We start from the raw sequence: 144,179 nt of genomic DNA on the forward strand, positions 1-144,179 counted from the left end.
CTGCTGCCACCCAAGGCCCTGCCGGGAGCCAATGAAGGGTTCTGTATATCCACTGCTAGCCTGGGAAGGCAGGTAGAGGGGGTGCAGTAATCAGGTCTCTTATTCCCTCCAGCATACACACAGGGTCTACACAGGCCGCTTTATTTGGGAATGCAGGGACCGTCTGGGCCCAAATGGCCTAAAGTCTGGTGGAAATTTTCAAGCATTCTCTGACAGCCTGGGGTGCCCCCTGGATGGGATGCTAGGGTACTCGTAGGGAGCCTGAGTCCTGGTGTGCAGACCCTGGGGAGGGGGTCTCCCAGCTGTGGGAGAGGTGAGATGTGTATGGCCCTGAGCTTGTAGAGAGGCACCAGATGCTCTTCCTTAGATCGAGTTAGGCCTGCAGTGGCCTCAGCCTGAGCTAAATCACAGGAAATCTCGGAGAGGATGCAGCAGCAGGATCTCAAACCAGGGAGAGGCTTGCAGGGGAAGCTCAGAGAGAGTGCTGCCACTCCCAAAGCCCCGGGAGAAAGCATGGGGAGACCGAAGGAGCACTTTGCCTAGTGCCTCTCCTGCTTGCCTTCTGCCCTGAGCCTCCACTCAGAGCAGGGCTGCCTGAGGTCTCCAGAGGCCGGGGCAGCACCCACACTTCGGTCCCCAGGAGTCGATGGCTTGGCGTCCAGTGGTTGGTGAGCAACACTCCAACAGTGGGGGGGAGTCTGCACAGTCTCTTCGCGTTTGGGGCAAAACGAAACCATATGACCTTCTTCAAAGGGAGCTCCTTATCTGCTGCTTGGTGGAATTTCAGCTCTTTTCTTCCTTTCTGAGCCCCCAAAGAAAAAAAGTGTCTACGATGAGAAGTAAAATCCCAGAGGCCGAGTTGAGTCCTAACGGAGGGAAAGGCTAGGTCTGCGAGGGGACCAGCGGGGCCCTGGCGGGAAAGCCAGTCGGTCCTCTGCCTTCCCTGCAGCAAGGCGTCCCGGCCGCTTTAAGCCCTTCGCAGAAAGTGGCTTGCGCTCCTTTAACGCCTTTCCCTTCCTTCGGAGGTGGCGGAAACACTGGGAGAAGTTTGAGCCTGTAGTTCCCATTGCGACCAGGGGCTGACAAGGCCCCTATTTGGGCCTCAGTTCCCCTCCGGCAGGGCAGAGCAAGGAGCCTGGATGCGGGAAAGGGGGTCTGCAGCCCTGCGGACACGTGCCTCTTCTGGACGAATCTTGGAGGCCCAGCCTGCCCGGGAGATCGTGTCCGGCTGGAATGTCCAGGCAGGGCTAGGGAAGAGAAGCCGCAGAAGCAGTTTTCAGGGGACAAGAACTTTCGGTTTTCGCCCAACGGAGACTCTGAGACTCTCCTGGCGGATAAGGAGGGCCATAACGAGCAGTCCCCGGACCATGCCTGGCCTGGCCTCCAGGTCTTTAAGAGGTGCACGACTTCTGATGCGCCCATCAGGCCTCTTTCTGCCACCGGCCGAAAGTCTGGCCTCCGCCTTAGTCTTCGAAAACCCATGGCTCTGGGGCAGACAGCCGAACTGTAGGAGCCCTAAGGCTTGGGTCTCGGGTGCCCACGAGGCGCGCTAAGCTCGTTGGGTTGTTGGACATCATTTAGCTCGAATCAAAGCTCACATCCCGATAACCTGAGCGACGGCTCCCTCTCTTTTCGGCCAGGCTGACGGCTTTCGGACTGGAGCCGAGACGTGCGAGTGGGCGCAGGCCACAGCAAACCTTGCTCCCACATCCAGGGCAGTTGGGACTGTTTGCAATTAGAGGGTGCACGCTTCGCTATCACTCCCGTTCTTTCTCTGTCTCTGCCCGTCCCCTGCAGACGAATCGGCAGCCGAGACGGGCCTGAACTTCTTGTTCGACGTGTCCAGCCTTCCCGACTCAGACGAGGTGTTGGGCGCGGAGCTGCGCGTGCTGCGCCGCGAGTCCGGGGCGCGGGGCCCCGGCAGCGCTAGTCTCCCGTTGCTGCTGCTGTCCACGTGCCCCAACGCCGCGCGCGCCCCGCGCCTGCTGCACTCCCAGGCCGCCGAGTCCCTGGACACCGCGCGCTGGGAGGTGTTCGACGTGGCAGACGCCTTACGGCGCCACCGCCGGGAACCGCGCCCCAGCCGCGCGTTCTGCCTCTCGCTGCGTGGAGTGGTGGGGTCGGCGCGGGTCCCGCTGGCACTGCGGCTGCTGGGCTTCGGTTTGCGGGGCGGCGGCGGCGGCGGCGGCGGCGCGGCGGCGGAGGAACGCGCGCTGCTGGTGGTCTCCTCCCGCACGCAGAGGAAGGAGAGCCTGTTCCGAGAGATACGCTCCCAGGCGCGCGCGCTCGGGGCCGCGCTGGCCGCGGAGTCGCAGCCGGATCCGGGACCCGGCGTGGGCTCGCCGACCGCGGTCATCGGCGGGCGCAGGCGGCGGCGGACGGCGTTGGCCGGGGCGCGGGCAGCTCAGGGCAGCGGCGGGGGCGCGGGCCGGGGCCACGGGCGCAGGGGCCGGAGCCGCTGTAGCCGCAAGCCCTTGCACGTGGACTTCAAGGAGCTGGGTTGGGACGACTGGATCATCGCGCCCCTGGACTACGAGGCATACCACTGCGAGGGCGTGTGCGACTTCCCGCTGCGCTCGCACCTTGAGCCCACCAACCACGCCATCATTCAGACGCTGCTGAACTCCATGGCCCCGGATGCGGCACCAGCCTCCTGCTGCGTGCCCGCGCGCCTCAGCCCGATCAGCATCCTCTACATCGACGCCGCCAACAACGTGGTCTACAAGCAGTACGAGGACATGGTGGTGGAGGCGTGCGGCTGCAGGTAGCATGCGGGCCGGCTGGGCCAGGGCGGGGGCAGCCGCGCCACCCAGGGACTCCCCGGTGAAAAGCAGCTTGGGGCAGAGCCTGTCGCCTCGCGGGGGTGCGCGTCCGAGTCTGGCCCGGCGCCCTCGCGAAGGAGGGAGCGCGCACGTTCACGTACCAGCACGCACGGCCGCACACTCCTCACTTGTGCACATGTGCACCGTGGACGCATCGGAAGGCCTTGGGAAGAGAGGATCTGACGCTACCGAATGTCACAGGTCATGTGTATTTTGCAAATAGATATCTATTTTTGCGCCCACTGCCCCCTTTTGGGGAGAGAGGGGTTGCGTTGCCGTGACAGTAACTGGCACTAAATCGAGTAGAATCAGTTTAGGAAATTGGGGGCTTCAGAGTAGGCGGAACTAACGGGATACTCGAGTAAGTCTTATTTCACCCCCTTTTTGTTTCTGGCCAAGTGTGGGGCACAGCAGGCTGGGAGGGAGGGGGCAGAGTTCCCGGTGTTGCTCCTGGGGCAACACCCCAGGAGGTTTTTCTTAGGAGCTGGGAGGAGGCTTCTAGGGTTGGAAAGAGGCACAGAGGTGGGTGGGGTGGGCAGGCTCCTGCCAAGGACGGAGGACTGGGGCTTGTCTGCCAGATAATGCCCTTTCTGAAACTTTGCGTTGCATCTGCATCCGCGTCATTAACTCTGGAGAGGAACCGCTGCAAAAGGCCTCATCTTTTTCCTTTAACTTCCAAAAGTCTAACATTTCCCAGTTTTGAAAGGGGAGTTTGTCGGAAAGACTGCATTGTGGAGCTTCCCAGATCTCTGCAAAGGTCAGCACCAGTTTTTTGTTGTTGTTGTTTTTTGTTTTAATCAATTCAAATTGGGAATTATCTAGAAAGTGGAAAAAACAATTTAGGAGGGGATAAGTGAGATGGGGGATAGGCTTTTAACTGCGGGACTGATCTGACTTGTCATGGGGTAGAGTGGTGTCTTCCAGGTCCTGCAGCTCCTAAGCTGGGTAGACCAAGGTGGTCCTAGGGCCTTGGGGGGATGCAGGAGGAAGCTGGTGCAATGTCTGGGGATTGGGAAAGGGGGTTGCTATGACTTTCCCTAAAGACCTGCCAGGAGGTTTTTCTAAGGAGCTGGGAGGAGGCTTCTAGGGTTGGAAAGAGGCACAGAGGTGGGTGGGGTGGGCAGGCTCCTGCCAAGGACGAGGACTGGGGCTTGTCTGCCAGGTAGGCACAGCCCCCTCCAAATGGCACCCTCCGAGTGGCCCACATGTGCTTGTGCTTAGCTATCAAGTCTGTGTCGGCTTTTGCACGCTTTCACTGTGTTGTTGCTGTAGTTTTTGGCAGTGTGATAGTAACGGGAAGTGAAGCCACACAAAAGTGCTTTTGTGAGATTTCAGCTCCCCACAGCACAGTGGTTCGGAGCAGGAGGAAGGTCGGTCCCTTCCCTCCTTGCTCCGTGGAGGGGCATCTGCAGTTTCGCTGCTGTGGCCCCTTCAGAAGGACCATGGTGTGGGGGCCAGAAGCGGAAGACTATCCCCGGTCTCTCTGTTTCGCCCCAAGAAGTCTTGCTGATAGTAGGATTGTCTGTCCCTGTAAAAGGGAGGCAGAACATGCCAGCCTTCATTGTTTTATTTGGTTCATTTCTGCCCGGGGGCCCTCTGTGGCCTGTGTAAATGATTGGGAGAAGGGAAAGAAACAGGTTGGATTCCACCTGCCTGAGGCTCCAAGGGCTTTCTTGAGAAACCCTGCAGCCCTCCTGGTCCTCCTGCTTCAGGCTGTGCTGGGCTTTCTCCTTTAGGGTCCCTGAGAGGCCTTCTTCGCTACTCTTCTTGTCTTGGATGCTAAGATCCAGGGCGATTTATACAAATCTTCATTCTCAGAGAGAATTCTCTTAAAGAGAGATTTGAAAGATTTAGATACAACTCATTTATTTAAGGGTCCCCACCTGAGTCTTTTTTATCTTTTAAAATCCCCCCATAGGAGGAGGAGAAAGCACATTTATAATGTGAATTTATATGCTGTGGCTATGTAAGTAGCTATCCATAACCAGAAAATGCAAGTCTCTTCTCATTAAAACAAAAATCCCAAAGCAGCTGCTGCAGTACACTTCCAGTCAATTTCAGTGACTGGGCAAACATCTATGAATTTTGCCAGAGAAGTGAAACTCTCATTTTCTAAACTATGATTTGAATAGTATTTGCCTAGTGATTACTCTGAGACCTGTCACAATGAAGACTTTTTTTAAAAGGGCACCAAAGTATTAAGAGTCATGATATTAGAAGTTTTAGAAAGGGAGCTGAAAAACGACAGCTAAATATTATTTTGAAGAAATTCTAGGATATTTCATCTCTTTGGACAAAAGCAAACATTTGATACTTTGTTAATGACTAGGAGAAACAACTGGAGGGGAAGAAATGTCTTGATTTAGTCTGAGCTTTCTGTAACACGAAAAAAAAAAAAGTCAATTTTCTGTTTCCTCCTGTTGACCCGCTTCCACCAAGATGTAATGGAAGTGATGGAGGAAGTGGGGTGTCTCCCTCATCTCGAGTCCAGGCTGCACCCCATGGTGGGGGGCATTGTCCTTAGTCACTGACAGTTCCTTCGATGACCCCTGATGCCCTCAATGTGTTCTTTGTTTACCAGATAAAAGGAATGCCGCCTAGATTGCATCTGGAGCTGCATGAACCAACCAGGGGCCACCGTGTTCCGTCTCAGGCCTCTATATCTCAGAGTTAAAAGGAGGTGAACAGAGAGGATGATGTGTTTCGCTTTGTAAAAAAAGACAGCAAATGGGCCATCACACATGGAGACAGACAGATTCTTGCTGTGGCGATGTGGTTAGGGTAGCTTTGTCAAGACGTGGACACACACGTTTTGCCTGCACGGTCAGTAGTACCCTGTACTGTCGTCTGTCTTCCAGGCAGTGGGGAGTGGGCCTGAATCAGCCAGCCGGAATCTCCGGTCCCCACGGAGGGAAAACAGTCTGCTGACAGTCATGGACAGAGTGTCAGGACTGTGAGTGAAGGTGGCCCTCCTTTAGCCTTGGGTCCCCAAACTCTTCCTCTCAAAGGAGACCCAACTTTCTAGATTGCTGGGGGAGAATCGAGATCCTTCAAACCATTCTTTGCTAGAGAGGAGGGTTTGGCATTGCTGCCTGGGGAGCACAGGGCAGGCCAGCTGGGGCCCTCGAGGATGGTGCCAGGTCTGCCAGGCACCCAGGCAGTCTGGTCACTGCCGCTTGAAGCCAGACTTCCGTATTAAGGGTGACCCCAGCGCTGGCAAGTGGCTGTGCCCGCCGATGCTGCCATGCTTGGCCTGGTTGAATTCTGGGTTTCCAAGCAGCAGGACTGGGTCCTCTGGAGATGGTGGCAGGCCTTGTCAGCTTAGCTTGGGGGAGCAGGCCTGAGCCGCGCTGTTCACCTGTCCGCGCTCCCCTTCGCCCTCCTGTCCTCAGTTTTGTTGCTGCCATGGAAGGGAAGGGAGAAGACAGGTGGACTGTGTGATTGTCGAGTCACCCCGTCAGACCCTCTACGGGGACTTCTCCCTTGACGCCTCTCAGAGGAGGTGTCAGCAGGAGCAGAAACCTCACTCCCATTTATGCTCAAGAGAGTCTGACTACCTTGTGGATGTCATCACAGTGTAACTCAAACCCTACAAGTCAGTTATCCTGTTTGCAATCTCATTCAAACTCAAAGCAAAAAATAACTAGGGACTGTAGACTGATCTTTTCCTTAAAGCAGAGACAAAAACGGAATGCTTTCCAAGTGCAGCTCGTGCAAAGTCCGACTTTCCTCTTGCTTGAACGTGGGCTCTATAGAGAATCCAATGAGAGGACCAGAAAGCACTGTAGCCTCCTCTGGACTGTACATGCTGTTGGGGGCCTTGGGGATTCTTGGGACACAGAGCTTCCTGCAGGTCCAGAAAGCAGGGCCAGCTCAGTGGGCCTTGGGCAGAGGACCTCTGGGGGACGCCAGGTGGGCTGGGCTGTTAGGTGCTGGAAAGCAGGGTCCAAGAGGGCCTAGGTCAGATCGTGCTCTCAGAAAGGGTCTGGACTTGGGAGGAAAGAGTCATGGCTGAGTGACCCCAGAAGCTAGAGGGCAGTGAGGTGGGAAGAAGCTGGACCCCTCCACAGGGCTGTGGGCAGTGCGGAGGCTGAGCCCACCATGGAAGTACTCGCAGGAAAGGCACTCTACTGGACGTCTCTGGAGAAGTCTAGCAAGTCATGGGTGGTTACCTCCCTGCTCAGAGCGTCAGTAAAATGAGAAGCGCTTGGGTCCTGTGGTTTAGAATTGTCCTTCGTCTCCAGAGCCCATTCACGTCATTCAAAGGCAGAGCAGAGGTGACTTCTTGGAGAAGGTTCCCTCCAACCCAGCCCCAGAGCTGGTGTCACAGGTGCTGTAGCTTTTTCCTGTGTGTGTGTGTGGTGGGGGGGGGGGGTGGCGTGGGTGGGGGGGTGTGTGTCTGTTCATTACACTCTTGGCCTCCATTGGTGCTTCTTGGATGTTGCTCTGGTATCCTCCCGGGGCAAGGTAAGCCAAGAGTTCCGGGGGTCAGGCTCAGCTCACCAGAGCCATGGCTTTTCTCACATCATGTCCCAGCTGAGGGGCGCTATCGGCCCCGCTGGAATTCTGCCTGTGCTCCAGGGTGGGTAGAGCCACACTTAGCTGAGATTTTTCTGTGACTAAGTCTTGGGCGGGGGCTCCCACACTACCCCTCTGGGAGGAGAGGACAGAAAAGGTGCCGCCTTGCTGCAGCCGAGACAGGGCCTTGGGCTGTCGTGGAGTCCCTGGACAAGGCAGGCAAGCCCACCTGAGGATGAACTGTTTCGCCAGGGCCCCACCTGGCCCTCAGCCACCTCATTGCTGGGCCAGCGTGTGGCCCAGCTACTAGGGGTGGGGACCCAGGGGCAGACGCCAGAAAAGCTATGCTTCCTCTTCTTTTTGAAGCCCTGGACACCAGTAGCAGAGTTGAACACTAAGGAACACGAGAAGGGAGGAGAGAAAAAAGATGTTATTTCTTACTTTTCAGACAGCTCAGCCTTTGGCTCCTGGAACCTTCGGCCCTTTATTGGAGCAGGCTTCTTCCTCCTTTTGTGCTGTCCTGGACTTTAATATGCACCCAGAGCTTAAAACTGCACAAACAGTTAGCTCCCACCGAGGCTCTAGGTTAGAGAAGCCTGTTCCGTCTGGGAAGGCCACACTCCCAGTCTGCAGACAGCCAGCTGCATGGATGTGGCTGCATGGAGAGAGTTGGAAGTCGGCCTGGTCCATCAGTGGGGGTGATTTTGGCCACGTGGGCTCTGGTCCGTCATTCAGGGCTGCTCTCTGCTTCCAGAGCTCAGCTTCTTCCCACCCGCCCCGCAATTGCCTCCACCTTGTTTGCTGTGTGAGCAGAGGGCCTGGGGCTTGGTGGCGGGCAGCGTTGGGAGGTTGGGGCTTTGTGGCTACAGCAGCAACTGTAGCAGAGCCATCCAGGCCTCCCAGGGTAAAATCAAAGCGTGTGAGGTCATTGCAAAATCAGTTTGCATTTCAAGTCATGCTTGTACTTGTTGAAAAGTACAAATATACCCCCAGAGGGTCACAGGCAGTGGGCGGTGGTAAGCTTTCTCTGCCTTGGCAGACCTTCCAGTGGCAGTTCGTGGGCCCCTCCTAGTATCCTCTAGTATCTAGTCTGTGTGCTGTGTTGGCAGAAGAAAGGACTAGCTTCTCTCTCACACACACACCACTATGGAGTAAGACGGCTGGGGTGTTCATAGACCCTTCCCAAGAGGTGTTTCTGCAGGCAGGTGAGTCTGTGGGCAGGACAGCTTGGCGTGGTACTTACTGTATGAAGCAGTTTTCACTCTGTTTTTGGCCTGGTGAACTAGTTTAGGGCAGTGCGGAAGCTTTTAATCTTCTAAGTCAGCAATGGGATGTGAAATAAATTGTCTAGAAGAACAAGAAGAAGCTTCGCACAGCAAGTTCCAGGTGCCTTCAGGCCTGGAGGTTCAAGACCTTCCAGACACAGCGAGGTGTTTTTGCTTTTGCGTTTTTCACTGGCTTTTAAGATGTAGGCCAACAGGAGTGTGGTGGTGTGGAGATCTGGCCAGGTGGGCATGGGCCAGTGGCGGTTTTCTTTGCAGCTGGTTCTTTTCTTCTCTGTGCTTTCCCACCTGACCAGCAGTTACTGCATCCAAAGGCGGGGGCAAAGTATCTATCTGTTCCCCGCCTCGACTCCGCTCAGACATTTGGCTGCCAGAATCTAGAACCTCAGCAGGACCTTCCTGGGCTGAGGTGTGCTTGTGGCGGACAGTGACAAGACTCCCACCCTGTGGGGCTTATTCATGGGAGTCCTGCTGAGTTAGAGGTCAATACAAACCCATCTCTGCCCGGGAAGCACGCCCTTCCCTTGAGGCCGCTCCCTGGGCTGCAGGATCGGGAAGAGCCATCTCTGGCTGGAGGTTCGCTGCAGCCACACACAACCATACCTGTTGTAGATTCTTTGTGACGGGCCCATTTTCTCTCACACCTCTCAACCTGGAGTGGCCCTCACCTAGATTTTTCCGGGGGTGAGTGAGTCTGAAAAGCAGTGACAAGGTGTCAGAGGCCCTTCCTTGTCTGCATGTCTATCTCTGAGTGACTGAAGGCTGCCAAGGGCAGAAAAAGGTGCACGTGTCCCCGTGGCTCAGGGCAGCAGGAACTTGGCTTGAGGGAAGCAGGCTGGCTTGAGGAAGGCTGCACCCATTAGCAGGGCTTATTTTCTTTGCAACTTATATTTCCGGGTCAGGACCCGTGAGAGTCAGAGCAAAGTCAGCCATGCAGTACTCTGTTTTGAAAGTGATGATACAGTTCAGGGAGAAAGCAAGCTCGTGATAAAATGTGTTTTCTGGCTGGGAAGTACTCAAGTTCCAAGCCAGGAATGGAGGCTCTGGAAAGGGGGAACGTCTCTGTCTTTCTCCACCTGGAGAGCATCTTTAGAGTAATGGTTTCATTTTGTTTTTTGGCATTTCACTTTATGCTGTAGCACGAAGAACTTTTATGTTTTTTATGAGGAAGAATCATCTTCAAGTCACTTTAGGTCTTTTAGCTGCAAGTATTTCATCCCACATGGAAAGTTAATGATTTCTTTTAACAAGATTTCTGTAATGATTTTTTTACTTGCCTTCAATAGATGAAAATAGGAGATTCTGAAAAGTTTAGAAAGCATTTTCTTTCTTCTTCTTCTTTTTTTAAATATATAAAGAAGCAGCTCTTCTCACTGTGAAGGCTTCTGCAGAAGTCCGGCACCAGCTTACCTGTGGTGTGTTTGCACAGGCGCTGGGCGGGCAGCGGCGTCTGATGCTGTGGGCACCCTGCCCTTTGCCAAACATGCCCTCCAGTGCTGATACGGTGATTTTAAAGGAAATGGGTGAAACTCGAAGTGATGGCGATGCCATCACAGATGAATGACATGCCGTTCAGTCAGCAGGTAAAGACATAGTTAACGATTTGGGGGCATGGATAGACCCCCCCTTTCGTTTTGCAATGACACTGTTTCTCAGCTTGGCTTGGGAGTGAGATGGGGAAGCCGGGGAGGTTTTTAGACTCATTTAACACATTTAACACAAGCTGAAATTTCCTTTGTCACCTGTCTTCTAGCTCTGGTTCGGCCTAAGGCTTGGGGGCTGGAGCTTGGGCCGTTCATCTCCCTGCTGCCCGGCTTGGCCATCTGGGCGGCATGAGCTGATGTCGTGAATGCCACCCCTGCGCCCAGGCCGGCTAGCAGGGGACTCTTCAAGGGCAGGTACAAACCCACTGTGTATATGTATTATCAAATTTAAATAGACTGTACATATTGGAGTGTAAATGAACTGTAAAACAGCAATCTCTATTTTTCTGGACAGTTAAATAGCAGTATATATTTGTTAAACATGCTTGTGTACTCTTCATTAACTGTTTTAATATTTTGTACAGATAAGTTGATTAAATATTTTATTGTTAAAATTGCTCCTGGCTGGTCTTTAGAGAACCACTTTTTGACTTGTTATCGTGTTTTCCTGTGTTGAGAATAGCAGTCAACCTCTGAGAGTTTAGGAGCGGGTACATTGGAACCAGAGGTTCTGGGCCCATGAGTCTTTAAGCTGACCGACTGCTCCCCCTTGAAACACCTCAGGCTGTGAGTCCAGGAAGGTGGGGGCTTGAGCCATGGGGCTGCTGCTCCCTGGGTCTTTGTGACTGGTATGACACTGCAGAGGACACTGTGCAGCCACACATGGTATGAAGCCACTGCAGGGGAAGGGAGAAGAATCAAGCTTGGGTTCAGGGGAGAAGAGGCCAAAACACAGAGGGAAACACCGGCTCTTTGGAAAACAAGCACTGGCATTGGTAATGGGTGATCACTGTCATTCCAAGCACAGAGTGAGTGGACAGATTCTCTGTTTACAGATGTATCGGGCTGCTGCTGGATCTAGAAGCCCAGGCACTCCCACCCTGGAGGCTGCACAGTTGTGACTCCTAGCAGCAGAAGCCCAACTGCTGCAGCTTCCTCTGCAAGGCCAGTTAACATGCGTCAGGAAAACCAGAAAGTCCTGCAGCGAGTTTGACGGGGCACTGCTTCTCGGTACTCTTCTGGACAGGTACAGAGATCTGTGCTTGGTGATGCTGTCTCGGCTCCTTCAGCAGCTCTCCTAGACTGGGCAGGAGAGGATGGACCACACAGTCTTCCTCTCCCAGCTGTTTCCTGTAGTTGAGTGAGAAAACTGTTGATTTCATCCGTTCCTAGGTATTTCTGGGGAACTAGTGACGGAGCAGCAGTTGTGGGATGAGGACTTGGCCTCACTACTGACTTGTGACGAGGATCACCTTCTCTGGGATATGGATTGGGCCAGTGTGACTCACCTTTTCGCAGAGTGATCGAGCGCACGTCCGTTGTAATCCAGTGTTCTTGTGGGATTTTAATGCCCATCCCCATGTCATGTGTCTTTCTCTGGTGAAAGGTAAATCGAGAAAGCTCCCTTTTTGCTTCTTACTTTCATGACTACCAAATAAAGGAGCCTCTAAGTTAAAAAAATTAAAAAAAAAACAAAACCATTTTGGCTGCACTGCAGGGCATGTGGGATCTTATTAATAGTTTCCCAAACAGGGATCGAACCTGTGCCCCCTACATTGGAAGCACAGGGTTTGAACTGGACCACCAGGTAAGTTCCAAGGAGTTTCTTTGGCAGAAAAATGTTCACCTTGTAACTAACTCATTTGGCAGGTTGTTGTAAACGCATGGGCTTCATGACTCTGCCATTGAAAAAGGTAAAGTATTACATTACTTTGATGATAACAACCCTCAGTCAGTTCTTCATTTTCGTATTTTTCACTCTCCACTTAACCTACCCCGGAATTCTGTGGTTAGAGGAGTACGCTTTCAGCTGAGAAGGGCTAGTTACAGGGAGAAGGGGAAGTCAGGAGCCGCATTTAAAATTTTATCCTGTTTCCCAAACACTGTTGAGAGATGGTCTAAAGGCCTTGCAATGACCGATGCTAAAAGGAGGCGAAGAAAGACTTCCCCGCTCCTCCAGGCCCCGGCCCTGGTGTGCCCACTGCCTGCTCATCTCAAGGCAGGCTGAGGCCAAGATGCCACCACCTGCTGCCTCCCTGAGAGCGGAGCTGCCTGATCTGGCTGTGGAGCCCTTGTGCTCTTGTGCCCCAGGGAAGCTCTGTTCTGCTCAGAAGAAACAGTGATCTGGGCATAAGCTCGTCCGTTGTGACGTGTCACCGGAGTGCAGCCCCCGACTGTGAGGCTGGGGGCTTCGCCGAGCCCTAATCACATGCAGGTGCTTGGCCCTGCAGCGGCTGCCGGCGGGAGGAAGCCCAGATGTGGTGAGAAGCCCGCGCAGCGTGGATTTGCAGAGGCGGGATGCCGGTCCCGCTGTGGGTGCAGGGGGAGGCCCCGCAGGTGCACCCGCATCCCTGGCTGTCATGGCTGCCCAGTCACAGGGTCACATTCCCGTCCCGGGAAAAGGAATTTTCCCATAGACTCACCCAGCAAGGGAGTCTGTCCCGGTGTGGGGAGGTCAGCACGGCCCCTCTGCCAGAACGTCTGAGGAATGTGATGCAAAATGAAAACGCTCTGCTGTCTCGGAGCCAGGGCTCGTGTATTGTTGCTTATAATTCCCACTTGGGGTGCCGCACGGGGTTAGCACGCAACAAATAATAACCACATATTTGGTCATTGCTAATACCCAAAGTCTAGAGGTTTTCTAATCACAGAAGAATGGAAGTAACAGTTGCAGCTGGACAGCCAAAGAATGGGCCATGGCATGCAGTGGCCTTGCTGAGAGTGGCCAGCCTATGTCCTGGAATCTGACTCAGCGGTGCACAGTGAGGCTGGGGAAGTGCTTAAGGGATAAACGAGCAAGCCCTTGTCACAATTCCATTTACACACTCAGTTCTGAGGGACAAGGAGTCCCAGCGATGTGATCCTCGGACAAGTCCGACCGACTGAGGGAACTATACTTCTCGAGAGCTTGCATATGAAGTATGGCAACAACTTATTAATTTAGAAAACAACAAGTTATTGACTCGTCTGTGTGACAGGCCTTATGCTATAAGCCCTGAGCATAGAGAGTAACTAGATACAAGGCCCATCTCCTAGGACTCTCTTTTCAGGGGCAAGAAGGAGTGTTAATAGTGGGGCAGGGAGGATAAAAATTCAGTTCCTGCAATAACAGCAAGTGCTTCACTAGGGATGGGGCAGGGGGCCCAAGAGGGCTCTGATGGAAGGAGAGAGGGAGAGGGGGCTCTGGGAGGCAGAAGCAGCTGGCAGCCTTCAGGGGGTGGGATCGAGGCCTGGGCACTCTCAAAGCTGGAGCAGTGGATCCCAGAGGTTCAGGGCACAGGGCACTTCTGAGGAGCAGATAGAAGTGAGCATCTCTGGAGGACTGGGTGGCCCTGGACAGAGTTGCAGAGACCACAACGTGGAACTGAGCCTCAGCTCTGACCCCCTGCCACCCCCCCACCCCCTACCACCTGGTTGCCTGAGACATCCCACCTCAAACCCCTCCCTGTCTCATCTTCCAATCTTTTAATGCTACTCAGTCATTACCAACCATCTACTCTACACTTCCGCTGACAACCTGGCCCTCAAATGCCCTTCCAGGATTCCCTTTCCCAACCCTCCACTCTTGCCAGGCTGCCTGCCTGCCAGGAGGCAGCAGGATGCTATGGGGAGGAACGGGTGAGGCCGTGGCCCTGGGGCAGAGGCCGAGGGTCACTCAGCAGCTCTGAGGTCTTGACCGAGTCCCCTACTTGGCACCTGCGTGGGATGTTTCTCTTTACAGAGTTGCAGCAACCTGGAGCCCTCTGTGGCCCCCAACCCGTGAGAGGCCTGCAGTCTGCTGGAAGAGGACATGTCCACATCCCACAACGGCTCCCTACCTGGGCCAACGTGATGGCTCACCTGCATCTCCAGCAGGCAGATGCAGGAACCTCAGCCCCTTGGAAAGGGAAATCTTTTCTGTCCTCAGCACTCCTCCAGGAGGGGCTCCAGCCTGAAGGCCTCAGAGATGTGTTTGTTCACAGATCATACGTGGTCCTGGGCACTGCCCACCCCCCGAGCTCAACCCCGCCAAGGGAGGGAGGAGCCCAGGGATGTCTCTTCTCTCCAGCAGGTGGAGGCCAGGAACAAAGATGGTGTCTCTTGTCATTTAAGAAATGCTTTGTCATACAGAGTGAAGTAAGTCAATGAGAGAAAAATAAATGTCATATTAATGCATACATACGGAATCTAGAAAAACGGTACAGATGAACCTATTTGCAGGGCAGGAATAGAGACGCAGGTGGAGAGAACAGACATGTAGACCTTGTCGCGGGGGAAGAGGGGGATGAATTGGGATTGACATATATATACACTACCACGTGTAAAATAGCGAGCTAGTGGGAAGCTGCTGTACAGCACACGGAGCTCAGCTCGGTGCTCTGTGACCTGGAGGGGTGGGATGAGGGGGTGGGGTGAGCCAAGAGGGAGGGGATATATGTGTATATACAGCTGATTCACTTCCTTGTATAGCAGAAACACAACATTGTAAAGTAACTATACCCCAGACAATTAAAAAACACAAAACAAAAACATTTTGCTTCTTACATCTTTTCTAAAGGACTGTAAGTTCCTCGAGGGGAAGTTTGGGTGCTTGGGGCTGTGTGTGGGAGGCCTGTATGGCCTGGGGTCAGAAGACTGTGTCAGGTGGGGGAGTGGCCCCCTCCTTTATCAATATGAATCAGAAACGCTGAGACAGTTAGAAGGTCTCAGGCTGGGTGCAACGACGCAGAAATGGGGAATCGCAGAGTCCTGCACAGCACCACAGGGAAGAGAGTACAAGGCAGACAAGTGTGCTGTCATCCTTTGGGTACTGTGTAATAGAACATCTACCAGACAGGGTGCTAAATACTATATGCAAGACCTCACCTGACCCCCTTAAAGACAAACAAAAACCTTCCAAGGTCCTAGAGCTAATGCAAGTGCTTTCAAGAGTGAGGACAGTGGGGGAGGGGAGGTGAAGCCTCTGAACATCACACACCTAATAAATGAAAAGACCCACGATTTGAAACACAGTCTTTATGTTTTCATTTACTTCCTAGAAGAAGTAATTCACTTTCTGGAAAAGAAGCAATAAGAGACAGATGCAGAAGGAGACACCATGTTGTTTTTTTTTCCCCCAAATAATTATTTGTATACATTTCAAAATCATCTCAAACATACAGAAATGTTGCAAGAACAAAGAACATTTTTTTCCTCTGAACTATCTGAGAGTAAACTGACATAATGTCGTCTGGCTCTGACACATTTCATGTGTCTTCACTGAAAATAAGGACATTCTCCTACTTATCCACAATAAAACCGCTGACATCAGAAAATTATCATTGATCTCTTACTCCCATTTAAAAACTTTAGATCCCATGCAATGAAGTTTTGCAAACTGTCCCAACAGTGTTTTTTGTTTTCTTTTTAATATAACATCTAATCCAGAATCAGGTGTTACATTAAGTTGTTGTGTTCCCTCAAGTCTGGAATTAAATTTAATATAATGTAGGATAAAGAAAAATCAAGCCTTTGGAGGTCCCTGGCTCTTCAAGCGTTCAGTGGAGAGGCCTGTGGTAAGTGGGCTGTTGCCTTGAATGTCTGGCCACAAAAAGCCACAGGGGCAGCCTCTGGAGCTTCTCCCTTGTGGTCCAAAGCAGACTGGGGACAACCAGTCATGATTTCCAGTGTAGGCCTTTCATTCAGCACTAGATAACCCCAGAGGAGGTTATTAAACCTTTTGACAAGGACCATCACAGTGGCTCACTGGCATACACAGGCAGAAATGCTTCTGGAAAATGGATTTCATCCATTGCCTACCAACTTTAGTCTTTTGTTTATTTTATGTTATGATGATGTTTAATAATCAGTAATAACGGCCAATATTTATTGAGAAGATACTCTTTGTCAGGCACTGTGCTAAATGCTTTCATTTAATCATCCCATTCTTCCAACAATATGAGGTATGTATTATTATTAATCCTATCTTATGAATGAGGACACTGAGACATGGAGAAATTAGATGAAGCTGTCCAAAATCACACAGATGGTAAGGCCTCCAGAGTTCACATACCTTATCACCTCATATACATGCATGAACACTTTTGTTTAATTCCTAATGAAATAAAACGAGCTTCAATCTTCCAAAATCTGATCCTTCCCTCTCTAAAAGAAGCATAGAAAAAGTGGCTTTCAGTTTAACTGAGAGTGTGCATGTGTGCTACGTCGCTTCAGTTGTGTCTGACTCTGCGACCCATGGACTACAGCCCGCCAGGCTACTCTGTCCATGGGATTCACCAGGCAAGAATACTGGAGTGGACTGCCTTTTCCTTAGGAGATGGAGACCCCCATCTCTAAAGTCTCTTGTGTTGGCAGATGGCTTCTTTACCACTAGTGCCACCTGGGAAGCCCTTGATTGAGAGGCTATGACCTGAGTCTACCTCAAGAGAATGTGAAGACTGTACCCCTCCTCCCCAACACACAGAGGTCAGGCCAGGCAAGATCATAAAGTGTGGGTAAGGTATTTCTTTTGAAAATTCATTTGGTGTTTAGATGATTAACAGGAATTACAAGCCAGTATCTTCTACTTTATCATTTTACTTATTATTTTTTAAGCTCTGGTAAACTTTTTACCAGAGCTTTATCAGATATACATTTATCAGATATAATTTCATATATGTGGACTTCTGAAACATGAAGTAACATAGTAAAATAAGACTAACAGAAACGCTGGGCGTGTTATTCTTGATTCTAGTAGCATGATTTACCTAGTTCTTGCTTAAGTGCTTCAGCATCTTATTGAGCATCTCCTGTATGCAAGGTACTTCAAAGCCCTGAGACCCAGCTCCTAACATTAGATTTCTAGAAGGCCTCTCCACACAGCTGCCAATAAGGACTTCATGTATGCAGCCTTCTGCCAATGGCTTATACATCTACTGGCCCCTTTCTGGGGCTGAGAGCACTGTTTGCCTGGAGCTTGGCTCCTCCCCTCTGAGATGTCATTTGCTCTGATGTGGAAGCCAGGCCAAAGGATCATATCTCATTCGACATTCACCACTGGGTTGGCAGCATATCAGAGCTGAATCTTTCATCAGAGGGCTTTAGGTTTTCAGAAGAAGGACAACATCCCCTTGTCCTTATGAAATGATAACACCATGAGGGATTTCCTCCAGGAGAAAAAATGGAAAGTTTCTATCTATCATCAACAATTTCTGCAGTCAGTGGGATTTACTGGCTAAGTAAATCCTAAGGTCCCAGGATTGAATCAATTTAGGGAAGGAAGCAATATTGTTAGCAAGCTCTAGGTCAGAGAACAAACTTCTTCGTTATTGAAACTCAAGGTGTCCGGAGAGGGTGAATTCACATAATTTAATGACTGTTTTTTTTTTTTTTGTTGTTGTTGTTGTTCATTAGTAAAACAATTTCTTTCCAACTAACTGGAGAACTCATTTATGATGATCCTCTATTCAGCAATTTAAAGATGCCCTTTCAAAATTTACTTCCTGGAAGATTTTCAGAAGAAAAGAATCATTAATGTAGCTAACAGTCTATCCTCAAGGTCTTTATAGTACTTGGCTCATTGCTGGTCTGCAGTGGAGTTTGACTGAAAAAATGACAGTATGGGCAGTTGCCTGTGGCAGGTATGAGCTTCATCGGGGTCAGCTCAGTGTCACCCCATGCTGGTTCTGGAGAATGGAGGCCTGCAGGGAGCTCACCATCAGGACTTACTGGTTGGCTGTGGAGGAAGGTGTAGTCGAGATCCTTCAGTAATGCTTATTAGCTCTTAGTTGACCAGAGGAAAGTCTGACGAGCTTTACTCGCTCATTACTGTGGGCACGTCTGGAAGTCACTCGCCTCAGTGCGCCCCCCGCCCCTGGCTCTGCTGGGGCTTGTGCACCGGCGGCCAGAGAGAAGGCTGACCTGGTGGTCTGAGACATGCTGCAAGGTAGTAAAAGGCAGGGTGTGCAGGCTGTCCTGGTATCCAGTCTGATTTTGGTGATTTCAGCCAAGATCTGTGCAAAGTTAGCTGGGCTGACCGTCAGCTTCTGTCCTTAAGACAGACCCGGGTCCACTGCAAGCTCCACTGCTTGTTACTTCCTGGATGAGTGTATTCTTCTCATAATTTCATATGCTTCACATGTTTGACTATGCACTTGACATTCACTGGTCTTTTACATTTTCTAGTAGTTCTTTCATAATTTTCTCGGGGGGGGGGCAGTGCTATTCTACATTGTAAATTAAAACATTTAGGTTTCCTTTTGTGCAGTGATCTTGCCTATCAAAATTAAGTTGATGGTGCCACTGGGCATTTCGTGCACATGTGAAAGACTTTGTTTAGATTGCTGTGTTCCCTGAGTCTTGGAATGTGTTGTTAATTCCAGGGAATATTGGTCAACTGTGTTTGTTGCAGTCTGTAGCATGGGGGAGCTGGGAACTGACAGTTTTTTAAGCCAAGAGGGTCTCACTTTTTTTCTCTTCTAACATCAAATATTAAAATTAGACAGTCACCTATTAAGTATACTACTTACTACTAAGAGGCTGTATACCTACTGCCTCTATGCACTAGCTGTTGGCACTTGCACCTTGTATCACTATTTACATTTTGGACAGATCATCCTTTAGCCAGTCAGCTACCATGTCGGCCATTTCCTGGAAAAAACTGAAGATAAAAGCATGAGGTATTTTTTTCTCACAGAGTCGAATATCTCCTTCTGGAAAATCTTTCTTCATGTCGTCATAGTACTCTTTTGGACACCAACTATCTGTAGTACCGTAGTAAAATATAAGCTAGAAGACAAGACAAAAACACTTTCTTAGAAAACACTCTCCCCTCCCAGCATGGATCTGACACAAGCAACCTACGATGCTTTGAAAACAGCCCCTGCACTTGGCCCTGTACACTAGTCCCAAAGCTTGCTGCAGAGAGTGGCTCTCTCAAGGCAGTGAGCCTTCATGGTTCATGGGAGTGAATCTTGGCATCTGATGTTAAGAGACCCATGTAGGGAGAGCCTTGTGTGGTACATCACCCATGGTCCACTAAAAGGACTTGCCAGGAAAGTAGTGCACGTTGTGGTTGGGATGGACACTGGAAAGTGCACCGAGAGGGGCAAGGAAGAGTTATCGAGACATACGTGGTCACTGAGTGGCTTACAACCAGTCATTACGCATTCACAGTTTTCATACAGCCACATAGTAGGCACATGGGGCATGTTTATTGAGTGTACGCAAAGATGAACCAGATGGACTCAGGTTTCTCAGTGCAGCAGATGAACTGTGATCAGAACCCTGAGGGTGTCTATGACATTTCTACAAACAGGCTCCATGGAGCAGGGAGAGAATGCTGATTCGGGGGGAGGCGTTATAACCATCCTTCAGGTGACAGCAAGCAGGTGGGATGGAGAGAGAGCTTCCTTTGAGGACGCATTCCTAGGATGCTTACTGAATATTGATCTGCCCCAGCCTCTGATACACACACACACATGCATCCATGTATGTACACACATGCATGTGTGCAGTCGTGGCCGACTCTTTGCGACCCCATGGACCGTAGTCCACCAGGCTCCTCTGTCCATGGAATTTTCCAGAATACTGGAGTGGGTTGCCATTTCCTTCTCCAACACATGTGCATATACACATACATATGTGTATATATGCACACATATGTGCGTATGTTTATGGGCACTTAATCATATATACAGACATAAATATATATGTGTGTATGTATATGTATATTCACATATACATTTATAAGTATATATATACACACATACATCTTTATCTTAACATCTAGCTCTAACCTGCTATTCTTCACCAAAAAACTATATTCTACTTCTGCACTTTGGAAAAAAAAGCAACAAAAGTGAAATCTTATTCAGAAAGGTACATACAGGTAATTTCTACACACACACACACACACACACACACACACACCCTAATTTTTTGGCCCCTCTGACATCTGTCATCACTGAAAAAAAAGAGTTATGCCTGGCTCCAGCTCTTAAGTGGCTAGTTATAGTCACTTATATTTCCACAACACACCAAATTTGCTCACTCATTCAAATGCTTAATCATTAATCTGTTGGGCAAATACTTATTGAGCATCTTCTCTGTACTAGGAACCCGGAAAACAGGCAACGGGATGCAGTCTCTGGGGTAGGAAGGACTGGAGACACCGTGCACACAAGGTGAGTAGCCCGAGTGAGGGCATCTGGTGGGAACCCGTGGGCAGGAAAGGTTCCCCAGGGCACTGATGCCCAAGCTGAGTCTTCAATCTGGGGGGGGCACACTGTGTAGGGCATACCGAGCAAATAAAAAGGATGAAGGAGTATGGCACACTTGGAAATTGGAAGTAATCAGAAGTGGTTAGAATATGGGTGGTGGGAGAGGAGGTGGAGAGAAATGAAGTCCTGAACAGCCTCTGGGCCCCACTAAGGAGGTTGCACCTTGTTCTGAAGTCCACAGGAGCTAACAAAAGACTTCACACAATGAAGTGACATGACAGTCTGTGTGGCAGGAAACTTACTCTGGCTACGATGACGAAGAGAGACCTCTGGAGGGGATCAAGTAGAGGTGGGAGGAAGAAACGGGAAATAAGTGTTAGTGCCCACTGGGTTAATTTTCTCCTCGGACCATTAAATCCATTATCGGAATAAGGAGAGGTGAAGTCAATCTTATAAAAATACCAGCCTTTAGTAACTTTATGACATAACCAACATTCAAAGAGACGGTTAATTAAAAAACACTTTAAAGGGGAGAATATTTAATGTAGTACTCCAGAGAGTCAATTACTAACAACTCAACCTTGAGTTGTAGACTTATTCTGAATCACTTCACAGAGAGTCTTCTGGCTGGGATTTAGTCTTGAAAGCAGCAAAGGATCTGTGGCTGATAGATTTCTCACTTAACTTACTTATTCTCCTATTTTTCTCACTACGACCATTTCTGGGCATGCCAAAGTACCAAAACCAGAATTCATTTTGCCAGGATTCTTAGCAGAGTATGAAGTGCTTTTGTTTCCTAGAGAACAGGAGTTGCCAGGTTCATTTCCCCTGGTGCTGGTCTCTCTGTGGCTCTAAAATGCTGCACCTTCACAACCAGTGGGTGATGATTCTGGCCGGCTGTGGACAAATAAGTTCCTCAAAATTTCTCAGCAACCACCCTACCATAGCTTCCCCTTGAAATATTGTTGGGAGTACAAGCTGTCTGCAGGCATTAATGATCTACCAATATGGCTAATAACTTCAGGTTCTCTCTAAACCATTCCCTACTCTTAGCACCAAGAATCCTTTAAATTATATCCAGGAAACAGCATCTGGAACAGTCATTATGCACAGTTGTTCAGCACTTCCTCAGAGTATGAAACATACTTTTGTTAAACAGAGTATGCTTAAACATACTGTGTTAAAAAATCTGGAAATTCAAAATTCAGGCTTGGGTTTGTGGCCATCAGGTCTGTCTGTTCCTCTGCTCCAGGGTGCTCTCTTCTCTCACCAAGAAGAGTACCTTGGGAGTCCTAATGCCAATGCAGGCTATGGTGGTGAGGTTGTGTGAAAAACCATGATACAAAAGGGTCAGTGAGAAGGAAAGCAAGGCAAAAAAGATCGCTCCCAATGAAGTCTCTGACAAGGAGGACAGCATCACGGTGGCACCTGCTATTTGCTTTCCACCTAACTCTTCAAAGACTATTTCTATGATCCATTTACTTTTCAGTGAGGCAATTATAACTTGAAATGTCTCCACTGAGAAGTCCAGCACTGGGGAAACACCATCTCTTTCCTCATGCATGAAGGTGTCAGACCAGTTGAGCAGGAATAATAAATATGGATTACAGGGACATACACCTACCTTCAGGTATCAAGAGACAAGTCCTGTCCAAGTAGTTATGGAGCAAGCACTGTCCAAGGCATGTACTAGGAACCTCAACACAAAGTGATGTCAGTGTTGAAGACAGCGTTAACAATGAGGATCATAGATTCCTCATACGTTCATTTGATTTTATCTCTTAGTCCTCCATGACTATGATTATTTTGAGGGGGGTTGTATCTGGTTACATTTCTGAGTGATAGTGGGGCAAGGTGTTTTTGCTTTTTAAGTTCTTCTCCAGGCTATATTCAATGAAGGGCTCTGTAAGAAAATCTTGGCTTATAAGTCAAACACATGGCTATTTCTAATGCCTTTACATATATTGGCTCAAGATACTTCCTGTTCCCTCTGGATTTTAAGTCACAGGCAATAGATCTGAACAAAGGACTCTGCACCTGTAGCCCTAAACAGGAAACTGGAAAAGTATGGGGTGTGTGAAGGTAGTACTGGGGGATGGGGAAGGACAGGTGAAGTAGAAAGAAAGAAACAACCAGACACCAAAGCATAGTGGTTAAGAGTGTATACCATTAATACACTGATATGTAAAAATGAATCGCAACAAGTAACGATGTCCTGAAGAAAACTGAGAATAATTTGCCAGGCTCTATGTTAAGTTTTGTGTTCACTGAGTTCTTACAATAATATTCTGAAGAAGGCATTTTAATCCTATTTTACAGAAAAGGAAATTTAGGCTTAGTGAGCCAACATGCTTAAGTTGAAACAATTAGTGAATATAACCCAATGAAAAATTCAGTTATAAATCCAGAGAGAGCATTACTAGTCAGAACCTTGTATCACTGTTTATGATTAAGAATAAACAGAACCATGGTATGAAAACACAAACCTGAAAACTGAGAAATCTTAAACTGGTTATGAAAACTAACTGAATGTGGATGGTCTCCACAGGTTAAGTCTACATAGGTCTTCTAGGGTGCTGCATGTCATGGGGGTGATGACCACTGTGAAAATACTGGAACTGTTAACTAAGAATCGCAGGCTATCAGTAGGATATTTAAATCAAACGTTTACAAGAAAACACATTATTTCCTATAGTATTCCTCCTTGGCACTTGCTTTGATATGCATGGGAACTGTTCAAGAGTATACATTATTATCCCCCATCTTCATTATTAGAGATGGAAATTGTTGTATTTCTAAATTGTTATGTTAAGTAGTCATTTCTCTATTAAATAGAAAGTTTAATTTTCTCAACTCTAGATTCTGATTGTCTAGGACTGTGCTTTTGCTTTTCTTTGGGTACCTTCCACAATAAGGTGGAATTATGGTTACTATCTGGAGAAGGCAATGGCATCCCACTCCAGTACTCTTGCCTGGAAAATCCCATGGATGGAAGAGCCTGGTAGGCTGCAGTCCATGGGGTTGCGAAGAGTTGGACACAACTGAGTGACTTCAATTTGACTTTTCCCTTTCATGCACTGGAGAAGGAAATGGCAACCCACTGCAGTGTTCTTGCCTGGAGAATCCCAGGGATGGGGGAGCCTGGTGGGCTGCCATCTATGGGGTCGCATAGAGTCGGACACGACTGAAGTGACTTAGCAGCAGCAGCAGGAGATGGTTACTGTCATTTCTGTACTCACAGACATATTTTCCTTTAACTCTTCTGTTGCCCCTAAGGAGATATGTTCCTGCTAAAATGTCGCTGTAAATTGTTGAAGCTTGCCCCCATATAGGAGCCACAGTTGTCTTTTCTCATGTATTTTTTCCTTTTCACTTTTTGCTGCTGAACCTGACAGATTCACAGCATTTCCACCCAAAATGACTCTAAATTTATATCCCACCTGGCACTGGCTAAGTGGTTGAAATTCAGAAGTAAGACAGCTCTGCCTTAGAGAAGTTCTAGAGTAAGGAAGAACACAGGCAGGTACAAGCTGCCCTTGAACATGACAGGCAGAGAGAGGCACGGACAAAGCACTGTAGGAGGAAAACCTGACTTCTGACCCGAGGGGTGCAGCAAAGTTTTGTTTTAGTATACATGGAGTTGCTGGCTTTTATGCATTACTAATAGAGGGGTTACTGTAAGAACAGAAGACATACGAAAAACCACCTTATGACACAAGTTTATATATTTAACTAAAAAAAATCACTTTCAATGATATATCAACATCTTAAGATATTAAACACAAAGCAAAGCCATACATACAAATCTCTATCTGGTGATAATAAATATTATTCAGCTATAAATAAAGAAGGAAATCCTGCCATTTGTGACAATATGGATGGACCCTGAGAGTATTATGCTAAGTGAAATCAGACATAGAAAGGCAAATATTGTATGATCTCACTTATATGTGGAGTCTGAAAAGGTTAGGAGTTGAAGGAAATGGGTGAAGGTTGTCAAAAGCTATAAACTTTCAGTTATAAGATAAATAAGTTGTGGGGATGTAATATACAACATGGTGACTACAGTTCACACTATACTGTATATTTGAAAGTCAGTTAGAGAGTAGACATTAAAAGCTCTCATCCCAAGAAAAAAATTGTAATTAAGGTAATGGATGTTAATGAAACCTGTGATAATCATTGTGCAATATATACATATATTAAATCATTATGTTGTACACTTTAATACAATGTTATGTGTCAATTCTGTCTCAATAAAATCAGGAACAAAATCTATTCAAATTCCTTCTTTCTAAGCATTAATTCACTAGGACTGCAGGCGTCATAGGAATTGCTGGACAAGAGCAACAGGCTCCTCTTTTTATCTTCCCTCCAAAGTCAGACACCTAAGCCTTGACCCTGCAACGTTAAAGGAAACCTATTTTGTAATACAAGCATCTCCTTTCAGTTACTTAAAAATCCCATCCGTCTTGGGAAAAGAAGAATAACAATCACAAAGGTTTAACTAATTCACTGTAGTCTTTCTGAGCAATCATTAAAAATTTTTTTTAATTGGTGGAAAATTGCTTAAATATTGTGTTGGTTTCTGCCATACAAGAATGCAAATCACTCATAATTATTTATATATATATAACCCCCTCTCCCTTGAGCCTCCCTATCTTCCCCCCATCTCACCCCTCTAGGTCATCACAGAGTGCCAGGCTGGGCTCCCTGTGTTATATAGCAGCTTCCCACCAACTAGCTATTTTGCATCTGATAGTGTATATATGTCAATGCTACTTTTTCAATTCATCTGACCCTCACCTTTCCCTGCTGTGTCCGTAAGTCTATTCTCTACTAGGTTCATCAGTACCATTTTTCTAGGTTCCATATATATGCATTAATATACCATCCTTGTTTTCCTCTTTCTGACATATTTCACTCTGTATAAGAGGCTGAGCAACCGTTTTTAAGAAGCTGAAGAAAGGGAGAGTTTAGAAAATTCATTGTCCTATTTACCTTGTTTCCTTTCTTTCCTGCATCTAGAACTGGATCAATTATCATTCTTAAAAAAAATGAGAATTAAAATCCCTGAAGATTAAAAAATGTGGCCGAGGACAGAGGTGAACACACGATCCTTCAGGAGCACTGAGCCCTGCTCCCCCTGCAGGCACTGGAGGAGGTCCAAGCGGGTTATAGACTGGGCCACTCTCCAAGAAACTGGAAAAATCATGCGTCGAAAGCCCTGCAAAGTGGGGCTCTCTCTTCTCTGTATGACTCAAGTGTAAAGGGCCAGAGCCTGCTCGTTCCCAAGTGGAAGTCACTGGGGCATCGATATCTAGTTCCATCTTTTCCTTACGTGGCACTGGAGTGAGGAGCTGACCCAAGGCATCTATTTTCCTCTGGTGAAGCAACAGAGCATGCGGCACCAGCAGTAAACTTATCTCCCTGTGTGTCTGTTTCTCCCTGGTTATACAGCTCAGGAAACCGGCAGATGAGAAGGGTCTTGCTTAACTAACAGAGAGCAACGGCTGAGGCCAGCTTACCTGAACCCTTGGCACCAGGGGACTGAAGGTTCTGGTAAGGATGAAGTAATACTGTGTTTTCCTTCACTGCTGCTCCCACACAACACCTCCCTTAGGCATCTTTTAGGAAGAAGTGGCCAGAATGGGACTGGCTACGTATTTAATATTACAAAAATCTTTCATTACAGAGTGAAAACATCTGAAGGGGTGGGTGAAAGTGAAAGTCATTCAGTCATGTCTGACTCTGTGACTCCATGGACTATACACAGTTCATGGAATTTTCTAGGTCAGAATACTGGAGTGGGTAGCCTTTCCCTCCTCCAGGGGATCTTCCCAACCCAGGGATTGAACCCAGGTCTCTTGCATTGCAGGTGGATTCTTACCAGCTGAGACACAAGGGAAGCCCAAGAATACTGGAGTTGATAGCTTATCCCTTCTGCAGCAGACCTTCCCAAGCCAGGAATTGAACCGTGGTCTCCTGCATTGCAGCAGGATTCTTTACCAACTGAGCTATCAGGGAAGCCCTGAAGAGGGTGGGTAGGGAGAGGAAAAGTTAGGCAAAGTCTTTTTAAAGTACTCAGAGGCATACCTAGGAGATGACTAACTTTGTAATAATAATAAACTTTTGTTCAATGCTTAGTACATGCTAGATACTCTTGCAAGGTCTTTATATGAATTATATGTAGCATTACAGGTTTGGAACAACTGTATGAGAATAGATACTATTATTAAACCATTTTATTGATGAAAAAAAGGGGACCCAGTGAAGTCCAGTAACTTAACCAACGTCACCTAAGTAAGCAAGTGGTGGAGCTGGAGCGTGAACCTCAGGCGGTGACTCTCAGGACTCTGTTTCCCATATGCTCGTCCTCCTCTGGATCACGCTCCTCTAGAAAACTCCACCAGAAAAGCTCCAGGGTGTGCTGGCAGAAAAGTGCTTCAGATGGAGGTCTCCAGGTCCAAATGACTGAGACCCAAACAGACTATCTATTTCCAGGATGATTATGGTATTCTGAACAGGCTTCAGACTGAACAGGCAGAACTAACACAATCAGTTTCAGGCCAAGGCTGGCGGAAAGGCAGTCTTGGTTAGTGGGGTCCAGGGAGAGCGTCCTATGCTTGGCTAAGCAGGACGTGGGCGTGTCTGAAGGATTTGCATGCCCAGGTCCACAGAGAACGGGTGCGAGGTTTGCTCCTTCCCAAAGGCAACATGAGCCTCTGGGCTCGGGCGGGTTAAGCAGGAGGGGGCGAGTGTGGCAGAGGCAGGCCCCTGTTCCTGAGGACCCTCTGCCCCTTTCCCAATCACATCGTGGCCCCAGGCTGGCCCTCTGGGGGCAGGGGCAGCCCCATTTGCAGGCAGTCCTCCCACCACTGCCTACTGTGGTCAGAAAGCAGCGTCTCGTGTGCTCTTGCTGGGAATGATTTCAGAGCCCTATTGACCGATAGTGATGCTCGAATTCCGTCTGGCAGTAGCACACACCAGCTGTTTCCATGAGCCTGGGCCAAGGATGGTCACGGCAGTTTAGAATTTCCCTCCTAAGTGAGTTTTAAATGAAAACTTCAAGTTTGTAAACCAAACACTAACTCACTTTTCTGTGAACGAGACATACATCCCCTTGTAGTTGAGAACAATGACAGAGCAAGGGAACGCTGACCTCCTGTTTGCCTCAGATATGCCAGGTGCCTCATAACGCAGAGCATACCCTGGGGGCTCCCAGAAGGATTGGGACTGTGGTGGCAAAAATGTACAGTTGATGCTCTTGCTTTGGTTTACTCCATCCTGGCTCTCATTCCTGTCCCCCCTCCACCTCCACTCCCGTCTTAGTTATTAGCTCCTCTCTTTCCTCCCAGTTTTTTAGCTGTGTTCCCCAAGGATGAGCCTTTATATGTCTTTTCTTCTTATTCTATGTACTTCCTTGGGTTACTATTACCTGTGCTCATGACTCCAAAAATATCCTCATCATTCCCAAATCAAAGTTCAGCCCAGATTCCTCTTCTAGGCTTCCTATCCACATATATCCAGCCACCTGCCAGACACGTGTCCCCCGGATGTCCCACAGGTATATCAAACAAAAGGACCAGAAGGAACTACTTTCTCAAGCAGCTCTCGCAACTTGCTGGCACTTCTCCTCCCATATTCCCTATCTCGTTACAAAATCCAAATGCAGAGAAATAATCTTACTCCGTCGTCTCCATGCTTTCATGAACTCTGAGCTGTAAGTGTCTTTGATTCTACTTCCTGGATCTTTCCAAATTCTACCCCCCTCTTTACCCCCAACTCCCTTGCCTTAGTTCTTATAAAAGTCTTCTAAACAGTGTTCCCACCTCAAATTTCATTCTTTTCCAACATTCTGATATGCATTTTTCCAAATAATTCCCTTCACTGGTTAATGTAGCCACATTCCTTGGGCTAACTGATATGAACCGGTATCTCTGAACTGACTCTTTGTTCACAGATGGCGTATGTTCTGATGGGTCAGTGGTTAAGGGATATGGTTGTTAAACCTCTTGAACATCACCTTGATTATTACCCTCCTTCTTAAACCCTTCAACTGCCCAACAACTCAAAATAGTCTCTTTAGTGTAGTACATCATGGCTTTCTGTTCACAGGCCAGTGCCCAAGCCAGAGTTAACACCATGTTGCCTAATCTTCTCCAGACCTCAAAGCAAAACTTCTTCACCTGGGGTCCACAGGTCCACACACATTCATGGGTAGATGCAGTGGCAGTTGTAGGGAGAGGGTAATGTGAACTTGGATAGGAAAAGGAATGCATCCTTTTTTGCTAACCTCTAACCATGATTTCAGAAGGATTAGAAATATCTATTGTTTGTCATCTATAAATTACTGAAATCTTCAAATTACGGTACACTGGTTGTAGGTAAACTAACAGTTTTTCTGCACATCACTACAAATTTACAACAGTAATTCTGACTGACGGTATATCACATTTATTTTGTTAGTAAAGATGCACATAATATACATCACAAATATGCTTTTATTGTATTTGGATAGTGATACTTCAATATAACTTTTTTGTGGTAAAAAATATACTTCACATACTTAAAAAAAGTATTATTCTGAGGAGTCCATCCATGACACAGTCAGAGAGATTCATGGCACAAAAACGGCTTAGAATCCATACTCTCACAGCTTTCCTGTCCATCTATCTACTCTACATTAAGTGATTGTTCACCAAATATGATGCACTGTGCTAGGCCAACTTCAGCTTCTTTAGCGTTACTGGTTGGGGCATAGACTTGGATTACTGTGATATTGAATGGTTTGCCTTGGAAATGAACAGAGATCATTCTGTCGTTTTTGAGATTGCATCCAAGTATGGCATTTCGGACTCTTCTGTAGACCTACAAGACCTTTTAGAACTTACACCCAAAAAAGATGTCCTTTTCATTATAGGGGACTGGAATGAAAAAGTAGGAAGTCAAGAAACACCTGGAGTAACAGGCAAATTTGGCCTTGGAATGCAGAATGAAGCAGGACAAAGACTAATAGAGTTTTGCCAAGAAAATGCACTGGTTATAGCAAACACCCTCTTCCAACAACACAAGAGAAGACTCTACACATGGACATCACCAGATGGTCAACACCAAAATCAGATTGATTATATTCTTTGCAGCCAAAGATGGAGAAGCTCTATACAGTCAACAAAAACAAGACCGGGAGCTGACTGTGGCTCAGATCATGAACTCCTTATTACCAAATTCAGACTTAAATTGAAGAAAGTAGGGAAAACCGCTAGACCATTCAGGTATGAACTAAATCAAAACCCTTATGATTATACAGTGGAAGTGAGAAATAGATTTAAGGGCCTAGATCTGATAGATAGAGTGCCTGATGAACTATGGAATGAGGTTCATGACATTGTACAGGAGACGGGATCAAGACCATTCCCATGGAAAAGAAATGCAAAAAAGCAAAATGGCTGTCTGGGGAGGCCTTACAAATAGCTGTGAAAAGAAGAGAGGAGAAAAGCAAAGGAGAAGAGGAAAGATATAAGCATCTGAATGCAGAGTTCCAAAGAATAGCAAGAGGAGATAAGAAAGCCTTCTTCAGCGATCAATGCAAAGAAATAGAGGAAAAGAACAGAATGGGAAAGACTAGAGATCTCTTCAAGAAAATTAGAGATACCAAGGGAACATTTCATGCAAAGATGGGCTCTATAAAGGACAAAAATGGTATGGACCTAACAGAAGCAGAAGATATTAAGAAGAGGTGGCAAGAATACACAGAAGAACTGTACAAAAAGATCTTCACGACCCAGATAATCACAATGGTGTAATCACTCATCTAGAGCCAGACATCCTGGAATGTGAAGTCAAGTGGGCCGTAGAAAGCATCACTATGAACAAAGCTAGTGGAGGTGATGGAATTCCTATCAAGCTATTTCAAATTCTGAAAGATGATGCTGTGAAAGTGCTGCACTCAATATGCTAGCAAATTTGGAAAACTCAGCAGTGGCCACAGGACTGGAAAGGTCAGTTTTCATTCCAATCCAAAAGAAAGGCAATGCCAAAGAATGCTCAAACTACCGCACAATTGCAGTCATCTCACATGCTAGTAGTGTGGTGGGCTGCTGTCTATGGGGTCACACAGAGTTGGACACGACTGAAGCGACTTAGCAGCAGCAGCAGCAGCACATGCTAGTAAAGTAATGCTCAAAATTCTCCAAGCCAGGCTTCAGCAATACATGAACCATGAAATTCCAGATGTTCAAGCTGGTTTTAGAAAAGGCAGAGGAACCAGAGATCAAATGGCCAACATCCGCTGGATCATGGAAAAAGCAAGAGAGTTCCAGAAAAACATCTATTTCTGCTTTATTGACTATGCCAAAGCCTTTGACTGTGTGGATGACAATAAAGTGTGGAAAATTCTGAAAGAGATGGGAATACCAGACCACCTGACCTGCCTCTTGAGAAATCTGTATGCAGGTCAGGAAGCAACAGTTAGAACTGGACATGGAACAGCAGACTGGTCCCAAATAGGAAAAGGAGTACGTCAAGGCTGTATATTGTCACCCTACTTATTTAACTTATATGTAGAGTACATCATGAGAAACGCTGGACTGGAAGAAACACAAGCTGGAATCAAGATTGCCGGGAGAAATATCAATCACCTCAGATATGCAGATGACACCACCCTTATGGCAGAAAGTGAAGAGGAGCTAAAAAGCCTCTTGTTGAAAGTGAAAGAGGAGAGTGCAAAAGTTGGCTTAAAGCTCAACATTCAGAAAACGAAGATAATGGCATCCGGTCCCATCACTTCATGGGAAATAGATGGGGAAACTGTGTCAGACTTTATTTTTAGGGGCTCCAAAATCACTGCAGATGGTGACTGCAGCCATGAAATTAAAAGACCCTTACTCCTTGGAAGAAAAGTTGTGACCAACCTAGATAGCATATTCAAAAGCAGAGACATTACTTTGCCGACTAAGGTCTGTCTAGTCAAGGCTATGGTTTTTCCTGTGGTCATGTATGGATGTGAGAGCTGGACTGTGAAGAAGGCTGAGCACTAAAGAATTGATGCTTTTGAACTGTGTTGTTGGAGAAGACTCTTGTTAGTCCCTTGGACTGCAAGGAGATCCAACCAGTCCATTCTGAAGGAGATCAGCCCTGGGATTTCTTTGGAAGGACTGATGCTAAAGCTGAAGCTCCAGTACTTTGGCCACCTCATGCAAAGAGTTGATTCATTGGAAAAGACTCTGATGCTGGGAGGGACTGGGGGCAGGAGGAGAAGGGGACGACCGAGGATGAGATGGCTGGATGGCATCAGGGACTCGATGGCCGTGAGTTTGAGTGAACTCTGGGAGATGGTGATGGACAGGGAGGCCTGGCATGCTGCGGTTCATGGGGTCGCAAAGGGTCACACACGATCGAGTGACTGACCTGACCTGTGCTAGGCACACGGACACCAAGATGAGAAAAACCTCCAAGGAGTGTAGGGGTGAGAACATACCATTTAAATACCATGTAAGACATGTGATATTATAGCTCTACATATGCAGCCAGGGGCGCTGAGGGGAGGGTCTTCTAACCAGAATTTGGGTCTGGGGAAGGCCTCTTAAAGATGACAATGGGGCCAAGTCCTAAAGGGCAGGTAGAATTTAGTCAGGTGAGGAAAGAACACCACCTGTGATGCCACAGGCCCTGCTCCACTCTTTTGGAGACAACTGAGTCTGATATCTTTGCTTCAGGAAAAGGAAACCATTGTATGTAGTGCTGAAGCACTGCTGACTCTGGGTGGAAAGTCTCCAGACCTTGGAAAGTAGGAAGACAGTCAGCTCTGGAGACTTTCAGAGTTTTAAAGGCTCATTAGCTTCAAGAAGATTAAAAAGTTATCCTCATATGGAAATGCAGTGGTAAAAAGTTTGGATTTAGATACAAAGCCTGCTGATTATGACCGTTCTAGAGGAGGAGAAAGAATCCGAAGGCCGTCCACATGAGGCAGCAGAGTGACTGTTTTTAGACGACTGTGGCTTCCTGCCTGGATGGCACAAAGATATAATTTCCAGAACTGTTTTAAAAGTTAAATAACAGATAAATTGAATGATTTTTGCAACAAAATGTGTGGCTCAAAACACCCTCACAATGTGCAGTCCTGAACAGGAAAGAGGTTTCTGAATGCTTATGTTTGGGCTGAGATGGGACAGAGTATCTGTGACTACAATTACCTAAAACAGGGGTATGGGGACTTCCCTGGTGGTTCAGCACTTAAGAATCCACCTTGCAATGCAGGGGATGCAGGTTCGATCCTTGGTCAGATAACTAAAATCCCACGTGCCATGGAGCAACTAAAGCCCATATGCCATAACTAACAGAGTCTACATGCTGCAGTGAAAGATCCTGCCAAGTGTTGCAACTAAGATCTGATGCAGCCAAATAAACATTAAAAAAAATAAAATAGGGATATGTCTAGTCTTGGGAATTGATTTGGAAGGCGTGGGGAAATGCCCACTATTTTTCTAGAACCGTGTGCCCTTTCGTATCTTTACTTTCTCAAGCAGCCTGGGACATATGTTGATTCAGCTTTTTACCAATATTAAATTACAGCATGTTTCCTTTTTTTTTTTCATTACAGAAACAAAAAATTGCAATAAACTTCTTGTCTTTTTATACCTTGTTTCACTTAGCAGTTGGAACTGTATTATTCTGGGGCAGAATTCAAATGTGGCTGGTAGAGAGGGTAGTCAATTAACTGCAGGTAGTTTTGCATCATTAAACTAAACATGCCTTGCTTTCCCAAGTTTCATGAATACATTCAATGCTATCTTAAAAACAAAATAAAACCATTCCCTCTAGCTGGAAAGGTTTAGCCCTGTGACTGTGCGTTAACATTAACCTTGAAATGCCTGCCATCTACCATACACCTCCATATTTCTCCCACAAAAGTTTCTGCAAAGTACAGTCCTGACACTGTTACCATGAGCGGCCCTCTATCTGGGAATGATTACACTTGCATATGGATTTAACTTAGGACAGGAATAAGTTAGCACCTTCCTTTGACCTCTCTCTGAGCACAACATACAAACAGAATCCAGGAATGATGAGTACTTCGCAGCAGCTGGCTTCCACAGGTGGTAAGACAGAATATGACACATGACGGGTCTAGTCATTCAGCAAGCGTCCATTTCGGAAATGAGCATCTGCCAGTCTTCTTAACTGGGAATTGAGTTGTTTTTATCAACTTCCAGCCTTGCAAACTTAACCGAGGCTTTGAATCACATTCACTTTAATTTAACTAAAACATAAAATACTGTTTTTCTTGCATTTTCACAGACATCAGGGACAGGAAACAGTTGCAAGCCCTAGGAAGTGGGTCCCTATGAGGCCCCAACCTCCCCACTCAGTTAGTGAGGGTATTCTCTGTCTTCAAAATTTCAATCTCCAGCCAACTGCTATTTTAGAAATATGATGACCACTGTGGTCATAAGACAAACACACTGGCACTTTCAAAAGTCCTCTCCGGGTGAAGCTACGATAGATCAATATTCTAAAAGTATTTTTTTAAGAATATATACATGTCTTGCTTTAAGATAACTTTATTGGGAGGTTATAGAAATATGAATTAACTATAGGCAAGTTTAAATCAAGTGTCTCAAAGATTCTAAACACAGCAGGGTATCTAAGATTTTACCTGCAGATTGTAGGTTCCTGGGCCCTGTAAGAGTTGGTCACTCAGTGGGGCTCATTTCATTGCATCCAGCAGATGTCACAGTTCAGCACTGACTACAAAGTTCTATATTAGCACAGTCCAACAGAAATACAAAGGCACGCAGGTAATTACCAAAAAAACTCTTTAACTATATTTTACATAAAATGTTTAGTGTATTTTCTAATAATTACATTTTTAAAACTGTCGTATAAAGGAACGGATGAAATTACTTTTAATAATATATTGGATTAGCCAAAATGTTCATTCAGCTTTTTCTGTGACATCACATGGAAAAATCCGAACAAAATTTTTGGCCAATCCAATATATTATTTAACCCAATGTATCTAAAATATTACCATTTTCAACATGTAATTAATACATAAACGTTAGTGAAATATTTTACTGTTTTTTTTGGTACTAAATTTCTGAAATCCAATGTGTATTTTATACTTATGGCACAGGTCAATTCAGAGGAGCCGTGAATAAACCCCATGTGGCTAGTGGCTATAATGTTAGATGGCACAACTCTATCCTATTCAAAATGGACAAACAGGTAGACGCTGCCATGGGAGTCCCAGGGCCACCTAAATTCTAGGGTGCTTTGACACATCCTAAAGCATGGCCCCTCACAGTTTCAGAAACTGGTACTTCCAAATACGCTTGTATTAAGGTTTTATCACTTACAACAGCAACTTAAAAGTGCTAACTATTTCAATCGTTTTCTTTCTGCACCTGCTTGTATAGAAAACTGGCCTTCATGTCAGAACTCGGCATTCCTACACTAATGCATTGGAGAATAAGAAAGATGGGCTCACTGAGTCATCAGATCACAGGAATGTCAGTTCTTTTCCAATGTTTTGCTTATATTTTAAAATAACTTTTTTTCCCCATAAATATTATTGTGAGTCTTTTCAGTACAGAGCTCTAAAGAAAAGTATTAATTCTAAAAATAAACCCAACAAAAACAGGTGGTAAAACATATTTAAGTAACTATGCAGTCAGCTTTACTTACTTTCTATGCAACTTTCAAGGACTATGTTAACGTTAACTAGAACATGATCTGAAATTTACAAACCCTTGAGGTCTTACAAATTCTAACCAACTCTAGCCTTTCATCGAGAGAAGGCGATGGCACCCCACTCCAGTCCTCTTGCCTTGAAAATCCCATGGATGGAGGAGCCTGGTGGGCTACAGTCCATGGGGTCGCAAAGAGTCGGACACGACTGAGCAACTTCCCTGTCACTTTTCACTTTCATGCATTGGAGAAGGAAATGGCAACCCACTCCAGTGTTCTTGCCTGGAGAATCCCAGGGACAGGGGAGCCTGGTGGGCTGCCATCTATGGGGTCACACAGAGTCAGACACGACTGAAGTGACTTAGCAGCAGCAGCAGCCTTTCATCCTCAGTAAGTACTGCAGCACTAAAGTGATTACCTTAGGTAAATGTTCTTTGATGGTTTCATTGTCTCTCTTCACTACCTCCCTCATTTCTTGGCTCCCAAGGTAGGCAGCGTTAACTACATTAAAAAAAAAAAAAAGACAAACATTTAGAATATATAGAGCAAACACAAATGTCAAATTAATTGTAGCCAATTCCTGTTTCACCCTTTTCTTTTGGCAAGTGCTATGTGATGTAAGATGTCAGTGAGTCCAAGAGAGGCGTGTGAGTCAGTGACATGCACTGACTCTGGAAACAAGGGCATGCCCTATGTAAGGCTCTCTCTTACCTTCACCTGGCTTTCTCAGCAGCAACGTTTAGCTGTATGATGGCCTAATGTCAGATATCACAGCAGATGTGTGTCACTGTACCTGATCAAGGTATTTTTATGACTTAAGGATTAGAATCACACATTTTAACAGATAAATCATACATACCAGGGAAACCACACACAGTTGCAAACATTAAAACATCTTGGTAACCTTTTTTTTTAGAAAGGACACAACTATAAAGAATGTCTGTTTTAAAATAGGTTTAAATGATCTTGAAGAGTTAGTTGTTAATGAAGGTCAGTCCTATTATACCTGTTATATGCAAAATAGGGAGAGTGACTCCCATTTTCAAGATGACAAATATCTGGAAAAGAGGAAGAAAGCCAGTGATAATCCAAATTTGTGGGCTTCCCTGGTAGCTCAGTGGTAAAGACTTTCTGGTACTGCTACACAAAATTTCATTTGATTCTCTGTGCCGTGAATTCCACTTTGGTTGGTATTATTACTGTTAATTTGCTTTCTTTTTGGCATCATCCTCCTATTTGTCTTTTATTTTTAATCTTTTGTCATTTTAAGTATGTCTCTTGAAATCATAAATGGGTCTTTTTAAAAACATAGTTTAAAGTCTCTCTCTCTTAAATATAGGACTTAACATACTTGTGTATATTGATATAAAAGATAGTTGGTCTGACTCCAATCAGTAGGCAGAAAAAAGCAATAATAAGGTTCACAGCAGAAATTAATCAAATTGAGACCAGAAAAACAAGTGAGAAACTAAATGAAACTAAAAACAAGTTCAATAAAGCTGATAAATCTCTATAGCCAGACTGTTCAGAAAAAAATGTGAGAATACATAAAACATTACCAATATCAGGAATGAGAAATGATAACCCTTCAGATACTACCGACATCAAAAGGATCAGTTCAGTTCAGTCACTCAGTCATGTCCGACTCTTTGTGACCCCATGGACCACAGCACGCCAGGCCTCCCTGTCCATCACTAACTCCCAGAGTTTACTCAAACTCATGTCCATCAAGTTGGTGATGCCATCCAACCATCTTATCCTCTGTCCTCCCGTTCTCCTCCTGCCCTCAATCTTTCCCAGCATCAGGGTCTTTTCAACGAGTCAGCTCTTCGCAGCAGATGGCTGAAGTACTGGAGTTTCAGCTTCAACATTAGTCCTTCCAATGAACACTCAGGACTGATCTCCTTTAGGATTGACTGGTTGATCTCCTTGCTGTCCAAGGGACTCTCAAGAGTCTTCACCAACACCACAGTTCAAAAGCATCAATTCTGCGCTCAGCTATCTTTATACTCCAACTCTCACATCCAAATATGACTACTGGAAAAACCATAGCCTTGACTAGACGGACCTTTGCTGGCAAAGTAATGATTATCAGGTAATTTTGTGGACTTTGCCATGAAATTTAAAAACTCAGATGAAACAGACAGTCTGTACACAGACACAAATTTGAAGCTCACTTGACAACAGATAGAGGCTTCCCTGATGGCTCAGCAGTTAAGAATCTACCTGCAATGCAGGAGATGTGGGTTCGATCCCTGGGTTGGCAAGATCCCTTGGAGGAGAAAATGGCAACCCACTCCAGTATTCTTGCTTGGAAAAGAAATCCCATGGACAGAGGAGCCTGGCTGGCTACAGTCCAAGGGTTTGCAAAGAGTCAGACACGACTGAGTGACTAAGCATGCATGACAATAGGTAACCTCAATAGTTCTCCTATCTATTAAAGAAATTAAATTTGTAACTTAAAAGCCTCTCCACAAAGAAAACTCCAGGGCAAGATGAGTTCATTGGTCCATTCTATGAAATATTCAAAGAAGAAATAATATTGATTCTAAATAAATTCTTCCAGAAATGACTACACCTATATGGTTATTTAATTCTTGACAAAGGTGGCATTTCAGAACAGCAGAAAACAGGTGGTCTCTGGTAGGCAGAATTCTCAGATGACACAAATGATCCTTGCCCTTTTATAATCAATCCCCTCTGAGTGTGGGTGAAACCTGTGAGTAAGATGACATATTGCTCCCATGACTAGGTTATGTTATAAAATGGAGATGACTTTAAGGGAGATTATCCCAGTGGGCCTGACCTAATCACATGAGTCCTTAAAAATCTGAGTTCTCTCTGGCTAGTGGCAGAAAAGAAAGTCACAGATTCAAAGTCCTAAGAGGATGAAATGCACTGCTGTTGGTTTGAAGACGGAGCCCATGTGAGAAGGATATGAAACTAACCTCAAGGAGCTGAGAGGGACCCCTTGCTGACAAACAGCAAGAAAATAGGGACTACAATCAAAACGCCAAGTGAACTAGATTCAGCTGACAACCTGAATGAGCTCAGGAGTGGACTTGGGGTATGCAGGGGGCATAAAAGAGGCTTGTGATATCCAGGCAATGGTGCTTCTTGAGCTGGGTGGAAGTTACATGGGAGTTTTCTTTCTGATCATTCATGGAGGTAAACATTTTTATGTTTCCAGCACTTTTCTGCAGTGTTATTCTTGAATTAGTAAAATGTATAAAAATTCAAAAAACGTGTAAGGAATCTTTTATTTCTAAAAAGCAAAATTTTCATCGGGGGATGTGCTTCACCTTTATTCTCATTTTTGTTTTTCCTGGTAATTTCCCATCTAAGTACACTTTTTCATTGTTTGCTTTTAGAAAGTAGAATACAAGTTTCCTTTCCAGTAACTGCTCCAAGGAAGCCATCCTTTTCTTCCCTCAGAAATGCTTGTAACATAACACAGTGGTCAGAAACAATAATACCAGATAGAAGCGTAATTTCCTAAGGGGAAAACACATTTCTCCTGGCAATGACTGTTGACAGCATTCCTGGAAACCCAGCAGAAATCAGAGTTTCAGGCACCACAGTGAAGGAAATATCTAGTAGTAGGAGTAATGGAGAAGGAAATGGCAACCCACTCCGGTGTTCTTGCCTGGAGAATGCCAGGGACGGGGGAGCCTGGTGGGCTCCCGTCTATGGGGTCGCACAGAGTCGGACACGACTGAAGCAACTTAGCAGCAGCAGGAGTAATGGAAACAAAACATGAAGGGAAGAGAATGATTTAGAAGAATGGTACTTACTTACTTTCATTTCATAACAAATCTAAATACAGGTGTTAAAAAACCTCACTGAACCTAATGTTCTATTTTATTGCTACCATCATCTTCTGAAATCTTCTTAGTGTTTAAGTATTATTACAGGACTTCAACTCACAGTGGAGTGGCCAAGGAACGAAATGAAGGCAGGCTAAAACCGGAAGACCAATAGGACATTCGTGTCACAGGCTAAATGCTATCACTAAATTCTCCAAGTAAACATAATCTACAACAGAAGGCTGCCTTCTTTTTAATTAACCTAATCACCTACCTTAATGCCATTTTGTCCATCTGGAAAATTCCCAAGTCATCTTCAAGTCCAAATTCATTTGTCTTCTCCCTTATTTACCTAGGTAGAACTAGTTTCTCCCTTTCTTGGTACCATTTCTGCCCTGTAACTGTGTTCATATCAGTCTTAACTGTGATATATTAAAATTCCTCACACTGATTTCCTCTACCATGCTATATAAATATAAATGTAAATATAATGTTAGGGTGATTTTATATATATATATATATCGACAGCTATATTTCAATTATTATCTCCAGTGATTATCCAGGTCCTTGGTTCATGGCAAGTGTTAGTAAGGGTTGTTAAATAAAATAAATGGGTAGGGACTGAGCTGGTGTTTTTCTTTTTAGGGGAAGGTTTGTGGGGAGGGTCAGGAGGAAAAACCTACTGCCTTCCTTGAGGTAGAGCAAGAGCTGGTGTCACAAGAGTCCAGACACTGACATGGGGAAGCCAAGTTGGCAGGTATTCGTTGATCTGATTTGTAAATAGATAGTCTTATCAATGTGACAGAGTTCATCAAAGTAAAACACACAACTCAAGGCATATGATTTTTTAAAAATAATACAACTTTTTAGAGGGGTAGATAATTTAAATACACACACACACACACACACACACACACATACACACACACACAAACTTCCATAGAAAACAATAACAAAACCTTCTTTGAGCATTTAATTCTAAAGCAGAGGTGATATTCTAGTATCATATCTAATTACCTTTTGCCTAAATCCTAATACTGACCACACACACAAAAAATTTTTTTCCTTCACTGCTGAATTTAAGGCTAAACTTCCACGAATAATTAAAGCTGAAGTTGGCTTTTAATGGATTTTCCCAAGTTACACACAAAAATGAGAGACTAGGTAACGTGTGAGTCCAGTTTTGTCTTATTCAAAATATTATTCTGGGATTAAGTAAAAAATATTCTGAGAAGAAATTTGTGATTCTTTAGTGAAGCTTATGTGTTACTGAATAGTTTTCAGGTCATATAACTGTACATGCTTTTAAAAGTTATTTCCATATTGATTAAGGAAAGGAAAGATTACAAAAGTCTCTTACAAGAATGCCTGCAACAAAAGTAATGTAATCTACCAGGAATGCCCTTTGTCTGCACTATGTTTTTCTAATTAGGTAAGTGAAAGGAATTAAGACATCAATTTGGTCTAACTAACAAAAAGACTCTAGAATATTTTTTAATGTTAATTATCTTGACGTGATACTGCTAAGCTAAAATATATTTGCCTTTAGCTTTGATCAGAAAATCCAATTTAGCTGTCTCAGTGAGAAGTCTTATTTCTCATGAAACAGAAGAACATCTATTATAAAGAAAATACATAGTAGCAACTATTACAGAATTAAAGGGAAAAAAAAACCCATACATTTTCTTTAAAAGTAATATGCAAAACAATCTAGTTACATAAATTGAATTGATGAACACATGGTGAAGTTTATGAAGTACACTAACTGAATTAGGGCTACTCTATCTTGAATGCTGGATAGGAAAGGAGGTTTTACTCAGTCTGGTAAAGAGGGCTAATACACAGACTCTAAGCCTATAAGAACTGCCATTTTTGCCAAAACGACAATAGCATTTGAAATATCTGAATAGTTTGGTTCCTTGAACTTTTCAGACCTTACTACCACAAAAAAATATGTGTATAAACTAAAGGATACAGAAAATCTGTTTCTATCCAGATAGGTCAGGATTTATTATCCACCACTTGGACTGGCAAACTTCCTCCGTTTGTTTCCGTAAGATTTCTACTGAAGCACAGACATTACATAATGTGCAAACACTGCAAGTCCTCCTTTTAGGAGGTAAACTGGTCAGACTGGTATACTGGAGGTCATTGTCTGGATGATAGTCAAACCACAGAGAAGTAGTAGGTCTGGAGGAGGGAGGCCTGCAGAGTACAGATTTCACCACTGTGAATGGTCTCAGATCTGGTATTCCTTTCCCCCAATGAGCCCTCTCTTTCTGTAACATGAAAATCATGTCATCAACTCAAGTGGTTGGTTGAAATATTGATTAACCTTCACTATTCATGGGATAGAAGCTCAGGAGGAATACACTAATCATCTTCAAGGGTCAGGGATTTAAGCGTATCAGTCTCTCTCAGCTGGGACCTTCTTCCATTTGTCCTAAGCAAGGTAACAGGAATCACTAGTGGGATGGCCAGGGCAAGTCTGGGTAAAGGTACGTTCTGTGGTAGCCATTGCGAGAAGAGGCAAGGGTGAATTGGTATCCAAAGTGGAGAGGTAAAAAGATGCTGGCTAGGATGATGGAGATGCTTGGTTAAGGATTAGCCTACTGTCATGAGTAGAAGATTGAACATTCTTGTAGAGAATAAACCAAGAACACAAAGCAGAAAGAACACAGGTAATTCTTGCCTTCTTTCTCTTTACCCAAAGTTATTATAGATGGGGTGAGTAATGAGGGAAAAAAAGAGACTACTAAAGTATTGGTTACTTGGATGTTAGAAAGCCAGATCTATCAATAGAAGGAAGAGAACAGAAAATCAGAGAAGGAAGGGATGTCAGAGATACAAGGGCTATGCTCCAAAAGTTTGTTTGCAAGTTGGTTGTTTGGAGATGAAGCAACGTGGCTGAGTGTTTAGTCTGGTTTACAGTCTATTTTGCACATCGTGTAACTGTACTATGGGAAAGAAATTCCACAGCTCCCCCAAGCAACAATGCAGATGGAAGGCTCTGGTTGCCTTGAGTCACGGAGGGGAACGTGTCCTGTGCCCAAACTGTCTTGCTCCTTGATGCCTGCATTCAGGGCTCCCAAAGACTCAGGAGGAGTCAATCACTGCAGCTGAAAGGAAGATTCCTTTCCCTTGAGCACAACGTATGGAGCCTGCGTCTTTAAGAGGGAATTTATAATTCTGGTGTAGAAAAACTGAAAAAAATCTTTACATAAGTATCTGTTTTAATAGAAAAATATTAAACAGATCACATGTCATATGTAATGTTTTATACAATCACTAACTATATATAGGAAACAAAACTTTCTTAACATCCCATGTCTTGATTTGGGTTTAGAGAATACTGCTAAAGAGGCAGAAGGAAAGCACAAGTCTATCTAACGCCTATCAGAAACCCAGATGTTTGGGGTGAAGTGTTCTATGTGAGTGCATACTTAGCAGCTCAGTGTGTCAGTCATGTCCAACTTGTGGCAACCTCATGGACTGTAGCCCGCCAGACTCCCCTGCCCATGGGATTTCCCAGGCAAGAATACTGGAGTGAGTTGTCATTTTCTATAAATTAAATCCTGTTGGTTGATATGGTTGCTGATTCACCTATATCCTTGCTAACTTTCTGTCCTATGATTCTACTGATTGTGGAGAAGGATATTTACGTATCCAGCTATAATTGTGGATCTGTCCATTACTCCTTTCAGTTGTATCAGTTTTTGCTTCATGTATTCTGCAGCACACTTGTTTTGTACATACACCTATTAGAATTACTATGACTCCTTAGTAGATTAACTCTTTTACTATTATCATTATGTAATGTCCCTCTCTGTTCCTGATAATTTTCTTTGCTCTGAAGTCTACTTTATCTGATATTAATATAATCATTCCTGGTTCATTTTGATTAATATTTGCATGATATATCTTTTCATATTCTGTTACTTTCAACCTACCTATATGATTATGCTTTAACTACATTTTCTGAAGATAGCATATACTCAGGTTACGTTTTTAAATTCATGTTGTCAATCTTCATCTTTTAATTGGTGTATTTTGATCATTTACTTTAATGTAACTATTGGTAATGTTAGAGCTTGTTTGCCATTTTATTATTTGTTTTCTGATAGCTATCTGTTTTCTAGTTTTCTATGTTCTTTCTCTGGCCTGTCTATGTGTTACTGAATGTTTTAGAATTCTATTTTGATTTACTTATAGTGTTTTTGTTTTTTTAAATATGTCTCCTTATGTAGATTTTAAAGTGGTAATTCTAGGTATTTCACTGAGGGTGTATGACTTACAGTCATTGCCATTTTCACTTACTAGGCTATTTTTTTCTCTTCTATGAGGGGAAAAATAAGGGGCTGTACCAACAGGTCCTCAAGGGACATCTCCAACTTCAGTCTTTGGTCATTTTTATGACTGTTCCAAGCCTGGCTTCCCTTCTCCCTATCTTATCTTCTTCCTCTCCCTTGCTAAGCCTATAATAAACAATAGGTGTTGGTAGAACATTGTTGAGGGGGAAGTCCATAAATACAGAAAATAGACTGAACTTTGTATTTCTGATGACTGCTTCTTGCTATTTAGAAAAACACGTCCCGCGTAATCTGTGGCTGTATAACTATAAAGGCAGGGGTGTGACTTGTTTCTGAATTCACTATGCATATGAAATTGTGGGAATCAATGTAAGTGAGCACCATAAACTTTAGACAGTAGTCCTGCTTTTATGCTTGACTGGAGCAAAGAGACAGCAGCAGCAGCTACAGTAAAAGGAAGCGTAACACAGTGGCATACTGCTGGAATTTGAACACTACCCACTAGTTGTGTGACTTCAGGCAAACTATGTAACTTCTCTGAACCTCAGTATCTTCATCTGTAAAATGAGGACAGGAATACCTGAACTTCATTAGTTCTTCTGAGGATTACAGGTAAAAGCTTAGAATAGTGCTATTAGCTGCTGCTGCAACTGCTGCTATACCATTTATTGGAGGCTTATTATAAATAAAATACTAGATAGGCACTTTGCATAAATTATCACATTTAACCCTGTAATAATCTTTTGAGGTACAGGATATTATTATCTCCATTTTATAGACTATGGAGGTAGCATAATTTTATTATTAAAATCATTTGTAAATATAGTATAAATTAGTACTAACTAAAAGATAAATTACATTTAAAAATAACATTTGAAGCCAAAAAGTAAAGTATCAAAAACATTCCCTGGCATATTCAGAAACTATAATTATTAAAGCCTCCAATGTTATACTACCATGACTACTATTTATTACTTTTTAAAATCTCTTCAAAAACTTCTAAAGAGCAAAGCAAAATCATAGTTTATTCACTCTATGGGGATATTAGGCCTGGTTTCCTTGTGCTGATTTTTGCAGTGTATACACTGAGCTTAACAGGGAACACCGTAGATTCCTGTAAGAGACTCCATATATAGTAGATAGAGAAGAATTCTTTCTCATTGTCCTACAGCTAGAGTAGAGAATCAGAAGGATAAGGTTTAAAATTAAAGCCTGATGAGGCTTCTCTGTCATTTAGAATATCCCTATTTTCATTTTGTTTCTAGTTTTAAACTTTTAGGAGAAAAATATAACAAATAATTCCTTGTTTGAGACTCACCCACTGTCTGAGGTTATTCTCTTAACACTTTCTGATATAAGAATAAACATATACATTTTAAAATGTGCTTACCAAGGCAGAACGGTTCCAACATATTCAGACACAAAAATTCCCTTGGTATGTCCATCATTTGAAGGACCATTCTGGTCATCAAGGACTTGATTTTCTCAGGCCATGGTTTAAGCAATAAGTAGCAAGGAACATAGAGAGCATATCGAAGCCAGCACAAAAGAGGTGTGGCAAACTTGCCTTTGGGTGACTCAGATATTCGCTCAATTGTTGGAAAGAGCAGAATGGAGTGAATTACCTATAATGAAAAAAAAATTTTTGATGAGAAGTTTTCCTAAGGGATAAGTTACTGCTTTCTCATTTCTTCCATATAGTATCCACAAATGACTAGGTTTTAGAACATGGCTAATGATCTACTCAGACTGAGAAGTACCATCCACTGCCTTCTCAGCCCTCAACCAATCTGGGTAGGATATAAGGATGTCCCTCAAGTTGAAGGGGTTAATTTTCAGGATGAAGAGGAAATCAGATACATAAGTTTTTGAGTATGACAGCAACTCCCACTCCTTTTGAAAGACTGCTGAAAGTAGAAATGAATTTACCATGTTAGTGGATTACCAATTTGACTAATGATGCCCAAAGAGATTAAAACTACAAAAAATACTCTATTTCTAGTCAGAATTTCTTTTATTCATATTTGGAGACAGTTCACATTTGAAAAGCTCCTCTATTCTGTAACCTTACCAGCCAAAGATAATCTTTAACAGGACCATATGTATATATGCTGCTGCTGCTTCGTCACTTCAGTCATGTCCGACTCTGCGCAACCCCATGGACTATAGTCTGTCAGGCTCATATGTGTGTGTGTGTATGTATATATACACACACACACACACATATAGGCTGTGCTGAGTCTTCTTGTTGCATGGATTTGTCTCTAGTTGTGGCACGTGGGGGCTACTCTCTAGTTGTGATGCGCAGGCTTCTCATTGTGGTGGCTTCTCTTGTTGCGGAGCACGGGCACTAGGGCACAAGGTTTCAATAGCTGAGGTTTCCCAGGCTCTAGAGCACCAGCCTAATAGCTGTGGCACAAGAACTCAGATGCTCCACAGCATATGGGATCTTCCCAGACCAGGGACCGAACCTGTGTCTCCCGCGTTGGCAGGTTGATTCTTTACCACTGAGTCACCAGGGCAGCCCAGGATGAAATTTATTCCTAACAACTGATTCAAAATCAATAAAGCATGCATGCTCAGTCATATCTGACTCTTTGTTACACATGGACTGTAGCCTGCCACACTCCTCTGTCCATGGAATTTTCCAGGCAAGAATACTGGAGCAAGCTGCCATTTCCTTCTCGAGGTGATCTTCCTGATCCAGGGATCGAACCTGTTCGTCTCCTGCACTGGCAGGCGGATTCTTTACCACTGAGCTCTTTGCGAAGCCATGGATAAGTAAGATTAGTGTCCTTAAAAGGACAGACACCGGAGCTTGCACTCTTCCCAAGAGCACAAAGAAAAGAGGTCTGGAGAACACACAGAGAGAAGATGGCCATCTATAGGCCAGGAAGAAGTATCACCAGAAACTGACCATGTTAGAATGTTGATATTGGGCTTCCAAACTCCAGAAATAAGAAAATAAATGTCAGTTGTTTAGGCCACCCAGTCTGTGACATTTTGTTAGGCAGTTCGAGCAGACTAACACCTATCTCTTAATACCATAGTTAATTTTTGTTTGTTAATGAATTTGATACAAATGTAATCATGCAGTGTGTTTTTATTTTACTTGCTTCAATCAATATTGTTTATAAGATCCATCCTTGTTGATGCATATAGAAATAGCTCATTACATTTGCTATCTAGTTTCCCATTGTAAGAACACAACACAATTGATTTTATAGATAGATATCTGGGTTGTTACTACAAATATGCTGATATTTTTACACATGTCTCTTGTGCATGTATTTCTGTTGACTATGTCATCTCAAAGTAGAAATATGTGGACATATGGTTGCACATGTTAGCTGCAGTGTTAGTAGGTAGTTCCAAATAGTTTTCCAAAGAACTTGTACCAGTGTACTCCCCTACCATCAGACATGGGCTTCCCTGATAGCTCAGACGATAAAGAATCTGTCTGCAATGCAGGAGACCTGGGATCAATTCCTGGGTTGGTAAGATCCCCTGGAGAAGGGAATGGCAACCCACTCCAATGTTCTTGCCTAGAGAATTCCATGGACAGAGGAACCTGTCAGGATACAGTCCATAGGGTAGCAAAGAGTCACACATGACTGAGGGACTAAGTATACACACATACCATCAGACATTACGGTTCATAGTGTTATATATCCTAATACTTGCTTCTGGCAAACTTTGTAATTATAATTGTAATTGACTAACCTGTTATTTGAAGGTATTTCGTTATGGCTCTGACTTGAGGTTTTTATGTTTTGGGAACATTTTCTATACATCCTCTGAAAATGTCTTATTTAAGTCTCACATTTTTCTATTAGAACTGTCTTTTAAATTATTGATTTGTAGAAGGTACTTTTTAGTCTAGATACCAGCCCTTTTTCATGTTGTAGTTCTTGACTTGCCTGTTCATTCCTTATTCTTATTATTATTTTTTTTAATGGAGATAAACTCTTCTGTTTGATACAATTGAATTTAATAGTCTTTTCTTTTACAGCTATGGTTCTCTGTCCTTGGTTTAAGAAATTCGTCTACAACCTCAAATCATGCAGATATTATTTTTTTCATTTAAAAAATATTTTAGAAATTAGATTTTTCAGAAATTGGATAATGCTAACTTCTTATCTGTTCTACAATGTGGATTTAAGCCTTGGGCTGGGTTTAACTTTAGTTGTGAGTCTATTCCTTTGATTTCAGGCATCAGTGATTTACCATTTCCTTTAAGTATTTACATTCCTCCTTCTGGATGAACTGGATGTATTTCTCCCGGTAGGACCTGATAGTAAAGGTGGGGCTTTGTGGACTCAGTCTCTTTCTCACCTTCTACCATCGACGGTCCTTTTTCATAATAATCTATTTGATGGCACGGACCAAATGTTACATTGATCAGGTAACACCTGTCACTCTGCCTTCATGTCTCTCTCACTGATAGAGAACAGGGATTTGAGGGTAAAAACTGGGGAGGACCCTTCTTTCTAATCATATCTTCTTGTTCTTCCTTGGTCGTATCTAGCAGCTAAGGGCTTAGCTATTTCCTACAGGCTTTTCCTTTTCTCTCAACAATATCTGAGATCTTTTCGTGGTTTCTTTTTCAGTCACAATAATCTGATCTCTGCTACATGTCCTTCTCTGTCACGTAAGAAAGAATATACTGTTCCCTGAGGCCTGCATGATGACTAAATAAAAGACGTTCTTTGGGAGCTGAGAACCACAGCCTTTTCAGATGATTTTAAAAATGCTGGATTTGTAGCAACACGTTGCAAAATGCTCATGATGTGCTTTCTGAATGAATACTGAGTTTCTGCGACCTTGGCATCTTCTCAAGTACAAAGCAGAGGAGAAGCTGGATGGACTGTACTGAACGAAGGCCTTATGGAGCATTCGTGGGTACTGGTGATGCAGATCATTGTGGGTTCCAGAACGTCAGGGATGATCCAGAATCCTCCAGTCAGAGCCAGCTGCCTGCGTTTCAGTGAGATTACACAAAGGTTATATATAAAGAGTCACACAAAGGTTACGGGGTCTCTATGAAGTCTGACTGGACAAGAAAAGTCAGTTAAAGGAATCATTCTCCCTGGATGCCACTTCCAGAGTGAATTCCAACTCAGTGCATTTGAACACAAACAGAGGAGGAATGAGATCAGCTTCGGAATCGCAGGGCTTTATGGGTGTTTGGTCACCTTCTTCGTCCCCTTCTAGCGTCACATAGGGATACAGCATTCCTGACCCACCCGTGATGATGATTCCATTGAGGACACAGGGTAAGCAGAGTACAGAGCACAAGCATCCCAGCGATAGTTACCATCAGTCTCGGGAAGCATCGGTAAAGAGCCTGACAGCCTTCTGACACCTCCAGAGCTCCTGAACAGGTCTCCCTATTCTCGCTGTCCACATATAGTAGGCAAGCTACTGCTTCACCTTCACTTTTCTGTCCAAAGATATTCTTCAGGACTGCTTCCAGTGGCTCAAACAGGGCTGCTGTCTCCCTTCGACATGTGGAATATATCCTTCAGAGTGGCAAAAATTAAGAAATCTAACAATATACCAAGTACTACCGATGTGGATCAATAAGAACACTTATTATGGCATAATTGCTAGCCTTTCCGCTTCAGTTTTTGAAAGTACAGTAACTTTGGTGGGTGTCTGGAGCTCCACACAGAAAGTAAATTTCATCATGTTGTCTAACGTTAGCAGTTTGATTCAGGGCTCTAGCATTTCACTTGGATACCAAACAGCATGCTTTTTTAAGAGTCTGAGAGGGAGAAACAATAAAATCTTTTAGCAACTGGAGAGGTGCTACAGTTAACCACTGACTTTATACCTTCAAATTCAGATTTCTTCCCCTGTCTTTTGGGTAATTTTAGTGTCATGAGTCCTTTAATTCCTATAAGAGCTACAAATGTTCTGCTGGTCTTAGGACTTGAGCGATTTCACACAGGGGTGGGTTTATATGGAGCAATCTTTGGTACTGAGAGAGGAAGGGCTTCATACTGCCCTGCAGGGTCCTCCCCGCTGAAGGGCTATGAAGGACTTCATTCCCCATTGCACAGGAAAAGTTCTCCCTGGACAATGGAAAGCAGGTTTCTTTAGCAGCTGCAGTGGCAGCAAAGAAAATGATGAAGAAACCAACTTCTGAGCTTCAGCTGGGCTCTCTTTTGTTAGTCCCACCTGCAGCAAAAGGAACCTGATCTGGTAAGGAAGCCAGGTTGGCCACAGTACAGTCACTGCAGGCTCCTTGGCAGCCAATATTCTTCAATAATATCTCTAAGAGTTTGATGGCCTAGTCTTTCACTTTTTCAGTCCATAATCTACCTGAAACTGATTTTTACGTGTGGAATATGGGTCTAACAATTTTTCTCCATATGGAAACTCAATTGTTACAGCACTATTAACTGCAAAGGCAGTCCTCCCCTGCTTCTCTGCTGTGACACTTCAGTAGCAAATCCTGTATGTGAAAGGTCCTTTCCTGGGCTCTCTAAGCTGTTCTATTGACCTCCTTTTCTAACTCTGTGCCGAGAGCACAATGTCTTATTTACTAAAACTTTAGATTTTGGTATTTGGTAGAGTAAGTTAAACCCCATTTTCTTGTTCTTCAAAAATGGCTTAAGTATGTTTGGCTTTCTGCATTTGAATATGGATATGAGTTTCATTTATAAAAATATAATTATTAAGTAATTAAGAGATGATACTAGTAAGTTTCAAGTCCTATGGTGGGGTAAGAAAGACAGACGATAATGAAAAAAGACTGGAAACTGCTGGAAGTGGGGGTGTAGCTCTAAACGAGGTGTTTTAGTGAAGGCTTCAGAGAAAGGTGACATTTATGCAAAGGCAGCTACGGAATGAACAGAAGATATTTGGAAAAAGAGGTTTTCTGGGAGAGGGAAGTGCAAGTGCATAGGCCGTAAGGTAGAACCTAATTTGGTGTTTAAGAGAGATTTCTCTGGTGGTCCAGTGGCAGAGACTCTGTGCTCCCACTGCAGGGGGCCTGGTCAGGGGACTAAATCCCACATGGCACAACTAAAGGTACTGAGTGCTGCAACGAAGACCCAGAGCAGCCAAATAAATATATAAGTAAACATTTTACAAAAAGAGAGAAGCAGGCAGGGCAGTACAGCTGGAGCAGAGTGTGTGAAAGGAGAGCAGCTCAGTTGTGACCACCATAATCACAGGGGCAGCAGCGGATGGATGGTCCAACGGGCCTTTGGTTTTCACTCTGAGTCACCGAAAAGCTTTTGAAGGGTTCTGAAAACAGGGATGATATGTTTGACTTCCATCTTAATAAGATTACTTTGGCTATTGCATCCTTAGTCCTAGAAGTACTGTATCAGTGAAATTTCACAGTTAAAAAAAAGTAAGAGAATTATTGGTGGCAAAGAGTCATACATGAAAGTGACTAAACAACAGAAATACTGGAATGTAAAACGACTTTTTGGTTTATGTTTAAAACATTAACAAAATTTCATGTATAAAAATAATAGCTAAACACCAACATAAAAAGAAATGTACTACACTTATTTAAAGAGAACTTTAAAATCCAAAGGGACACTTGTTCTTCCATGGTAAAGGAGATATAAATTCTCCCACTAAGTTAACGGATCAATTCAATTCATTCAATCCCAATTAAATACTAAATTAGATGATCCTTATTTTGAAATTTGACAAATTATATTAATGTTCATCTGGAAAATGAAATACATCAAACCTAGGAATTCTGAAAAAGAGAAAGAGGGGAGATCAGCTCTACTGACAGTACACATTATGAAGCCACAATAGTTAAAACTGTATGATCAGAAAAGGATCACACAGCTCAGTGGAACAGAAATGAGTCTAGAAACAGATCTGAACATATATGGGAATTAAATTTATGATAAAGGTATCAGTGGAGGAGAAAAAAAAAGCTGATACATAAATGCAGGCAAATAGATGGGGAAACAATGAAAACAGTGACAGACTTTATTTGTTTGGGCTCCAAAATCACTGCAGATGGTGACTGCAGCCATGAAATTAAAAGATGCTTGTTCCTTGGAAGAAAAGCCATGACCAACATAGACAACATATTAAAAAGCAGAGACATTACTTTGCCAACAAAGGTCCATCCAATCATAGGTATGGTTTTTCCAATAGTCATGTATGGATGTGAGAACTGGACTATAAAGAAAGCTGAGAGCCGAAGAATTGATGCTTTTGAACTGTGGTGTTGGAGAAGTCTCTTGAGAGTCCCTTGGACAGCAAGGAGATCCAAACAGTCCATCCTAAAGGAAATCAGTCCTGAATATTCATTGTAAGGACTGATGCTGAAGCTGAAACTCCAATACTTTGGCCACCTGATGCAAAGAACTGATGCTGGGAAAGACTGAAGGCGAGAAGAGAAGGGGATAACAGAGGATGAGATGGTTGGATGGTATCACCGACTCAATGGACCTGAGTTTGAGTAAATTCTGGGAGTTGGTTATGGACAGGGAAGTCTGGCGTGCTGTAGTCCATGGGGTCACAAAGAGTCGGACACGACTGAGTGACTGAACTGAACTGAAATGCAGCTGGGAAAACTGGAGAACAGAATTATTTAGAATAGCAAAAGACTGGAGATGGATGTCCATAATTGCGATTGGTTACATAAACTGTGATATATCTGTCTAATGGAATATTATGGTATAGTGAATGTTAAGTAGGTCTGCATGTGCTAATAATGTGGGTGTTCTAATTCTGTTTATTCTTTGAAATAAACTGGTTGGAATTGTGAGTAAAAGGGAATTAGCAAGCTTCAAAGGAGACATTCTAAGCCTTGGGGCTCATATGTTCTCTGGACTTTTTATCCTGAAAGCACAAAGGTAATTTTGTTTGAAAATTAGACATCACTGAATAATGCAATCCCCACTAACTACAATTTAACAATTCAACTCCAAGCTAATTTTCCCCTCCAAGTAACGTTTAACCATGTTAGTAAATAACCAAACCAACTACTATCAGGGATTTGGTTAAAAAAAATGATTCTAGGAAATAATGTCAGGTCAGTACATTTAATCCTAACCCTCTAAACCTTCTGCATTTATAATGGCACCAGAGATAAGAGAAAATATTCAGAACTAGTCCTTTCAGGTGCTACAAATTCTTCAGGAAAGTAAAACTAAATTGTGTTCTATTGTACTCTGCTCATAAAAGCAGGAAAATATGCTAAAACACATGACAAACATTTAAAGTGGGAAAGTTAGAAAGAAATGCCCCCCCCACCCCCCACTCCCCGGCCAATCCACAGTAAGCCAGAACAATCAACTAATGAAAATAATCTGTTTTCCAAGAAGTCTGGTAAATGTGCTCTGTAAGGTTTCAAATTTATTCACTTCAAAATAACGGGCTTCCTTATGTTTAGTAAAATGTCCTCAAAGATTTAGAGAATATAAATGGTTAATACAGTTACTGTCATACTAAAACATGTACCATACAGATTCCATACTAGTTATGTAACCCACAGCACCTAAGGAACTTTGGACTGATCAAATCAGCTGGCAGAAACGGGAAGCAATTCATTACTTTGTATAAATGGTCCATTACTGTGACCCGTGTTAAACAAAACTACATGCAAAGAAAAACTCTAAAAATACACGAGTGACTACAGGCTTACATTTGGTTGATCTGTATCAATAACAAGCTGAGATTTAAAGTGCACTATGAAATCATGGGAATGTACCGAAACAATAAGGAAGTTCTAATGTGCACTCTGAATGCATCATTACCTCTTAAAAATATAAGAAGACCAAAGATTGTTTATCACAACTAATATTTAGTTGACTAGGCTGGTGTTCCTCTCTTGCCTTTGGAGAGCAACAGTTATTACCTGTTGGGTGAAACTTAGACTTTTCCTACAGATCACGATGATAATTTCAATGAAATTTATAGTCCAAATGTGATAGGGAAAGGCATAGTAATAAAAATTTCTTTTATTCATGTAGAAACCTATTGGCAAAAAAAAAAAAAAATCACTGAGGTCAAGGAAATATACCTGATTTTATAACACAGCTGTGCAGAGAAAGTTTCCAAATTTGTGTACATGACAAAACATTTTCTTATGTTATTGTCTTATTAAAGAAATAATTTCTAGGCTGGCCAATTCATTCTACTCTAAGGAAACAATTTCATATATTTCACATTCTCACTTGAAATCTAAGAGTCAACATTTGGTAATGAAGCACAAATATGTTTTCTTGACTATATAGGAAAGTAAATATACACACTATGACTTTCTATACAGGGTACATTTGGGGGACTGGAGAGAGTATTTTGATGTTTATTTTTCCTGAATTTATTATTATTATTAATGATCTTCCAGAAAGGAAGTTAGGAAACAATTTGAAGTATAGCCATAAGGTAAGGAGCATGAAGTTCAGGTGTGGTTTGTATACAATTTGTTTCATAAAATAGGCATTTTACTTTTAAACAGAGTAAAATCTACAAAAGACACCTTTAATATACTTATACTGTTCAGATAGCTTATGACAGATGCATCCATTTTTCTGGAGTGCAGCAATGATGTCTATCTGTTATGACTAAATGAAGCCATGATAACATCTTAAGAAGAAGAATGGCATCACTGCTACTTTCCCTATTTGCTTATCAGCTGGGCCCACCTGCTGTGATAATGGCAGGGTACTTCCTACAAGTTGAAAACAAGAACACATAGCACACAGCTTTTCCTTTCATATGACTGCCAACATCGTTAAGACATGTTAAGAGAACATGCAATAAAAACCAGGCAGCATTCAAAGATAAAGTTGCTAGTAGTCAAAACACAGACCTAGGAATAATCCTCGTTTATCTCTTCTCCCCAAAGGCCATGTTTTCCTCTCCTTAGGATAAGGCTATTCAGCTTACTGAATTATATGTATGCAGTTTATGGCTTCTCAGGTGGCTCAGTGGTAAAGAATCCACTTGCCAAAGCAGGAGATGGAGGTTTGATCCCTCAGGAAGATCCCCTGGAGGAGGAAATGGCAACCCGCTCCAGTATTCTTGCCTGAAAAAAAATGGAGTCGCGAAGAGCTGGACATAACTGAGTGACTGAGCACAAGCATGCTGCAGCTGATAAGCTGAAAATTCCATTCTATTTTAACGATCAAGAGCTTGCTTTTGGAGATCTTATATTCTGTTTTAACAATTTCATACATCAGTAAGACAGGAATATGCCCCACAGCAGGAAAGTGCTTAGAATAACAGCAGTAATGGTAGTTTACTATCTTCTAGGAACTATGCTAATGTATTTTATATACATAATCTCATTTAATGCGTAACCTTATCAAGTAAGTTTCTTTTTCCATAGACGAGAAAACTGAGATTTAGTTACAAAGTGACAAAGATGAATCCAAGCACGGTAACTTCAGAGCACATTGTTGTTACTGTTTAGTTGCTAAGTTGTGTCTGACTTTGTGAGACCCCATGCACTGTAAACTGCCAGGCTCCTCTGTCCATGGAATTTTCCAGGCAAGAATACTGGAGTGGGTTATCATTTCCTCCTCTAGGAGATCTTCTTGATCCTGGGATCGAAACTGCATCTCCTGCTTTGGTCCACTGAGCCACCTGGGAAGCCTATGCCATCCATTAATTACACCATATACTTGCAGACAAAAGAATTTCTTAATTATTATTGTTTCGTGACATAACTCTTTGTGGTTGAAACAACTGCTACCATTATTGTTAGAAATAGGCCAATATTTACAAGTGTTCCAAATCATTCAACTTCAGAAAGAACCCTAAATCCTAAGAAGGAAGACCCTTCAAAGTCGATACTGAAAAAAATTACGCTACTGCAATGTTTTGCGTACGACAGATGACATTCATGAGACTGACCACTTTTACCATTTTTTATTCATGTGAATTATATTCAGATCTTCTAGGACAGATTTTTCTACACTTTAATTACCCAAATATAAAAAAAACCAAAAAAGTAATTTCATGCTTTTAATCTACATTTCAGGGCTACAAATTACAAGGAACACTTGCATATCTGCGAGAAGGAAATGGCAACCCACTCCAGTATTCTTGCCTGGAGAATCCCATGGAGGGAGGAGCCTGGTAGGCTACAGTCCATGGGGTCGCAAAGAGTCGGACACGACTGAGCGACTTCACTTTCACTTTCACACTTACACATTTGAAACATAGCTTCAAAATCTTCCTACAACCCATGCTTTTCAAGCTTTTGTCATTTTATACACTTCAGATTTATTTTATTTTGAATGTAAAACGTTCTTCTTCTCAGCTTAAAATGTCTTGGAATCTACTTCCTTTTGAGTCTTTCAGATTCAAAATAACTAAAAACTCAAACAGAAGACTAATGATGCTCAACTGCTCTGGAGTCCAGCAATCTATCACAGAGCCCCTGTTATTCTGAACTGAACAGTGTTTTCCAGGTAGCCCCAGAATTCAGTGAATGGTGACAATAGCAAAGCCACCCTCACGTCTACAGCTCTGATATTCTCACAACACCACCGTGGCCTCTGGCAACATCAGCTTTCTCTTGGTTAATAACAGCAAAGCTACACAGGATCTGAAAGAATGGCTTTGCTGACCAAAAATCTTACTTGGCAATTCCTTAAGCTTGGAGTTGGAATACCCTATGCAGGTCAGGAAGTAAAATCCTGAATTACTTGACGATGGAGTTGGGGCTTTTCTAAGTTAGAAACTCCAGTCTTTAAAAGCTTGACCCACTGGAGAGGGAGGGAGGAGTCATTCATTGGGTTTATTGATTGTTTTCTGGCGTGTTCACTTGTTCATTCATTAAAGACATATCAGCACCTACAATACACCAGATGCTGTGGTGAGAGCTGGAGGCAAAACAGTGAACAAGACAAAGAGTCTCTACTTTTAGAGGACCTGAAGTCTAATGGGAGAGAGATTACGGCAATCACACACTAGGCAGAAGGCTAGCGGAAATAAAAGTACGTGAGAAGCATAAAATGGGCATGAGAAACCTCTTCTTCATCATGGCTTAGGAACCTTTGAAAAGGGCCATGGAAAGAGAAATTATCTGACAAACATTCACTGAATACCTGCATAAGCAAAGTGCTGATGACAAGAACTCGGGGTGAGCCAGGGAGATCAGTAAAAAAGATTCTTCCCCATTTAACTTTGATGAAAGATGCTGTGAAACATGTACACTTCAGTTCCACACACTAAAATACCACTGTGTGCTTGTATGAAGACAAGGCAGTGGTATCCATCACAGGGTTTCAGACTAGGGAAGGCACCACGGCAGGGCACAGGCTGGGGGCAGCGCAAAGCACCAGACAACAAGGGATTTCTGCCACAGAAGCTGTCTCAGGAAACCCTCTGAGCTTCTCAGAAGTCAAAAGAAAGGCATGGATCATGGAAAAGCACGTCCCACTTTATCTGGCGGCAGGCAGATCCAACAGTTGGGGAAGCTAAGACCCCATGAGATAGAGGTTAAAACTTGGGAAAACAAGCTGTTAACTCTCAGCAAAAGGTTAGGACCAAATAACTGAACGAAGTCCATAAACCCCAATATCAGCTTTGATCATAAAATAAGTAAGAATCTGTCCTCCTTTCAATTCAGGAAAAAATAACAATGTATCAGAGATGTACCTATCTTATCTTTTCCCTCACAGGTCTCCGAAGGGGGTGCTCTGGCTCCCTTGTCACCCAGACACACCAGCTCCCTGAGTGGACCAGCCCTCCTCGTGTAGCCACAGTATTTCCTAGGGTTAGCCGCTCCCCACTCTGGCTCCTGAGTCTCACCTCGGCCTCACTGCACTTCTAAGGCCTCCGCTCCTGCAGAGCACAGAGAAAGGCCAAGTGCCTCTGGGAAGGCCTTACTGCCCCTACCAGCCTGCATTCCCAAGCCTTTACACATTCCTGCCAGCTCTTACTATGCTGCACCTGACATCCAAATATCACTAATTTATCAATTAAAAATACCCCATGGTATCTGAAAATACTGCACGATGAAAATAGGAATCACATACTCTGTTACCAAGTTCAAATTTTAGTCACCAGCTTAAAAAAAAAAATCGCTCACTTCAAAGGGCCATAATATATTTAACTAACTCTCAGTTAGTTCAGAGAGATATATACATTATATCTATGTACGCACATGCACACACAGCACACATACACTGACTCTCCCCATTCCCCTCATATGTGTGTGTGTGTGTGTGTGTGTGTCTGTGTGTGTAGGGGGCAAATAACAAAGAAAATGAGGTAAAATAATAACAGTAAGTCAGGATAAAGTGTATATAGCGTTCTATGTACTATTCTTATTCTTGTAATTCTTCAGTAAGTTTAAAATGATTTCCATACAAGGTTATAAAAAATGAAGCACAGTCCACCACTGCCCTCTATCCCCCAGCCGTGGCACTTCTAATTCCTTTATCTTGCTGCACTGTTTTTATCAAGGTCGTCTCTCTCACCTTTGAACATAATAATTTCTATGTTCATTATCATCTCCCCCTGGCAGACTGTGACCTCTAAGAGGGCAGGGCTTCTTTCCTGGTTCATGGGAGCCTTAAGTCCCCACGAGGTACTCCATGACAGTGCAAGGTCACAGCACGCTGAAAAAATGGAAGGCTGAGGGGCAGCGCCCCCAGGTCCACTGCCTCATCCAATACCCCCCAGCAACTCCCCTCCCCAGCCACAGTTCAGGGCTGCAGGTTCATTCTGTACACAAGTTGAAGAAGAGAGTAGGGAAAGGCAGGGGAAACGGCCGTTCATGGACAGGAGGTCTGAGGGAAAGCCCAACATGAACGCTGACACTTTCACCAGCCTCTCACATTGCCTCACTTCAATGATGATGCTTTCGGGCAGGAGATTTGAAGACTTTAAGGGAGAAACTGAAGGGCTCTAGAGAAAGAATGCAGTGATAGTGACACTGGGAAATAACACCAAAAAAAAAAAAAAAAAAGTCAGGACACCTATCCCATCACGCTGCTGAGAAGCTGCTTAGTTGACAAGGCCCATACCCACACAAACCCAGGATTTCGGGTGCTTCATTCCTAAATGTGAACAGATAACAAAGGAATGTCAGACACTTGAGGAAGCTTCTGTTATAGATCAACATAAGCAAAAAGTGATAAAGAAAATTCAGAATGAATAGAGACAATGCATGATACAGCAAAACCCCCAAAATTTGCTTTCCTCAGAGAGAGAGAGAAACACCCACAAAGTTAAAAAAGACTCCACAAAAAGGGAACAAGGAACAAGAAATTGTCTGTATGAAGGCTGAAATCAAAAGTTTAATTAGATGGATTCCAAGATAAGCCTGGGAAATTATCCATTTCGCATCATACAGAACTTTAAAAGAGTGAAAGATGAACAATGGAAAATGAAATCCATCAGCAGAATCTTTTCTGAAGGTTTAGCATGTAAACAATCAGAAAACAAGCAGGGAAAAAATAGGAGAAAAGTTTTCAGGATGTAAGGATGCCAGTTTCCAGATTAAAAAGGATAAACAGCCCAAGGAATGTCATCACAAAACATAATAATGTGGATAAAGTGAAGATTCCAAAACTGTCCAGAGAAAAAACAGGTCACACGAAGGACAAAGAACTCGAAATGGCATATTTCTCAAGGCAAAGCTTGGAGAATGGGAAGCTAGGCAGAAGCAGTAATGGCGGTGATGGCGTTGGGGGATGGCACACTAGCCTACTGCAGAGCCATCTGCCTGCCAAGAACAATTAGAAAAGCTGGAAAAAGTTGCTTAGTTTTTTTTTTAAAGTGTCTTTGGAAGTATCAAAGGCAGAAGAGACCTCAGTTCAGTTCAATCGCTTAGTCATGTCCGACTCTTTATGACCCCATGAATCGCAGGACGCCAGGCCTCCCTGTTCATCACCATCTCCTGGAGTTCACTCAGACTCAAGTCCATCGAGTCCGTGATGCCATCCAGCCATCTCATCCTCGGTCGTCCCCTTCTCCTCCTGCCCCCACTCCCTCCCAGCATCAGAGTCTTTTCCAATGAGTCAACTCTTCGCATGAGGTGGCCAAAGTACTGGAGCTTCAGCTTTAGCATCCTTCCTTCCAAAGAAATCCCAGGCTGATCTCCTTCAGAATGGACTGGTTGGATCTCCTTGCAGCCCAAGGGACCCTCAAGAGTCTTCTCCAGCACCACAGTTCAAAAGCATCAATTCTTCGGCGCTCAGCCTTCTTCACAGTCCAACTCTCACATCCATACATGACCACAGGAAAAACCATAGCCTTGACTAGATGGACCTTAGTTGGCAAAGTAATGTCTCTGCTTTTGAATATACTATCTAGGTTGGTCATAACTTTTCTTCCAAGGAGTAAGGGTCTTTTAATTTCATGGCTGCAGTCACCATCTGCAGTGATTTTGGAGCCCCTAAAAATAAAGTCTGACACTGTTTCCCCATCTATTTCCCATGAAGTGATGGGACCAGTGCCATGATCTTCATTTTCTGAATGTTGAGTTTTAAGCCAACTTTTTCACTCTCCTCTTTCACTTTCATCAAGAGGCTCTTTAGCTCCTCTTCACTTTCTGCCATAAGGGTGGTGTCATCTGCATATCTGAGGTGATTGATATTTCTCCCGGCAATCTTGATTCCAGCTTGTGTTTCTTCCAGTCCAGCATTTCTCATGATGTATTCTGCATAGAAGTTAAATAAGCAGGGTGACAATATACAGCCTTGACGTACTCTTTTTCCTATCTGGAACCAGTCTGTTGTTCCATGTCCAGTTCTAACTCTTGCTTCCTGATCTGCATACAGATTTCTCAAGAGGCAGGTTAGGTGGTCTGGTATCCCCATCTCTTTCAGAATTTTCCACAGTTTATTGTGATCCACACAGTCAAAGGCTTTGGCATAGTCAATAAAGCAGAAAGAGATGTTTTCCTGGAACTCTCTTGCTTTTTCCATGATCTAGTGGATGTTGGCAATTTGGTCTCTGGTTCCTCTGCCTTTTCTAAATCCAGCTTGAACATCAGTGAGTTCACGGTTCACGTATTGCTGAAGCCTGGCTTGGAGAATTTTGAGCATTACTTTACTAGCATGTGAGATGAGTGCAATTGTGCGGTAGTTTGAGCATTCTTTGGCATTGCCTTTCTTTGGAATTGGAATGAAAACTGACCTTTTCCAGTCCTGTGGCCACTGCTGAGTTTTCCAAATTTGCTGGCATATTGAGTGCAGCACTTTCACAGCATCATCTTTCAGGATTTGAAACAGCTCCACTGGAATTCCATCACCTCCACTAGCTTTGTTCGTAGTGATGCTTTCTAAGGCCCACTTGACTTCACTTTCCAAGATGTCTGGCTCTAGATTAGTGATCACATCATCATGATTATCTGGGTCGTGAAGATCTTTTTTGTACAGTTCTTCCATGTATTCTTGCCACCTCTTCTTAATATCTTCTGCTTCTGTTAGGTCCATACCATTTCTGTCCTTTATAGAGCCCATCTTTGCATGACATGTTCCCTTGGGATCTCTATAATTTTCTTAAAGAGATCTCTAGTCTTTCCCATTCTGTTCTTTTCCTCTATTTCTTTACATTGATCGCTGAAGAAGGCTTTCTTATCGCTTCTTGCTATTCTTTGGAACTCTGCATTCAGATGCTTATATCTTTCCTTTTCTCCTTTGCTTTTCACCTCTCTTCTTTTCACAGCTATTTGTAAGGCCTCCCCAGACAGTCATTTTGCTTTTTTGCATTTCTTTTCCATGGGGATGGTCTTGATCCCTGTCTCCTATACAATGTCACGAACCTCATTCCATAGTTCATCAGGCACTCTATCTATCAGATCTAGGCCCTTAAATCTATTTCTCACTTCCACTGTATAATCATAAGGGATTTGATTTAGGTCATACCTGAATGGTCTAGCGGTTTTCCCTACTTTCTTCAATTTAAGTCTGAATTTGGTAATAAGGAGTTCATGATCTGAGCCACACTCAGCTCCTGGTCTTATTTATGTTGACTGTATAGAGCTTCTCCATCTTTGGCTGCAAAGAATATAATCAATCTGATTTCTGTGTTGACCATCTGGTGATGTTCATGTGTAGAGTCTTCTCCTGTGTTGTTGGAAGAGGGTGTTTGCTATGACCAGTGCATTTTCTTGGCCAAACTCTATTAGTCTTTGCCCTGCTTCATTCCGCATTCCAAGGCCAAATTTGCCTGTTACTCCAGGTGTTTCTTGACTTCCTACTTTTGCATTCCAGTCCCCTATAATGAAAAAGACATCTATTTTGAGTGTTAGTTCTAAAAGGTCTTGTAGGTCTTCATAAAACCATTCAACTTCAGCTTCTTCAGCGTTACTGGTTGGGGCATAGACTTGGATAAGTGTGATATTGAATGATTTGCCTTGGAGACGAACAGAGATCATTCTGTCATTTTTGAGACTGTATCCAAGTACTGCATTTCGGACTCTTTTGTTGACCGTGATGGCTACTCCATTTCTTTTGAGGGATTCCTGCCCGCAGTAGTAGATATAATGGTCATCTGAGTTAAATTCACCCATTCCAGTCCATTTTAGTTCGCTGATTCCTAGAATGTCGACGTTCACCCTTGCCATCTCTTGTTTGACCACTTCCAATTTGCCTTGATTCATAGACCTGACATTCCAGGTTCCTATGCAATATTGCTCTCTACAGCATCGGATCTTGCTTCTATCACCAGTCACATCCACAACTGGGTATTGTTTTTGCTTTGGCTCCATCCCTTCATTCTTTCTGGAGTTATTTCTCCACTGATCCAGTAGCATATTGGGCACCTAATGACCTGGGGAGTTCCTCTTTTGGTATCCTAATGCTAGAGACAAAGGAAACTCTGAGAAGTGTGCTGAAACAGTTCTTTTTAGTCATTTACCAATTTGCAGGCAATGGCTATATGGCCAAGAAATTGAAGAGTTTCCAGAAATCTTCTGTGGCTGAAGGGTCAAAACTTGGGTGTTTGGTGCCCATTAAAGAGAAGGCATGCTGGGCTCTCAGTGGGAACTACTAATTGGCTACCCCTTACAAGCAGCGGTATACCAGGCCTCACAAAGATAGCCCTGATTCAGCCCCATTCCTGATCGTATTAAAGTGATTGATCCTCATTATAACTGCTGTGCTAAGTCACTTCAGTCTCTTTGTGACTCTGTGGGCCACAGCCTGCCAGGCTCCTCTATCTATGGGATTCTCCAGGCAAGTACACTGGAGTGGGGTGCCATGCCCTCCTACAGGGGATCTTCCTGAGTCAGGGATGGAACCCACAACTCTTAAGTCTCCTGCATTGGCAGGGGGGTTCTTTACCTCTAGCGCCACCTGGGAAGCCTGACTATAACGGCTAGTCAAAAGCAAAAATAAATCTCTCTAGAGGAAGACAGAAGCCTCATATTGCCTTAATAATTTTTCATATATCAATATAATTAGGTATTCAACTGAAGAAAGCAGTGATGGTTTATTTCAGTGTCAACTTGTCTGGGTCATGGGGTTAGCAGGTATTTGGTCAAACATTATTCTGGGTGTGTCTAGGAGGGTGTTTTGGATGAGATTAACATTTGTGTCAGTAAGATCTAGTAAAGCAGACTGTCCTCCCCAATGTTAGTGGCCCTTACCCCATCAGTTGAAGGTCTGAGGGAAACAGAGGGTGAGTAAGAGAGAATTCCTTTGGCTTGCTGACTGTCTTTGAGGTGGGACACTGGTTTTTTTCCTGTCTTTGGACTCCAACTGAAATACTGGCTCTTCCTGGGTCTTGAGTTGGCCTGTGTTTGGACTCAAAACTTACACCACCAGCTCTCCTGGGTCTCTAGTTTACTGACTCCAGTTTTTAGGACTTGTCAGCCTCCATAACTGTGTTAGCCAATCCCTTATAGTCACTTTCTATTGGTTCTGTTCCTCTGGAGAACCCTAACATACAAACATACTGAGGAACAAGACACTGTAACTGAAAACAAAGAAGGAGAAAGCAGAAAAGAAATGTATAAGACAAGACACTTAGACAGTGAAATTATTAGATACAGTTTTCATTTATTTTTATTTCAAATATGTCACCTCTGAATTTTTACTTTTTAAGAATAAAAATGTACTTTAAAACACTGTTGACAGTCCAAAGGAGAAAGTCAGACATGAACTTCAAAATAACTGTGACTAACATGATCACAAAATTAAGTGACAAGATATAGCATTTTAGGAAATGGTAACTATGAAAACAATAAAATGGAAATTCTATAAGCAAAAAATAGAATGAATGAAACTGAGAATTCAACAGATGGATTTAAAAGAAGTATATTTATAGCTGAAGAGGGGGTTACTGAACTAGAAAATAGGGAAGAACAGCCAGATTGAAGCAGCGAGAGAAAAAAAGTTACTATGTGAACATTATACCTCAATTTAAAAAATAAGCTCAAAAATCTAATATGGAGAACATATAAATATGTAATACCTATAATGCAAGTTGGAATACACAAGAATTTTGAGAAAAAGGGTTATAAAGGAAGGACAGTAAAAATGACTGGGAAGAATCACGGAAGAGCTCACAAAGAAGTTTGCATTGAGATGACTTGAAATGGTGGACAGAAGCCATCTGTTAGGTGTGGTAGGAAAAACAGGAAGGAAGTGGACATATGAATTATTAATACGAGATAATAATAGGAGGGAGTACTAGGTGTATACAGGGCAGGTGTAGGGACTATGACCAAAGGGGACAAGTTGAGGCCACCTCCCTCAGAGGATCTTGAGAATTCCCCTGGCACCCTGATGATCAGAATCAGCCCCAAGATTTTATGAAATCACTTCTGAATCTATGTCAATCAGCATTCATACGACATGACTGCCCTCTGCAGTAGGCACAAGAAGCTCCTCAGCACTTTTCTGAGGGTAGCAAGCTATGAAAGAAGAAAAGGTTGACTCTCTAACACTCAGCTTGACTTACACAGAAGCGCCCACAACTATGCGGGTGAGGAGATACAATTATTGGTTGCAGTGGAGTTTCTGGACTGTCTACAGACTTCATTCGTGTGTTGTTTCCTCTGGTCTCTTATGACTGACAATGGGAAATTATTTACTGTCTGGTTTCCAAGGAACGGGTTGTCAGAAACAATGCTGGCCTTCAGTCTTTATCCATTTGTCAGTATATCTCCCCGATACCTGATAAAATCTAGCTTCTTCCCAACCAAACACAATTGGTCTGAATTGGCTCAGATCGTCAGATCTCAAAGCAACCACATTTCGTTCTTGTGAAGCATCTTTCATTTAGTGCCTGCTAGGCTTTTTCCACTTCAGGGAATTTTTTGAGGCCTACATTGCATATTGTTCACAGATTTTCCATAATAGCAAGAAGGGAGGGTAGACCAGCCTCATGCACACAGGGAAACCATATTAAAGAGTCTTTTCCTTTCTTAACCTTCACATTCATAGTTCTCATCTCCACAGACTGACAGACTTGCAAAGAATCTTCTGGCTGGAATAAACAATAGCCACAAAAAACCAATTTCACAGAATTTTGCTCATCTGTTTCCACTTTCTGCTATGTTATCTCTTCACTGACTGCTATGCTCCATCCACTGGGGCTCAGAATCTGTTCTGTGAACATCCAGTTCACTGGCATAATAAGGTCTGAATGTAGCAAGGCACGAGCTATGCTTTTCAGACCTGTATCCAACCAACTGCCAAGTTATTCACAAAGACAACAGCTTTGACTTAGCATGTGCCACTTGCTCGCTCACACCCCAGGGCCTCTTAAAGTCCTAGCCATTATGAAACTTGCAGTCTGATGAGATTTGAAATAGGTCCACTTCACCCTAGCAACAGGATTGAACAATGATGCTGATCCCAACCTGTGATTTTGTTATCACATTCAAAAATTAATAACAATCATGAGGCAAGCTAACAAGATATACACCGATCCACAACCCAAATTATCTTGTGAAGGGGGAGAAGGCAGGGTTTATTAACAACAACAAAAAAAATGTTGCAAGGAATGGAAAAAGCCTAACTAATTAAGTGGAGTTCAGTTCAGCTCAGTTCAGTCGCTCAGTCATGTCTGACTCTTTACGACTCCAAGGACTGCAGCACGCCAGGCTTCCCTGTCCATCACCAACTCCTGGAGCTTGCTCAAATTGAATGGAGTAGGATGAGTTAAAAAGCTAGGATGGCTGCTATTGAGATGCTGCTACTGACTGTGAGCTGCTATTGGTTTCAGGGGTGGGTTTTCCTGCAGAGAAACCATGAAGTTGATGCTACCCTTTTTTTTCCCCTGTGATTGTTATCTCTTGCTGTGGACCTCTCTGAACCAACTTTCTGTTATGAAGTCATAAAATCAAACTGCTTTTTTAAAAAGGAAAGAAAACATATAACCATTAAATTATTACAAAAATATGTGCCATTAAAAGAAAATTTTAAGGGTGAAAATCACTCCAAAACACAACATTCAAATACAACCTCTGTATTCATTTTATTTTCAAGCTTTTAAATGCATGCTATCTCTTGATATACAGTTGTGCTCTACATTCTCTTTATTATTATAGCATCCTTAATATTCTACAATTATTTTTCATGTCTTAGAATGTCTTTTGAAAATATAGTATACTTTTAATAATTGCACATTCCATATTCAAACTTTCCCTCATAGTTGGGACATTAGGATGTTTACAATTTTTGATACAATAAATAATATTTGTACATAAATGTGTTCTTTACTTTTGAGATTAGTTTCTTAATACACATTCCAAACAAAGAATTAGCAGGCTCAACTGCTATGAACACTTTTCATAGGAATTATTTTTTTCTGGTAACACATGATCATTGTAAAAAGTAGAAACAATATAGTCTCCACTTCCTATACACCCTTACTTCTACCTCCCCCAGAGACAACCACTGTAAGCCACATGGTATTTACCTGTTCAGACTTTCTAAAAATGCATACAGAGGTAGACACACACAACACTGAACTTTTTCTTTAAAATACTGAAATAGCAGCAACTCACTTTGATAACGGTTGAGGTACATTCATCAAACATCGAGTACTACCATAGTCAATAGGGTCACTATTAACTACTACCGTACCCTAGTTTATTAAGCACTGTGTCATACATTGTGCTAAGTACACCTTTCTGGATAGACTTTATTCTAACTCTCCCTCAGTGAATTATCTGTACATGTCCTTTGTACCTTTATCTGAGAAGCTGCTATTCTTTTTCCTGATGTCCACAAATTCTTTTTTAATAATAAGACTAGTTAGTGGCTGAGAACATGGACTCTGGAGTTAAACAAATGTGGGTTCAAATTCTAGCACATCCCCGATAAGCTGTCTAACCTTGAACAAGTTACTTCTGTCCTTCTAAGTCTCAGTTTCCTCATGTATAAAATGGGAAAAGAACAGCCTCCTTCAAGAGTTGTTGAAAGAATTAAGTAAGGTCCTTAAATTATAATTATAGTAATACGATAAATAATTATAGTAAAATGGCTAATAATTTAATCTTTAATTATACTAAATATCTACAAGGGAATTAGATATCTTAAATACATCGTAATAAATGACAGTACACTTACAAAAAAAACTTTTTCCTTACCTTCCTGAAATTTAAAAATATATTAACTTTTATGATTGGAAAGAAAAGCCTTTAATTTAAAGAAAGGACTCACAAACCAACCGTAAAACAACATTCTAGGGACTAAGAAAATCTGAATATGAACTATATTAGATAATACCATTAATTTTGTTAGGTGTGATGACATGGTAGTTATATAAGAAAAAAAAATCCTTCTTAAAAGATGCACAGTGAAGTTTTTAAGGGTGAGATATGAGGGCTTTAATATATCTGAAGAAAAAAATAGGTAAAGAGAAAATATTAGTAGCTATGTTACTTCAGATAATGGCTATCTGGATATTTATCATACATTTTTTTCATTCGAAATTTTTCATAATAAAACTTTTAAGTGATCAATTTTAAAAGACGTCTCTTTTTCCTTTCCATTAATATTAGTTTAGGTGATAATATTCACACTTCTACCAACATGGACTGCAACTGAAGAATATACCTTAAACTGCTTAAACACCCTTCCCAGGTTATGCCTAAGTTTCACCCATACAAGCTGGGGCACCAGTGATTAGATAAAGGTCCTCTTCTGTCACTAGGAGAATATTCTCAAAACTTGTTACAATGCCACATATATAATTACTTCATTGCCTAAACATATAAAAATATAGACAGTGGAGTTTGCTGGAATGCAGAAAGTCTCTGCGAAGCATATGACTGAGAACTTACACACAAAAAAGCAGGGCTTAAATCAGCATCCACTGACAGACCTCTGCCACCTTGCTGCTTAAATCTTGGAACTTAAGACTTCAAAGAAATGAGAATGAAATACAGTCCCATCCCAGGCCTGAATCATTGAAATGAGAAAATCTGTCTTGGTAATGCTGTTTCCCTGTATCAACACCTTTACTCAAGGGGACTAGCTGTACCTGTGGATAAGATCCTAGGTGCAAAGAACTAGAACACATGAAATACGGACAAGATGTTTATTTTAGATAATTTGATAAACATTCCTCTTGCTTCCAAGGAATGATATGAGAAGACAGAGATGACATGCCATGAAAAGACCAAGGACAGATTTAATTGTCCATAACATCTTGAACATTCTACATTCCAACCTTTTGGAGAAAGTTCTAGTTCTCAAACTAGAGCATGCAGCAGAATCACCTGCATGCGTGTGTGCTTAGTCGTGTCCAACTGTTTGTGACCCAAGGACTGTAGCCCACCAGGTTCCTCTGTCCATGGGATTGTCCAGGCAAGAATACTGGAGTGGTAGCCATTTCCTTCTCCACGGGATCTTCCTGACCCAAGGACTGAAGCCAGATCTCCTGCATTGTAGGCAGATTCTTTACCATCTGAGCTACCAGGGAAACCCCAGAATCACCTACAGTACTTGTTAAAAACATCGATTGGTGGGTCCCAGGCCTAGAGTTTAAGATTCTTAAGTGGTGCTGAATAATTTGCATTTCTATCTGATCCCTGATGATGCTGATACTGCTTTGAGAACTACTGGCTCAGATGGATGAATCTAAAGCCTTATGTCATCAAATATATTCTACTCACAACTACTCCTGGACCAAGAAGAGTGCTTAGTTGCTCAGGAGCATCAGACTCTTTGCAACTCTATGGACTGTAGCAGCCAGGCTCCTCTCTCCATGGAATTTTCCAGGTAAGAATACTGTAGTGGGTTGCCATTTCCTCCTCCAGAGGATCTTCCCAACCCAGAGATCAAAACTGTATCTCTTGACTCTCCTGCATTGGCAGGCCAATTCTTTACCGCTGAGCCACCTGGGAAGCCCCAGGAAGAGGTGGTGATAAAATGTGTTTAAGCAGGAAATGTAAGGCTTTCTCTGGCTAGTAGCCACTTCACTTCATCTGCCCTATCTGCAGTAAGATAGTAAACATATCTCACTAACTCCTAATATATACCGAACTTTTAAGAGGATGCGGAGAATTTTCCGTATCTGATAGTCTATCATGGACCACAAATACTAAAATGGCTCAATTTTTAAATCTGAAAAGTGTTCAGAAATTCTCAGATGAAATGCATTAGATAAAGTACTAAGTATTAACATGCATGAAGAATGTCCTATTATAAACTCCTGTTTTCACTTTCTTGCAGCTTTCCAAAAAATTAGCCCTTTGTGGTGAAATTTTCCATGCTTGGTTTCAGCCCAAAGGTGATTTTTTCTTTTTTTGCAAAGTTTGAGAAAAATATATTAAATAGTTTTTGAGTTATGAAAAGATGAAAAAAGCCCACACAATTTTTCCACTTTGAAAGCAATTTCAGGATTTTTTTTTCATATGTAGATAACTGAAAAAATGGCTGAAGCTGAAACTTTCCATGTGTCTAGTTTTCAACAAGGCAGTCTGTGGGTAATTCAGAAAAGACAACGTGTGTGTGTGCACACATAAACAGACAACAAATATGTATTTAAAATATATATACATGATTAGAAAAATAGCATTTCATCATAGTCTGCACAAACTTTCCCTAGAATAGGGGATTTATGAGAGTCTTTCACAAGCCAGAGTGGTTGTTGACTGCCTGACCCCTGTGGCTTTCTTGCACCGGGGTTCACTAATGGGTCATGTAGACACAACTGTAGAACTACTGTGCACTGTGTTTGCAGAATCTTCCAATTCCCTTCACATTCTATCCTTCCTTTTGCCCCAGCTCAATTCTAGGTTTCTGCTTCACTGTCTTTGGAGTTTAATTTCTGCCCTTGCCTGTGCCTCAGTACCAACTCCCTTGATCTTCCATGATCCAGACATTCAGCCATGTTCTTGCTTCTCCCAGTTCTCTCTTACTTCCCTCAAAAGCATTCACCCACTTCCCACTAAAACTCTCCTTGTGTATTTGAAGAACTCAAGTCTTAAATAATTAACAGTTGGAACCTTACGTTTAGGTCAAATAGGTTTTGATGGTTTGTCAAAGCAACTTGCTCTAATTATTTATAATCATAACTTTCTTAACTAACTCACGTGAAGGCCAACGATAGGAAAGCTAGAGAACAGAATATAAAGTCCTAGTTTTGCCATTTACTAGCTAACTAACGTATAGATAAGATATAACTCCTTGGAACTTTGTTCTCCTTACCTGTAAAATGGGAAAAGATTAGGTTGTTAATAACTTTGCTACACGTGAACATGTTTTGTAAATTTCAAATGAATGTTGGATAAACTGTATTAGTAATGATAATAACTTCAATTTTTAACTGTTTCAAGTTTCTGGGCTCATATGAAGAACCAAGCACAAGGCCACAAAAACCCTTTTGCAAGGACATGAAGATTGAGAAAAATCCAAGTATTCAAGTGTGTAGGCTTAAAGGACAAAGAGGAAGAAATCTGTTCCAATAAACATTTCTATTTCATTTTCAGCATCTCTCTCTCAGCAAGGGCTATTCCCACCAGCAGATGCTAAATTCTCTACCACTTACAGGGAAAAGATATTTCCTAGACCAACTTGTTCCTTAAGTTATCATCTTATCTTCTCCACTTCACTGACCAATTCCTGGAGCACCTTTCTTCAACCTCCTTCTCCTATTATTTCACTAAAAATGTTCTCTTCTAGGTTATCAATGACCTTCCGATTACCAATACCAGAAGCTTTAAATTTTCCTTCTCTTCAACTGTAGTTACACTCAACTTCTTTACCTTATCCCAGTTATCTACTCCTACCTAACACACCATCCTCAAATGTATTATTTCTGATTCTGTGGGTCAGGAATTCAAACAGTGCTCAGCTAGACTTTGGCTCCACATGGCATAGAATTGGGTCACTTACTTGGCTGCTTCCTATAGCAGATGGAAAGTTTAAGAAGGTTTCACTCACTTCTGGGGCCTCATGATCCCCTTCTGGGTGGCCAGCCTGGGCTTCCTCATAGTTTGGTGGTCTCAGGGTTGCTAAACTCTAATTTGGCATTTGGCTTCCAAGAGGGAGAAAAGGCAAGCTCCCAGTCCCCTTAAGGCCTGGGCTTGGAAGTACCAGAACGTCATCTCCTCTGTATCCTATTGGTGAAACCAGATCACGTACTCAGCCCAAATTCAAAGGGGAAGGGAAGGAGACTCACCTCCTGAGAAAGGAATGGCAAAGAATCTGTGATTGTCTTTAATCTACCACATTCCTATGCCTTTCAAGACATTCTCCTTCCTCTTTTCTTCACTTCTGTGGCATACCCTAGTCGAGGTTAATGACCTTCAAGTTCCTTACCTCGACCTACAATAAGATATACATTCTATATTGTAACCTAGGATTTCAACACATACTCATAAAAACACATACTCAGAAAACATTCCACAATACATACCTTTATAACAATAAAATTAATATTTTCCATTCTATTTTATTTTGCTTTATTTTACTTTTATTATTTTTAAATGCTGTTTTATTGTTTACAAACATATGTTTCCCTCTCAGAAGAGGACTGTACTCCATGGCCTCCCTGCTGGTAGACTTGTTCATGTGAGTTTCTCTGTCCAGTGTAGTATGAGGAGTGACAAATGTCACTTCCAAGCAGAGGTTTTAAAATGCAAAGTGTGGCTCACTATTTCCTCTTTATTCTCTGCCATGAAAAGCTATTTCATCAACCTGGGCTCTGGAATAAGAGTGCATGGAGAGAATTACACGAGGGCAACCTATCCTCAAAGAGTGATAAACAAATCTTTATTGTTAAAAGCCACTGACACTGTGTTACCAAGGCATAGTATACCATATCTTGACTAATCCACAGGCTCCAACCCACTGAAGTGAATTCAAGACCCACTAATGGATTGCAGCCAATTGTCTGGAAAATTATTATAAATTTTGCCTTTTTCTCTGCTTCCTCCTCTCCATCCTCCTTTCCATCAAATGAAGTCACTTTCCTAATATACATCTATGATCTGTTTCTTTTCTCTCTTTAACAATGTCCCTGGGTGAATCCTGTCTATTGTCTTCATTATTTCTCATCTGAACTAGCCAACTTGCCTATTCACTTGGTTGTTTACTTTTGATTCTATACTCTCTCTCCATTTCATTGCCTTTTCACTGAGAAGCTGATTTACCCAGTGCATGACTATTATTATCACAGGTCCTTCAGTGGCTCCATGCTGTCCAGAAAAGAGGGTCTAGACTCTCTTGCACCTGCACTCTGTCAGCCTAGGTTCTCCTGCCCCACTGCTCCCTTCATGTGCACTGTGCTGCTTCCCTCACAGTGCCCAGGGATAAAAACCGTCTCTCTCTCTCTCTCTCTCTTTTTCCATACATTTCCTACTGTTTAGAATAGACTGCAACTTCCACCTTGCCCAAAAAAATCCCCATCAAATTCTATTTCTAAATACTGACTCATCCTTCCTCTGCTCAAACACCTGCTCTTCAATGATGCTTTTGTCTGATCTTCTCAGTTAGAAGTCACCTCTCTTTTCAAAACACTCAGAGCCTCATGAGACTTCATTTTGCCTTCTGCTTCTTATCAATTAATCTAGGGACAGGACTCTTGACAACAGTTACTTTGAGAAATGAGTTATCTCCTACTCTTCCCCCACCTCTGGATTATCTTGACTGTTGAACACAACTTAGTGTAATCATATAAATATTTCTCATGAGCATGTCTAACTCTGCAGACAAGTAGGTTCGCCAGAATAGTGTAAGTATACCACAAGCCCAATGACCTCATTTCTTTCAGAGTATTTGAATTTATTTTTTTCCTAACATAGATGAGATGTACTTCTGATTCAACGCACAGATGAGATGATCCAACATGCTATTTTAACTCTTTCGGTAAAGTTTTTCAAGCTTCTTAGTTGTACTTGTGGTGTGTTTTGAGTATCTCCCTAAAATACTAAAATTTTGATTATCTACATACATCATGGGGATGCTCATAATAAACCAAAGAAAGTAAGCTATTATTTCTCTAAGAAATGTCAAAATCCACATACTTAATTTTGCCAGTTTTACTCTTATATCTTCATTTAAGATGTGTCCAGTTTTACTTGAAAAGAAATTCTATGATTATCTGTTTTCTCTATTTGCAGCAAATCAGTAGCAGCAAAGTATAAGTAGGGAGGAGAAATGGTACCTAACACTGACAGAGGAGATGGAATAACTATAAAATAAACAGACATGAGAATTGTTTTTTAAAAAAGCACTGTCATCTAAGAAATCTCAGGACATGGGCAAAATCCCTTTAACTGTATTTTACTGTATAATAGTATCAAAATGACATCCTTGAATCATTAGGGAAAAGTTCTTCTATAATCAACATACATTGTCGAAGAATGCAGGTAAGTTAAAAATATGTTTTAGACAAGTTTTTACCCAAATGGATATAATGGTCTAGGGCTTTAAAGAGTAAGTTTAAGTAATCTGGAAATTTCATTTAGAGAGAAGGTATTTTTGCCAACCAGATAGACAAAGAAAGCTCTATGGTATTGTGCATTTTCCCCCAAGAAAGGCCAAATAATATAAAAAATTAAATTTTGAAGGATCTGGTACCCTTGGAAAGGGAGGAAGTGTTATCATTAAATGCCATATAAATTGTTAGAGGAAAACAAAAGCTAAATTACTTGAATTTCACTTTATGACTTAGTGCCCAGTTAAGAATCGGGGGCTTTCAACTCTCAACCTTGAACTTTATGCAATTTTTTGGAAGAATCAGATGGCACATTTTGAACATACAGAAGACTGATTTAAAGGAAAGTTCTAAATAGTGAGATGATTACATTTTTATCCCCATGTCACCCCTTCTGCCCCACATTGATAGAGCAGTATTCATGTACTTCAGATGGTAAAGAATCTGCCTGCAATGCAGGAGACCGGGGTTCGATCCCTGGGGTTGAGATCCCTAGAGGAAAGTATGGCACTCCACTCCAGTATTCTTGCCTGGAGAATGTAATGGACAGAGAAGCCTGGTGAGCTACAATCCATGGGGTTACAAAGAGTCAGACAGGACTGAGCAAATAATACTTTGGGGTCTAATCTACTACTCCATGAGCTACAATGAAATGAGTTGCATATAGCTGGTTGTGTACACTCCAGGAACATTCCATACTATCTGGAGGCTCTGCCACCATCCAGAGATTTAGAGAACAATCAGATATATTCTTTAGATTTTCTTTATACAGCTGGGCTTCCCTGGTGGCTGAGTAGTAAGAATCTGCCTGCTAATGCAAGAGACATGGGTTTAATCCTTGGATCAGGAAGATCCTCTGGAGAAGGAAATGGTAACCCATTCCAGTATTCTTGCCTGGGAAATCCCATGGACAGAGGAGCCTGGTGGCCTACAGTCCGTGGGGTCACAAAAGAGTTGGACATGACTTAGTGACTAAACAACAACAACATATCTACAGTTATTGTAATCATATCTTACTCCTAGATTAAGACAGAGCCAAGGCTGAAACCTGACAAGGCATTTTTCTCTCCATTTTTACCTATAAAATTAAAGATGGGACTTGACTGTCTCTAAAGATCCTACTAATTCATTGGGAAAGACTTTGATGCTGGGAGGGATTGGGGGCCAGGAGAAGAAGGGGACAACAGAGGATGAAATGGCTGGATGGCATCACTGACTCTATGGACACGAGTCTGAGTGAACTCCGGGAGTTGGTGATGGACAGGGAGGCCTGACGTGCTGCGATTCATGGGGTCGCAAAGAGTCGGACATGACTGAGCAACTGAACTGAACTGAATGGAATCTGAAATTGTGTTTATTTTGAATCATGACAGTGCTATTGAACAATCTTCCAACTATCTATTTTCTCAAGTTTCTTTTAAAAGTTCTTTATTCTGGACATGTATGTCAAAATATATGAAGACTTATATAATTCTTAAATTATAATTTCTATATATAGAAATTATATATAGATATAATTCTACCAAATTTGCTTAAAGAAACAAAATTTTTAATATGAGATTTTTAAGAGTGGGTCAATTATTTCCTTCAGTATATTAAAAAATAGGTCAGATATTATGTGTAAAATATATAGTAAGTCTCTTAAAATAATTTTATGACCATAGTTTCCTATCATTAGTTACAAAAATATTATAAAGAACTGAACCAAAATAAAACCAAATAAACCAGCTACTAAGCTACACATATGTCCTCAAAAATCTTATGGGAGTCAAATATTCCAGTAAAAATAACATAAGAGATGGAAACACAAGTTTCTTATTATCACACTTCATATGTTGTAAAACATAACAGCTAACTTATTTTTGGCAAAATGATTAGGGATTGCAACACTCTGGCTAATACAAACTTATTTGATTGTCAAATACATCTTAAATGGAGCGTATCATGCTAACTTCAGGCATGCAGGCACTGTGCCGTCTGAGATTAGGCCAGAGACACTGAAATTTCAACACTTCAGTAGGGATCACACCACCATTATTAGCTGGGCCAGATGTTTAAAGAGGGGTGTGTATTGGGGGGAGGACTTCAACAGTGCAGTTAATTGAAACCAGATAAAGCTTTTGAATAATAATTAAAAAAAAATCATGCAGATGTTCATCCTCCTCCCCGGGTAACCTTTATGGACAATTTATTGCATGCGCTATTTTCTAGAGTACACCCTTTATAAGAAAACACAGCCTTTTGTGTTTCTCTGGAAACTCTATAATCACAGCATGAGTTATGTCTCCACAATTAGACTAGGTTAAGCTCACGTTTCATCTGCCTTTTCTCTTTTCACCACAATTCCTGCAAGGGCAGGAACACCTGAAAGCAGATCCTTAATGAGAAAGTGACAGAGCTGAGGAAGCTGCAAGAAGCTACACTAACTGTAAGATGCATGGTACTACTTCTTTCCCAACAGATATGTGAACACAAGCCAAAAAAGAGAGAGAGGTTCAAAACAAAAGTGCTCAACAACGATTTTCAAATATGCACAGGAGAAATTAAACATTACATGCAGAATGGATGTGGAGCAAACGAACAAAAACTGAAAGGAAAGATCTCTAGGTTAACAAATCGAAGGACTCAGAAATGGATCTTTTCTTTCCTATGTTTACAGAATGGTGTATTTGTCAGGGTTCCCCAGAGAATCAGACTCCAAACATTTATTATAGGGATTGGCTCACACACTCAGAGAGGCTAAGAGGTCCCACACCACATGATACCTGCAAGCTGGAAACCAGGAAAGTGAGTTGTATAATTCAGTCTGAGTTCAAAAACGTGAGAACCAGGGGAATAGGTGAGGCCAAAGGCTTGAGACCTGGAACTACAATGTCACAGGGTAGGAAAAGATGGCTGTCTCAACTCTAGGAGAGAGAAAGAAAGAATCTGCCCTTCCTGGAATTTTTGCTCTATTTGTGCCCTCAACAGACTGGATGATGCCCACCCACCATGATCAGGGCAGATTTTTTTTACTCAGTCCAGTTCAAATGCTGATTTTCTCTGGTCCTCACAGACATACTCAGAAATGTTTTACTAACTATCTGAGTACCCCTTAGACCAATAAGGCTGACATGTAAAACTAACCATCACAAATAATAATGCTATTATTATTTCAAACATGCAAGTACACTTTCAAAAATGGTTTTAAAGCTTTTGAAACACTTGGAACAACTAATAACCAAAAATAATACTTCATATCAGTTTGCTACATTTTATTTGACAGGACCAAGTTACTTCCTACACCAGGAAATGTATTCAGTATTTTAATTTATATATCCACATGCTTGACAGTACATCACACAAGTGAAATACTAACTGGGATAGTGGTGGGGTGGGCAGCCTCTGACTCGGCCCCCAGTGACCCTCGCCTTTTAATATTCATGCTTTAGTATACTCCACTCCCCTTGAGTTTGTGCTGGATTTAGTAATTTGTTTCTAACAAAGAGAATACTGTAAAAGTAGTGAGATATCATTTCTGTAATTAAGTTACGGTCTGTGACTTCCATCTTGCCAGCAGACTCTTTCTCTGGCTCTTCTCCCAGACTTGCTCTGATGGGGCAAGTTAGAGAGGCCCACATTCTAACGAACTGAGGGTGGCCTCTACCCAACTGCCAGTGATGAGCCGAGGCCTCAGTCCAACAAACTTGAAGGAGTGAACTGAGGCAGATTCTCCTCAATTCAGTTCTTCACATGAGACCATGGCCCTGGAAGACACTTTGATTACAGTCTCGTGAGAGACCCTGAACCAGAGGACCCAGCCAAGTTATGACCAGATACACAGAAACTTGGAGAGAATAAATGTGTAGTGCTTTATACTGTTAAGTTTTGACCTGAGATTACTAACACAGTAGTTAACCTAATGACTGAACCAGTGCTTCCAGTTATTCCCACTATGATAATAATAGCTAATACTTATATAAAACTTTTAAGTTCTAGGTATCATTCTTTATATGAAAGAAAGTGAAAGTGAAGTCGCTCAGTCGTGTCCGACTCTTTGTTACTCCATGGACTGTAGCCTACTAGGCTCCTCGGTCCATGGGATTTTCCAGGCAAGAGTACTGGAGTGGGTTGCCATTTCCTTCTCCAGGGGCTCTTCCCAGCCCAGGGATCTAACCTGGGTCTCCTGCATTGTAGGCAGACACTTTTACCATCTGAGCCACCATTCTTTATATAGTTTCTCACAAAAGTCCTTTGAAGAACATATTACTATCCCCTTTTACAGATGAGGAAACAGAGGTATGGGGAGGCTCAGTAACTTGCCCAAGGTCACACAAGCGAAGTTTGACAGCAACTGTCTGAGCCTAGGTGTCTTGTTTCCAGAGCAGGGAGTCGTAGCAACCGTGCAAAGAGAACTGCTAAGGGCTAGGACTAGATATTATGCAAACAGTAACCTCATAAAATGGTACCAGAGGAGCTTCAGAGGCATAACAGAGATTAGAAGCCATGTTAAATGCTAAAAAAAAAAAAAAAGGTGGGGGGGGAGGCCTGCTTTCTGATTGAAATGCCTTATCTAGGGGTGGGGGGAAATAGAGTAGAAGCAATACTATAGTGAATGGAATGTGATCTGATTGAATTCACACTTAAAATGAAATATATACTTTCTTATACCCAATGTGAGAAATTAACAGCCCCCTTTTGGTATGAACCACCACACCCCAGGAGGTTACAGTTGTACTTTTCCCAATGGCAATTATAAGTAAGAAGCGAAGTGTGTTAAGCCGGTGGGAAAAGGAGCAAATTTCTAGTGAGCTGTGAGACTAAAGGAGATCAGTCCTGGGTGTTCATTGGAACGACTGATGTTGAAGCTGAAACTCCAATACTTTGGCCACCTGACGCGAAGAGCTGACTCATTTGAAAAGACCCTGCTGCTGGGAAAGATTGAGGGCAGGAGGAAAAGGGGATGACAGAGGATAAGATGGTTGGATGGCATCACCGACTCAATGGACACGGATTTGGGTGGACTCTGGCAGTTGGTGATGGACAGGGAGGCCTGGCGTGCTGCGGTTCATGGGGTTGCAGAGTTGGACACGACTGAGCGACTGAACTGAACTGAACTGAGACACCACTGAGGATGTTTTATCACATGAAGTGAAAATCTCCCAGGCTAGGGAGGTTCCAGGAAAGAATCATTCCTGTCTTGCCTTCAGATTACCAGGTTAAATAGCACTCCTTCATGCTCCCACACACTCTCTATTCATATAAGACACTAGGTACCCTACCTATGGGTTAGTCTGTGTTTTCCATTAGGCTTCAGGCTCTCTTGGCCCCACAGACTGTTTTATTCACTGGGATGTCATCAAAACGCAGCATGAGGCCTGTTACATGGCAAGTGCTGAATATGCAAGTTTGTTGAAGAAGGAAATAATTTATGTTCTAAATCACATTTAATACATCATTTCAATGGTATATGTCAGTAAAGGTATGAGGTTTTGTTTTGTTTTGAAGTGTTGTATAGTTCACTAGCTTTCCTGGAACTTTAAACAGGTCTTTATGTCTCCAGTGTCTCACTTATTATCTGCTGCACAGTGGCACGCAGTAAGTATTTATGAATGAGTGTCTCAAAAGGCTGCCAAGCTACAAAGCAAGTAAGGATGCAGACTTATGACTAAATAACGATCTAGTGTTCCTTAAGCACAGCTGTTTTCCTGTCAACAACAGTGATGATAAATCTTCCTCCTTTTGAGAGGAGGTATGAGAATTTACTGGACATGAATCTGAGCAAACTCCAGGAGATAGTAAAAGACAGGGAAGCCTGGCGTGTTGCAGTCCATAGAGTCGCAAAGGGTCGAACACGACTTAGGAACTAAACAAGAGCAAACATGAATATTTATACAGTTCTCTTCCTAGACAAGATTCCTGCCTCAGTCTTAGTTGGTGACTGCCTTTAAATAATCCTTTATGAACGACAGCAGGTTATATGTAACTTAAAAACTCCGGATCACCCTAGATTAAAAGACATTTGCTCAACTAAAATATTATAAATTAACTATCTGTTGTTGTTCAGTCATTCAGTTGAGTCCAACTCTTTGCATCCCCATGGATTGCAGCATACCAGGCTTCCCTGTCCTTCACTATTTCCTGGTGTTCACTCAAACTCATGTCCACTTAGTCAGTGATCCCATCTCAACCATCTCATCCTCATCCAACTCATCTCATCCTCACCCTCTTTTCCTCCTGTCCTCAATCTTTCCCAACATCAGGGTCTTTTCCAATGAGTCGGCTCTTTGCATCAGGTGGCCAAAGTATTTGTGCTTCCGCTTCAGTTTTTTCAATGAATATTCAGGTCGATTTCCTTTACGACTGACTGATTTGATCTCCCTGCAGTCCACGAGACTCTCAAGTCTCTCCAGCACCACAATTTGAAACCATCAATCCTTCGGCATTCTTTATGATCCAACTCACATTTGTACACGACTACTGGAAAAACCATAGCTTTGACTATATGAACCTTTGTCACCAAAGTTATGTCTCTGCCTTTTAATATGCTGTCTAGGTTTGTCACAGTTTACCTTCCAAGGAGCAAGTGTCTTTTAATTTCATGGCTGCAGTCACCATCTTCAGTGATTCTGGAGCTCAAGGAAATAAAATCTATCACTGTTTCCACTTTTCCCCCTTCTACTTGCCACAAAGTGATGGGACCACATGCCATGATCTTAGTTTTACAAATTTACTATGCTTTAATTTTTTAAAACACAGGCATTTATTCAGAAAATTCCTACCTCCTTCAGCATTATTTTTGAAATACTGTGGGAAAGGTATGAATATACATTCAACATGGGCCCACAGTACTACAGAGATAGGGTAAAGGTAGCCACCAAGGATCCCCCTCTGTGTTCTACTTATCAATTAAAGAAGAGACAAAAGAGCAAAGGACATCTGAGAGGACTTGCGCAAGTGCACAGTCAAGTACCAACAGTCACCTCCGGAGGCATACTTACTGGGAGCTCAGGTGCGTGCTTCAGAATCTCAAGGGAAAAATAGGAGCCTATGGAATGGCCAATGACCACAAGCTTCATTTCCTTTGGCACTTGAGTTCTCAGGAAAGCTAATTTGTGTTCTACTTGACCATGGAGTCCATAGATGTCCTTAATTTCTTCAGCATTTGGATCTAGAAGAAAATATATAAGTACTTTTCATTCAGAAAGTGAAAGCAATCATTTCACCAGGGAAAATATCTTAATGAAAAAAAAGAAAAAACAATAACAATAGTAGTAGCTATCATTTATTGAAAGCCTACCATGTGCAAGCCACAATGTTGGTGTTTTATTTAAATTATATCTATCAATCTTCACAACAACCCTGGAAAGGAATATTTTTATCTTCATTTTACAGAAGAAAATACCAAAGCTCAGATGTTAGGAAATAGATTGGCAGTTACACAGCTATGAAATGGGACCAGTGAGATTCAAACCCAGGTCTCTGTCCTTGAAGCCTATGACTCTCAATTATTCCCTGAACTATTGTAGTTTAGGCCAGTGGTTTTCAAATTTTAGCATGCATCAGGATCCTCCGTAAGACTTGTTAAAACACGGATTCCTAGGCCCCATTACCAGTCTCTGACTCAGTGGGTCTGGGCTGGAGCTGGATACATTTCTAAGTTTCCAGAAAATGCTGATCCTGCTGGTCCCAGGACCACACATTGAAAACCACTGGTTAGGCTCAGTTATATGACTAGTAGACAGCCAAGAAAATCTATGACACTGCTTTGATAATCTTTGTTTGTTTAGAGAAATCAAGACTGAAACATTTAAGTAGAAATGTTCAAACTTTACTTTTAACCAGCACAGTCCTGACCCAAAATATTCTTTCTTCCTTTCACAAGGAAGAGCTGTCTTCTATTCTTCAAGATCTAGCTGTCTTCTAGTCTTCAAATTTTTATCTAGCTAATTTTTAGGAAAAGTGAACGAGCCTTCCTTTGTGTTTAACTCGTATCCCATTCTTATTTAGCATTTTATTATACTTGTATAACTGTCTTTTCATTTCCTCCTTTAGACTGTGAGCTCCTTGAAGGCAAGGTCCATCTTTCATTTCTGCATCCTCTGTGAATAGCACCCAGTAAATATCATTGTTGAATGAAAATATGAACTGACTAGACAATCTCAGAGCATGCTGCCAGCTCTGATACTCTATGAGCAGAGAAAACTTCAATAGGTTTTCCCTGTGGTGTTGGAGAAGACTCTTGAGAGTCCCTTGGACTGCAAGGAGATCCAACCAGTCCATTCTAAAGGAGATCCCCTGGGTGTTCTTTGGAAGGAATGATGCTAAAGCTGAAACTCCAGTACTTTGGCCACCTTATGTGAAGAGTTGACTCACTGGAAGACTCTGATGCTGGGAGGGATTGGGGGCAGGAGGAGAAGGGGACGACAGAAGATGAGATGGCTGGATGGCATCAGCGACTCGATGGACATGAATTTGGGTAAACTCCGGGAGTTGGTGATGGACAGGGAGGCTGGGGTTGCAAAGAGTTGGGCACGACTGAGCAACTGAACTGAACTGAACTGAATGAACATGTATCGGGGTTTTAACCTCAATGACAGGGTGTAGTATATTTCAAAATTTCACAAGGTAGTCAATGTCTTTCTAAAATTTGAATCATTGGAATACTAAAGTTCTTGCCTTCATGACTCCTATAAGGTACTGATGCAAACTATAATAAAAGTATCTAAAACTCATTTTGAAGTTGCTCTTCAGTTCCATCTGTACATGCTGGTTTTTCTTCCTTCAGTGCTCAGTGCCCTCTTAATCTAGTTAACTAACTCCTTTTTATCCTTCAAACTCTCAACCAGTGTTACCTCCCTCCTCTGAGAAGCCTTTTCGTGGTTCAGTCTATGAGGAGTAAAGCAGCCCTCTATCTTTCAGTTTCTGCAACATCCCATGTCTGTCTCACTACATGATTCCTAATTTACTACTGCTGTACTATTCATGTCTTGCTTATCTTTTTCTCCAATGCCTGGCATACAGTTACTGAAAAGCCTTTTGCTGGATCACTGAGGCTTAGTTCCCTATTTCAGCGGTACTATGGAAATAGGCCATTTCCCCGGTGACCCGTGTTCTGCTCTGATCCTTCTTTCCAGGTCAGTCTAGAATTCATTCTCCATTTAACAAGGAAGTTCAACATAAAACAGAATTGGGAAGAGACAGAATTTGATTTTCATAGGGCCTCTGATGTCTCCAAATCCAAATTTTGATTTAGTTAATATTCTATTTGAGTTCTTTACACTCACTATGCTCATAAATTTTCTCTGATCACTCTACCCAGGAGTGATCACATTGTTCTGATACCCCAAAACAAATACCTATAATATGTGTGACCAAGTTCTTTATTTTTCAAAATAGACAACTTTTGAAATTGTTGAAGTTGTCCTTTCATTGGGACAGTATGGTATAGTACAAAGATCAGGAGCACCAGAGACAAGATAATCTGGTTCTAAATTCCAGCTAAGCCCCTCACTAAGTGACTCATGCAAATCCTTCAACCTCTGGCTGAAGTCTCTTTACATATAAACAGGAGATAGCAGTTTTAGCCTCTGAGGAATGTTGCTTGCATAACACTTTAGAGCAAAGAGGAAGGGTCTGGCACAAACTATGTCAGAAATGAAACTTATGATTGCTATCATTCCAATTCCTGTCATTTAAGGCCTCCCTCAAATAGACACCAAAAATATTTACATGGTTAGAGCAAAGAGAAAGAAAATGAGCTAAATACAATAAACATTTAAAAACTTCATTGATCCTACAAATAAGGCCCTATAAGATATTTAAGGATGCTGCTGCTGCTGCTGCTGCTGTTAAGTCGCTTCAGTCATGTCAGACTCTGTGCGACCCCACAGATGGCAGCCCACCAGGTTCCCCCGTCCCTGGGATTCTCCAGGCAAGAACACTGGAGTGGGTTGCCATTTCCTTCTCCAATGCAGGAAAGTGAAAAGTGAAACTGAAGTCACTCAGTCGTGTCCAACTCTTAGTGACCCCATGGACTGCAGCCTACCAAGCTCCTCCGTCCATGGGATTTTCCAGGCAAGAGTACTGGAGTGGGTCGCCATTGCCTTCTCTGTATTTAAGGATGATTATAATTCAAATCATTACTGAAATGAATATTTCAGAGGTAAGTCTGTCTTTAACTCTGGGAATTGCTCAAGGATTGCCAAGATAAACACACCACTTAGTGTTTTCTGAAGTAATGAGATTAATGGGGAAAGTACTTTGTATAAATAAACAATCAATAATAAAAAATTTCAATGTGCTCTCTGGATATTACTTTACTAGCAAAACCTAAAAGCCAAAAGAGTATCTATATACTTGACTGTATACTTTCTCTATTATTAATATACTCTGAAAAAATTCTAGGAATCATTAGCTTACTCTCTATTAAATGCTGCAAAAAAATCACATTCAACTGTATCAAAATCAGGATAACATGGAAATGATTTATAGCATTCTTATTATAGGGAAAATGTCCTCCAAGTTACAGTCAACTAAGCATATTTGGAACAAACTGTTTCTAAATTGAAGACTGCCTGAATTAATGGATGGGATCACTCACCTAGAGCCAGACATCCTGGAACGCAAAGTCAAGTGGGCCTTAGAAAGCATCATTATGAACAAAGCTACTGGAGGTGATGGAATTCCAGTAGAGCTATTTCAAATCCTAAAAGATGATGCTGTGAATGTGCTGCACTCAATATGCCAGGAAATTTGGAAAAGTCTCCAGTGGCCACAGGACTGGAAAAGGTCAGTTTTCATTCCAATCTCAAAGAAAGGCAATGCCAAAGAATGCTCAAACTACCGCACAACTGCACTCATCTCACATGCTAGGAAACTAATGCTCAAAGTTCTCTAAGGAAGGCTTCAACAGTACGTGAACCATGAACTTCCAGATGTTCAGGCTGGGTTTAGAAAAGGCAGAGGAACCAGAGACCAAATTGCCAACATACGCTGGATCATCGAAAAAGCAACAGAGTTCCAGAAAAGCATCTATTTCTGCTTTATTGACTATGCCATAGTCTTTGACTCTGTGGATCACAAAAAACTGTGGAAAATTCTGAAAGAGATGGGAATACCAGGCCACCTGACCTGCCTCTTGAGAAATCTGTATGCAGGTCAGGAAGCAACAGTTAGAACAATAGACTGGTTCCAAATAGGAAAAGGAGTTCGTCAAGGCTGTATATTGTCACCCTGCTTATTTAATTTATAAGCAGAGTACATCATGAGAAATGCTGGGCTGGAAGAAGCACAAGCTGGAATCAAGATTGCCGGGAGAATTATCAATCACCTCAGACATGCAGATGATACCACCCTTATGGCGGAAAGTGAAGAACTAAAGAGCCTTTTGATGAAAGTGAAAGAAGAGAGGGAAAAAGTTGGCTTAAAACTCAACATTCAGAAAACTAAGATCATGGTCCCATCACTTCATGGCAAATAGATGGGGAAACAATGGAAACAGTGACAGAGTATTTTGGGGGGCTCCAAAATCACTGCAGATGGTGACTGCAGCCATGAAATTAAAAGACACTTATTCCTTGGAAGTAAAGCTATGACCAACCTAGACAGCATATTCAAAAGCAGAGACATTACTTTGCCAACAAAGGTCTGTCTAGTCAAAGCTATGGTTTTTCCAGTAGTCACGTATGGATGTGAGAGTTGGATTATAAAGAAAGCTGAGCACCGATGAATTGATGCTTTTGAACTGTGGTGTTGGAGAAGGCTCTTGAGAGTCCTTTGGACTGCAAGGAGATCCAACCAGCCCACCTTAAAAGAAATCAGTCCTAAATATTCATTGAAACGACTGATGCTGAAGCTGAAACTCCAATACTTTGGCCACCTGATGTGAAGAACTGACTCATTGGAAAAGACCCTGATGCTGGGAAAGACTGAAGGCGGGAGGAGAAGGGGACGACTGAGGATGAGATGGTTGGATGACATCACCAACTCAATGGTCATGAGTTTGAGTAAACTCTGGGTGTTGGTGATGGACAGAGAGGCCTGGCGTGCTGCAGTCCATGGGGTTGCAAAGAGCTAGACACGACTGAGCAACTGAACTGAACTGAATCCAATTTACTAATTCTTTATCAATATATGGCCCTGAATAGGATATTGACAACTCCCTTTTAAAACCTGAGCCTCTTTCTTAGACCCATCTCAATGAAATCCACTTCATAGCTCATTTACTGATTATAGAGTTTATTTCAAAAGGTATGTATAATCTGTTCTTTGAGAAATTAAGTAATATCAATACTTCACCTTTACTTTTCATCTATTTGTTCAAACTGATTGATCCAGTTACTAAAATTCTGTGAATTTTAGATCAAAATTGACATTGTATATCTTCAGGTACACTGGTAACTATTATTTTCTTTCATTTCACATGAACTAAATTGACTATTCTGGCAGAAAACAGTGACTAACTGGCCCATGAAAATACTGAAAACACAGATGTCAATACAATACATTCCCTTGTCTTCAAGGAGCTCATAGTCTAATAAGAGGAAACAGAAGTAGATGAGAATACCATTACAAAATATTGAAGTAAGTATAGCTCAAGCATTTCCTTAAGAAAATAGAGTTTTATTGGATCACAATAGGAAAGTAACACCCTCTTGAATTCATAAAAAGTACTGTGCCTTTCTCCATGTAAACCAAGAGAGATACCTGGAAAATACATTTATTATATTCACACTACTATAGCTGTAATTTTAACTACACATTTGAACACTATCACAATGGTCTAAATTTAACAATATATATTTTAACAACACATCCACATACATATTTATCTTGATACACACAATATAAATGCACACATTTTACTATATATTGTCACACAAACAGTATTTACAAGTCACCAATGACCACAGAACTAACAAGTCCAAAGATTAGTGCTACATGAGCCTTCTGCTAGGACTGAGCCTGCAGACAGAAACTCTCTAAATCTTACACCAGAATTTTCTCAACCAGTGAAGTCTCCTATCCTGGCCCCATCATCACTCCAAATCTATACCTTAATAATAACTTTAATTAAATTAAACAGTTTATACATGGAGATTAAGGGCTAAAAACAGCACTTCATATTTTAAAGAATAAGCAAGATGAATGTACAGCTTGCTCTTTAGGTCAAGCTTTAAAAACCACACAAAACAGTATCGTGTGTTGCTTAGCATTACCTATACATAACTAAAAAGAGAAATGAAATTTACTCTAAATTCATGATAGTGTAACACAAAAGCATAAAAGTGTGAGTATAATTTCGGACACCACGATGAGTTCTGTGTCTGTTTGTGGTTATGGGAAAGGTAGAATGTATAAGGTTAGAAAGGAAGGTTGAGACGAGATCAAGTAGGACCCTGAACATCACCCTGGAGTCTGGACTCCACTGTGTAAGCAGTGAGAAGAGACCCAGGGATCTCAAAGGGAAGGACAAAGATTCCATCTGTGTTACAGGACCTCAGCTACAATGCTTGGCTCCCTGCTCCTGTCTGCTGCTTTCTCTGTCTTCCATGAGAATCTAAGAATTTGCTTGATTCTCAACATTTCTTCTTGCTCTACCCTTTGGTTTTCTGCTCCTTTCTACCACTGACTCACTTGTTTATTTCTTGTGAGCCCTGAGACTTGACTGACCGTCCCTGCCTTGGGAGCATGTAGTCGTTTCTTGTAACCTCCATGTTCCTCTGCCAATCAGTCCTGGCAAGAGAAGGCCTACTGGGTTTTCTGTTTCTTTCAGTTTTGGGTGCTGGAATGGGAGTGGTTTAATGATTCTCTGGATAAACATCACCCAAATTCATCATTCGTTGAAAGACTGTGTAATTTTTTTAGTTCATGTTTTATCAGGTGAAACTAAACCATGATTTCTAGCTTTTATGTTACATGTTTCGAACAAATGACTTAAAATAGTTGATAATGAATCTGCCATCAAGTAAGTTGACTCCATACTAAATCAAAGCCAGAAAGAGTTTATACTCCTAATTCCTCAAATTTTCTTTTCACACTTTTTCCCCCCTTGAATCACCTCCTTCTGACATTGGTGAACATCTGTTCTCCCAATTATACTCAATTTATGACTGTGATAATGTGGCGCAACTAGAATATTATTTCCAACTGTTCATAATTTTAACATGTGCTAATATGAAGCAAAACATACTTTCAACATTTGATGTGTGGTTAGAGCTTATGTCTTTTCTCTCAGTAGTTATGTATTTTTCACACCATATTTTGCATGTCAGAAAACCTGTACTTTAGAACAATAATCTTGGATGATGAATAATATATCTGTCTAAATCAATCGACTGTAGCGTGCATTTATAAATACAGCCTCCAGTACTTAAAATGGATGAAAGCACAACTGCTCTGGTTGAATGGTGGGGGCGTGGGTGGGGGGGCAACTGGTGAAGCTCAGACCCCCATTTGCCCTTTATAGAACTTTTGGGTTACTCACAACATGGGTGGAAATTCACTAAAAGGTGGCATTCTCATTTCTTTGCATACCTCTGTAGCACCACACACAATAATCTAGTAGGCTGTTGATAAATTCTTGAGGATGGAGGAATTGCCCTTGCACCCTCCTCTAGAAACCAGTTTCCTTTGGCCCTGTGGTGGCCCTTTGGGCTAATGCCTCTAGATGGCACTGTTCTCATTAGTAGCAAAGGACCCAGGCTCTAATTACTGTCATTAACTCCAAGCGCACACAAGCAGGATAAGCCAAGGAAATTCAAACATAACAAGATACTTTCTACTGGTTTTCCCCACCAAGACATCTTTATTGGTGAAGATCTGTGGCAGGACTTCTGAAAATGTGGTACCAGGATAGACAGTACTTAGGAGTTTGTTAGAAATGCGGAAGATTCTCAGGTCCCACCCCACAAACACTGAATCAACAGCTCAGGAGGTGGCACCCAGTAATTTGTGTTCCAATAAATCCTCCAAGTGATTCTGATAACTGCCAAAGATTGAGAACCATTGATGGAGGGTTATTCTTTGAGTCTATTTTCAACTTTCAAAGTTGCTACTCATATGACTTAAGGGCTTACTGTGATAGCTGAGCTGGGTACTCTTCTCAATAGGTAAGTCAATACAGAGTTTCTATTATGATGGTATTTCTCACTGAGGTCTGAATGTAGGAATATAACACACTAGCTAATCATCATTAAGTTTCAACACCATGAAAGATGAGTACTATGAGGTATTTTCACTACTTCCTATCTCCTCCTTTCCGTGGTTATCTCTTCTCCTTCCAAACTTAAGATAACAGGTCAGTTGGCAGCTTTTCAAGATTTAGTATGTAAAGCAAGCCTGTTTCCTAAGAATTCTTTTAACACCTCTGTGTTCCAACACAACACAAGGATAGTCAAAGCACATTTTAAGCAGACATATCAATTTCCTGACAGGAAAAACTGCTGTAATAAACCCCCAACTTTCTTTGAGTATGTAGGAAGAAATAACTTAGAACAATGAAATACGTATCTTTTAAACTATTTCAAGGTAAAGCAAGTGTATACCACACATTTGATTCACTTTCAGTCACATCTGAAGGTGATAGTTGTGGAAATAGATGTTTTTAATCAAGGCAATGAAATCTATATATTCAATTTCACTTCACAAAATCTCTCATTGCTAGGTAATCCATAGTTACTTGCCTTTCAAAGCACACCCTAGTATTTAAGCAAAGTGTAAAAGGCTTGCAAGTAAATTGCATTCACAGAAAAATATATACACATATACATGTAAAAAGAGAAAGACACTATGAAAAATAGCACTTTAAGGGATTTAGGCAAGCATTTGCCGAGTTGCATAATCTCATCAATACTCCATTTACCCAGTCCCCTTTACAAGTCACAGCAGGAAAAGGATGGCAGACCAGGATACAATCTGTGACCACGGAAGGGCTATTTGCTGCACCAGCCACCTGGGATGAGCTATACCACAGGACTAAAAGCACTGACCTCAGGATCAGCGGTGCGGCTTCCTGTCCCCATTCGACCATTCACCAACACAAGGTCATTTAGCCCTATTGGGCCTTACTTTCCTTCCTTGAAAAATAAGGGTTTAAGATGGAATTTAATGAAGATACTTTTAGCTTTAGGGGTTTCCCATGTGGCACAATGGTAAAGAATCTGCCTGCCAATGCAGGGGACTCAAGAGATATGGATTTGATCCCTGGGTCAGGAAGGTTCTCCAGAGGTACAAATGACAACCCACTCCAGTATTCTTGCCTAGAAAATCCCATAAACAGAGGCGCCTGGAGGGTTACAGTCCATGGGGTCGCAAAGAGTCAGCATGCCTGAGCAACTGAGCATGAGCACCCACTTTCAGCTTTAAGGTTATATATTTCTTTTTCTTTCTTTAAACTCTTTTTTTTAAGAGTGGAAGTTTTCGAATGTGCACAAGTCCAGAGAATAGTATAATAGATCTCTATGTATCCATGGTCCAGCTTCAACAATTATTATTTTTTCTTTCCAGCTTTACTGAGCTATGACTGACAAAATTTGCATATAGTTAGGTTGTACAACATTACTGTTGTTAAAAGTGTACAAGGTGATGACTTAATATGCATACAGACTGTGAAATGACCACAACTAGACCAAGTAATACATCCATCACCTCATGCAGTGAGTATACGTGCCTGCCATTAAGTTTCTGACTGATGAGACATCCACTTTGAATAAACATATTGCTAGCTGCAATGACCCAGCTACTAGCAAAAAAAACAGGCAAGAACTAGGTCACCTCTACCCACGAAGCCTTGCATAACCTAGACAACTGCTTGAGTGACCTTTTCTCCACATCCTCCAAGATTTGCTAACTTTAGTCTTTCTAAGAAATGCCATCCTAACAGGTGTGATGTGATGTATCCTTGTGCTCTTGGCTTGCATCTCCCTGATGACTGATGAGGTTGAGCATTTTTCATAAGCCTATTGGCTATCTGTCTGTCTTCTCTGGGAAAATTTGCCTGTTTGAACTTCCTGATGTTCAAGCTGGTTTTAGAAAAGGCAGAGGAACCAGAGATCAAATGGCCAACATCTGCTGGATCATGGAAAAAGCAAGAGAGTTCCAGAAAAACATCTATTTCTGCTTTATTGACTATGCCAAAGCCTTTGACTGTGTGGATCACAATAAACTGTGGAAAATTCTGAAAGAGATGGAAATACCAGAACACCTAACCTGCCTCTTGAGAAATCTGTATGCAGGTCAGGAAGCAACAGTTTGAACTGGACATGGAACAACAGACTGGTTCCAAATAGGAAAAGGAGTACGTCAAGGCTGTATATTGTCACCCTGCTTATTTAACTTCTATACAGAGAACATCATGAGAAACACTGGGCTGGAAGAAGCACAAGCTGGAATTAGGATTGCCGGGAGAAATATCAATAACCTCAGATATGCAGATGACACCACCCTTATGGCAGAAAGCGAAGAGGAACGAAAGTGCCTCTTGATGAAAGTGAAAGTGGAGAGTGAAAAAGTTGGCTGAAAGCTCAACATTCAGAAAACAAAGATCATGGCATCTGGTCCCATCACTTCATGGGAAATAGATGGGGAAACAATGGAAACAGTGTCAGACTTTAATTTGGGGGGCTCCAAAATCACTGTAGATGGTGACTGCAGCCATGAAATTAAAAGACCCTTACTCCTTGGAAGAAAAGTTATGACCAACCTAGATAGTACATTCAAAAGCAGAGACATTACTTTGCTGATTAAGGTCCGTCTAGTCAAGGCTATGGTTTTTCCTGTGGTCATGTATGGATGTGAGAGTTGGACTGTGAAGAAGGCTGAGTGCTGAAGAATTGATGCTTTTGAACTGTGGTGTTGGAGAAGACTCTTGAGGGTCCCTTGGACTGCAAGGAGATCCAACCAGTCCATTCTGAAGGAGATCAGCCCTGAGATTTCTTTGGAAGGAATGATGCTAAAGCTGAAAGTCCAGTACTTTGGCCACCTCATGCGAAGAGTTGACTCACTGGAAAAGACTTTGATTCTGGGAGGGATTGGGGGCAGGAGGAGAAGGGGACGACAGAGGGTGAGATGGCTGGATGGCATAACGGACTCGATGGACATGAATCTGAATGAACTCTGGGAGATGGTGATGGACAGGGAGGCCTGGTGTGCTGCGATTCATGGGGTCACAAGGAGTTGGACACAACTGAGCGACTGAACTCAACTGAAAATAAGGTTATCAGTGCTTTTGCTATTGAGTTTTATTAGTTTCTTATATACTGTAGAAATTATCTCCTTACCTTTTGTAGGTAAGGAGATAATTACTTTTATAGGTAAATATCTCCTTCCATTTCGTAGGTGCCTTTTCCTTTGGTTGACTGTTCCCTGTGCTGTACAGAAGCTTTCCAGTTTGATACGGTTCCAAATGTTTACTTTTGCCTTTGTTACTGATGTTTTTGGAGTCATAACCAAAAAAATCACTGCCAAGACCAACGTCAAGGAGTTTTTCTCCTATGTTTTCTTCCAGGAGTTTAATGGTTTCAGGTTTAAACTTAATCCATTTGAGTTCATTTTTGTGTATGGTGTAAGATACGGGTTCTCTTTTATTCTTTTGTATGTGGATATCCAGTTTTCCCAATACCATTTATTGAAGATACAATCCTTTTCCCATTGTGTGTTCCTGGTGCCCCTGTCAAAGATTAGTTGAGCCTTTATTCATGGTTTTTTCCTGGGCTCTCTGTTCTTATGACACTGCCACACTGTTTTGATCACTAGCTTTATAATATAGCTTGAAATCAGGGAGTGTGATACTTTAACTTTGAACCTGAACTTCAATCCTCTTCCTCCAGATTACTTTGCCTATTTAGTATCATTTGTGGCTCCATACAAATTTTAGGATTTTTTTCTGTTCCTATGAAAAAAATGCAATTAGAATTTTTGAAGGAATAGAGGGACTACATTTAATCTATAAATTTATCATTCTAAACAGAACATGATTAGGGAAATAAAAAATATAAAGTAGGTGAAAACGGTAATAGAAGAAATCTGAGCAACTGAAGAGCTGAAACAGTCTGGATGTTCTTGCTTATCAAGGACCTGATCACTACTGAGTGTGGAAACTGTTTCTGAAGAGAGGAGGACATTAGCCAAGATAAGGGTAATCTTACAGGTAATGCTTTAAAAAGGGAGTCTGGGTGGTGAGATAATACTAATACTAAAAATGTAAAGTACATTAAACACAAAGGTATTTTTCTGTAGGTGCTAGCAAAGAGGTAGGCTCAAAGATACTCAAAGGCAGGTACTCAAAAGATTTAGTGAGTAAATGGAATTAGGAAAAAAGAAATCTCAGAGTGCACTCTCAAGGGTTGGCATCTGGCTTCCATGGTGCCTCAGTGGTAAAGAATCCACCTGCCAATGCATGAGATACAGTTCAATCCCTGATCCAAGAAGATCCCACATGACGCAGAGCAACTAAGCCTGTGCGCCACAACTGCTGAGCCTGTGCTCTAGAGCCAAGGAGCTACAACTACTGAGCCCTTGCATCCTAGAGCCTGTGGTCTGCAATAAGAGCACCTGCCATAATCAGAAGCCCGTGCACTGCAACTAGAGAAAAGCCTGAGCAGCAATGAAGAAGGCCCAGCACAGCCAAAATAAGTAAATACAATTATTTTTAAACAGAGTTGGAATCACAGTAGAGGAAGCTCGAGGAGGCAGCCAAGGCTGCCAAGGCTGCCTCCTCCTCCTTCCTTGCAGATCCTGCACCCTAGGAAACGTAGGCTTCTGACTTTATCTTCTTCTGTGACCCTGACAGCCATCTGGAGAACTTTCTTTTCCCAGGGCACAATGTCAACCCTTAAAGAAAAACTGGCACCAGCTGCAGAAGAGGCAACAGTCCCAAACAGTAAATTACTGTAGTGGGTGTTGGACAAGTTGGTATTGCATGTGGCATTAGAATTATAGGAAAGTCTCTGATAAGCTTGCTCTTGTGGGTGTTTTGGAAGATAAACTCAAAGGAGAAATGCTGCACTTGCAGCACAGAAGCTTATTCCTTCAGACACCAAAAACTGTGGCAGACAAAGATTACTCTGTCACTGCCAATTTCAAGATTGCGGCGGTAACTGCAGGAGTTCGCCAGCAACAGGGAGAGAGTCGTCTGAATCTACTGCAAAGGAACATTAATGTCTTTAAGTTCATCATTCCTCAGATCATCAAGTACAGTCCTGACTGGTGGTTCCAACCCAGTGGATATTCTCATGTATGTTACCTGGAAACTAAGTGGATTACCCAAGCACTGTGTGGTTGGCAGTGGATGTAATCTGGATTCTGCTAGACTTCACTATTTTATGGCTGAAAAACTTGGCATTCATCCCAGCAGCTGCCACAGATGGATTCTAGGAGAACATGATGACTCAAGTGTGGCTGTGTGGAGTGAAGTGAATGTGGCAGGCATTTCTCTCCAGGAACTGAATCCAGAAATGGGAACAGATAATCACAGCAAAAATTGGAAGGAAGTGCATAAGATGGTGGTTGAAAGTGCCTATAAGTCATCAAGCTCAAAGGCGACATCATCTGGGCTATTCGATTAAGTGTGGCTAATCTTATTGAATCCATGATGAGAAGTCTATCTAGGATTCAATTGGAGTCAACAACTGTGAAGGGGATGTATGGCTTTGAGAATGAAGTGTTCCTGAGTCTTCCATGTATCCTGAACGCTCGGGAGTTAACCAGTGATATCAACCAGAAGCTGAAGGATGAAGAGGTTGCCTAACTCAGGAAAAGTGCAGATACCCTCTCGGGCATCCAAAAGGACCTAAAGGACCTGTGGCTTCTGGCTGCTAGGCTATAGCAACTTAAAATTACAGTGTGATTAACCATGAGCCTTTAGTTTTCACCCATGTACATGGAGCACAGTTTGCTTTTATCTTCCTAAGTATGCGAATCTGGACTCCCAGAATCAAAGCCCATGCTTGCAAGACGAGTTCTTGAACAAATAAAATAAACTAGTGTAGCGTGATGGGGGTGGGCAGAGGGCGGGGGGAAGAGTTGGCATCTGATGCTAAAGTCAATTTAAAATTAACACAGTATTCTGGAAGACTAACATTTCAGGAAGCTGATCTATACTATGAAATGTAGGAATTCAGAGGAGAGGTCAAGAGCCAGGGAGTTGTGATATTGACAGTGAGATGACCCATGAATAGTTTGATCTATGAATAAACAAAAGAGAACCAAATTCCACACTAACTACAGAACCAGAGTATCTACTCTGTATGCACAAGGGTAATTTTGTTTCTCAAAGTTTGCAATAACTACCTTGTGTCTTGACCATATGTATCAGTTAAAAGCCAAATACAGGACATGGATAAAAATATGACCTCTTAACTGTCACCAACTTCTTCAAATAAAAACAATTTAGCATGCCTGCCGATATTCATGAATGTGGAAAGAATTTCCACTTATAAGAGAAACTTATCCTTTGCTACTCAACAGGAGTGAGACTTCAAAGGGCCTGCTTCTAACACCTCTAAGGTAATAGTTCTGAGGATGGACTGAAGAGTAGCTACTAAAACTTGAACAAATATTTAGTAAAAATGTTTTAAGAGATAATTTTTATGTTCTGCTATTGCTTTGGTATAATGTTATATATATACCCTGACAAATACTTGTGATAGAATTAATATGTGGATACATAACATTCCCATTCATGACTGTGTAGACTGAGTATTTGTGTCCCCTAAAATTTTTGTGCTGAACAACTGCATGCCCACAGTGTGATGGTATTCGGAAATGGGGACTTTGGGAGGTAACTAGGGTTAGAGGAGGTTACGAGGGTGGGGCCCTCATGAAGGGATTGGTGCTCGTATTAGAAGAGATACCAGAGAGCTTGTTGGTTTGCTCTCACTCTTGCTTTCTCATCCTTCCTCTCACACTCTCTCCCTCCCTCCCTGCCCCTCTGTCATGTGAGGACAAAAAGAGAAGGTGGTCACCTGAAAGCCAGGAAGAGGGCTCTCATTAGATCACAGTTATGCTGAAACTCTAATTTTGGACTTACAGTCTCCAGACTATGAGAAAATAAACTCCTGCTATTTAAGCTACCTAAGTTCATGGGTTTTGTTATGGGAGTCTGAACTAATACAATGAAAAAACTATAATGCAAATATTAAATAATTTTAAAACTCTAGTATTTGTTTAAGAGATTTTATTTTTTGAATGGTTTAGAGTTTTAGAAAATTTAAGCAGATTAGCCCAGAGAGTTCCCATATCACCTATCCCTTCATCCCTCCCCTACCACACATGGTTTCCTCTATCATTAGATGCTTGATAAGTACAAGAAGATGCTCACCCCATAGAAGAAGCATACCAGAAACAGGGGCAAACTAGGCAATGAAGCCAGACCACCTCTCTCCCAGCTGAGATTAACAAAGCAGTACCCTTAGGAATAGGCTTCTCAGGTAGCTCAGTGGTAAAGAATCTGCCTGGCAATGCAGGAGATGTGGGTTCAATCCCTGGGTGGGGAAGATCTCCTGGAGGAGGAAATGGTTATCTACTCCAGTATTCCTGCCTGAAACTTTCCATGGCCAGAGAGGCCTGGCTTGCTATATATAGTCCCTGGGTTCGCAATGACGGAGTGCGCACACACACCCTTAGGGAATGCCCACAGAGAAACTGTTTATCCGGTTTCTACTCATTTTTTTTTTTTTTTTAGAAGAGTGAACATGCTAGAATACTCATGAATTAAAAGCAGGTAATTTGTAGCTCTCTGATCTACTTCCTCCATTTAAGGCTTCCAGCAATCTACCACACAGGTCTACCCTCAGCTTTCAAGGCTCCTCCGAATCTGGCCCTACTCAGCCCTCAAGTACCTACTGAATCTCTCTTCCTGCCCCCATGTTAATCCTTCTGCCTGTTACACCTCTGCACCTACCTCCACCCTTCAAATTCAAATTCTACTCAACTGTTAAAATTTTTACTCTCTCCTTTGTTTACTCTGTAAGTATCCACATGATCACAGGCCAGGGAATATCACTTAGTCACTCTCCAAATGTGGGAATGAGAGCTTCTCTAGAGTAAGAACCATGGCTAAGGACCATGTCTTATAACACTTCCCCATTCCTCTTAATACAATCTTGCAACTACAGTACATGACTAATAAATATATAGCTGATTACTAGTTGGTAAACAGAGATGGTAAGTCCTAGACAAACTGTTTAATTTGCCCAAACTTTAAAAAAATTACCTGCAGAATAATTAAAATGACCTCCAAAATCCTAAAATTACTGGAATGTGGCATCATGGGTGTAATGCCACAAGCAGAGGTTTCCACTGGTGTAACTCTTAACCCCAGCAGGCTTTCTAGAAATATGAACACCCATTCACCGTAAAAGAAAGCAAATGTTAACAAAGACATACCTTCTGAGCTTTTAAGAACCTTCTTGCCTCTGGGGGCTAAGGCATGTCCAGCATGACTGATAATCCAAACTGGAAAGCGTCTTTTTGTTGTAGAATACAAAGCCTTTGCAAATGGCACATAAAGGGGAGAAAAACCTGGGTTACCTATGAAAAGAAACACAGACTTTTAGATTAACCAAAATAATAAACTTACACAAGACAAAGTACAGACTGAAAAAGAAAGGTATCTCCTTATACTTTCCTATACAAATTTAGTAACAATTACCTGTACAACTCAATTTTCATATCCTTTATGCCTTAAGTCTGGGAATTATCATTTAGAAATTTTCTCCTACTGCTCTGTTCTCCAGTGGCTTCAAATAACCTCATCCTCCATGTTCCTCTACTTAATAAGTGGAACCACCAATCATAAACCAAGTCCTAACAGCACAAGTCTTTCTTGGTTCCTCCCTGCTCGTTACATCCAATTCACCAAGAGGTCCTGTTGACTCTGCTTCCAAAATACACCTCAATTTTGTCCAATTCCGTTAGTGTTACCACTTCCCACTGTGTTTCCCATGACAGCCTCCTAAAGGCTCTTCTATCTACTCTTGTCCCCCTGGAATCTATGCTTCAGGGTGCTTGGATAGATTTCTCCAAACCTCAAATCGAATCAGAGCAGCACCCTACTTAAACACCTTTGAGTGTCTTTGCATCGCCTAAAATCATTAATACTCCCTGTAAGCCCCTTCAACATTTGCCTGTGAGCAGTTACCAAGCTACATAAAAACCAATCAGTGTCAGAATCATTCACAATGAGAATGTTAAAGAGTCTACTAAGTGTTTTCTGGTCTTTTATCACAAGTACTTATATTGTAAAGAGATGTATGATTTGATCTCTGGAGGAAAAGACCACCAACTAATATACATAGATTTTTCTTGTGTATGCACAGAAAGTATTTTTGACATGGGTTTGCTATAAAGAAACAGAATAAGTAATTTAAAAAAAACAGTAGATCTGATACATCTTTAGGGGCAAAAGAGTGAAATGGGTTTTTCATCTTACAGTCATCATCTGTACAATGCCTTTGTAAATACTAGACCGTTTCCATCAATATCTGTTTGTCCTCTCAATGTATCTATTTCTTCATGCTACTAGGTTTTCTCCTCTTTGTGATTATATGACAGGGTTCTGCTGCACTGATGTAACCTCTGTCATCCTTGTCAAATTTTACTGGTTTCTTCTTCATTACCTATATGTTTTAGTTTCCTACACTAAGCAGTGTAGCAAAGTGTTTAAGGGTATAGACTCTGGAGCCAGATTACCTGCGATGGTATCCTGGCTTTGCCACTGGCCAACTGTATGACCTTTGGCAAGTTATTTAACCTCTCTGGGCCTTGGTGTCCTCGCCCATAAAGTGAGGATAAGAAGCATACTACCTCATGTGAGAACTAAATAAACTAAAATGTGTAAAGTACTTAAACACTGCTCAATACATTGTTTGCTGTATGTTAGGTATGCAAATTCATCATCAGTGTCCAGCCATGATAGTAACATATGATGGATGGCCTTATCATGGCTACTGTTGCACTCTGACCTAGTGACTCAAGGTCCAGATTCCTTTTTGTGATGGTGCTAGTGTCATCTTTGTGCTCTTTGGTCAGCTGATTAACTGTCTGCTGTGCAGCAAGAGGAGAAAGAAGGGAAGAGGGGTGTATCCAAACAGAGTTATTGTAACATCAGTGTTGGATGTGATGACACTGTTTCATGTTTTATTCTTGTTTTATGTTTAAATCTTCAGTAAGGTTGGAATATTTTTGAATGTAAAGTACAAAGTAGCAATCCAACTTCTTTCCAAGTTAATGGCAGTGTCCCAAGACCATTTATTACATAACTCATTCCTTCTACATAGATTTGAAATGTCTTCTGATCCAATGCTGAATTCTTACATTCATTCAGTGAGTCAGTACAGTTGTTCAGTCGTGTCTGACTCTTGCGACCCCATAGCACGCCAGGCTCCCTGTATATCACAACTCCTGGAGCTTGCTCAAACTTATGTCCATAGTGTTGGTGATGCCATCCAACCATCTCTCCCTCTGTAATCCCCTTCTCCTCCTGCCTTCAATCTTTCCCAGCATTAAGGTCTTTTCCAATGAGTCAGTTCTTTGCATCAGGTGACCAAAGTATTGGAGTTTCAGCTTCAGCATCAGTCCTTCCAATGAATATTCAGGACTGATTTCCTTTAGGATGGACTGGTTGAACCTTCTTGCAGTCCAAGGGGCTCTCAAGAGTCTTCTCCAACACTACAGTTCAAAAGCATCAACTCTTCAGTGCTCAGCTTTCTTTATGATCCAACTCAACATCTACACATGACTATTGGAAAAACCATGGCTTTGACTAGAAAGACCTTTGTCAGCAAAGTGATATTTCTGCATTTTAATGTTACATTCATTAGCTAATTCTAATTTCAAATAATTTCACTTATTTTTTCACTTTCTTCTCTGCCAGCACCATATTGTCTTGATTACCACATTGGGGTTTTTTTTTTTTTTTTTTTTAAATGTTTCAGTAACTGGTAGGTCCTTAGAATTGTTTTCACCAATTTAAATTGTTAAAACTCTTCTTGGAATTCTGATTGAATTTTATCTCATTTATATACAAACAGAAATATTTTATATTTTCTACATTACTGAGTATAACCTTCTAGAAGTGTCATGTATAATAGTCAAATATTTTATGTCTTTCAGAAAACAAAGTTTTGGACTTCCCTGATGGTCCAGTAGTTAAGACTTAACCGTTTAATACAGAGGGTACAAGTTCAGCCCCTGGTCAGGGAGCTAAGATCCCACATGCCTTGCAGCCAAAAAAATCAAAATATAAAACAGAAGTAGTATTGTAACAAATTCAATAAAGACTTTCAAAATTGTCCACATCAAAAAAGTCTTAAACCAACCAACAAACAAACAAAGCAAAGCTTTATAGGTTTCTTCACAGGGCAAGACAATAATAATCAACATTTTAAAGTGCTATAACTTTTTACATGGCAGGCAGTATTTAAGTGTTTTACATATATTAACTCATTTAGTGCTATTATTATTTCAATGTTATGGGATTAGGCAACTGAAGTTGAGAGGTTAAATAGCTTGCCCAAGGTGTTACTGGTGTTATCTATCACACAGATGATAAATGCTTAGATAAATAAATATCTGAAAATTGAAAGAGCATACAGAAGAAATAATAATACTGATTTTTAAAAAGAACATAAAATTACCTAGTCTAGGATCTTCTGCATACCTTGTTTTAGTTAATCTCACAACAGCTCTATAAAGCAGCTGACATTATCATTAAGGGTAATGAATGGACAGTCATTATTATTTTTATTACTACTACTATTATTACTACAATTATTATTACTTTTTAAATTTTCTAAGTCAAATAGATTAACATGCAGCATTCTGTAACTTTAGGATATAGAGAATGTTAAACTGGTTTAACTTTAAAGAAAATCCAAAGATACAACTACATGATTTAGACACAATAGTCGCAATAATGGGATAGATAACACCAGAATGAATGAGTATTGATAATGGAACTACTAGAAAACAATTTTTTCTCCCTATCTCCAGGTTTAAGTCTGAGTTCTTTCCCTTAATGACTGTAAAATCTTACGCAAATCCCCTTAATCTTTCTTACTATTTTATCTCCAGCAAGTAAGTGATAATGCCAGCCACTCTATGTCCATTCATTCTATTCAGTACATAGCGCTTTTTTGTTTATTCTTTCATAGTTATCTTTTGTACTTTATATTCTAGTAGGCAAATATATTCATATAAGTAAGCAGGAAAATAGACAGCTCAAGAGTATGATAACTTCTATGAAGGAATAAATGGGATCATATGACAGAGGAGATTAGGATGGCCTGAGAAAAATGTCTGAGGAGGTGGCATTTAGCTAAAACACAAGATATGAGAAGAAATTCACCATGTAAAGATTTGAGGAAAAGAATACTAGGATGTAGGAATAGGTGCAAAGGCCCTTAAGCAATAAAGAACTTGGCTCCTAAAGGGTACACAATGGCCAGTAACACAAAGATCTAACTTAGAGATGGAGGTAGAAAATACAATGCAAAATGTTTAAATGTCATTGCATACTTCACCACTTAAATGTTATGGCTTATGTTACATTTTATGAACCATGAACTAAACTTCCTGGTTAGGAAACCACAGAGAAAATTAAAAGGGTCTTGTTTATACAACTAAAATCAGATATATATATATATGTGTGTGTGTGTCTGTGTGTGTGTGTGCGCGCGTGTGTGTGTATCCATCTCCAGGTGTAAGAATGCTCAAAAACATTCCAATACAGAAATGAAAGTCATAAATTTTATCAAAGGATATCAAAATGTGAACATATACAGTGAAATGCCTGAGCAACATATAACAGAGGCTGTGGTGATTATCTCTAGACTCCAGTTGCCAAAAAACCCTTAGCTATTTAACACTGCAATTGTAGATTTATGCCTTCTATTAACAGTTAACCTTGTAGGGGACAAAACCCACCATATATCAAGTTAATGAGGCACAGCATCTAGAGAACGTTGTCATGTGGACAGAACTTTGGGCTTTGAGTTTTCCATAAAGTCTTATCTTCTCCAACTCCAGTCTGTGTACTCACAACACAGAACATGCCACATGATTCCACTATCCCCATATGACCACTTGAGAACTATAATGATTCAATACGTTCTATGTGAACACCCACACTGTCTCCTTTTGCTTATTTCACTACTTAAAGTCTAAGTATGTTAGTAGCAGAAATTCTACAACAAAAGATCACTGGAAAAGATGAAACTAAATTAAAAGCTCCTCAGTCTGTGGATTCCAATAAAAAATTCCTGATTATCATCATTACTAACTTAAAAGTCATGGACAAATTTTGCTATGTGTGTAAGCAAAGTGATTCAAAATAAAAGGTTTATGTCAGTCTATCTGAGATGGACTAAACATGAGGTCTATAGAGACTTAACAATCTTTGAAAAACTGTCATCCTAATTTTCCCCACAGTACAAACAGACTTAGCCCCCAGATAAAATACAATTCTGAACTCCACAAACTAAAGAGCAGCACCAGTCTACAGCCTGCACAAAGTCCAAGGAAAAGGGCCAAGGGTAGAAAGGAGAATAGAAGGGCAAATATAAAAAAACACCAGGAAATGAAATGATCTGAAAATGATCAAAGCACTAGAAAACAAATGAGATGATTAAGAAACAAATGTTTTAAGCTTCCCTTTCTCCACAGTGTCTTCAATGAATGCTCCTTCTATCTTTTCACCGTATCTTAATCCTGGCTCTCTCTAAACGGCCTCTCTTCCTCTCAGTTCAGTTCAGTCATTCAGTCGTGTCTGACTCTTTGCAACCCCATGGACTGTAGCATGCCAGGCCTCCCTGTCCATCACCAACTCTCAGAGTTTACTCAAACTCATATCCGTTGAGTTGGTGATGCCGTCCAACCATCTCATCTTCTGTTGTACTCTTCTCCTCCTGCCCTCAATCTTTCCCAGCATCAGGGTCTTTTCCAGTGAGTCAGTTCTTCACATCAGGTGGCCAAAGTATTGGAGTTTCAGCTTCAACATCAGTCCTTCCAATGAATATTCAGGACTGATTTCCTTTAAGATGGACTGTTTGGATCTCCTTGCAGTCCAAGGGACTCTCAAGAGTCTTCTCCAACTCCACAGTTCAAAAGCATCAATTCTTCAGTGCTCAGCTTTCTTTATAGTCCAACTCTCACATCCATACATGACCACTGGAAAAACCACTGGAAAAGCCTTGACTAGACGGACCTTTGTTGGCAAAGTAATGTCTCTGCTTTTGAATATGCTGTCTAGGTTGGTCATAACTTTTCTTCCAAGGAATAAGTGTCTTTTAATTTCATGGCTGCAGTCACCATCTGCAGTGATTTTGGAGCCCTCCCAAAAAAAGTCTGTAACTGTTTCCACTGTTTCCCCATCTATTTGCCATTAAGTGATGGGACCAGATGCCATGATCTTCATTTTCTGAATGTTGAGCATTAAGCCAACTTTTTCACTCTCCTCTTCCACTTTCATCAAGAGGCTCTTTAGTTCTTCACTTTCTGCCATAAGGGTGGTGTCATCTGCATATCTGAGGTTATTGATAATTCTCCCGGCAATCTTGATTTCAGTTTGTGCTTCCTCCAGCCCAGCGTTTCAATGTACTCTGCATAGAGGTTAAATAAGCAGGGTGACAGTATACAGCCTTGACGTAGTCCTTTTCCTATTTGGAACCAGTCTCTTGTTGCGTGTCCAGTTCTAATTGTTGCTTCCTGACCTGCACACAGATTTCTCAAGAGGCAGGTCAGGTGGCCTGGTATTCCCATCTCTTTCAGAATTTTCCACAGTCTATTGTGATCCACACAATAAAAGGCTTTGGCATAGTCAATAAAGCAGAAATAGATGCTTTTATGGAACTCTCTTGTTTTTTGATGATCCGATGGATGTTGCCAATTTGATCTCTGGTTCCTCTGCCTTTTCTAAAACCAGCTTGAACATCTGGAAGTTCACAGTTCACATACTGTTGAAGCCTGGCTTGGAGAATTTTGAGCATTACTTTATTAGTGTGTGAAATGAGTGTAATTGTGTGGTAGTTTGAACATTCTTTAGCATTGCCTTTCTTTGAGATTGGAATGAAAAACAAAAAAAAAAACCAACCTTTTCCAGTCCTGTGGCCACTGCTGAGTTTTCCAAATTTGCTGGCATATTGAGTACAGCACTTTCACAGTGTCATCTTTTAGGATTTGAAATAGCTCAACTGGAATTCCATCACCTCTACTAGCTTTGTTTGTAGTGATGTCTCCTAAGGCCCACTTGACTTCTCATTCCAGGATGTCTCGCTCTAGGTGAGTGATCACACCATTGTGGTTATCTGGGTCATGAAGATTTTTTTGGATAGTTCTTCTGTGTATTCTTGCCACCTCTTCTTAATATCTTCTGCTTCTTTTAAGTCTATACCATTTCTGTCCTTTATTGTGCCCATCTTTGCATGAAATGTTCCCTTGGCATCTCTAATTTTCTTGAGGAGATCTCTAGTCTTTCCCATTCTATTGTTTTCCTCTATTTCTTTGCACTGATCACTGAGGAAGACTTTCTTATCTTCCTTGCTAGTCTTTGGAACTCTGTATTCAGATGGGTATATCTTTCCTTTTCTCCTTTGCCTTTAGCTTCTCTTCTTTTCTCAGTTATTTGTAAGGTCTTCTCAGACAACCATTTTGCCTTGTTGCATTTCCTTTTCTTGGATGGTCTTGATCCCTACCTCCTGTAGAATGTCATGAACTTCTGTCCATAGTTCTTCAGGCACTCTGTCTATTAGATTTAATCCCTTGAATCTATTTGTCACTTCCACTGTATAATTGTAAGGAATTTGATTTAGGTCATACCTGAATGGTCTAATGGTTTTCCCTACTTTCTTCAATTTAAGTCTGAATTTGGCAATAAGGAATTCATGATCTGAGCCACAGCCAGCTCCTGGTCTTGTTTTTGCTGACTGTATAGAGCTTTTCCATCTCTGGCTGCAAAGAATATAATCAATCTGATTTCGGTACTGACCATCTGGTGATGTCCATGTGTAGTAGAGATCTCACCATTCTCTAACACTTCCTATGCCTCAATAACAGCAAAGGCTTTTGCAACACAGTATTCCTGGCATCTCATACCAGTGAGTGAGTGAATGAACATCTCTGAGTGGGTAAGTATAGAGTAAGCTGTTTCCCCATTACTAGTTCATCCTACTGAAACAACCTCTCTTCCTCTAAGGTTGAAGCCATCTACTGCCATCCATCAACTTTCTAGTCACTCTTACACATTCCCTGAAAACCCTGACCCTTAAAAGAAATGTCAGTTTCACTTGTCATTCCATAGACTTAAGTGATTTCAAAATCTTGGTAGACTGAGCCAAGACCTTTGCCTCATAATTCATTAATCTGACCATATCCAAAGAATTTCACCTATATTCGATTTAAGCAACCAATTCAAGTAGCCACAGCCTAGACTAGTGGTGTGCATAAACTAAAAGCTGATGCTCTGTGACAACCTAGAGGGGTAGGGTGGGGAGGGAGGTGAGAGGGAGGTTTAAGAGGGAGAATACATACGTACACCTGTGGCTGATTCATGCTGATATATGGCAGAAACCATTGCAATATTGTAAAGCAATTATCCTCCAACTAAAATTAAATTTAAAAAATCCACTAGAGGACTTCTTAAGGATTGCCCCACTCCCAGAGTTTCTGGTTCATTAGGTTTAGGACAGGGCCCCCAAGTTTGCATTTTTAACAAGTTATTAGATGATACTGTTGGTTCTGAGAATTTTAAGAATCACAGGTCTGTGTCTCTTCATTACCCAGAAATGGTTTACATTCAAAGCATCCCAACTCTGATAGCCGTTTTCCAGTTCGACCTTCGGCCCTTTTAGACTTCACTCCCAATATACCTGTGGGAGTATATTTGATCACAGCCCTACTCAAAATCTACCTACTTGTTTTTGGTCAATAATTCCTCTCATCCTGCATATTTGCTATTTTTAATACTGACCACTTTCCTCAAGGCCACAATCACCCTCTGCCATCCTTACTCCCCACAGATCACCTCAACTCTTAACAGAGAAAACAGAGGTCAAAAGGCAGGAACTACTTTATTTCCTCTGAACACGCCTTCACACTTTTCCATTTCAGTAACCAACTTCACCTCCTTCATTCTAGCCTCAGAAAGATATACCTTCTAAAGTCCAAGACAATATTTCTAATTATTTTCTCAATCCTACACTCTACCATGGCTTCCAAATCTCTGCTTCATCAAAAGAACACTTCTTATGCCTATAATTTCAAACTCTCCCTCACTACAGGCAAAGTAAATGTATTTTTAATTTTAATAGAAAGCTGACAAACTGCTTTTCAAAAAGACTGTTACATTGTGGCAGAACACTAGAAGTTTATTTTCAGAAAAGGTTAAACCAAAGAGAGATCCTGGATCAGAAATCATAGCCCAGCTGAGAACAAAAGCATTCTACTGAGAAGAAACACTGAAATCCCAACCTCTTTTCCCTTGTTCAGCTCTAACACCAGCAGCCAGGCATCGTGCCTCAAATGGGATTCTAGGAAGAGTCCTTCCTGGGAAAAGTGAACAATTCAAAAAACAGGTACAGATACTGAAAGCTACAAATCCTCCAGTGAAAGCTAGGTCCCTATCAAATTACCTTAAGGAGAGGATAACATACGGTGACCAACCATTCTATTTTGCCCAACCTGTTGTCATGGTTTTAGTACTGAAAGTGATGTGTCCTAGAAAACCCCTCAGACTAGGATAATTGGCCATCTGTGGATAAGCCCCACCCCTGAATACAAACTTCCAATCAACTGTTTATGTCTTCCTCTTAAAAATGAAAGGGTAGTCAAGGATTATCAAACATTTGAGAAAAAACACAAACACTAGTGGAAACAGAAAACAGAATGCAGCAACAACTAATAATGCAAGAAGTCAAAAAAAAAAAAGGTTATGCACCGACAAAACATGAAACAGAAGACTACTAAAAAAAGAAAAAACACAGAGGTTTGAGAATTGAAGTAAAATTTCTGGTTTAATAAGGTCCACCAAAATCCAAATACAATGCATGAAAAACACCCACACCTTGGGGCTTGATTGTAAAATTTCAGAACCTTGGAACAAAGAAAAGATCTAAAGTATTTTTTTCCAGCAGAGGGGGAGAACTTCACACATAAAAGGTAAAAAAAGAAATCAGAAAAATACCAGGACTTCTCAAAAGCAGTCCAAACCCTGGAAGACAATAAAAATTTACTCCAAGTTCTAAGGAAACTACCATCTCTAACTCTAAGACATTTTCTGACATGGTAGACCTTTAAAAGATGAATTCCCATGAACCTCTTCTCAGGAAGTTCCTAGCAGGTGTGGTCTACCGAAAACAGAGAAATAAACCAAGAAAAATATGGGATTGGGAAACAAGGAATCCAACCCAAGAGAAAAGTGAAAGGAGTCCTCAGGATGGCCTGTGTAGGAGGCCCAGAGAGCAACCAGTCTAGATCAGAATGGAAGAACACAGAATTCTGGGCACAGTAGTGTCAAAAAATGAACTAAAACAAAACAGAAAACTGATTACTCCGAATATGAGAAGATTTTTTCACTTCTAGAGAATAATTTTAGGATAAATTATTGATTGAAACATAGACAACTAAGCAAATAAAAGAGACAACTATTAACACAGGGAAAACAAAAATGTACAAGAAAAAAATGTAAGAATACTCCATAGGCCTAGCTGGGTACATGATATGTTGTGCTATAAAATGATACATATTTTCAGTTTCATTTTTAATCTTTGAGGCTGATATATATATATATTTTTCAAGCTCATAACTTTAAAGAGTGCAAAAAAGTATCTTTCCCTAACATTCTATTGACACTGATTCAGCAAAGATCACTATCACCCAGATGACAAATCCCAGAATAAATGTTCTACCATAAACTTATAATCATCTTGAAATGAGACAGTAAAAATTATTTAGAAATACTTGATAAAGTTCTAATTATTCTAACTATTGCTAAAAATTTTTTAAAGCAGGTTATAAAATAATATGTATGGTATACATCATGATTTTTAAAATGTGTATATTATATATATTATTAATGAACAGAAGATAAACAAAAAGTCCAGCCACTAAAGTATTAAGGGTGGTTATTATCAATGGTTTGAGTGATTCTATTTCCTTCCACAAGGATTTTTATATTTATCAAATTCTCTTTAAAATCAGAAATAGACACATGTATCTGTATATAGTCATCTTATCCAGATTTTTAAACTTACCAGGAATAATGAAAATAAGCAGCTTAGGCCTCGTGCCACTTTGATTATTAATGAGGTCAGTCCAGGGCCCACACTTTAGAACCTGGGTTTCAACTCCACAACATAAAATGAATTCCTCATGAACAGGAATTTCTTCCTTGATTTCTGAGTCCATTTCTAAATAAGGGGAGAAGAACAATATGAAGAGTCACTAAAATATAAAACTTTGAGCCAAAGGCAATATTCAAGAATAAAGAAGACAAAATTCAATATACCTAGAAGGAAATGTCACAAAGAGTTATGGGAAATACATGACTATTTAGCTACCCTAGATTTTTGGATTACAAAAAAAAATTAAACCACAAGAGTAGGGAGATAGAGGGACATGTCTGGTGAAATTAAAGATGATAGACGAGTGTGAATCAAAACAAAACCCCACCACTCTCCTCTCCAGTCTAAACTGACAATATCCACGGCTAACTTTTATTTTCCTTCTGCTGGAATTCTCCTATAGCTATATTCTCTACCAGTGAGACCTGGTGAAGTCTGGTGAAGAAACAGAGGCTCTCACTGCACTTGTATTCTCCCAGATAAGAAGGTAAAGAAGGACAGTGAACTCCTTGATGAGCTCTGAGTTTTTCCTTTATTTTATATTTTTATGATATTAAAGCATTATATTATTAAATTATGAAATGGGTAGGTAGAAAAAAACAGAATATCAGATAGCATCACAAACAATTTTCTGAACAACCATAAAACAATTTTCTGAATAATCAAGATATGTGCAAAAATGCAGTCCCAAATTACTTCTATCAGCCCTCCATCTCTGCCTCTGCCTCTATCAATAGGACCATGTCCCAGACTTTCATTGGTCTTTCTATCCTCCTCTTTAACTATCCTCCTTTCATTCAAAGCCCTCCAGAGTCTAGTCTAGACATTCAAAGCCCTCAAGCTTTTTCTCCTTTTACTGCTTTACCATTAACTTTGCACTCGGGTCTGTCTTGTTCCTGCAGTTCGTCAGTTGTCTTCATGCTTTTCTGCTCCTAGAGCTTTGCCAATGTTTTACTCCCCCACCATTTTTCAGATGCTTTCCTCATGCCAGTTATCAATGTACTGCCTCCAAATTCACTCTTCATTGCCTTCTCTGGACAAATGGATCTGAGTTTTTAGAATATTTTCCCTCTGCCAACTGACATGATGTTAACCTTGAAGAATGGGCTAGAAGAGAGACACTGCAGAAGAAGGGATTTTTTTTCCCCCTGGTTTCAGTATACTCTCCCAGGAGATTTCTCGAGGACTTGTCCCTCCCACTTCCATGCTCAGGCTGTGAGGTTTCTCTAGAGCAGTGACTTCCAAGTGGAGATAATTTTGTCCCCCAGAAGACATATGGCAAAAAATAAAAACAGTTTTTATTGTCACTTGGTATCAGGGGAGGTATTACTACCAGTATCTAGTGAGTAGAGGCCAGGGATACTTATTAACACCCTACACTGTACAGTACAGGCCCCCACAACAAAGAATCAGTAGCCCAAACAGTCAATAGTGGAAAACTATCTGGAATGAAAAATTTTCACTTATGAACTGGGGACTCCTTTCAAAATTATATTAAAATATGTTGACTGACTAAGTAAATAAAAATATCATCTCACCTTTTCAATTGATTTTTAGTTCACTAATAAATGTCACTGTAGCCCAATCTCTAAAACTATCACAAAATACAATATATTTATAAAGGTCTTATGACATTTATAAAGTGTTAGAAACAATTAGATTTAACTGTTATACACAGTACTAAATTAGAGTGCTGACAGAGAGGACACTGGCTAAATTTAAGATTTGCACCAGAAAGAGAATCCAAAGTTATTAACTATATTCAACTCATAAACACTTAACTTCAAAGTAAATGACATCGTAGGAGTTTAGCCACAGAATTAACAAGAATGCAAGCAGATATGAAACTCAAAACAGTCTATGAAAATTGGAAAACAAGCAAAACACTAACTCTAAACAATTCAAGTAAAATACCACTGAGAAACCTGGAGTTAATGTACATATTGTAAAGCATCTTTTTATTTTACTTCACTCTTATGTTTCTGAATCTTACACAGCCAAATAAAAAAAAAAAAAAAAAGAAAAATTTTACTTTCTTCCTTACCTAAGAACCCAGGGTAATTCAGTGCTGCAAACAATGGGCAGATTAACAGGAGACAATGTGTTCTAATATATATTATTAAAGGCTGATGGCCCCACCCTCAGGCACCACCTACAAGCAATCTTTAATGATCAGTTTTAGCAAGCAGCACGACTTATGCTGGATTAAAATCCAGGTACACAGTGTAGCTACAATCCGCACAATTTAGGTGAGCTTTACTCAGCTAAGCATAGGTGTTTATCTGCTTATATTAATTGGATTCTAACTTTATTTAGGTCAAAAGAGAGAAAAAGAAAACTACACACTAACACCTTTCATATCTATACCTTAACAAAATATTAATAAATAGAATCTAGCAACATAGACGGAGATGGCAATGCCACCCCACTCCAGTACTCTTGCCTGGAAAATCCATGGACGGAGGAGCCTGGTAGGCTGAAGTCCATGGGGTCGCTAAGAGTCGGACACGACTGAGCGACTTCACTCTCACTTTTTACTTTCACATGCATTGGAGAAGGAAATGGCAACCCACTCCAGTTTCTTGCCTGGAGAATCCCAGGGACGGGGAGGCCTGGTGGGCTGCCCTCTATGGGGTCGCACAGAGTTGGACATGACTGAAGCGACTTAGCAGCAGCAGTAGCAGCAACATAGAAGATGAGTTATGTGGGATCTATTCCAGGTATATTTAACATTCAAAAGTCAATCAATGTAGTTCATCTATTAAGATATTAAAGGAAAAAAACACATAATCACATGAGTTAACTAAATGCACATCCTGTTACCCAACAATTGTATTACTGGGTATTTGTCCGAGAGGTATAAAAACATATTCATTCAAAAACATTCAAGTAAAGATTCACAGTTCTATTTGTAACAGCCTATAACTGGACTCTACAAAAAAGTGAAAGGCTAAACCAACTATGATAAGCCATACCATAGAATACTACTCAGCAAGAAAAAGGAACAAACTATTGATTCACTCAACAGTTTGCATGGATCTCAATCTCATCCTGTCTGGTGTGCAAAAATAAAAAAACTCAAAGGTGAGAGATTACAGTAAACTCCCAGTGAAAGTGAAATCGCTCAGTCTTGCCCGACTCTTTGTGACCCCCGTGGACTGTAGCCAACTCTTTGTGACCCCCGTGGACTGTAGCCCACCAGGCTCCTCCGTCCAGGGGATTCTTCAGGCAAGAATACTGGAGTGGGTTGCCATTCCCTTGTCCAGGAGATCTTCCCGACCCAGGCATCGAACCCGGCTCTCCCACATTGTAGGCAGATGCTTTACCGTCTGAGCCACCAGGAAGTTTTGGGCTTACCTACTCCAGTATTCTTGCCTTCCTCAATGACTCCCCCCCCCCCCCCCCCAACCTCCCTCCCCTCCTGCAAAACGCGGGCTCAAAGAAAACTCCCAGTAGACTGCAGCAAAGAACTTCAAGAGAGCTATGAAATCGGTACAGGGGTGTGGGCAGGTCATGCTTTAAGAGTTGACACTTACTGAGTGCTTATTACCTGCAAAGTACTGTTCCAAGTGTTACATGAAGTATCTCAGTAAGAACACAATCTTATCAAGTGGCTACTAATGTACCCCATTTTATACATAAGACAAAATGCTGCTGCTGCTATGTCGCTTCAGTCGTGTCCGACTCTGTGCAACCCCATAGACGGCAGCCCACCAGGCTACCCAGTCCCTGGGATTCTCCAGGCAAGAATACTGGAGTGTGTTGAAACACGAACTATTTCCGAAAAATACCATGATGCATCACACGCGGTAGAGGCAACAAAAGTTACAACTGTTTTCCCAAAATGCTTCACTCTTTAAGTTCAAGGCAGCAAGTGCCATTTTGACTTTGGCGTCACGGAGAACTATTAGACCAACTAGAGCGAACCTCAAACGAAGGGTGGATACCTGGTATAACAAATTTGAGAGAGGCGGCGGGAAGGCGGTTGATCCTGAGGAGAAACTTGATTCCAAACCAAAAGAGGCCTTCAATGGACAAGGTGGGAAACTGACACCCAGGGCGGCAAAAGAACTGACTCGCTCAGGGCTAGAGGCCTAAGTTGGTTCAAGAACTCAGACCTTTGGACTCCCTAGTCCAGACTTTGGCCACTTCTAGTCACTTGTTCCCAACTAGCCGCCCAAAATCCGGGCTCCCTATTCCCCAAAGGAGCCGCCATAAGACTCCCTACAGGCAGGCTGCCCTTAACGGTCCACATGGTACGTTCCCTCTGGGCCGGCAGCCAAAGGGGCTCCGGGCCCCCAAGCGGTCGCAGCACCGTTATTCACGCTCCTACCGGCCGTCTGGCTAAGGGCGGCACGGGTTCTGCGAGAGCCATTAAGAGAAAGGGCTTCAGCTCCCACGTGCCTGTCCTGCCGTCCTTCCTCCTACGAAGGCACCCCCAGAACGTGGTAGGGAGCTCCTCACCTGTCCACCCGGAAGGCACCACCTTCTGCCAAAACCTGAGTTAGGCGTCGCCGGGACCAGAAGTCCCGCCCCCTTTGACGTCATAGCGCCGCGCCGCGCGCCGCGCTGGGGAACCGGGCCCCTCTGGGTCACCGGGTGTGGCGAGTTTTGCAAGTTGCTTGACCCTGGTTTGGACCAGGTGGACCGGATCCAGCGAGAGCGCTGGAAAGCTTTATCTGTGCTGGAACTTTCTTTCCTCCTTCATTTGAATTTCACCCGCCTTTTATTTTAATCATCCTTGATACACTTGAAGCTTCCCTTTCTCCAAGTTTTCCTCTGCCCATGTTTCCTTCTCCTCCCTTACTGGTTGCATCTCTTCCTTTAGTTTGCCCACATTCACGGGACAGTTGGTCTCAGCTGACCTGTTTGTTACCGTTTATATACCCAGACTCTGCTAGTTGGCCCTGTAGCAAAATGATAAAGATCCCTATTTCAGAGATATTTTAAGCTGTGGACTGAAAAAAGGATGCACAACTTGAGAGTTGCCTGTTACGTTTATTTGGGGGCAAAATGAGGACTGCAGCCTGGGAGGCAGTCGCCTCAGCTCTGAGAGATTGCTCCAAAGAGTCAATAGCGGAAGGTCGATATATAAGATTTTGGTGAAGGGGGGTGGGGATTCAATACAATTAGGCACTCCTTTTTACAAAAGGTTTTCTGTTTGTCAGGAGCCTCTGACTTCACCATGAAGGGATTTGGTGCTTTTTTAAGAGCTTGCCTGATAGCTCAGTTGGTAAAGAATCCACCTGCAATGCAGGAGATCCTGGTTTGATTCCTGGGTCAGGAAGATCTGCTGGAGAAGGGATAAGCTGCCCACTCCAGTATTCTTGGGCTTCTCTTGTAGCTCAGGAGACCTGGGTTGGGAAGATCCCGTGGAGAAGGCTACCCACTCCAGTATTCTGGCCTGGAGAATTCCATGAACTGTATAGTTCATGGTTCGCAAAGAGGTGGCAGACATGACTGAGGGACTTTCACTTTCACTTCTGTTGTCACAAGGCTCCAATGTCACCATGAAGGGATTTAGTGCTTTTCTAGATATGAGGAGATGCAAGGATTGAGATCATAAAATCTGTTCCTAAAAACATCCAACCACCTAAAAACATGTCCCACCAGATTTCCTGGAGCACAGAGTGCTTCACTCCACCCTGAACTCCCTTGAGTTGTTGAAGGTCAAAAACTGCAACATTATAGGGTTCAACCTCCACAGAGGCAGATGGCCAATTCCCTTATTGTTGTTCAGTTGTTGGCGAATGCTCTTGGCAAGTGCCAATTTGTAGTTGACAGAGCTTACATACCTAACCTCCATGAAGACAAAAGTCATATTCATTTTGTGAACTGTTGATATCCTCAGCACCTGGCATATATGTGAGTGGCATATGTCTGTCCAAAAATGCAGTAGAGAAAACGAAATAGTTTTCTAGCACCAGGGAGAAGCAGACAAGCAGGCTGGCGAATCAGTAATCTCCCCCACACATAGAAAAGAAGACTTGATCCTTTTGTATTTAATATCTCAGTTGAGGCACCATCTTCTAGCCAGTGGTTGGAAGTTGACTGGCACATCTTCATTACCTTCTCTGCTTTTGGTTTACTTCTAAATATAATAATTAACACAATGAGTTTAGAAAAGGCCACTCCTTGTGCTTAGAGCTTCTCATGGATCAACATTTTGAATCCTCACACAACCCCAATGAGGTCAATTATGCAGGTCAGGAAGCAACAGTTAAAACTGGACATGGAACAACAGACTGGTTCCAAGTAGGAAAAGGAGTATGTCAAGGCTGTATACCGTCACCCTGTTTATTTAACTTATATGCAGAGTACATCATTCAAAACACTGGACTGGAAGAAGCACAAGCTGGAATCAAGATTGCCGGGAGAAATATCAATAACCTCAGATATGCAGATGACACCACCCTTATGGCAGACAGTGAAGAGGAACTAAAAAGCTTCTTGATGAAAGTGAAAGAGGAGAGGGAAAAAGTTAGCTTAAAGCTCAACATTCAGAAAACAAAGATCATGGCATCTGGTCCCATCACTTCATGGGAAATAGATGGGGAAACAGTGGAAACAGTGTCAGACTTTATTTTTTGGGGCTCCAAAATCACTGTAGATGGTGACTGCAGCCATGAAATTAAAAGACACTTACTCCTTGGAAGAAAAGTTATGACCAACCTAGACAGCATATTCAAAAGCAGAGACATTACTTTGCCAACAAAGGTCCGTCTAGTCAAGGCTTTTCCAGTGGTTTTTCCAGTGGTCATGTATGGATGTGAGAGTTGGACTATAAAGAAAGCTGAGCACTAAAGAATTGATGCTTTTGAACTGTGGTATTGGAGAAGACTCTTGAGATTCCCTTGGACTGCAAGGAGATCCAACCAGTCCATTCTGAAGATCAGCCCTGGGATTTCTTTGGAGGGAATGATGCTGAAGCTGAAACTCCAGTACTTTGGCCACCTCATGCGAAGAGTTGACTCATTGGAAAAGACTCTGATGCTGGGAGGGATTGGGGGCAGGAGGAGAAGGGGACGACCGAGGATGAGATGGCTGGATGGCATTACGGACTCAATGGACGTGAGTCTGAGTGAACTCCAGGAGTTGGTGACGGACAGGGAGGCCTGGCGTGCTGCTATTCATGGGGTCACAAAGAGTCAGACAGGACTGAGCAACTGAACTGAACTGAACTGAGAGTCTGGAAACTGACAAATGGACAAAATAAGTGAATAATTACAATGCAATCACACTACATAGGGGCTTCCTAGGTGGCGCTGGTGGTAAAGAACCTGTCTGCCAGTGCAGGAGATTTAAGAGATGTGGGTTTAATCCCTGGGTCTGAAGATCCCCTGGAGGAGGGCATGGCAACCTAAACAGTATTCTTGCCTGAAGAATCCCATGGACAGAGCACCCTGGATGACTACAGTCCATAGGGTTGCACAGAGTCAGACATGACTGTAGCAGTTTAGCACACATGCATGGCACTACATGACTTGTTCAAGGTGTTGTTGTCCCTCGTTACTAATGCACAGCTATATGTGTGCAAATTCCAGTGAGTGTGGTAAAGTGCAGCAGTTCTTTCAGTTCTTGCATATGCATTTGTGGTGCATTGCTCAAGTGATTTTTGTCTCCAATTTCATTAAATAATTAAGTCTGTGCCAGAAAAAGTAACCGCAGGGGTTCCTTTTTTTTTTTTTTAATCTATCTTTCCAAATCTTTGGCCAGTCTATGTTATCCCCATATTATTTGCTGTTTAAATAGTTTCTACTTTTGACCTTCAAGGCATTTGTTAGGATTGCACTTCTCTTATAGGCCAGGGGTGGGAGAGTCCTAGGAAGCGAGCTGCCAAGGGGATGTGAGTATTTTTGGCCAATGAACTGTGGGGAGAAATACTGCTTCACTTCCAGGCTGAGCAGTTGATACTTCTTGTGTGAAATCCTCCAAAATGTCACTGTATCATTTGGTGAGATGATGGCAACATTTGAATGATGTCTGTCCCAACAGCCTGTGTCCTTGAGTAGCTGCTGCTACATAAAACCTATTGACCATTCTGTGATGACTATTGAAGAAAGAAACCTCTGTTGCTATTTTTGGTTCTGTTACAATGTAGCCTGTCTGCATTGATACAAAGGGATAGCCTGCACAGAGAGGCTCTTTTTTCTCACTCTCTTGATTTAAATTCCAAATACTCAGGGGAGACTTTCTGATTGGCTGGGCTTGGGTCTGGTTGTCAGCAATTGTCCAATCATCAGTGACAAGCATTAGGGGTCATACTGTACCTGGAGAAGGAAATGGCAACCCACTCCAGTATTCTTGCCTGGAGAATCCCATGGACAGAGGAGCTTGGTGGGCTACAGTCCACGGGTCGCAAATAGTTGGACACAACTGAGCGACTTCACTTTTGCTGTACCTTGTAGACAAGGACCCTCTGCTCCAGTTAAGGGATTTAGTGAGCAGACAAACGTTCCACAAAGGTGTCCATTACAAGCACACTTGGCTATAAAATTAGACCATTGTATACTGATTTAAAAAACAATAAATGAAATTGAAACACTTTCACCTTTTACATAAAAAATTTAGACTGCTATTACTCATTCAGTGTTTACTGAGTACCTGTTACATTCCAAACATTCTTCCAGGCACTGAGGACATGAAGGCAGACTAGAGAGAAAAACACTTGCTCCCACTGCATGGAAAATAAACAAATTTAAATAGATTAATATAATAAGGACAGTGGAAGGGGAACTAAAAGGTGGGGTAACAGAGAGTGAGGAGTACATTTATTACCAACTGCTGCTTTACAAATTACTCCAAAACATAGCAGCCTAAAGCAAACATTTATTATATTGCACAGTTTCTGAGGGTCAGGAGAGCCAGAGAGCCTACGTGGAGCTCAAAGTCTTTTATCAGATTCCAGCCAAGCTGGCTGGTCAGGGCTAAAGACATCTCAAGCTCCACTGAGGCTGGGAAATCCACCTCTAAGCTCAGCTTCGTGATTGCTGGCCAGCCATTGTTCCTCACTGGCTGTTGGCCAGAAGCTGACCTCCTCCAGTGGCACCTGGGGACTCATTATAAAAGCATTCAGGGCTGACTCCACATTTCATTAATCCAGCAGTGTCCACAAAAAAGATGCAATTCAGGGTCTTCTGATTGTTTGACTTTGTGACTATTCATCGCTATTGTGGATCCTCCATTCCTTCTGCAAAGTGTCCCCAACAACTGTTGCCATTTCTATGTGTTGCTTTTAAAGATCTCTGCATACCTGATTTGGACCATATCAGAAATGCAAGCTTTTTTTTTTCCCTCTCTCTCTCTCTTCCTCTTTAATGATATTGCCCACGAAATGGCAGGAATTATAGTAAAGCTGAAACTCCAATACTTTGGCCACCTGATGCGAAGAACTGACTCATTGGAAAAGATCCTGATGCTGGGAAAGACTGAAAGCGGGAGGAGAAGGGGGAGACAGAGGATGAGATGGCTGCATGGCATCACTGACTCGATGGACATGAGTTTTGAGCGCGCTCTGGGAGTTGGTGCTGGACAGGGAGGCCTGGCATGCTGCAGTCCATGGGGTCCCAAAGAGTCGGACAGGACTGAGTGACTGAACTGAACTGAACTGAAAATAAGAATGGAATTTGTCATAAACCAAAATGTCTATCTGTATTGTCCAACTGTTCAACTGTCATAGACTGAGTAATGGTCCTCTGAAGATGTCCTTGTCTTAATCCATGAAGCCTGTGACTATTCTCCATTACATGACAGAAAGGGTTTTGCAGATGTGATTGACATGTGTTATGGATCTTGAGATGGGGAGAGTAGCCTGGTTTGTGCAGGTGGGCCCAATGTAATCACAAGGGGTCATAGGGAAATAGGTAGATCAGAGTCAGAGAAGATATGTGATGATGGAAGCTGAAATAGAGAAGAAAATGTGATGGTGCAAGAAACAGTCATAGTCAGAGAGACAGAGATTGAAAGATACTATACTGCTGTCTTAAGAATAGAGGAAGGGGCCACAACAAATATGCAGGTAGCCAATAGCTGGAAAACTCAAGGAAATGGATTCCCCTCTGCCCCTCAGGTCTTCCAGCAGGAATGCAGACCTGCCATCACCTTGATTTTAGCCCAATGAAGTTGATTTTCAAGTTCTTCCCTCCAGAACTGTAAGATTGTACATTTGTGTTGTTTTAAGCCAATGTATTTGTGGTAATTAATTTCAGCAGCTATAGGAAACTAATATACCAACTAAATAAAGGCTTAGATATTTCTGTTGTGTAAGCAAGTGAATACTATTAGCCAGGTAGACTAAGACTTCTTTTAGCCAAGACTTTTAGTCAAGACTTTTTTTGTTTTGTTTTGGAAGAAGGAGTTCTTGGATTTATGCAATAGTTCTACATGTTTTTTTTTCTTTTCAAATTCATTATTGAATACTTTTAATTTTATGATCCTTCCCTTCTGCTTTCCTAGACATTTTTTTCCCTACCTTGAGATTCATTTGTAAATATAAACTTTGCAGCTATGAATCTTCTTCTGAGCTTTGCTTTGCTTCTATTCCACATTTCTGAAGTACTAATGGCTAAAACAAGCATTTGATAAGCAGATTGGCCCAGTTGAGAGATCTATTGTCCTGTGAAGAAGAGAACTGAACAGTCTGTTGTTTGGATAAACATGTTTCCAAGAAGTCTCTTAAGCAATAAAGTTGTTCCCAAAAATTTTCTGCCCTTCCCACTGAGAAGTTGTATTTTGTGTCCCATTGGTATCAAATTAGGACATGTGGCTTGTTTTGGACAATGAAATGTTAACAGATGGTCCACTGCAGGTTGCTAGCCTTGTGGAATTCTATCATTCCTCTTATCTCTCTGCCCTACTATCAATAGATGGGGGTTGTTTGTTTATCCAGGGTCCCAGAATGAGGAAGACATGGAATAGAGGTGGAAGCAACCAGTGAATGATATGTAATGGGAGCAAGAAAGAGATCTTTGTTTTTGTAAACTGCTGAGATTTATGGGTTATCATTGCATGATCAACTAACAAAACTGTTTGATACAGCATATATTGAATATATTTATGTATATATTTCTTTATATATGCTTTTATATACTAAATTATATATACATATAATATATCATGCATTCTCAGATATGACATAGTATTGGGTTGACCAAAAAGTTTGTTGAGGTTTTTCCATAAGCATCTAAGGAAAACCCAAACAAACTTTTGGCCAACCAATAACGTCTTTTGAACAAATAATGGATAAGTATATTTTATGGAACTTAAGATATAATTTTGCTAATTAACTTTTATAAAGATTTATCATTGTGTCTTTGCTTTTATGAGACATTTATGGTCATACTCATAATTTGTTTGATGCCAAGCCTTTGGTTCTAAGGAGTTTTTCCTCAAAAAGAACTCTCAAGAAAATCCCATTGCTTGATACCTATCAGTTTTGGGACACAATTACAGAAATTCATTAATATGAAAAAAAAGGAAACTGCTTTAATTTGTTTGCAATTTTAAAATTCTTTTTTATTAGTACTTTAAAACCAGCAAAAATGATCTATAATCATAGTGACCTAATATATCTTTAGAGATGTTGTCTCTTACAAAAGAGAAAAAATGTTCTTCTATAGCCATCAGACATATAAACAGTATGATATATGAAGATAGTTTTAAAAATTCTAAACAGAATAAAGAATATACTCTATTTTCTTCTTCAAAGCATAGTTAAGAAGTCAGGCAATATTTAAAGATTCCAAAATATGCATCTTATTTTTAACACAATAAATTGAGTTATGCCTTTGATTTAGCAATTTCTTTTATATATTTTAAAATTATGCAATATTTTATAGAACATTAATGTTTATTGATAGATCTGAGCAAGTGTAAGATGCTAAAAGTATTTGAAAACAACGTTTTTGGTTCAGTGCCCTCTGCCTTGTACTGTCATTATTTTACATAGCAAAGCTGGCCTAAGTGAAAATTTGGTTAGTTGTCTAATTTTGTTCTTTTATACCCCAGTTCTCTGTATGTTAGTACAAATCTGAATTTTAGAATGCTAATCTCTGAGTAATCAAATATGCCTAGGAAAAAATAACCTGCAGGGGAACTGTAGCTACAGACCATATGATTTGCATTATTAGTACTTTCCATGTAATAATTCTACACATTGTTATCATTAGCAACACTATTTCAATCATGAATATCACCAAGTTCAGAAGAAATCATTTCTGAATTGTCTCTATTAGACCATGATCAAGAGGAAAAAATACAAGACCTAGTTTTCCTTTAGAGTTGTATCTGACATTTTTAAATAGACTCATTTTCTGTGGTTTCATGTAACCTATTACATTTGTCACTGAATGGCAAGGAGGCCTGTGTCTCATTAGCACTTCCGCTGGTACTTGAGAAAAATATCCTGGAAGAAAAAAAGATTCAATTTTCCCTGCTGGATTTGAAGGCATTTGATTTTTTTGAGAATTTCAGTGAATATCATCTCTAATTTTAGCTGAATACCCCTCACCATACGATGTTACAAGATATAACTAACATACTATCTGCCTAGAAATATGTTTCTCTTTGATCCTAAAAATGACTTTTGATTAAAAAATTGGTTCTCCATTACGTTAAGAGTGAGATAGGATTTAAGTGGTGGTGGGGGGTGGGGGGGAGATTGATCTATAAAAGACAGAACAAAAGAATAGATTATAATTAAATGTTACTTTTTTTATCCATCTCTTAATTTCCCCCTCCTTTATGTTCATCTGCGCCCCAGGATTCTCTGTAAACTTCTGCATATTTGGAATGTGTTTATACTAGGTTTGTCTGTAGTGCGTTGCATGTGTGTGTGTGTGCATTTGGAGGGAAGTGTTGGAAAGTGTTTTTAGCTCAGTTGTTCGCCTTGTTCTTCCTTTCTTTTTCTCCCATCTCCTCCTTTCTTTTTCTCCCAGCATAGAGATGTTCTTAACATCTCTTGGCAACTCTATTGGGGTGAGAGACATTTAAGATGTGAGAGAATTCCCCTTGCATCATTCATTAATGGACATATCCTAATGTGAGTGCTGAATGATCTTTCAGTCATAAACATTAGACTGTGTCACTCTGATGCTTAATATTGCTTCTTGGCTCCCTCTTACCTAAAATATGAAACCCACACTCTATCTAGCATTATAAGGTCTTCATAATCTGGCCCTAATGTTCCATTTTGGCCTCATCTCCCGCCTCCAGGAGTCTAAACTATCTAGTTTCTCTACAAGCTGTGTTCTAATCCCTCTGTCTCTGCACATACTATTTGTGTGGCCTGGGATGTTCTTTACCAACTGGGGAAGCTAATTAATTCCATTTGTTTTAACTCATTCTGAATCTTTTCAGTGAAGACTTTCCCTGCCTCAGACATCCTACAGAGTTCCCACTGTATTTTGTACACACCTGCTGAAGCAAAGACAGCTAATTTACAGCCAATTCAATATCCTTTCTCCTTCCTTCCACTCATAGAGATTGCTGATTTTATTTGGAGTGACAGTGTGCCCAATTCCCAAACTTCTTGTGGCCAAGTGGTCAATCTCTGGCCAATGAAACAACACAAGTAGATGCTGAAAGGGACCTCTAAGAGATCTCAAAAAGGAGAAAACTGGAACTGGCCCTTTTTATCTCTACATATTGCCTAAAATGTGGGTGTATTGGCTGGAGCTCCAGCATTCATCTTGGACTCTAAGGTTCCCTTGAGAAAACACCAAATGTTAGAGGTGGTGGGGCAGAAAGAAGGAGAAATCTAAAATTAACGTTGTGACATTGCCTTAACAGCTTTGGACTATGTCCCTCTGAACTCTTTACATGAGCGATAGAAATTTATTTATTGTGTTTTAAGTTGGCCCTGTTTAGGTTTTCTATTATGTGCACCAAACTCTCAGTTCAGTTCAGTTCAGTCACTCAGTCGTGTCTGACTCTTGGCAACCCCATGGACTGCAGCACGCTAGGCCTCCCTGTCCATCACCAGCTCCAACTTTAATCTTTACTAGTATGCCTGCCTTACAGCAGCTACCAAGGAGTATAATATTGGACTATTTTCATATATATATCTTTCTTACTCTGTTATTTCCTAGTAGGAGAGCTGGGTTACTGTATGTTTTAAAATAATATAAGTATCATATGGATTTCTGCTAAGGCATGACTCTTGAATTGGTGGTGGGAGTGAGGGTGACCAAATGAATGACCAAAAGCTCATTCATTTCTTTTCTTCCTTTTTTTAAACTACCTGTCACTATGCAAAGATATTATATAATTATTGACTGTATTCCCCCACACTGTACATTATATACTGTGACTCATTTGTAACTAGAAATGTTTACCTCTTTCTCTTTTCCCTACCCCTTCCCTTCTGGCAAACACCAGTCATACTTTGTATCTATGACTATGTTTCTATTTAGTTATACTTGTTCATTTGTTTGTTTTCTTGATTTCACATATAAGTGAAATCATCAAGTATTTGTCTTTCTCTCTCTAACTTATTTTACTTAGCGTAATGCCCTCTAGGTTCATCCATATTGTTTCACATGGCAAGATTTAATTCTTTCTTTATAACTGAGTAGTATTCCATTGAAAGCATGTGCTCCCTCTTTGCTATCCATTCACTTATTTATGGGCATTTAGATTGCTTCCATATCCTGGCAATGGTAAGCAGTGCTACAGTGGACATAGAGGTGCATATAGCTTTTCAAATTAGTATTTTGTTTTCTTTGGATTAATAACTAGAAGGAGAATTCTTGGATAGTATGGTAGTCCTATTTTAATTTTTTGAAGAATTTCCATACTGTTTTCCATAGTGGCTGAACCATTTACACTCCCACAGATAGTGCATTAAGGCTGCCTTTTTTCCAATACTCGCCAACACTTTGTCTAATTGCTGTCTTTTTGATAGTAGCTATTCTGAGGTGATACCTCGTTGTGGTTTTGATTGGCCTTTCCGTGATGATTAGTGATTTTGAGCATCTTTTCATGTGCCCATTGGCTGTTTGCATGTTTCCTTTGGAAAAAAATGTCTATTAAAATCCTGTTTATTTTTAAATAGAGTTTTTTTTTTATGTTGAGTGTATGAGTTCTTTGTATATTTTTGCTATTAAGCCTTTATCAGATATATAATTCGCAAATATCTTCTCCCATTCCATAGGCAGGCTTGTTCATTTTGTTGATAGTTTCCTTTGCTGTGAAAAATCTTTTTAGTTTGATATAGTCCCATTTGTTACATGAACTCACCTATATCAGTGGCAGAGCCAATTCAATATTAGTATGCAATATCGATACCAGGTTATCAAACAAATCAATTTTCAATGAAATAAACAAATTTGAAATTTGTTTATGATTTTTACAGAGAAGAAATTCACAGTTTTTTAAAAAAAATCAATGAGCAGTAGCATATCCATGAGCAATAATAGCATAAACAATAAATGTTGGGAAGATTATAATTTTCTTTCTTTTTCCTTTTTTTGGCCATGTCATGTGACTTGTGGGATTTTAGTCCCCTGACCAGGGATCGAACTTGGGCCCTTGACAGTGAGAGTGCAGACTGCCAGGAAATTTCCCAAAATTTTCAACACAACTTCTTCACCAGTTTTCCAAGCTCCTATGAATGACATTCCAACAAGTAAGTCCCTCTCACCCCAACCCTCAACTCTGTCTACCAACTGATTTTTTCCTGAAAAAAAAGTAGCTTTTATGCTACAGGAATCTTTCCTCTTTAATGTCTCACCTTACTGTACTTAAGACTTTAACAGGAAAATACCTTTCCTACAGTAGATGCTCAATTCAGAGGCACATGGATTTTCAGTATCTGACTCTACCTGCATGGAGATGGAAATTTTCTTCATCACCATTGATTGTATTGAAAGGTCCAGTGAAGTTTAGTCACTTCTTATATTTTTCCTTGTTCTTCACAAGTATTCTCTCAGTTAAAAGTGACAATTTGAACTCTGAATTTCTCTTGGCAGAGAACTCGAATTCTGGTTCTGGTCTGGTCTGGTCTGATTTCTGGTAGGGCCAAGTTCCAGTCCTCCCTTCTCTGGAGGCCCAGGGAAAAGTCCCATAACGCCTGGGTATCTGTAGGTGGCAGGAGACGTCTGTAAGGCCACCCTTTTTGCCCCCCTCTCCCGCCTCCTCCCCCTTCTTCTTTCAACCTGGCTTCTTTTATTCTTATATTTAAGGGCTTCCCTGGTAGAGCCGAGGTTAAAGCGTCTGCCTGCAATGCAGGAGACCTGGGTTCGATCCCTGGGTCGAGAAGATCCCCTGGAGAAGGAAATGGCAACCCACTCCAGTATTCTTGCCTAGAGAATCCCATGGACGGAGAGGCTTGGTGGGCTACAGTCTATGGGTCGCAAACAGTCAGACACGACTGAGCGACTTCACTTTCACTTTCTCTTATCCACTATGGTTTCTGACCTTTGTTGACTCTGGACATTGTATTCATTTACCAAGTGATCTTTTTTCTAATTTTTTATTTGATATTTTTTGCATAATGCTTCCTTTACTCAGACTAAGTAGTCAACAGAATAAAATCGCAAGATGTTAACATGTTGAATGAATAAACAAACACCTTCTGTTTTGAGAGAGAAGCACTGACCCTGAGAGCAACTGGATGGAGTAAGCGCTGTTGCCTTGTCGTCTTGGCTGGGTCACTGGTGTCTCAAATCTACTCTGTGCTTTTGAAACAATGCTTGTGGTATAGTTCTGCTCCTATTGTGTTCCTCTGGCCCTTTTCCCACCTGGTCAAGTGGGCATTTCATATTCCCTGCCTCAGGGTTGAAAAGACACAGCAAAAAACAGAAACAAAGCAATCCTTGCTTTTGTGTTTCAAACTCTAAGCCTCAGTGGAAGGGGAGAAACTCAAATGACTAGACTATAGGTTGGAAGACTTTTTGATGAGAGACAACTTGAGGACATTCTTTAGGCTGGGAGGGTTGTGAGAGGCAAGTGAAGACAGCTAATTAGAGGAGAGCTTGGTGGAACTGGGATGGACCATAGGGGAAGGAAGAAAGATGGCTTCCAAAGCTCACCCCATATCCCACTTTGGCAAGCAACTGAAGTATTCTCTACCCATGAGCCATAAAGGATTTAGGCCAGTGCCCACCGGAAGACAAGCCTCCTTTTGATGAGCATATCCTGGACTGAGGCGCTTTGCTATTTGCCCTTGGGTTTAGCTTCCTAATGAAAAACTCCCTAGTTGTGATCAACTTGCCACTCATGGCCCCTCGTCAGGAGGAGTTATGAGCTTCTGTTTGGAATGTATCCATCCCTGTGTGGGGTTGCCTCTTCCTTGGTGTCCTAGGACATCCACAGTCCTTCTGAAGGAAGGCAGCATCCTGGTCTGGAAAGCCTGCGGTGAGTGGGAGTAGAGGACTTGTGGCTGAGGTGTAGCCTGACTGGAACAGAACCCGCTCAGCATCGCCACCGCACCTCGGCCTATGGTAAAACACATCTCTACTGACTGGATGAGCCGGGAAGTTTTTAGAAAGTTACAAAATGGAGTCTAGGTTGTTTGCAAGGTCTTGGTGACAGTAAGAAAGGTCCTAGAAGTAGGGGACTGACAACCAACCTGCCACCTCAGACCACCCAAAGCACTGGAGTGAGGCATAAGCTTTAATTTGCCCCTTCTCTTTTTCCATTCTGTGGCCTTGGCCCATCCAACCAGAGACCACCTCTGCTCTCCCTCCCCCATTACACTTGTCTGTGGAGTGTTGCCTACATGGGGCTCATCAGAAAACTTCCCAGACATGGAAATGGGCAAAAGAGATTGATGGTTGTCCTTTCAGTGTAGTGCTACATGCTGTCTAGTGTGCACTTGAGGCTTGTCTAATTGTAAACAGGTGTGCTTCGGGGAGCCTGGTGGGCTACCGTCTATGGGGTCCACAGAGGCAGACATGACTGAAGCGACTTAGCAGCAGCAGTGCTTCCTTCACTGGTTTTCTGTGGGCCTTCTATAAGGGTAGAAGGTAATTTATAAAACATTGATTATAGTGCATATGATTATTATCTATATAACGTAAATGACTTTGGTAGAGATAAAATTGATTTCTGTTTGTGAAATAGAGAAGCGTAAACATTAACATTTTACCAAGCTTAAGAATATTAATCAGTTTTACATCTAGTAGCTAATCGATTTCAGCATTCCAAAGATATTTCAAAAATATAAACTCCATATATATTTATACATATATATGAACATATGTCGGAGAAGGCAATGGCAAGCCACTCCAGTACTCTTGACTGGAAAGTCTCATGGACGGAGGAGCTTGGTAGGCTACAGTCCATGGGGTCACTACTAGTCAGACACGACTGAGCAACTTCACTTTCACGCATTGGAGAGGGAAATGGCAACCCACTCCAGTGTTCTTGCCTGGAGAATCCCAGGGATGGAGGAGCCTGGTGGGCTGCCATCTATGGGGTCGCACAGAGTCGGACACAATTGAAGCGACTTAGCAGCAGCAGCAGCATGAACATATGTATATATATTCAAATTCTCCTTTAGCTGATCTTAATATCTTAATGTTTCCCTTACTAATTAATGAGTAAAATAAAATAATGAATGAGATCTTTGACTTATATTCATTTTGTATTTGCATGAGTCATTTTAACTTCTCAACATTATACTTGAAGAGGATTACTTCCAAAGAAGATGCAGACTTCTTGAGATGATCTTCTGAGACTCTTTCCTTCTTGTTTACTTCATGCTACTTTTACAACATTGCTTTCTGTTCTAGAACACAAAAACTTTTCCATTGCTCTAAGTGCTCATAACTTTAGATGTAAACAGAGAGGAATGTGGTGGATTGCTTCAAGTACTAATTTTTCTTAATCATGGAACATTTTTGTTCAATAAAGTATCTTTACCCTAGTTGGCTTAGTCTTGTAGGACAAGATGTACTTATAAACCTGATCAAGCATCTTGCTCGGATTCATATGTACAAAGAGGTTAGATATTAGCAATGCTGATGGAACTAGTGTTATTATGAGAGCAGACAAAAATCAACATTTCCTTCTTCTAATGATTTATGACTGAGCTGAGCACTGTAAACCAAATTAGACTTTTTTTTTTTTATGAGAATGGGATAAAGCAAGGATCATCCAGTATAGAATAATAGTAGAAGCAAAGTGCTGGAGATTATGAGCAGTCAAATGACTAAGAGATGAGGAAATTTTACTGATTTACGAATTATAAAGCAGAGCAGTGAAAGATAAGATAAGTGAAGGCCTTTATCCTACAGGAAAGTGAGGAGATTCTCGTAATTCTTGAGTAGGGGAATGGAATTCTAAACAGAGATGGTTTAAGAAGACTAATATGGCAGTTATGTGTCGTGAGGATTAGATTTGGAGGTGGCTAACTGAGGTAGGTGGGGGAGAATTAAAGATAGCTTTGAGAGCCTCCTAGATGGAATATAGGGGATTTTTCAAATGTTTAATGACCTTCAGAATAGAAAATGAAAAAGTATGATATTGAAAATGACTTCAAAATTTTGAAACTTGGGATGGATGATGCCATTGAAAGGGAGGACAAACAGAATTTCTGTTTTCTGCATTTTTTTCAAGATAAAGCCTCTGACAATATAATAGTTTATATTTTATGATTTTTCTTTGCTTTTTAAAATTTGAAGCATTTCCCCCTAATTTGTCTCATCTGATAGTCACGACAATCTGTAAGGCCGACATAGTAATTGCCATGTTGCAAGTGTTACTCTTAGAGAAGAAGCTGAAGCTCAAAGATGTTAAGGGGTTAAATGGTTTATTCAAACTTCAAGGAGGTGGCCCAACTTAGACTGATTGTTCTTTTGATCAAAGAAGTGAGTAAAGTCATGTACAAGCATCATAGGAATTCGGGATAATGGGTGAGTATCCAGTTAGAGAAGATGTTGGGCCTAATAGATCGTCTCTTCAAGATGTGAGCTACGGGTATCATGGACATGAAATAGTTGGAAAGTAAGGGTCCAAAGATCTGGAACTTGACCCTGTAGTGTTAATCTAAATGGGAAATAGAGTCTTACCTAGTAAAAACAGACATATTGCAAGATATAACATATTAATTGCTCTCTACCCAAATTTCTGGAAATATTCGTGTGTGGTATAAAGAATATTCCTCCTTTTCCTTCAAGGAGGAGAAACTGACTTGACTAAACAAGTAGAGGGATGGGGTCAGCATATGACTTAGAGGTGGAGAGATAGAGAGAGCTGTGACAGGCCTCCCTGGAGCAAGACATCCCGCCACCCACCATAGGATTTTTGCAAGGTGAGAAGAGAAGCTCTTGTTACCCCCATGCTTTTTTGGGTAGGTTCCAGAAACATGTCTGGAGCAGCACTGCATTTTCTCATCTCCCCGTTTTCTATTCCTCAGGGGTAAGTGAAAATACCAAGGGCAGTGAAGTACTAATTAACCTTCACAAGCATTTTTGTCTCTGGGTACTGGTCATTTGTGTCAAAGCCTTAGAGCATGTGTATCTGTCATTAAGGCTATACTTGTCTTTATCTCATACTTCATGGGATTCTGATAAAGAATCCTGCAGCTCAGGTTAGTTTCTCTATGCATTGAAGGGATTTTTCAGATCTGTTTTGGCATCAAATGAATGTTATACCCCCAGAGTTGCCATCTAGGTACTTAGATCAGTGCCAATCAGTGGTGAATTTTGGCAACAAAGAGTGTGCATTTCTGTTATTTCCAATGAAACTGTACATAATAGAGTGTCAAGGCCTCTCTAGGGCCCAGAAGAAAAGCGCTGGAATCCTGAGCTACGAGTCTTTGATGTGTGTGATGCTAATTTTACGTCAACTTGACTGAGTCATGGGGCCCACATATTTGGTCAAACAATATTGTGGATATTTTTGTGAAGGTGTTTTTTGGATGAGATTCATGTTTGACTTGGTAGATTCTGAGTAAAGCAAATTACCTTCCATAACATAGGTGGGCCCCATCCAGTTAGTTGAAAGCCTTAATAAGACTGACCTCTCCCAAACAAGAAGGAACTTTGATAGAAGTTTGCCCAAGCAGCTTTTCTCTGGGTCTCCAGCCTGCTGGCCTGCCGTGCAGATTTTGAACTTTATAAGCTTCAAAAATCATATGAGTCAGTTCCTTAAAATCTCAATCTCTCTCTATTTTCCCCCTAGTTTTCTAGTTATCTTAATATTATGTAGCATTCAACCCTGAATCCCAGTGGCACAACTGAGATGGCTCAAGTGTGGGCTGGAGTAAAGATCCACTTTTAAGGTAGCTCTCACACAACTGTGTGACTAGCAAGTTGGTACCAGCTGTTGTCTGGGAGCTTAGACAGTGTTATTGGCCAGCAGGACCTGTTCCTCTCCATGTGGGCCCCTCCAAAGGCTGCTTGGATTTGCTCAGAGCATAGTGACTATATACTAAGTGCAAATGACCCAAGAGAGGAACCAGGTGTCTGTGCCTTGTTTTATGACCTAGCCTTGGAAGTCACATAGCATCACATCTGCCACAATCACAAAGCAACTCAGAGTTGAAGATTTGGAATTCTAGGGTTGCCAGATAAAATATGAGATGCTCAGTTAACTCTGAGTTTCAAATAAATCATATTTTTTTAGTATTAAGTATGTCACATGCAGTATTTGGGTCATAGACTAAAAATTATTTGGACTTCCTGTATTTTTCTTTCTTAAGTCCAGTAGCCTTGTTATAGACCTTCTCTGTTAACAAGAGAAGAGTCAAGTCACATTGACATAAGAGCATGTGGAATGACAGTATTGTTGTACCATATTTGGGAAATATCCTCTGCCGCACCGGCCTTTGACTGCAGCAGCTTCTATCCCACACATATACAAAATACACTCATTCGTTACCCTCAAGACCACCAAGTCTCATTCATTTAAGAATCAACCTGAAGCCCAGGATCTTATTATCTTGATCAGGTCCAAGTGCAGATGTGGCTCCTTGGTCGGGTAACATTCCTTAGTTACAACTGCTTGAGTCTCATTCTTTTTTTCCTTTTTCTTTCTTTCTTCTTTTTCCTAAGCTATATATATATATATATATATATATATATATATATATATATATATATATAATACAGCTGAATATATTTGAATATGTATACTGTGTATATATATATATATATATATATATATATATATATATATATGTAGTTGTTGTTCAGTTGCTCAGTCATGTCTGACTCTTTGCTATCCCATGAACTAAAGCATGCCAGGCTTCCCTGTCCTTCAGTATCTCCCAGAGTTTTCTCAAACTCATGTCCATTGAGTTGGTGATACCATCCAACTATTTCATCCTCTGTCGTCCCCTTCTCCTCTTCCCCTCAAATCTTTCTTGTCCTCAGGATCTTTTCCAATGAGTCAGTTCTTTGCATCAGGTGGCCAAAGTGTTGGAGATTCAGCTTCAGCATCTGTCCTTCCAATGAGTATTCAGGGTTGATTTCCTTTAGGATTGACTGGTTGGATCTCCTTGCTGTCCAAGGGACACTCAAGAGTCTTCTCCAGCACCACAGTTAAGAAGCATCAGTTCTTTAGTGCTCAGCCTTTTTTTTGTGTGGTCCAGCTCTCACATCTGCACATGACTAATGGAAACACCATAGCTTTGACTATATGGAATGTTGTCGGCAGAGTGATATCTCTGCTTTTTAATATGCTGTCTAGGTTTATCATAGTTATTCTTCCACGGAGCAAGTATCTTTTAATTTTGTGGCAGCAGTCACCATCTGTAGTGATTTTGGAAACCAGGAAAAGCATATCTCTCACGGTTCCCACTTTTTCCCCATCACTGTTTGCCATGAAGTGATGGGACCGAAGCCATAATCATTGAATGCTGGGTTTTAAGCCAGCTTTTTCACTCTCTTCTTTTACCTTTATCAGGAGGCTCTTAGTTCCTCTTCACTTTCTACCTTTAAAGCAGTATCATCTGCCTATCTGAGGTTGCTGTTATCTCTCCTGGCAATCTTGATTACAGCTTGTTAGTCATGCACCCCAGCATTTCTCAAGATGTACTCTGTATATAAGTTAAATAAGTAGGGTGACAATATATAACCCTGAAGTACTGCTTTCCCAGTTTTGACAAAATGTGCTCCACTGCAGAAGGGAATGGTAAACCATTTCAGTATTCTTGCCTCGAAAACCCTACGAACTGTATAAAATATATATTTATATATATATCTCTTCATTTTCAGATTCTGCTCCGCTACACGTTATTATGAGACATTGAATATATTTCTCTGTGTTATGCGATAGGGCCTTGTTGTTTATCTGTTCCATGTATAGTAGTGTATATCTGTTAATTTGTCCATCTCCCCTCTTTCCCCTTTGGTAACCATAAATTTGTTTTCTATGTCTGTGATTCGATTTCTGTTAAGTTTGTTTGTATCATTTTTGAAAGATTCCACATATAAGTGATACCATTCGATAGTCGTCTTTCTCTGTCTGACTTACTTCACTTAGTATGATAATCTCTAGATCCATCTCACTCCTTTTAACCTGAAGACTATGAAGAGAAGTTGGTGAACGAACAAGATCAACAAGAGACAAATTCTCTATTCCTTACACAATCAACATACAGAAACGAAACCCTCCCATTCAAAAATAGGAAACGTGAGAGCACACAGCAGTTGCTTGCCCGGGGCTGTTCTGAGATTCAGCTAGGGAATGCTGCAGGTTCCTTACGGCTCAGTCCTTCTCCCAGGGATTGCTTTCCACGGCTCTTCACTCCCTGGGCCCTTTGTTCTGCCCATGAGTCCCCTTTCCTTCTCCTTAAAAAATGACATGTGGCTGAAGCTGAGAAGTACTCTACGGCACTTTCCTGTCCATAGAAGTTTGGAAATGAAAGAACCTCTTTTCATTTGGTGTTAACCCTGTTGTTTTCAGTCTGAGTCAATAAAACTGCTTTGAAAATGTTGTAAGCTTTTTTGGGCTTCAGTTTATAATCCTTTCCATTAGACCAAAGTTACACTGACAAATCTTCCTGGGAGGCTGCAATGGGACAAGACCCTTAAGAGTCCTAGAAGCCCTATTCTTCTGTTTTTCTTCCTTTTGTTTGTCTTCACATCCTTTAAGAAGGTTTTTATTTGGAAATACTTTCAAACTTACAAAAAGTTACAAAAAACAAAACAGTACAAGGCATATCTTGTATACCAGTTACCCAGATTTGCTTATTGTATTAGCTTCCTATGATTGCTGTAACAAATTTCCACAAACTGGGTGGCTTTAAATAACAGGAATTTATTCTCTTATAGCTCTGGAGGCTCAGTGTCCAAAATCAAAGTGTTGACAGGATCCTATTCTTTCTGAAAGCTCTAGGGGAGAATCTGTTTCATGTTCTCTTAGCTTCTGGTATTGCCAGAAGCAACATTGGCATTCCTTGGCTTATAGAAGCGTCACTGATCTCTCCTTACTTCATTACATAACCTTCTCCCTGTGTGTCTCTCTCTGCATTCCTTCTCTTCTTTTAAGAACACTGGTCATATAGGATTAACAGCCCACCCTTCAGGTATGACCTAAATAAAATCCCTTATGATTATACAGTGGAAGTGAGAAATAGATTTAAGGGCCTAGATCTGATAGATAGAGTGCCTGATGAACTATGGAATGAGGTTCGTGACATTGTACAGGAGATAGGGATCAAGACCATCCCCACGGAAAAGAAATGCAAAAAAGCAAAATGGCTGTCTGGGGAGGCCTTACAAATAGCTGTGAAAAGAAGAGAAGCGAAAAGCAAAGGAGAAAAGGAAAGACAGAAGCATCTGAATGCAGAGTTCCAAAGAATAGCAAGAAGTGATAAGAAAGCCTTCTTCAGCGATCAATGCAAAGAAATAGAGGAAAACAACAGGGAAAGACTAGAGATCTCTTTAAGAAAATTAGAGATACCAAGGGAACATTTCATGCAAAGATGGGTTTGATAAAGGACAGAAATGGTATGGACCTAACAGAAGCAGAAGATATTAAGAAGAGGTGGCAAGAATACACGGAAGAACTGTACAAGAAAGATCTTCATGACCCAGATAATAATGATGATGTGATCGCTAATCTAGAGCCAGACATCTTGGAATCTGAAGTCAAGTGGGCCTTAGAAAGAAAGCATCACTACGAACAAAGCTAGTGGAGGTGATGGAGTTCCAGTGGAGCTGTTTCAAATCCTGAAAGATGATGCTGTGAAAGTGCTGCACTCAATATGCCAGAAAATTTGGAAAACTCAGCAGTGGCCACAGGACTGGAAAATGTCAGTTTTCATTCCAATTCCAAAGAAAGGCAATGCCAAAGAATGCTCAAACTACCGCACAATTGCACTCATCTCACATGCTAGTAAAGTAATGCTCAAAATTCTCCAAGCCAGGCTTCAGCAATATGTGAACCATGAACTCCCTGAGGTTCAAGGTGGTTTTAGAAAAGGCAGAGGAACCAGAGATCAAATTGCCAACATCCGCTGGATCATGGAAAAAGCAAGAGAGTTCCAGAAAAACATCTCTTTCTGCTTTATTGACTATGCCATAGCCTTTGACTGTGTGGATCACAATAAACTGTGGAAAATTCTGAAAGAGATGGGAATACCAGACCACCTGACCTGCCTCTTGAGAAATCTGTATGCAGGTCAGGAAGCGACAGTTAGAACTGGACATGGAACAGTAGACTGGTCCCAAATAGGAAAAGGAGTGCGTCAAGGCTGTATATTGTCACCCTGCTTATTTACCTTATATGCAGAGTACATCATGAGAAACGCTGGACTGCAAGAAACACAAGCTGGAATCAAGATTGCCGGGAGAAATATCAATCACCTCAGATATGCAGATGACACCACCCTTATGGCAGAAAGTGAAGAGGAGCTAAAAAGCCTCTTGATGAAAGTGAAAGAGGAGAGTGAAAAAGTTGGCTGAAAGCTCAACATTCAGAAAATGAAGATCATGGCATCCAGTCCCATCACTTCATGGGAAGTAGATGGGGAAACAGTGGAAACAGTGTCAGACTTTATTTTTTTGGGCTCCAAAATCACTGCAGATGGTGACTGCAGCCATGAAATTAAAAGATGCTTACTCCTTGGAAGAAAAGTTATGACCAACCTAGATAGTATATTCAAAAGCAGAGACATTATTTTGCTGACTAAGGTCTAGTCAAGGCTATGGTTTTTCCTGTGGTCATGTAGGGATGTGAGAGTTGGACTGTGAAGAAGGCTGAGCACTAAAGAATTGATGCTTTTGAACTGTGGTGTTGGAGAAGACTCTTGAGAGTCCCTTGGACTGCAAGGAGATCCAACCAGTCCATTCTGAAGGAGATCAGCCCTGGGATTTCTTTGGAAGGACTGATGTTGAAACTGAAACTCCAGTACTTTGGCCACCTCATGCGAAGAGTTGACTCATTGGAAAAGACTCTGATGCTGGGAGGGATTGGGGGCAGGATGAGAAGGGGACGACAGAGGATGAGATGGCTGGATGGCATCACAGACTCGATGGACGTGAGTCTGAGTGAACTCTGGGAGATGGTGATGGACAGGGAGGCCTGGCGTCCTGCGATTCATGGGGTCACAAAGAGTTGGACACGACTGAGCGACTGAACTGAACTGAACTACTCTAGTGTGACCTCCTCTTAGTTTAATTATATCTGCAAGAACCCTGTTTATAAATAAAGTTCTGTGTTCTGGGAAGGGCATGAATTTTGGGGGACATGCTGCCAACCCAGTACACCTGTTGTTAACATTTCATCCCATTAGGTTTCCTGTTTGCACGCTCATTCTCCTCCCTCATCTTCTTTCTCCCTCTCTCTTTCCATTCACTATGTATATGTAAGAGTTTTTCCTTGGATCATTACCTTCCACGCACCATGACCCTTCTACTGCTCTTTGTTGTTATTGTTCAGTCAACTCAGTTCTGTCTGACTCTTTCCACCCCCATGGACTGTAGCCCACCAGGCTGCTCTGTCCATGGGGTTTCCCAGGCAAGAATACTGGAGTGGCTTGCCATTTCCTTCTCCAGGGGATCTTCCTGACCCAGGGATCGAACCCATATCTCTTATGTCTCCTGCATTGGCAGATGGATCCTTTACCACTAGCACCACCTGGGAAGCCCCATTTTAGGCATCCCCCTCCTTCCAATTCCTATTCTCATTCATTTAATTTCCTTTTTGACTTCTTAGGATAATCATATGCTTTCAAAGGGAAAGAAGTTTCACTTCTTATATATTTTCCACTCCATACCTCCTACTTCTAAATGTTAAGGGTTTGTTGTGTTCTGGTTAATCCATCCTGTATTTCCTTCTTATAATGATAAGTAGGTGTGTTCTTATTTTCCTTTCATCCTTTAACAAAAGATGTGATAACACATATACTCTTTAGCGCTTTGCCTTTTCACCTTAATAGCACTGCCTTTTCGCCTTAATAATATCACCTAGAAATAAATCCACAGCAGTTCAGAGAGATCACCCTTATTCGTTTTTTTACGCTGGGTGTATGCACCATAGTTTATTCAACCAATCTTCTAAGCTTGGATACTTAGGTGGTATTCAACATTTTGTAGTTACAAATGATGTGGCTATGAATAGCTTTTTGCATATGAATTTTTGTATTGTTGCCGATGTAAATTTTTAGCAATGGGATTTCTGGGTTGAAGGATAAGTACATATATCATTTTGTTATTGCCAAATTCCCCTCTCTATATAGCACTTTTTCCTACTTTGCAGTTCCACCAGCAATGGGTAAACTATTACTATTTCTAACAGCCTTACTGACCGAGTGTATGGGCGCATGCGTGCATGCTCTGTCATAGTTGTGCCTACTTTTTGTGACTCTTTGGACTGTAGCCTGGTAAGCTCCTCTGCTGCAAACCAAGAGGCAGCATTTCAGTGCAGTTTTAACTTGCATTTCTTATTCTGAGTGAGGATAAACATCTTCCCATATGCATTAGGGCCATTTGAATCACTTTTCGTGACTTTTCTGTTTGCCCCTTTTTCTAAGGATTTTTCATCTTTTTTTCTTCCAACTTTAAAGAGTTCTTTAAAATTAGATACGTTAACTTTTTATCTGTGATAGCTATCATGAATATTTTCTTCCAGTTTTATTGCCTCTGGATTTTGAATTACACTTAGAAAGTCTGTTTCTATGTTGAAGCTGAAACTCCAATACTTCGGCAACCTGATGTGAAGAGCTGACTCATTTGAAAAGACCATGATACTGGGAAAGATTGAAGGTGGGAGAAGCAGGGGACGACAGAGCATGAGATGGTTGGACGGCATCACCAGCTCAATGGACATGAGTTTGAGTAAACTCCAGGAGTTAGTAATGGATAGGAAGGCCTGATGTGCTGCAGTCCATGGGGTCACAAAGAGTTGGACACGACTGAGTGACTGAACTGAACTGAACTGATGTTGAAGTTAAAGCAGAACTCATCTATGTTTCTTCCAGTAGTGGCATGTTTTCATTAGATGACTTTGGTATTCATTTAATTCCAGTTTTTTTCTTCTTCTGAAGATTCCTGACCTTTTTTTTCAAATCAGTTATTCATTTTTAAAAAGTGCTTAATATTTCATGCAGTGATTTTCATGCTATGTATCAGGAGAGTCTTTCAGCAAGGTAGGATCTGTGCCTATCTTGCTGCCAGATATGGAAGTCAGCTAATTTCTGCTCTGCAGCCCTTAAAGAAGACAGCATGGTTTTTCTACACAGTTCTTAAACCCATAGTCTTACAACATGTTAATCCTTTTGGTAATTTGCTTTTGGCTAATAAGAATAGCAAGGAGAGATAAGAAAGCCTTCTTTGGCGATCAATGCAAAAAAATAGAGGAAAACAACAGAATGGGAAAGACTAGAGATCTCTTCAAGAAAATTAGAGATACCAAGGGAACATTTCATGCAAAGATGGGCTCAATAAAGGACAGAAATGGTATGGACCTAACAGAAGCAGAAGATATTAAGAAGAGGTGGCAAGAATACACAGAAGAACTATACAAAAAAGATCTTCATGACCAAGATAATCACGATGGTGTGATCACTCACCTAGAGCCAGACATCCTGGAATGTGAAGTCAAGTGGGCCTTAGAAAGCATCACTATGGACAAAGCTAGTGGAGGTGATGGACTTCCAGTTGAGCTATTTCAAATCCTGAAAGATGATGCCTTGAAAGTGCTGCACTCAATATGCCAGCAAATTTGGAAAACTCAGCAGTGGCCACAGGACTGGAAAACGTCAGTTTTCATTCCAATCCCAAAGAAAGGCAATGCCAAAGAATGCTCAAACTACCGCACAATTGCACTCATCTTACATGCTAGTAAAGTAATGCTCAAAATTTTCCAAGCCAGGCTTCAGCAATATGTGAACCGTGAACTTCCAGATGTTCAAGCTGGTTTTAGAAAAGGCAGAGGAACCAGAGATCAAATTGCCAACATCCGCTGGATCATGGAAAAAGCAAGAGAGTTCCAGAAAAACATCTCTTTCTGCTTTATTGACTATGCCATAGCCTTTGACTGTGTGGATCACAATAAACTGTGGAAAATTCTGAAAGAGATGGGAATACCAGACCACCTGACCTGTCTCTTGAGAAATCTGTATGCAGGTCAGGAAGCAAGAGTTAGAACTGGACATGGAACAGCAGACTGGTTCCAAATACGAGAAGGAGTACGTCAAGGCTGTATATTGTCACCATGCTTATTTAACTTATATGCAGAGTACATCATGAGAAACACTGGGCTGGAGGAAGCACAAGCTGGAATCAAGATTGCCGGGAGAAATATCAATAACCTTAGATATGCAGATGACACCACCCTTATGGCAGAAAGTGAAGAGGAGCTAAAAAGCCTCTTGATGAAAGTGAAAGTGGAGAATGAAAAAGTTGGCTGAAAGCTCAACATTCAGAAAATGAAGATCATGGCATCCGGTCCCATCACTTCATGGGAAATAGATGGGGAAACAGTGGAAACAGTGTCAGACTTTATTTTTTGGGGCTCCAAAATCACTGCAGATAGTGACTGCAGCCATAAAATTAAAAGACACTACTCCTTGGAAGGAAAGTTATGACCAACCTAGATAGCATATTAAAAAGCAGAGACATTACTTTGCCAACAAAGGTCCATCTAGTCAAGGCTATGGTTGTTCCAGTGATCATATGGATGTAAGAGTTGGACTGTGAAGAAGGCTGAGCACTAAAGAATTGATGCTTTTGAACTGTGGTGCTGGAGAAGACTCTTGAGGGTCCCTTGGACTCCAAGGAGATCCAACCAGTCCATTCTAAAGGAGATCAGTCCTGGGTGTTCTTTGGAAGGAATGATGCTAAAGCTGAAACTCCAATATTTTGGCCACCTCATGCAAAGAGGTGACTCATTGGAAAAGACTGATGCTGGGAGGGATTGGGGGCAGGATGAGAAGGGGATGACAGAGGATGAGATGGCTCAATGGCATCACTGACTGATGGACATGAGTTTGGGTGAACTCCGAGAGTTGGTGATGGACAGGGAGGCCTGGAGTGCTGTAATTCATGGGGTTACAAAGAGTCGGACATGACTGAGCGACTGAACTGAACTGAATCATACTATTTTCGATTATAGGTTTTTTTTTTTGGTTGGCAATTTGCTCTTGGCTAATCATACTATTTTCTTTTATAGTTTTTTTTTGTTGTTAGCATGCTGCATGTTAACTTTTTCTAAGGGTTTCTATGTGTATATGCTTAAATACGATAAAATATGCATTACTTTGTTGACTCTATTTAAAAAGGAAAGACCTTAAAACAAAAGGAAACAATTTGAAAATATGGTGCTTGAATTCTGTACATGATCAGCAAATACTAATACAATTCAAATTTTCCTCAATATGTAAGCACAAGCAGAAGCATATTATTCAGTATTAGAGATATTTAACAAAGGAAATGAAATTCAAATAATATTTTAATAAGTTAGAAATATTTAAATTCTCCTTATCAATACACAAATGCACTTCAGTAGATCACTAGCCATTAGGAGATGTCCATACTGCTTTCTCTGTGAACTAGAGTTGACAAGGCATAAGAGCCCATATTTATTGTATATGTGGCTCTTTTATAGCCAAAAAAGTGCCAGTGTTTCACATAGTAGCCATTCCATTTATTAGCAATATAACAGATTAAAAGGAAACTCAGATTTTTTTGAAAATCCCTCTTTCTGGTCCTATTATATGTTCCTGGACCTGATCTAATGCAGTTGTTGTTTCTGGCACTCAGAGCTTCTGAAGTCAACTCCACAGACATTGCTCTGAGCAGTTCTATACATAAGAGAAAGATAGTTTACACAGGCTCCATCCAAGTAAGGATTAGCTTTCTATCAGCTGATTTGGGGTCTACTACCCTCCAAAGTTCTCTTAATTTCTGGATTTGGTAAACGGTTTTAGATGAGCTGTTGGTTAAAAAAAAAAGCTGCTAGGACTTTTACCAGACCAAACATAATCTCCACTGCCAAAGACAGATTTTGAAAATCATTGTAAATTTTATGATGAAGTGTGGAAATCTGAAAAGAAGCCTTGTTTCAAAAAATGGAAAAATTTCTCCATAAAATCTTCCAAAAGTTCACAATCTATAACGCATGTTTTCCTTAATTTCCTCTTTCACTCACTTCCTAGTTCCCAGCAGCTGCATGGGCTTTGCAGCCAGCGCTCTTCAGAGAGTTTGCCTCATCAGAATTTGTGGACTGAAAGAATAATCCAGCCCTAGTGGACAGTATAGGAAGACATGTTGGCAGATCCCTTCGATCGGAAATGGTTTGAATGATGGATGGTCTGATGCTATATAATTTAAATCAATTTTAATATGGAATCATATCCACTAAAATCTTTAATTCCCGGGTGAGAAAGTTACTGTTTTCAGGATCGGTTATAAATATTGCAGGAAGTACATGCAGCAAATTATTATTAAATTAATTCTAAGAATGTAAAATATTTGAGGGCCAGAGTTATGGTTGCTATCAAAGGAAACTAAATACATCGAAGCTACATGATGCTTGATGTGAAATATCTGTGGGAAATATGAGACTCCTTTTCTTTACTCTGGCTCATGGTGGGTTTTAGACTTCATTCACAGACCTGGTTCTTGTCTGAGGCTCACAACCGTCTTGTGAGGCACATGGTCCAGAAAATTTCTGTTTCCTTTGAGGAGAGAGAAATCTGACAATTAGAAGGGTTAATTGACCGTCTATAGTTTCCAGTAGTGTTGGCTGAGTCCAGGCTGAAATACAGACCTCTGGACTCTTTACTGTGTGCTATTCCTATTATATAGTGAATGAAGTTGCTCAGTCATGTCCGACTCTGTGCGACCCCATGGACTGTAGCCTACCAGGCTCCTCTGTCCATGGGATTTTCCAGGCAAGAATACTGGAGTGAGTTGCCATTTCCTTCTCCAGGAGATCCCTACCCAGGAATTGAACCTGGGTCTCCCGCATTGTAGGCAGATGCTTTACCTTCTGAGCCACGAGGGAAGTCCTGTTTCTATTATAACATCAAGAGAAAATAAAACTTGAAGCAGGAAAAAGAAAGGAAAGGGAAAACAAGTTCAATTTCATAGGTTGTTAGAAATAGTAGGTTTATGTCAACAATATTTTTAAATGTAGTTAATTTAGTGAAACTTGGAATGGACTCCCTGCCTGGGGTGTAGGTAAGGGGGGAATGTCTTGATTTTAAAAAAATCAGATATAAGGTAAAAATAAGATCTGTGGAATAATAAAGCGCTCGGAGGCATAAATGATGCCATTGACTCTACAGATTATGTGAGTCGATTTTCATCTCCTACTGGAGATCCTTAGCTTACCTGCCCACATGCTGTGAAATTGCCCATCCTCTCAGACTTCGTGGAAATTTTCTGAGAGAAGGCATGTCTCATCCTCACTCTGCACCAAGAGGATTGATAGCCATGTTCTGGGTAGCCATCCACTTACCAAAAAGTCCCAGAAACTAATGGGACTTTAGTTGCAGACCAGGGGAAAGAAGATGCTGAGAGTAAAGGTAGGCACAGATGGCATTCAGAAGGCACGTGTCTGAGTGTCATCATTGTTTAAAAATTTCCTGATGTGGAGCCTCACCTAACACCTATGTGGCATAGATGTTGTACCATCCACTGTGACATAGATTAAGGGCCAGATTAAGCAATGTATTTTTATTCTTTTTTTTTTTTTTAATTCTTTAAGAGTAAATCAACAGGTAGAAGAAGATTCCCAGGGCTGCAGACAACAGCCATTTTCATGGCTTCTGTTTGTTGCCAGACATGCTAGGGCTTGTGCATCTTAAACTGTGGAATAAAATCCCTCCATTGTTATTTCTTGGCTCTTAAGAGATTACTGTAGAAATTCAATCTCTAGTTCATTTGGTGGCATATGTGCAAAATGCCTAACACGTGTGTGAAAAGGCAGTTAAATGCAACATCAATTAAGTCAGCACTTAAAAAATGGTTTTGGATAGTTAAAACTCTTGAATCTGATGAGGTGGTTAAGCCATATTTCAAGATACAATCTAAAGGACTGTATTAGGTCTAAGAGCTCTTTGCAAATCCCACTTGAATTTCATAGCATGATGGTATATCTGTGTTAAGAGAGTTGTTAAAATGTAAATCACTAAGAGTAAATCCTGATGAAAGGAGCTATGCCAAGTTGAGGTTAAGAGAGCTTTGAAATTTTCCCTGTAGCTGCGGCTGGGTCTAGGGCTGGGGCTCAGCTGGGGCCAGTGTTAACACATAAGGCAAACTCTTCTTAGAATACAGAAGGGGCTTTAGGAAGTTAAGTGCAAACCTAATAATGATTAGAGGAAATCTTATTCATGATGAATTAAGACTTGTAAGTACAAATTAGACCAAACCATCGAGCTATTTTCTTGAGCAGCTTCATTTTTATCCTCCACAATGACGAGTCTGAACCCTCCATGGCTTCTGCTGACTGCTAACACATTCACGTATACATGTAAGTCTGAACCCTATTCTAATGGTTCAAAATCCATATGCAAATATCAGTCCTCAAAATCCAGTCCTCCCAAAGCCCTTATGAGGCAGACGAAAGGATTGAAAGGAAGGCACCTTGGGATAAAGTTCTGTGTTTAGGCATCTTTCCAGGCTCTAGTCCAGTGTCTACACTAGCTGCCAGAAGGGTCTTCCCCAAACACAAATCCAGTCATATTACACTCAGTTTAAAACCCTTCTGGGATACTGCACCAGCTTCCTCGCCCACCTTTTTCAAGCAGTTCACACTCAGGCCCTCTCATGTCTCATTATCTTTGCTTACGTGGCCCCTTCTGCCTGGAAAAAAGCAATAACCAAAAACCCTCCAAGATCCTTTTAGTTCTCAAGGCTCTATTTCTGCTCCTTTTCTTTTGTGAAGACTTCCATGATCTTTCACCTCTATTTCTGCTTTTAAGATATGACTTTGCTGTTCACTGTTCTCTGTGTGCCCACAGAATATAGATTCTGTACTTACTTACAGATTATATTATGAATGAATATTCATGCCATGTATGCATATGAATGAGTATGCATACATTTGAACTGTATGAATGTTGAGCTTGTTGAGGGCTGAGCCATATTGTATCTATGTATTATATTGTATATACAATATACATTGTGTATATATATATTACATATTATATACATATATATATATATTGTGTGGTGCTAGCTCTTAGAAAATGATTAATTGGTCAATTAGATGAACACTTGCATCAGTCCCAGAAGAACCACAAAGTTTCTGGTTATATGAGAGTTATCTTTACAGAAGAGAATGTTAAGAATTCCCCAAGTTCATTTGATGTTAACTGGACTTACCCTGGTGATTATTTTGCAATAAGTACAAATATCAATAATTGTGTTGTACTCCCCAGGTTGGCAGATGCCCAATATGCTAGTGGAGAAGGGTGGAGAAATAGCTCCAGAAGGAATGAAAAGCCTAAGCCAAAGTGGAAACAGAACCCAGTTGTGGATGTGTCTGGTGGTGAAAGTAAAGTCCGATGCTGTATTGTATGGAGAACAATATTGCATAGGAACCTGGAATGTTAGGTCTATGAATCAAGGAAAATTGGAAGTGGTCAGACTTCCAGTGGCAAGCATGAACATTGACATTTTAGGAATCAGTGAACTAAAATGTACAGGAACAGGCGAATTTAATTCAGATGACCATTATATCTACTAATGTGGGCAAGAATCCCTTAGAAGAAATGGAGTCAACAAAAGAGCCCAGAATGTAGTACTTGGGTGCAATCTCAAAAACAACAATATGATCGCTGTTCAACTTCCAAGGCAAACCATTCAATATCACAGTAATCCAAGTGTGTACTCCAACCAGTAATGCTGAAGAAGCTGAAGCTGAAAGGTTCTGTGAAGACTTACAAGACCTTCTAGAACTAACTTCCATAAAAAGATGTCTTTTTATCATAGGGGTATCGAATGCAAAAGTAGGAAATCAAGAGATACCTGGAGTAACAGGCAAATTTGGCCTTGGAGTACAAAATGAAGCAGGGCAAAGGCTAACAGAGTTTGCCAAGAGAACACACTGGTCATAGTAAATATCCTTTTCCAACAATATGAGAAACAACTCTACACATGGACATCACCAGATGGTCAATACCGAAATCAGATTGATTATGTTCTTTGCAGCTGAAGATGGAGAAGCTCTATGGAGTCAGCAAAAACAAGACAGGGAGCTGACTGTGGCTCAGATCATGAACTCCTTATTGCCAAATTCAGGCTTAAACTGAAGAAAGTAGGGAAAACCACTAGGCCATTCAGGTATGACCTAAATCAAATCCCTTACAATTATACAGTGGAAGTGACAAACAGATTCAAGGGATTAGATCTGATAAACATAGTGCCTGAAGAACTATGGATAGAGGTTTGTAACATTGTACAGGAGGCAGTGATCAAAACCATCCCCAAGGAAAAGAAAGGCAAAAAGGCAAAATGATTGCATGAGGAGGCCTTACAAATAGCTGAGAAAAGAAGAGAAACAAAAGGCAAAGGAGAAAAGGAAAGATATATCCATCTGAATGCAGAGTCCCAAAGAATAGCAAGAAGAGATAAGAAAGTCTTCCTAAGTGAACAATGCAAAGACATAGAGGAAAACAATTGAATGGGAAAGACTAGCGATCTCTTCAAGAAATTAGAGATACCAAGGGAATGTTTTATGCAAAGATGGGCACAATAAAGGACAGAAATGGTCTGGACCTAACAGAAGCAGAAGATATTAAGAAGAGGTGGCAAGAATACACAGAAGAATTATACAAAAAAGATCTTAATGACCCGGATAACCATGATGGTGTCACTCACCTAGAGCCAGACATCCTGGAATGCGAAGTCAAATGGGCCTTAGGAAGCATCACTATAAAGAAAGCTAGTGGAGATGACAAAATTCCAGCCGAGCTATTTCAAATCCTAAAAGATGATGCTGTGAAAGTGCTGCACTCAATATGCCAGCAAATTTGGAACACTCAGCAGTGGCCACAGGACTGGAAAAGGTCAGTTTTCATTCCAATCCCAAAGAAAGGCAATGCCAAAGAATGCTCAAACTACCGCACAATTGCACTCACCTCACATGCTAGTAAAGTAATGCTCAAAATTCTCCAAGTCATGCTTCAACAGTACATGAACTGTGAACTTCCAGATATTCAAGCTGGTTTTAGAAAAGGCAGAGGAACCAGAAATCAAATTGCCAACATCCATTGGATCATAGAAAAAGCAAGAGAATTCCAGAGAAACATCTACTTCTGCTTCATTGAATATGCTAACGCCTTCGACTGTGTGGCTCACAATAAACTGTGTAAAATTTTCAAAGAGTTGGGAGTATCAGACCACCTTACCT

The 144,179-nt window shown here is 41.4% G+C and overlaps 2 protein-coding genes and 1 pseudogene across 3 annotated transcripts in view; 2 read left to right on the forward strand and 1 right to left on the reverse strand.

Moving 5' to 3' along the window:
• GDF7 (growth differentiation factor 7) overlaps positions 1 to 2,768 on the forward strand; it is a 4,024-nt gene extending 1,256 nt beyond the window's left edge. The window contains exon 2 of the mRNA XM_068986249.1: positions 1,798 to 2,768. Coding sequence (XP_068842350.1) covers positions 1,798 to 2,768 — 971 coding nt within the window. The remainder of the gene's footprint in view (positions 1 to 1,797) is intronic.
• A 12,656-nt stretch (positions 2,769 to 15,424) lies between these two features.
• LDAH (lipid droplet associated hydrolase) lies at positions 15,425 to 107,490 on the reverse strand. 2 transcript variants are annotated; one of them, XM_068986095.1, is made up of 6 exons: positions 107,337 to 107,490; positions 96,478 to 96,621; positions 80,091 to 80,260; positions 44,702 to 44,936; positions 35,614 to 35,696; positions 15,425 to 19,071 (listed from the first exon to the last, which is right to left on the reverse strand). In XM_068986095.1, exons 1-6 carry the CDS (start codon positions 107,488 to 107,490, stop codon positions 18,880 to 18,882), a joined length of 978 nt encoding a protein of 325 aa, XP_068842196.1. In that variant the 3' UTR covers positions 15,425 to 18,879. The 2 variants fall into 2 exon arrangements, with proteins under 2 accessions (XP_068842196.1, XP_068842205.1); XM_068986104.1 differs by lacking the exon at positions 96,478 to 96,621.
• On the forward strand, positions 92,914 to 93,916 carry LOC138090471 (L-lactate dehydrogenase B chain pseudogene; annotated as a pseudogene).
• Positions 107,491 to 144,179: the final 36,689 nt, after the last annotated feature.

Source organism: Capricornis sumatraensis, chromosome 1, assembly GCF_032405125.1.
Source record: "Capricornis sumatraensis isolate serow.1 chromosome 1, serow.2, whole genome shotgun sequence".
NCBI classification, from domain to species: Eukaryota; Metazoa; Chordata; class Mammalia; order Artiodactyla; family Bovidae; genus Capricornis; species Capricornis sumatraensis.

Excerpts from the sequence above, each read along its gene's own strand:
- LDAH (XM_068986095.1), bottom strand. The coding sequence starts at position 107,490 with ATGGACTCAGAAATCAAGGAAGAAATTCCTGTTCATGAGGAATTCATT. Across the intron at positions 44,937-80,090 it reads AGCACGCACCTGAGCTCCCA|GTAATTCACTCCATTCTGCT; the intron begins GTAAGTATGCCT and ends TTTTCATTATAG. Across the intron at positions 19,072-35,613 it reads TCAAAGAACATTTACCTAAG|CTTATATTTTACTACGGTAC; the intron begins GTAATCACTTTA and ends CTTGTCTTCTAG.